Below are 131,038 nucleotides of genomic sequence, written 5' to 3' on the forward strand. Positions count from 1 at the left end.
ACACTCACAAACACATGCGCACATGTTACTTGTGGTTTGTCGTTTACTTCAGTCATTTGATTGGCCATACTGGGGCATACATTCATATACACACACAGAAACTCGCACGTGTATTTGTGTTGTGTGTGTGTATGTATGTACCTTTCGCTTCAGTCATTTGACCGCGGCCATACTGGGGCATACATTCACACACACACACAGGCCCACGTGTATTTGTGTCCACACACAAACACATATATATGAATATTCATACGCATATCCACGTGTATGGATGTGTGTGTGTGTGGGGGGTAACAGTTTGGTGCAATCAAGTTTTTTGTTTTTGCTTTCATTTCAGCAGTGGCTAAACCTCTCGGTTCCGTCTCTAGTAGCAGTTGATCATTTCGCTGCGTTGCTGCCACATATACAGACAGACAGGCAAGGTGCTTGTATTGGATGGCTGTTTTTCGACTGACTGCTGGCTGAGTGAGTGGTGGTGGTCGTCGTCGTTCACCAATAAGCTTGTGACTTATAAACAGAGAGTAATTGAATGTCTGAGAAAGAGAGACAGAGAGAGATGACTAGATAGATAAAAATAGAGAGACAGCGAAAGAGAGGGAGAGAGAGCGAGATTGTTTAATAAAAGACTGTGAAACGGTTGTGATCAGAGCGACCACCTGGCAAGCATCACAACTGCCGCCACAATTCGCAGACTGTCTCTTGTTTGGCTTTACAAACTAAAACCATCTTTAATTCTCAGCATCATCATCATCGTCGTCATCATTAACAACAATAGCACCAATCACGCATATTGTCTGCAAGATCCCTCTCGCCACGACAACAACAATTTCGGATTTTTATTACTTGGATTGTGGTGGGCTTTTATTTTTCTGGTCAATCCTTCCGCAATAACTACCTCCCTTTTGATGCCACACATACAATATCTTCTAAAAGATCGACTTTTAATCCCCCAACCAAATATATGTATACAGATAAACGCATACACACATATGTATATTCTCTAAAAGTGACTAAAAACGAAGAATACACACTCTTTCTATAAAGCTTCCCAGATTGAAATTCAACGTTCTTTTAAACCAATGTCTTCATATTAATCTTTAATGGATCTTTGAACACCTTATTCATTTCGATTCTTGCTATTCTCAATTTCCTCCTTTATTATTCTCCGGCAATACACTTAAAACTGTTAATTCTTGGAGTGAAAATATTTTTATATGGCCCTGACTGCTTATTTTCGCTTATCTCGCAATGTCTTTACTGGCTCCATTCATTGAAGTGTAGTCGCATGTACGTTTATCTCAGCAGAATCTGTTTATCAACAATCTCCGTACTTCTACACCAGATCTACAGTTGCTATTTTACATTCTTCTGGTTTGTTTTAGTGCTACTGTTGTTTAATTATTTATCATCATTATTACTAATAACCCCCTATCTCGTTTTTATCCCCCATTACGTATTTACCCCACCCCTTCATTCTATAGAATTTAACTCTATGATTCCTCTTCCTGAAGTGGTTGACTAAATGTATAATTAGTGTTACACACGCTACACGAGGTCTTTCTTCGCCAGTTAATGTTTTCCCTCTCTAATTCTCAAACACAGAACACATGCTGGGTCCGCCTATTTCTCGTTTCCTTACAGACTTCATTGAAACGATTTTAACCCCTATTTAATTAAACAACAGTTTGGTTGTAACTGTGATGGAATCAGAATTACTTTTACGAAGACTTGTTGCAATGGATCTCTTATAAATTTACAAATTCTTTTTTAAAAAACCAAACTCGCAAACTAAAACACTAAACCTGAAAATCCTTAGGCGTCGAGGACCTTACCGTTGGCCCTTCGTCACGCATTCCAAATGTGGGGCGAAAAGAACTCATTGTTGCTGTTAAATTCTTACCTTTAACGTTTTATATACCGTTAACTCTTCGTCATTATATTTTTCTAATTCTTTTCGTATCTGATTTTCGCCTGAATACATTGTTTAACGGTTGTTGTTTTAAAAGGTATTTTTAAAGATCATATTTGTCTTCCATCATTGCAAGATATTGTTGCAAATCGACATAATAACTGTTCTGTGATAATTTTTATAAACTATAAATTCCTCGTTATTTAGTCAGCGAGTCGAATGGAACCAATTAAAGCCCCAAAACCGAACCCTATGACAATTCGAAAACGAACGGATCTCAAAATTAGTTAACACGTTTCTTTTTTCCTACAGGTCTTTCTGGTGTGGGTAGTGTTCAATAAAAACCCACACGTTTAGATGGTGTATAAAGATTTCAAATATATATATATATACATATACATCTGTATGTACCCCCATCCCTTAAATAACTTGCAAATGAGTCTTTAAGTTTCGTGCAAAAAAAAATTTTTTAAAGCCCTCAACAAGGAAAAAAATTCTTGTTTTCCCCGTTTCGCACATCTCACAGGTGCCTCTACAAATCTCTGTTTCTCTCTGTCCCTATCAGTACTTCACCATCAGGTACCCCTCATTTGGTTTTAGAGACTGACTGTCCGTGGTGGGAGCTAGATGGCTGAAGTGACCAGTCCCCTTTCACCCAACAGAAGTCACGGCCACGAATCTGTTGGCAAGCGCTGTTCGGATCGGCTCCAACAATCCGGATTTGAAGGTTTTACGTAAGTAGTAGTTTGTATTTATTTAGCTTATCTAAACCCATGCATAACCTGACACACAGCACGTTAACTGCACACATTAAATATGTTCATATATTTAAACTGTACTTTTTTACATGCACATTTTTTTCTACGGTATTTGCTTTGTAAGGTGTACAGCCATTGAAAGTTTTTAGATAGATCTTTGATCCAAGACAAATGTTTTATCAATAGATAACAACCACGATTTCTAGCTACATCTACCACTTACATATAAGGCACTGAATCATATGGGTATCAGTGACCTGCATTATGAGTTCAAATCCTGCCGATGTCAACTTTGTTTTCCGTCCTTTTGGGATTGATATAAATTCTTTCTCTTTATCTTTGGATTGTCTTGGAAGACTCAGCCTTATGGAACATTGTGTTAAGCTGATTCGGCAAGAATTGCACCAAAGGTACACGTCTGTAGAATACCTAACTACTTACAAACACATTAATTTCATGAACAGGGATACCGTTGATTGGCACAACTGAACGATCATCGTCGAAACTATCGGAGAACCCGTTACCATTTATTTATAAATAAATCTCTGCGTGTGTATAACTCTCTGTGTATATCTATCATATTTTATATGCGTGTTTATAGCATGTACTCATCACAGACTTCAAATTAACAATTCATGGTTTTTACGAGTTCTTAATCGAAGTAGATATTTTATTGTTGTTGGTGTTATTTAACCCCAGGTCGAGCCCTGATCCAACAGACCTATGATCAGCGGTAACCAATACCAAAGACCCCCAATATTTTTAGCTATTTTTGGCCCTCATCACCTTACATATCATTTCAATTCTTTAAAGGATGTGTGATTTTAAGGAGATTTGGCTGTTATTGGTGCTAAACATGTATTTTATCCCAATCAACTCTGGTACGTCATACTTGTTCAAAGACTTCCAAGCATTCTTCAGATCTTTTATTCAAACATAATGTATCTAAGACTACATTATCAATTGTGCCCCTTCTTGTTCTTTTTAAAGACTGTAACATTACAGGGGCGGACTCAGCCGTCGGTCAATCGGGCACTGCTCGAGGGCCCGGGCCCGCACTCTACATGTTAACTCTACTAAACAGTTATGCTCTGGGCCCTTAATATTCTCAATCCGCCACTGGTAACATATGATTACAGGGACACGTGGCTGCTATTTCTAGCAAAACGCGCAACCACGTAGATCAGTGTTTCTCTTAAAGGGTGTTGCGTGGTTGTGGTGGTGGGCATGTGAGGATTGAAAAGAGCTCAATATTAATTACCATATCTTAATAAAATCAAAATGGTTTTCTAAAACATTTTAAACCGGTTCAATGAAGTAGAAATTGATAAATCAATGTGGCTGCAAACTTGATTGTTTTCTCGTTAATAATAATAATAATAATAATAATAATAATAATAATAATAATAAGGGATGGTCATCTTTTTTAGTGGGTGTTGGAACATTAGTCTTGACAGCAGATCAAGTTTCTCTCCGGAATGTTACAGGTGTGGCCTTATCTCCTCCTCTTCCTCCCATCGTCGTCGTCTTCATCATCACCACCACCACCACCATCATCATCATCATCATCAAATCTTTTATTGCGTTGAGCAAAAGAGAACACTATAAATACATACCGGGCTAATAAGTACTGGGAGTGGGGGGGGGTGATCCATTTGACTAAGGAATGCTTCAGGGTGGTGCCCCAGCATGGCCGCAGTCTAATAGTTGAAACAAGTAAAAGATATAAGATATATGGCTGTGTGGTGAGAAGCTTGCTTCCCAACCCCATGGTTCTGGGGTCAGTTGCACTGTATGGCACCTTGGGCAAGTGTCTTCTGCTATAACATGGCACTCCGTCAGTTACGACGACAAGGGTTCCAGTTGATCTGATCAAAGGAACAGCCTGCTCGTGAAATTAACTTGCAAGTGGCTGAGTACTCCACAGACACATGTACCCTTAACGTTGTTCTCGGGGAGATTCAGCGTGACACAGTGTGACAAGACTGGCCCTTTGAAATACAGGTACAACAGAAACAGAAAGAAAGGGTGAGAGAAAGTTGTGGAGAAAGAGTACAGCAGGAAAGAGTACAGCAATCCTACAACTGTGAGTCTGCTGCCCTAACAACTGGGCCATTGCACCTCCCCGTTTTCCATCAAAATTTGTGTTAATTTATATTCCAAACATCAGCTTAACAATGACAAAGATATTTTACTAAATTCTTGAATATTTTCAAAATTAATAGAAAGAAAGATGGTGAATTTCAACAGAAATCTGGTAAGATAAGAGTTAAAGCGATTTAAAATAAAAGCTTCCACCAAAACTTCACATTAATTTATGTACCAAACCAACTTAATGATGACAAAATTATTTTAGTAAATTCTTCAATAATTTCAAAATTCACTGAGGCTTGTTGTTTTATGGTTGGATGCTCTTCCTGTTGCTAACCCTTACCTGTTTCCAAGTAAGGTAATATTTTGCTCCAGCTGGACAAGTTTACACAGAAGATAAGTAAGGAAGGACACTGCTCCTATGATGACACTTGTCAAGAATTGCTAACACATACCCACATATACATACACATACACACCTTTTATATACATATATTCATCAGGCTTCTTTCAGTTTCCAGTTGCCAAATCCACTTACAAGGCTTTTGTTGACTTGGGGTTATAGTAGAAGGCCCTCGTCCAAAGTGCCATGCAGTGGGACCGAACCTGAAACCCTGTGGTTGGGAAGCAAACTTCTCAATTGTCAGCTTATGGTCAAGTTTTTCTAAAACCGCTCTTTTACTTGTTTCAGTCTTTTGACTGGCCATGCTGTCAAGCGGTGGTGCAAGACAAGCCCAGACAGACAGACAGACACGCAATGGGCTTCTTTCAGTTTCCATCTACCCTGGTTTGCTGATCAGCCAGAGAGCTGCACCATTATGTGTATATGCAACAGGCTTCCGTATGATTTCCAGCTATGAATTTCACTTGCAATGCATTCAAGATATAGCGGACGAGACTTGTCCAAGGTGGTGGTCACTGGGATTGACTCAGAAGCCATGTGGCTGGGAATGGAACTTAATGACGCAGTCATGCTTGTACTGATAATTATCTGTATTATCTTAATTGGATTGTCATCACTGTAGTCATCACTCCCAAAGCCTCTCAATAAACCAGGATATATATTTATATATATATATATATACACACACACATACACGCAGCCTTGTTCATTAAAAGTATATATGTTTATATGTATGTATATACATATATACACATACATATATATATGTACACACACGCACATATTTGTGTATCTTTTTATTTGATTAATAGTGTAATAAAAAATAATTGCCCCCACGACCGGCAACTAAATTTTGTTGTTAATTACCCTCCTGGGGCATAGTTAACTGCAGCTTAAGCTGACATCGGTAGTTTTGCTTCCTTAAAATGGTATATTTGGTATTTGGTGGTGGCGATAGTGGAAGGGTGGTGACGATGGTGGAATGTTGGGGTGGGAGCTAATGAGATTGTGAGAGTAATAAGGAGGAGAGGAAGACGAGGGAGGGGTGAAAAAATTGTGAATGGTAAAGGGGTGGAGGAGAAGTGTGTTTGTAAGGGAGGTGGGAGGGATAATGTGGAGGTGTGGTTAGGTGGGAATGGAGGGGAGGGAGAGGGAGAGGAACAGACAGTAGAGGACAGAGAAGAGCGAAGGTGCTTGGACAGAAAAAGAAAGGAAATGTGTGTGTGTGTATGTGTGAAAGAAAGTGAGAGAGAGAGAGGCCTATATGATGCTGCAACACATCTCTGATTTTCTAGAATTTTCTCTTGGAACCTTTTAAGCTACATTATTTCAGTCAGTTTATCTTGGTAATGTCTCCATCATAACTGCAACTTCTTTTATCTTGGATAGATTTATTTTGAACACCGTCTCTGCCCCGGTTCCTGAGCCCTGTTTCCATGTTTTGAATATCTTCTCTAAGTCTTCTACAGATTCAGCCTGGAGAACTAACTGCTCAGTTCTCGAAAGGGTTCCTATGCACCGCTTATCTTAAACTTTTTCCCACCAATCTGCTTGAGACTGTGCTTGGTTCTATGACACGAAGAGCTTGTTTGAGACTGGTCTAATTTAAAGCTTTACATCAAAATTTCACGTTAATAGACGTACCAGGCACCGGCTTAATGACAAAAGATTTCTTAATAAAGAATAAAAAGTTTTGAATGGTACAACAATGCACTATAATTCAAACAATGGGTTATATACCTGTTGTAATTTAGTCATCCATAGTCTGATTGGTTAATTTCAAAATTAATTGAAACAAATGCAGTGTTTCAATAGAAACATCGTAATAAAAGCGTTAAAGTGATTTAATTCAAAATCATCATCGTCGTCGTTGTCCACATCGTCGTTATTGTCCATGTCGTCGTCGTTTAATGTCAGCTTTCCATGCTGGCATGAGTTGGATGGTTTGACATGGAGCTGGCTACTCCAGACCCCCAACTGTCTGAATTGGCATGAGTTCTACAGCTGGATGCCCTTCCTAATGCCAACCACTTAACAGAATGCACAGGTGCCTTTTATGTGCCACCAGCACCTGAAAGGACAGCCCTAAATGTGTGGTGGACAATTTTACTTAACTTGACATGTCTTATAAAGTACAGCAAATCGCCACACCTGGTCCCGTGTCATTTCCTCAGTGAAACCCAGCATCCAAAGACCCTTTCTCATCACTTGGTCTCATGTCTTCTTGGGTCTACCTCTTCCACAGGTACCCTCCACAATTAGAGTTCAGAACTTCTTTACACAGCAGCCCTCATCCATATGCATCACATCGCCAAACCATCAGTCTTCTTTCTTCCACACAACATTAGATGCCTCTTATACCCAGCTTCCATTAAAATTTCATGTCAATTTGTTCTAACTACAGCTTAATGACAAAATTATAATAAATTCTGTGTTAATTTCAAATTTAATTGGAGCAAAAGCCGCATATTTCAATTTAAATATGATAGACATATGATTTTAACCCTTCTGATCCCAACTCACCTGAGATTTAATCTGGTTCTCTGCTACAGACTTCCTGTTTTGAAGTGATTTGAATTAAAAACATTCCATTGGAATTTTCATGTCAACTTATTTTCTAAACACTAGTTTAATTATGACAAAGTTATTTTAATAAACTCTTCGTTATTTTCAAAATTAATTGAAACAATGACAGTGTATTTTAACAGAAATACGTAACACAGTTGCTGTCACCATTACCACCACCACCACCACCACCACCTGCTTTCATCACCACTAACACCTCCACTATTACCATTACTCTTCTACAACTGCCACCACCACCACCACCACAACTATCACTAACGCCCCTCCTCCTCCCTGCAGGACAACTCCAACAGATATATATATATGTATATAAAGAAGAAATGGCTGGTTAGTCTGAGACAGCTCCTGATAATGGTTTCTTTTTGTTCCAGTGGAAGAGAAGGTTTCAGGGTCACTTTTGCTGTGTCTCTGCATTATTTTGTTGTGACAGCTTTTGAAAGTTACTTATATATATATGTGTATGTGTGTGTATATATATATGTGTGTCTGTATATATATGTGCGTGTATGTATATATATATATATATATATATATATATATATATATATATATATATATGTATATATGTGTGTATGTACATATGTATGTGTGTGTATGTATATATATATATATATATATGTGTCTGTATGGATATGTGTGTGCATGTATAGATATGTGTATGTATATATATATGTGTGTATGTTTATATATGTGTGTGTATCTATATATATGTATATATATATATTTATATTTGTATATATATATATATATATATATGTGTGTGTATATATATATATTTTATATTTGTATATATGTGTGTGTGTGTATATATATATATTTTTTCTATATGTGAAGGGGCTTATAGATTCACACCCCCACCCATTCTCTGTTACCTCCTATGTACTTGTCAAACAACTTTATTGCATTAAGCATCATCATCATCATCATCATCATTGTCACCCTTAACCTGGATTCCAGCCTAGTTTGTCATTGAGGACAGAGACATTCCTCTTTGGTAGAGCCCTCATCGACTTTTTTTCAAGTTTCACTTCAAGCGGAAAGTGAAGGTGGAGAGGTGAGGTGTTGTCGTCAAGTGAGATTTTATTGAAAGGTGGGTGAAAGTTGCAAAAATGGCAAGAGTGGATGGTACCGCTCTAAGTGTAGACCTGTGAATTGGAGAAGCCACTTGCCCTGGGTGTTTAGGGAATTATTCCCAGAGGTCTTCCTATTTCAGAAGAACCACAACACTATCATCATTTTTTTTCCTTCTTTATTTTTCCTGTTGTATTTTACATATCCTTCCTTTCTTTGTTTTATTATATACCACATGTATACTCTCTCTCATATATATATATACAAGGGCAAGAAAAAAAAGATTTCTATGTCAATATGCTGAGAATAGCCTTTAAATCGTCAATCACCACATTACAATATACAATCTCTATGAATACACGTTGTTCTGAAATCGAGGAAGGCAAGCCAACAGAATTTGGGACTGGAAACCACTCAAAGGTGTGGTTCGTGACCGGTCACACGTGTGCTGAGGCTTGCTAAAGGAATTTACGTTTAGATATAACTGGGGTACTTATGTGTACCCATGACGTCTGCTTCTGCTTTTTGCTGTGGGTGCTTGCAATCATTTCATTTATTTCTTATCGTATTCTCTACTGAAGATGGAAAAATCTGTGGGATTAATCCTGAAGTTGATTCAATATAGAGATAACGAATTAAAAAAGAAATATTCTCTTAGCTTGCCTTCCTCGATTTCAGCACAGCGTGTATTCATAGTGAATGTATATTGTAATGTGGTGGTTGATGATTTAAAATCTATTCTCAGCATATTGGCATTCTTTTGCCCTTGTTTATAATTGTATATATATATACATATATATATGTGTGTGTGTGTGTGTGTATACACTGGTTGAGCCACAAGTCATGTGCAAATTAAGTCCAATATGCTCTACAACGGAATTGTCAGAGAATAGTGACAAATACACACATGTATTTGTACATGAGGAACAAAATGAATAATAATAATGATATAGATAAAATGTCAAATGTTTTGGCATGTGACTTGTGGTCCACCCTCTATATGTATGTATGTATGCACAGGCACACACATACATTTTGGTTTCAAACTTTGGTGTAAAGCCAGCAATTTTAGGTACCTTCTACAATAGTTCTGCTCTGACAAATAACCGTGTGAGTTGAGTTTGGTAGACAGAAACTGTGATTGCCTCATTTACAAATATTCACCTAAACCACATGATGCCATGAAAAAAACAGATATTACTTGGATGAATGAACAGTGCTCCAGCATGGCCACAACCCTCAAGCTGAAACTAGTAAAAGAGTGAATGCGTGTGTAAATACAGTAGGCACCTCCAACAAACAACCTTGGTGGGGACACTTGTTTTGTGGCCAACAAATTGAGCATATAACAGGTTGTACTAGATTTTGCATGTGTGTGTGTATGTATATATATATATATATATACACACACACACACACACACACGTACACACATATATACATACAAGCATATATATACACACATTCGCATATACATGCACACACCACTTTGTAAACCAATCCACAAAGTATAATCAGCTGTAAAGAATGAGATTAGTAAATATTATAATCCTTTCATCCCCTCTTTATGTCTGTGTGTGGTGGTGGGGGTGCAGGCTTGGTTATTTGGTTAAGAAGCTTGCTTCCCCACCATATGGTCTTTGGTTCAGTTCCATTGCATGTCACCTTGAATAGGTGTCATCTATTATAGCCCTAGGCTGACCAAAGCATTGTGAGTGGATTTGATTGACAGAAACTGAAAAGGGCTGATCATGTACATACGTACTTACGTACAGTAGCAGCAGTCAATTACAGGCCCAGCACCAGAGTAGCTGGTTCACTACACAAGGGTAGTACCAGTTGCGGTTATCCCTTGCGGGTGGGGTTTCCGAAATCAGCTGCCCACAGATGTTAACATAAAGCTAAAGATCAGCGCAAAAGAAAATACCTATGCTGAACTATTGAGGAATCTACAGCTACTCTATCCAGATTACAAGTTCATGTTTATACCTGTAATTATTGGGGCACTGGGATATGTAACACACTGCCTAATCTCGAGAAATTAGGCTTCTCAAAACCAGAAAGCAGAAAACTAATTTGAAAACTACAGATTCAAGCTATCACTGGAACTGTAAAAATCTTTCCAGAAGTTTATCATTTAAGTATATATGAGCATGTCTTAGCATGCGACTATATGCATGAGAGTACATATATAAGACAAAACATACATATATGCCTGGAATCAAACTCGGAATCTTGGCGTTAGTAGCCCAGGCTCTTAACCACTACGCCATGTGCCCGAGATCTGCACCCGCGGCCAGCTTCACCCGAGTTCAGTTCCAGGCAGTGAGCTGAATAATAATAATAATAATAACATCGAAAAATACCTTAGGAATGAGAACCCAAATTCAAAATTTCCCCAAGACACCTGATGAAAGCTGGAGGGTATATCAGCCGAGATGTTGTGTTAACAACAAACAAGATGAGGATAAATATCCTTCAAATGTAAATAACGTACATAATTCCTTCTCTCTTAAATATAGAACAGTAACCATAATAAGACCAGATGAATGGGTTATCTGATGTTGCTACAGTTGTTTCCTTAAGAGTCTTCATTGTGACAAGACTTGTTGACGATCTATTGATTAACCTACATGTTACTGCTTGCTTCTTTATTTGATTGCCTGATGAGTTGTGAGTCGCATAACATTACGTCATCTTATGGATGTTGTGCAAACTGTGTACCTCAGAATAATGATTCATTAGCATGTCGTACAAAATGCTTGGCAGCATTTCTTCTGGGTCTGTATGTCCTGAGTTCAAATGTCACTGAGGGTGACTTTGCCTTTTATGCTTTCAGGGTCATTAAACAAGTACCGGTCAAGTACTGGTCAGCATAGTTTTATCTACCCCCACTTTCTCTCTACAGCAGGGCTCCGCAACCCTTTTTCACTTGCGGCACACTTATATTCGTTTCAAAACTCAGTGGCACAACCTGAACTCAAAACATAACTAAAGGTATAGAAAATTATGTTCAGGTTACACTGTGGCACACCTAGCATCGTCTCATGGCACACCAGTGTGCCACGGCACACCAGCTGCAGAGCACTGCTCTTTATATATGTTTATATTTCTTTCTTTATGTGTGGATGTTGATGAGGATGGCAGTGAGTGATTGTGATGGTCAATAATGATAGTGTTGCTGCTGCTGCTGCTGATGGCCTTGTTTCACTCCATCCTCTCTGTCTCTTCCTCGCCTCCTTCTCTTTTTTCCTCCATCTTTCTTTCCAAATCCTCCACAATGAACTGAGAGAGAGAGAGAGAGCAAGAGATTGCTTATCTCTACTGATCCTACACTCGTTAGCAGCTTCTGGTCGCTGCCGCTGCTATTCAGACGCACATTTCTCTAATTACCACCGTTAGATCTTCTTTACATTCAGCTTCCCCAACAACGAATGCATTATCTCTTTCCCCCTACTCTACCACCCACCCCACATCATTGATAGCTCAATAACTTCTCCCTATTGTTCCCTATTATCCACTTCTGTCTTCTTCTTCTTCCTCCTCCCCCCTTCTTCCTTCCGTCCTGTTTTTCCATTTGTCTATGTTCTTCCTTTGTTCCGCATTAAACACGCCATTATTTCTCAGACGTTTTGTGTGCGTGTCTTTTTATTATTTCTAACCGACTGAGTTTGTATCATCGTTTTTGTCATCTTCATCACCAACCCGGCTCTCCTCATCATCGACCGTTGTCAACCTCAATGCCACCAACAACACCATCATCATAGGCATCACTACCTCTAATGTCAACGTATCATCATCATCATTAACATCATCGTCATTATAACTATCATAATTTCTAATGATATTACAATCATCATCATCATCATCAATTTCATCATCACTCATTATCATCAACATCATCAATGTTGTCATCATCATCATCATGCATTATCATCATCATTGTCCATCATTACTCATTATCATCATTGTCTATCATCATTCATCATCAACATCATCATTCATTATTCATCACCATTATCATCATTGTCCATCATTACTCATTATCACCATTGTCTATCATCACTCATCATCACCATCATCATTCGTTATCCATCATTGTTAGCATCATTTCTCCATCTTTTTTTTGTTTTCGTGGTAGCATGGACTGGGCAAGACTTCTTCCAGCTTTAATTAATGGCCAGATGAATGCTCTTTATTCCACATCTTTGCTTGTGAAATCAATACCTGACATTTTGTTTGTGGGAGACATCAACATCATCACCAAAGCAGTTTTAGTGCACACACACACACACACACACAGAGGTTTTATGCAGTTTACTTGCATCTACCAAATTTCACACGCAAGCCATTGTCAACCCAGAGTGACTTGCCTAAGGTGCCAAGCATAAGATATGAAACTAAAAACCTGTAGTTGTAAAGCAAATCTCCTAATCACCACAGCTCAAAGCCAAAGCCATGGGCTGAACAAATCAACTGTCTGTTGGTGGCCCCTAAAATACTTGTGTTAAACTATTTGTTGTATTTTATCTAATGTGATTGTAGAGATGAGCTCTGCTACATCACAAAACTTACTGATTTTCAATTCAATTTAAGACAGACATTATGTCAAAATTTTATTTTACTAAAGCCTTATGCCCTAATTTTGTTTTCTCTCACAGTTTATAAACTTATAGGTGAGTTAGCATATTCATTTCACGGTTTGTTGGTCAATATGAACTATAACATTGTATGTTGCTGGTGGGTAAACTCGTGTGGGTAATGTACTGTAGCATTCGGTTATATCACTTAACATTCTAAGTTCTGATCTTGTTAAGATCAATTTTGTCTTTTCTCCTTCCAGGGTTTACAAAATTTAGTATCAACCATTGTTTAGCATTCTGATTCCTCTGTCAAATGTAATTCTTATTTATTCACTTTGTTTTTGAATTAATCATGCATTATCTTGTCCCTTTGAAATTTTGTTGATGTGATTGTTTATTTTTAGAATGACATTGTAGGGTATGAGTGAGAGCCTGAACATAAAACAAGTAGAATATTTGGGTTGGTTTAAATTGGGTCCCCAAACTTTTTAGACAATTGACTCCTTCATGGGATCCTTGACCCCTTATCGATACACAGGCATGTAAGAGAAAATAAATAGATAATAATAACAATTAAAGTGGTGGTATGTTGTCAACTTAATGTGTGGCACCTTGGGCAAGTGTCTTCTACAATAGCCTCGGGCTGACCATAGCCTTGTGGGTAGATTTGGTAGGCGGAAACTGAAAGAAGGTTGTCGTGTATACATATGTGTGTGTGTGTGTCTATGTTTGTCCCCCTACTGTCGCTTGACAACTGATGTTGGTGTGTTTACGTCTCCCATAACTTAGCACTTCAGCAAAAGAGATTGATAGAATAAGTACCAGGCTTACAAAGAATAAATCCTAGGGTCGATTCGTTTGACTAAAGGCGGTGCTCCAGCATGACCGACTGAAACAAATACAAGAATAGAAGAAAATGGGTGGAGGCCTGGTCAGATGGGTTTCAGAGGAGAAGGTGAAAGATGATAGGTGTGGCTCAGGGTGGAGTGAGTAAGACAATGCAATACAGATTTCAAAGCCAGGGAAGCAGAACACAAAACAATCATGAAAAGATTGAGGTCAATGCAGTGAACTTTGTAGGTGTGTAACCTTTGCTTTCTACCAAGATATCTATCTGTTGCTGGGACCATCCCTCTTTCATGCAAATGTCAGCTTTTGTTGTTGTTAATCTAGCAAACAAAAAGACAAACAACAAAAAATCAGATGATTTATGAGCAAGAATATATTGTTTTGAAACAAATAAAAATGCTATTTCTAAAATCTCTCTGGGAGATCAATGCCCTGGTTATACTGACAAGTAAAAGTCACTTTAACATGGCTGTCTGTTCACAGATGGTCATGCATGACTACTCTTGTGGTGGTGGTTGTTATTGTTAAAAAAAGTATATTGTTTCTCTTTCTATATATATATATGTATGTGTGTGGAGGCGTAATGGCCCAGTGGTTAGAGCAATGGACTCAGGGTCGCAGCTTCGATTCCCAGTCCGAAGATTGTGAGCGTTTATCGAGTGAAAACACTTAACCCTTTCATTACCATATTTCTGTTGAGATGCTCTGTGTTTCTTTAAATTGATTTTAAATGTAACAAAGCATTTAGTAAAATAACTTCGTTATCATTAAGTTAGGTTTAGGAACATAAATTGTGACTAAGGTTTGGTGGAAGATTTTAATTCAGAACTTATGAAAACAAGACATTTGTACTACAGAGCCAGAACCTGTTTCAGCCAGGTTGGTATCAAAAGAGTTAGCTCCACGAGGCTCCAGCAGAGGTTGGTGGCGAACCCTGCTGTACTCTTTCACCACAACTTTCTCGTATTCTTCCTGTTTCTTTTGTACCTGTATTTCAAGGGGCCAGCCTTGTCACACTGTGTCACGCTGAATCTCTCCGAGAACTACGTTAAAGGTACATGTGTCTGTGGAGTGCTCAGCCACTTGCACGTTAATTTCACGAGCAGGCTGTTCTGTTGAGTGGTCATGCTGGAGCACTGCCTTCAAGAATTTTTTGTTATATATATGCACGAAATGAGTAGATAGACAGCCGACAACTGATGAGGGGTCCTTTCTCTGTGTTTACTTGCCCTGTTTTCCATTTTTTCTCGTTGTTTACGTATTTAACTCGTTTGTTTATGTAGTTCATGTTATTTGCACCGTTAGTGACGTCCTGTACCCATATATGCATGTGTGTGTGTGTGTTTATGTATGTGTGTGTGTATATATATATATATATATATATATATATATATATATATATATATATATATATATACACATACATATATATATATATATATATATATATATATATATACACATACATAAACATATATATATATATATATATATATATATATATTATATTATTTATTATATTTATGTATATATATATATATATTCTTTTATTCTTTTGCTTGTTCCAATCAGTTGACTGCAGCCATGCTAGAGTACCACCTTTAATCGAAGAAATCGATCGCAGGACTTATTCTTTGTAAGCCTAGTACTTATTTATTCTATCGGTCCTTTTGCCGAACCGCTAAGTTACGGGGACATAAACACCAACATCACACACACACACACACACGGTGGGCTTCTATCAGTTTCCGTCTTCCAAATCCACTCACAAAGCTTTGGTCGGCCGAGGTTATAATAGAAGACAGTTGCTTAAGGTGTCACGTAGATCAAGTTATTAGCGTTAAGCAATGCTTGAGCGAAAACTATATATGTGCACACACACACACACACACACACACACAAATATATATGCAAGCCCACATACACACTAAAGCCAAAATGAAACGGAAGGGACAGAACTCCAGGAAGACAAACGCAAGTTATTCAGGGGAGATCACTAAGACTGTATTCTGTTGGAAAACTTTAAAAAATATATATATTTGTGAATAAAAAAGGTGAATTTAAAGAATTTGGAAAATTATGATTCTTTTCTACTCTAGGCACAAGGCCTGAAATTTTTGAGGAGGGGGCCAGTCGATTAGATCGACCCCAGTACGCAACTGGTACTTAATTTATCGACCCCGAAAAGATGAAAGGCAAAGTCGACCTCGGCGGAATTTGAACTCAGAACGTAACGGCAGACGAAAAACTGCTAAGCATTTTGCCCGGCGTGCTAACGATTCTGCCAGCTCGCTGCCTTGGATCTGGAAAATTATGATTATAAAAGAATTACAAAACGGATTTATAATTGCGCGCGCACACACACGCACGCATTCATATATTTATGTTTCCAAGGTGTTTAACGACTTATTATTTAGTTTCAAATTTTGGAACAAGGCCAGCAATTTCGAAAAAGGGGATAAATCAATGGTATTAACCCCAGTGTTCAGCTGGTACTAATTTATATTGACCCTGAATGGATGAAAGGTATTGTCGTGGATATATATTGTTGTCCATGTTTTATGCTTGGAATGCTTTGAAAATTTTCGGCCAGAATTGGCCCAGGTCATGCCTAACTTAATGGCACCACCTGGAAAAGACCATTAATGATGTTTCATATTGCAGTCATTCTTTGGGCACCATTGCCCATACTAGTAAAGAGTTATTGTTTGTAGATATATATCGGGTTATAGATTGCTTATCTGGAATTCATTGGAGATATTCGTCTAGGAACAATTTGAAGGCACATAGGGTATAATTTAAATGATTGATATGGAAGACAGAGTATAACTAGAAACTTTATTAGCACAACGATCGTTTCGGCTTCATTCAGCACTGCTCTTTAGTGGGTGTGGGATGATGTAATGACAACAGATGCAATGCACAGTGCAAAAGGAACCTTATCAGGTGATGTAACATGCTGCAAAAGTTACCAGATTTACATTTCATTTTTGCTCCATCATCTTCACTATCAAAGCTACTACTACTACTGTCATCACTAACTTATCTTGAACCCCTGCTGGGAACATAGACTACAATCAAAGGTCAGTACTCCAAACAGGAGTGCCTCTTCAATTAATGCTTTTTGCATTTGTTATTTTATTTATGTTTTTATTTCAACCCAATCTACTTTTAATTCATCTCCTTTTATTTGTTTATATATATTTAGATATTTGTATTTCTTCACTGGTTTCCTGCTCCACAAAAGCCCTTCACCCTTTGATCACCATCTTTCTATTGAGACACTCAGCCCTTGTTTCAAATCTTTGTTCCTTTTCTAAACTAAGGTCCAGAATATAAATTTACACCAAATCTTGATGGCATGCTTTAATTTAGGGCATTTCAAACCAGGGAATTTGTATCATAGAATCAAGGTCTGTTTTCAACAGTTCTGAATTGAAAGGGTTCAGCTGTTATTTATTTATTCAGTCATTTATTGATTTTCTTTTTTATTTTATTTTATATTTTATCTCTTTCCATTGAATTCTTTTATTGAATTTACAAACACCTTCACCAGTCGTTTTCTCTTCCTCTTTCTCCTTTTCTTTATTTCCCTCTTTTGTTTCTTTTTCTTCTTTTTTTTTTTTACATTTTTCTCACAAGCACAAGCAGGCACACATCCTGTGTATTATAAAAGATTGACTTCTTGACCCCCACCCCTCAAGCATAAATATAATACACACACACACACATATATATATATACATACATTCTTTTATTTGTTTCAGTCATTTGACTGCAGCCATGCTGGAGCACTGCCTTTAGTCAAACAAATTGACCCCAGGACTTATTCTTTGTAAGCCTAGTACTTATTCTATCGGTCTCCTTTGCCGAAGCGCTATGTTACGGGGACGTAAATACACACAGCTACTCCTGCGCCTATGTATATATTCTTTTATTCTTTTGTTTCAGTCATTGCTGGTATGGGTTGGAAGGCTTGAAAGGAGTCGGTGAGGCAGAGAACAGCACCAAGCTGTACTGTCTCGTTTATCTAATCCTCTGGCTTCCTAGCACCTCTCAAACTGTCCAACCCATGCCAGCATGGAAAACGGATGTTGAATGGTGATGGCAATATATATAGGTGCAGACGTGGCTCTGTGGTAAGAAGTTTGCTTCCCAACCACATAGTTCCAGGTTCAGTCCCATTGTGTGGCACCTTGGGCAAGTGTCTTCTATTATAACCCCAGGCTGTGGAGGCACATAGTCTAGAGGTTAGAGCAGCGGACTCACAGTCGAGGGATTGTGGGTTCGAATCTCAGACCCGGCGATGTGTGTGTTTATGAGTGAAACACCTAAGCTCCACGCGGCTCCGGCAGAAGGTAATGGCAAACTTCTTTCTGACTCTTTTGCCACAACTTTCTCTCACTCTTTCCTCCTGCATTTAGCAGCTCACCTGAGAAGGACTAGCGTCCCATCCAGGTGGGGGAACCTATACGCCAACCAAACTGGGAAACAGGCCCTTATGAGCCAGGGGTGGCTCGAGAAGGAACAAACAACAACATAGCCCTAGGCTGGCTAAAGCCTCGTGAGTGGATTTGGTAGATGGAAACTGAAAGAAGCTTGTTGTATGTGTGTGTGTTTGTGTTAATGTTTGTCTGCCACCACTGATAGACTATGGTTGGTTTGTTTAACTTAGCAGTTCAGCAAAGGAAACTAATATAGCATAAATACCTGACTTAAAATAATACAGAGGGCTCAATTTTTTCCTATGAAACCCTTCAAGGTTGTGCCCCAGCATGGCCACAGTCCAAGCAAAAGATAAATATACATAAATTTGTGTGTGTGGATAGATAGATAGACGATAGCTTTAACGGAAGAATATTCTTCAGGTGCTGCTGCCTGGGCACTGTTTAAAACCCAATCTCTGTCAAGGTTTCTCTGATATTGTTCTCTCACCTCCCTCACCCTCTCCCTCTCTTGTCTGGCTGTCAGTCCATCTGTCTGTCTGTCTGTCTGTCTGTCTGCTTCTCAGTCAGTCAGCAATCTATTTTTGTCCAAGCCACAGTTTCTCACTACCAACGTTCATTATGTTATGCTACGTGCAATCAAGACCTACTCCTCCTCCTCCTCCTACTACTACTACTATAGAATCCTATCTTGGTAAACTAGGAAGTTCTCTGCCAGTTCTTCATTTTGCACTCGCATCCTTGACATTTTCCATTTCACACGTTTTTTTTGTGTTACACATTGTCTTTTTCACACCTCACATACACACACACATGCAATTAAACACGTATTCATAATCCTATACAAAATCACATATTTGTGCACACAATCACTCACATGCACCTATATAAAAACACATAACCACATGCAAGTACACACACACAAATCGCATATCTAGAAACCTACATACGTGAGACATCATGTTCTCCTCTCTCTCTCACACACATACACACACAAGCACATAATCACATATGTTTAGAGAAACCTACACATAATCACCTCTCGTTTCTCACACACACACAAGATCTCACACATAATCTCATATACAAATATACACATAATCACACATTCACACAATCTTAGCATTTTCTCTCTTGGCTTTTTGGTGCTTCTTGCAAAGTCCTCAACAGGATGAAAAGTAAAGCTGCCTGCCCTCTGTGGGGTTTGAACACAGGGTTTTAGAACAAATAGCACAAAGCATTTATTTTATCCAACTCTGTCAATTCGACGCCTTAATCTACCAGCATGGCTCAGTGGTTAGAGCATCAGGCTTACAATCACAAGATTGTGAGTTCAATTCCTGAACTGGGCTGCGTGTTGTGTTCTTGAGCAAGACACTTTATTTCACGTTGCTCCAATTCACTCATCTGTAGAATTGAGTTGCAATGTCACTGGTGCCAAGCTGTATTGGCCCCTTTGCCTTCCCCTTGGATATCATCAATGGCATGGAGAGGGGAGGCTGGTATCCATGGGCAACTGATCTTCTGTAAACGACCATGCCCAGACTTGTACCTTGGAGGGGAACTTTCTAGATGTAATCCCATGGTCATTCATGACTGAAAGGTGTCTTTACCTTTACTTTTTATCAGTTGGGGGTGGAGAGGAGGATTAGCAGAATTATGAAGTTCTTGAGAAGACCCCCCCCCATGTCAGGAACTGAGTTCTAGAAGTGCTGTGTGTCCCACCCACACTTAAGAAAATTCCTCACACACCCTACCTCAACAAACCAAACTACGTCTCTACATCTCTCTTCTTTTTACATTTCTGCTTCATGCACTTTACAACTTGTTGCTCCTGTCTACTCAACTGAGAATAAACAGCAATAATTGTTGATTTTCCCCATGATGGGGAATATTGTATTTTCTTAGGTTCTTGTACATAACAAAAACCAGAAAAAGCTTTGGCCTTGTCTGCTAGTTACAAGCAATTTTTTTTTTTTCAAAATGTTACCACATGTCGATCGTTGGTGAATTTTTTTCTCTTGGACTTTCCTCTGTCTCTTGTTTCTGAAGAAGAGCTTTGCTCACAATGTAAAACCATCTTTCTTTTCTTCTCTGAGCGGCTGCTAATATTTTACATGTACCACGTCCTCGCGTTGTTGTGTTTTGCTTGTATCTTTTTATTAAGTATATATATATATATATATATATATATATGAAAAGGTTGAATTATATTTCATCCTTTACTTTGGAGCGTTCCAAAAAAGAGATTTCTAATAAAGATTCTTCATATTTTGCTGGTAGCTTACTGGCGTAAGTTTGTGAATATGAAAATAATACTTGTATATATTGTGTTATAAGAATTTATGGAAAGGCATCCCACAGAACTCAACAAATTTGTTAAAAATGGAGAAGAGAAGAAGTTAAGATGTAAGAGAATTTTAAAGAATTATATATATATATATATATATATATATATATATATATATATATATATATATATATATATATATATATATATATATATATATATATATATATATATATATATATATATATATATATATATATATATATATATATATATATACACACACACACACACACATAGGTGCAGGTGTGGTTGTGTGGAAAGAAGCTTGTTTCTCAACCACATGGTTCCGGGTTCAGTCCCACTGTGTGGCACCTTGGACAAGTGTCTTCCACAATAGCCTTAAACCAATCAAAACCTTGTGAGTGGATTTGGTTGACAGAAACTGAAAGAAGCCCATTGTGTGTGTGTGTGTTTGTTCTCCACCACTGCTTGATAGCCAGTTTTGGTGTGTTTATATCCTCGTAACTTAGTGGTTTGTCAAAAGAATAAGTACGAGGCTTAAAAATTTAAGTATTGGGGTTAATTCTTTCAACTAAAAATTCTTCAGGTTGGCGCTCCAGTTTGGCTGCAATCTAACGACTGAAACAAATAAAAGATGTCTTTGTATGTATGGACAGATAGATAGATAGATGGAGAGATAGAGAGAGAGACAGATAGATAGACAGATAGATATATAGTGACAAAGGATACAACGAGAAACAGCTGTCAAATCACACCCTTCCATCTTCCAAAATGAAAATGATAGTTAGAATATCTAGCCATGCAAATAGACTGTCTGGTCACAGCTGGAACGTCTTTGATCGTAGGCCTGACCTAGAGTGAGCATTAAAAAAAAGAAAAGAAGTATTATGTTGATAATTGCCCTCCCCTTAGATCAATGATTAAAGAAGGGGCAGGGGAGAAAGAAAGAAAGAAGAAAAAAAGACATTCATCCGAATGGGATTCGAACTCATGACCTCCAGGAGATACTCCAATAATGTTGTGGAAATGTCCCAAACAAGAAAGCTTCTTATGTTAATTTCCATACGCCTTCGTTCCATTTCTAGTTCTGGATGGAATTTTTGCGTCTTTTCGGATTTAATTAATTTCATTTCGTTTTTTTTCTTTCGTACAATAAAATTAATTTTAAGATTCTGTTAATCTTCAAAAATTACAAAAATAAAAAGGAAAATGAAGACCAAAACATGGGTTTTGGGTGGTGGTGGTCAGGTATCAATATTTCGAAGAATTATTACATTTCTTTGGTTTATTTCATATTTTGTTAAAAAAATTTTCCCTTGCTTTTTTACCATATTTCCGAAGCTTTTTACTAAGCGATCGAAATTAATATAACATACCATAATATATATATATAAATATAATATAATATAATATTATATATATATATATATATATATATATATATATATATATATATATATATATCGTAGATACGTGTGGGTGTCAATTGTATCCACCTCCACGACCCACTTAAAATGAAATAAAAGACCAGGTCTTCCTACCCTCTCTTTAGTTCTATTCTGTCAGTCTGCGAGATTGGGTGAAGGAGGAGACTGAGAGAAAAATTCGAGAGAATATTTTAGGACTGGCCACGTTTTTAACCTGTTTTCCTTGGAACCACTATTAAACCCTTTTTCACTTCGATTCTCAGGTAACTTCTTTCTCTTTTCTTCGTCAATATCCTTATCGTTACCAATATTCACAAAAATGGCAAATACTCGTCCAATCTGTATACAACCAACAAAGGGGACCACACAACATTACATTCACCTAATTTACTAATAAATTAACATTTTTACATCAAATAATTACGAAGATTAATTAAAACGAGTCAATTACTGTTCTCGGTATATTTTTACAGACATACAAACGGTACACCTTAGGTTTTTTTGTAGACATTTGGGGAATTCCACGTGTTGTGTAAATAACACTTTATGGAGACATTGAGAGAACCTGCGATTACCAAGATTAATTAAACCGCCTTAAGTACCGTGTTATAGTAAATTACATAAATACTATATTCTAGAATTTTTTTTGTAAATATTCTGGGAATCTGGCACCTCGTTTGTATGTGGTACTTAACATTTTGTGCCAACGGTTTGGTACATATTCTACATTTAATTTCACCTGCCTCTGATTGTGCATTCACTGCACACACACACACACATATATACATATAATGTACGCAGAATGATATGTACATATAGTTGTATAATGCAATGTACATATACTTGTATAATGTAATGTACATATGGTTGTATAAATTTTACACAAACACACGCAGATACAAGCACTATATATGTAAATATGCACCCTTGAGATTCCTTTATTTAATTATGCTGAAGCAGTAATTTTTAGCGCGTTAACCACAGAGGCCAGCCAAACAGCCTCTATCACTAACCTTGTTTAAGTCGCCATATGTTGTATCGAAATTATATTTTAATTAATTCGCAGCGCATTTTGCACATAAATTTTGGATAATTTAAAATGTAAGGTGTTAACACAAGCATACACATACACATACATATATATATATTTATTTCTCCTCCACCACGATATTACTATAACCCTGCTACTGTCTACTATAGACTTGTGTTCACATTCACCCTTCTCTTGCGCTCACGCTGCTGTTACACATACTCAAGTCTATACACACTAACACACACACACACACACCATCTGTGTAATGGATGGGGTATATCTACACAGCTATTTATATGTATAAATAACCGCATTGCTAGCTGGTTTCGTCTTTATTCATTCTGTATTTTATGCTTGCAGCATGGCTGACTACCTTATAACTGGTGGGATAGGTTATGTGCCTGATGATGGACTTACAGGAGCTCAGCTTTTTGGCAATGGAGATGGACTGACATACAAGTAAGCAATAAAATTCTTTCTTCCAGCTATTATTCTCTTGATTCTTCATCGAAACGACCGTTTTCCTTGCTTAATCTGTCCGTTAATTTTCGTCCCTCATGGCTCTCATCACGACTTTTATAACGTCAGACTTCATTCATGGACAAGAAGCGCGCTTCAACTTTTAACTGTATTTGTCGCATATTTTATTTTCCCTTCGAGTCTAAATTATTCCGATGTTGATAAAGAAAATAAACCGTTGACCTACTCCAATAAATACATTTGAATCTATCGATTTCCTTTGCTGTATATAGTTGGCGTGGTGCCTAGTCAGAAATTAACACGTGCTCTTACTCCATTATACAGGCTTAAATGAAAATTATATAGGCATTCTTTCTACACAAACACACACACACAAATACAAACAACCTTTCCTAGCGTCATCAGGTTGAGGACCAGCCTCTATTACGTTCTTTGGTCGGGACTGAATGCTGATCATGAAATTTTTGTGACAAAATTCAAACTATTTTCCCGTTGTCTTCGTTTCATCTTCTTCCCCGGTTTAGTCAAATTCTTAGAGAAGAAAGAAGAACCGTTCCAGTATTTGATTTATCAACTCCGAAAGAATAAAAGGCCAAGTTTACTTGAATAGAATTTGAACAAAGACGGGTTTTCAATGACTCGCGTTTAAGGAGGGAAATCATGCGGAAGAGACTATACCAGTCAGCCAAACTTTAGTTTTTTTGCTTAACCCAGACCATGCATGACAGCACGACATCAAAGATGATACGACTATGATCATGTCGTTTTGGAGACATTTTACACATGCTAAATGAACGTACTTTTAGGCATACGCCTATTGATTAGACAACATTTGGGCGAGGGCTGTGCACTTGGTGGCCAAAGTGACATCTCTTAGACCTGTGGGTTTCCTTGATTGATTCTAGTTGGAGGTTCTTTATCAAGACGACTGCATAATTCATATGTGTACTATATATATATATATATATATATATATTATATATACGCGCACGCACGTTTTTAAATGTCATTTCACATTCTCTTATGTAAACTCCTTCCCAGTGATTGTAAACTGTCCCTGTGATGTTCCCTTATCTTATGCCCCTGTGGCAGGGGCGGACTGAGCCGTCGATCAATCGGACACTGCCCGAGGGCCCGCTCTCCACGTTTTAACTCTTTGATATCAATTCTAAGGGGCCCCGTGAACAGTTATGCCTGAGGGCCCTTAATACTCTGAATCCGCCCCTGCCCTGTGGCAAATAAAAGAAATTAACGTATGTATAAAAAAAAATGTGCTATGGCTGTACTTCTTGCCAACCACGAGTCTCTTTAGAGGCCTCGTTAACATTATTAATAATTTTAATTTGTTTTCATTTGTAAAAGATATATTTAGCTGCTATTTCTAACCGTCCGAGGCTCTCCCCATAACTTCTCAGTATTCTCTTTTAGTTTTTTTTCTTAATTTTGTAAACATTAATTCTAATTACATAATTCCTAATAATCCAACAAGCTTCGTATTAAAACATTTCTTGTTCAGGTTCTCTCAGGGAAAAGCTAATTATAAATAGAACTTGATGCTCCTTAATTAGTCATGAAAGTTGGCACATTAGAAAACATGTCAAGTTCATGCTTTTTCTTAGGGTTATTGCTGACAAAGCTGTAAAGAGGAATAGAATGGAAAATTTTCGGAGGGTACCTCGCTTTTACGGTCCCAAATTCAAGTCAGTTTCGTAGTTAGTTTCTTAGGGGCTGAGGTGCCGTTAGTTCATTTTTTATTTTATTTTTAGCTTCGTTAATTGATAGGTCAGTGTGTGTGTGTGTGTGAACTGTTAATCGACTAATTTGGATTTAGGATCGTAAAAACAAATATATACTTATGTTTTTCCACCTCAGAATCGTAATAACCGCTCTATGAAAAGGAATAATCTTAATTAGTTTTAGTAATCACAAGTTCCGTTATTGTCTCATAAAAGACTATTTACGCCACATCTGTGGAACCTATCCCATCTGCCGTTTTGATATTTGTATTATTCATTTAGGTACAATGATGATTTATTTGTAAATTATGTGAATGTATCATGCTGCTTCGACAACTACATTCTTTTTGTAAGGTTTTGGTTTTTATCACGAACAGAACTTCAGTCACAATGAGCCGAAACCTGCGCCTTTTTCATATACGAAACACCAGTTGATTTTTTGGCCTTGACAAAGAATAAAACAAACACACTTGAAATCTGATACGGAAGTTTGTTTTTGTTTTTTTGTATGCTGCTAAAATATATTTTAGGAATGTGAAGAGGCGTAGGAGTGGCTGTGTGGTAAGTAGCTTGCTTACCAACCACATGGTCCCGGGTTCAGTCCCACTGCGTGGCATCTTGGGCAAGTGTCTTCTACTATAGCCTCGGGCCGACCAAAGCCTTGTGAGTGGATTTGGTAGACGGAAACTGAAAGAAGCCCGTCGTATATATGTATATATATATATGTATGTATGTGTGTTTGTGTGTCTGTGTTTGTCCCCCCAACATCGCTTGACAACCGATGCTGGTGTGTTTATGTCCCCGTAACTTAGCGGTTCGGCAAAAGAGACCGATAGAATAAGTACTAGGCTTCTAAAGAATAAGCCCTGGGGTCGATTTGCTCGACTAAAGGCGGTGCTCCAGCATGGCCGCAGTTAAAAGACTGAAACAAGTAAAAGAGACTTAATAGAAACTAGAAACTACGGTGATAATTGGTTGATCAGAAACTTAACCCTTTTGTTAACAATCTTTTTTTGAAATATTGCCTTTGTTTCGATTTATTTCGAGAATAATTAAGAATTTAGTGAAATAACTTTAAAAATTCCCCATCATTTATGTCCCAAACACCAAAGATGTTTTTAATTTAGATAACTTTAAACCTTTTGTTACTCAATTTCTATTGAAACCCACTGCATTTATTTCAGTTGATTTTGAAAGTAATGAATATAGTAGAATAAATTTCGTTATAAAGTTGATGCTTGATACATAATTAACCAAAAAAGGTTAAACTGTTACTTAAGTGGGTTTTTTTTATACATTTTCAACCAAGAATATAGTTGATACACAGACCCACTTATATTACTGGTATTTCTCCCATTGACTCTTGTGGTATGATGATGCCATGCAAAAAACACTGACAACTGTGCATCTTAAAAAGCACACAGTACACTCAGTAAAGTGGTTGGCGTTAGGAAGGGCATACAGCTTTAGAAGCCAAGCCAAAACGGACAATGGAACCTGGCACAGCTCTTGGCCATGCCAGCTCCTGTCAAATTCTCCAACCCAAAATGGAAAATGGACGTTAAATGATGATGAATCCAATCAGCGCTTCAAAATACGGCCACCCAACAGATTGGCATTGAATCTCTCCTTCACAGACAAGCTCTTTTCTCTCTGTCATGTGCTGCAGCAGTAACCTCTATTCCTCAGATCTGTTGACCAATCTCCTATAACTGCCACTCAGGCCCATTCATTTTTTCCTCCCTTTCATTACTTGTATTGTCTGCCCTTTTTGATCCTCCTGCTAACCCCTGATCCTTGTGACTTGGCTCCCTATTTTAACCTGCAGTTGTTGGCTTGAAATCACATCTCCACTTCCACCACTACAACAACTACACATTCAACCATGTCTACCCACCACCATCAGGGCATTTACACAACCACCACCATCAAAGTTAGCAAATTGATTTTCCTCTACAAATGATCAGTGTTGCTCTTTGATTAATTGATTGGTATGGATTAACTATTGATCGGCATTGACAGTTTTGTGCACACTTTGTTAAACCAATATCTCACTCTTTTCTTGCTGTTTTTGATGTCTGGAGGAGACGATTTGTGGATGCGTTTGATCAGGACTTTTGATAACGGAAATGCTATAAAAAAAATTTGTGAGACCTGATTTGAGTATCGGCCAGCTTTATTGAACAGTTGATGATCAATATTGATCAATAGCTCGATATCAGTTTGGAAATTTCAGATATTATTGTCTGGTGTTAGAATATCCAAACTTTTCTTTGCAATGAACAATTGCCATCTCTTTACAAAGCGTCTGTGTTCTTCTGAGTACTTCTGGCATATCTAGGATGGCTGCTTTAAATGCTAAAGGGTAAAGGACCCATCACAGCTAATTAGGGACAGCTCTTTGATACAAAATAGTTAAATGCATCTCAATGTGGACATTTGAAGAATATTTGACAAATGGTTGATTTCAGGATGTGGTTCTTGTCATAAGATGTTCCAAATTATTAAGGCGTTGAAGGATTCAAATCCTGCAGAAGTTGACGTTCCCCTACATTCTTTTGGCCACCTCTGCTGTATGGTCTTAGATTTGAGGGGCAAGCGCTTAACTTATTTACTATCACGAACACAACCAAGTTCTTGGGTGCCTTAAGCAGAATTAATTTTGTTGCAAATATTAGTGTTCAGTTTCATGGTTCCCTTTCATATCTTACCGTTCCTGCAGACATTGCCCTGCTGTGAGGTCACTAGCAGACATCTGGTGACATATTGGCAGTTGTTGGGTGACATCAGGTGACCTGCTGATTTATGCTCAGCAGTCCCAGGCACTTCACCTCTTCCTCACCTGATTCCATATCAAGCACATTGCCCAAATTCTTCATCTGCAGAAATGCATCCTTGCTATCTACACGTGTTTCTCTCCAACAACCACTAACTTGCAGATATAATTCAAACTGCACATTATTAACCCGCACCTCCTAACTTCCACCAACTAACCAGGTGTTTCTGTCACTCTTCAGTTAATGAGAGTGTAGGTAGACTATAATCACCACTACCACTTGACTATTGTTCTCTAACAATTTATACTTTATTGCCACGTGTGCTTTGCTGTGTGTGTGCGTGGTTTATGTGGCCAACACACCTGGGTGGATAGGCTCCATAAAAAACTGGGAGCGAATAGCTTAGATCAGGTATAAACCAAAGGTGAAATCGTAACTAAAACAGCCACCCTCAGCCGTAAAAAGACATGCTGTGCTATAAGGGTTGTCGATGGCGGGTCTTAAAAGCAAACACGTGTGTTCCATGCTGACTGAACTTGACATTAATATGCAAAACACCTTATCTGATGATTTATGTGTGTACCACGACGACGACGGTGGTGGTGGTGGAGTAGTTAGGTTTCAACTCCCACCTTGAAGCGATAAAGTTTCTCTATAAATACAGTTGGTTCCACTGCTGGCAAGGTGCCAAACCAAGGTTACTCTTACTCACCTGTTGGCTTAGTTTCATCTTTCCCAATTTAGCTGTCTTACTAATACAAATGTACCTGCTACATTCTGTATGTTCTTCCTCATTCACAGCTTCACGTGAAATGCTTTCAATAATGAGTGTTCGTTAAAATATCTGTACTTTTCTTTTTTTTTTTTTTTTTTTTTTTTTTCTTGTTCATTCCATTGCTCCTGCCTGTCAAACATACTTAGACAAAGATATATATATATTTCTATATATATGTATATGTATATATATCTATATATATATATATAATTATATGAAGGAGATAGTTAATATGTATTTGTAGAAATGCGAAAACTAACCCAACCACATTTTACAGGTGTAGAAATGTTTCAACTGCAAACGCACAGACTGCACCGGTTCAAACCATGATGGTAACTGGAAAAAACCAGTAAAATATTAGCTACGCGAGGGTCTTGTTACCACCTGTCTAACTTAGTTAGCGCTGCACTAATGGCCTTATGAAATTAGAGCTTTTTCTGCCTCAGCATATATGTTCACCTAACCAGCAGGGTGGCACCATTTAAAAGCTAAAATGATGGAAAGTGCATTGTGGAAAGCGATGTACAACATCATCTGATAGGATATATATATATATATATGTATATATAAAATGTGTATGTATGTATAAAAATCATTTTAATGTGTTTCCATATTTGCATGGATCAGATGACTTCTTTTTTTTTTTTTTTTATTAAGGCAGATTTCTCTGTCTGGATGCTCTACCTGTCACTAACCTTCACTTGTTTCCCTATGTGTGGGCTGTTTCTGCTGAATACAGAATGAACAATATTGCTTGTATAACAGTTGCTCATTCACAATTATTATATGATGTCAAGGTGACCCACACACATATATTGGGCTTCTTTTAGTTTCCGTCTACTAAATCCACTGACAAGCCTTTGGTTGGCTCAGAGCTATATAGTACAAGACCCTTATTCAAGGTGTGCCGTACTGTGGGATTGAACCTAAAACCACATGGTCCATCGTTGCCTACATTTATGTCCATTTTCCATGTTGGCATGGATTGGACGATTTGACCGGAACTGGCCAGCCGGGGAGCTGTCCCTACTCCAAATAACTGTTTTGGTATGCCTTCTAAGCCTTGATGCCCTTCCTAATGCCAACCACTTCAGAGTGTGCCGGGTGCTTTTAACGTGCCACCAGCATGGGCACGTTGACATAGTACCGGCATAAGTGCACTTTGGGTAGCAGATGTCTTAACCGTACACCCAGCAGCATGATGGGTTAAACTAACACTAAACTGGCAGCAGAAGTGAGCAGCAAACCGATTTAGTAACAGGTCACACACACACACTTTTTCTCTCTCTCTCTCTTTCTCTCTCTCTCTCTCTCTCTCTCTCTCTCTCTCTCTCTCTCAAACACTCACTCACCCACCCTGCCAATCCCACTCACTTGGAGTAACTGATGTATGAGATCAACCAGTGCTTAGGTGTGTTGGCATTCACCATTCCTATGAAGAACAGAACTGTCTGCTAGCAGACTTAACCATGTGCCAAAGAATTGGTGAAGGGTGTTGCCTCTGCTGGGTTTGGTGAGGATGTTGGCTAATTGCAGGATCGTTGCCACATGAAATGGCTGTAAATGTGTATTGCCATCATTCTCTTACTTGGTCCCCATCTCTGTCTGTTTGTCTGTCTGTCTATAAATAAGCGAATACATTATTGAACTTTCTGGTCTCATTAAAATTATTCTTTTTTTTTTTTTATTCCAGTGACTTTTTAATTCTTCCAGGTTTTATAGATTTCACAGCAGATGCAGTGGTAAGTTTTGCCTCTTCTATCATTAAGTTATTTCATAGATCAACCTATTTTCTTTTGAATCCATTAATCTCATTCTATCAATATTTTACAAATGTATCAATGGGGGGAACCTTTTGGGATTTGCTAGAAATAAGTCAAATCACTCCCAAATTACAACACTTGTTGTTGTTGTCAGTGTTGCCATTCTTTTAGCATCTACTTTTCCATGCTTGTATGGGTTGGGTGAAATTTGAGGCAGATTTTTCTGTGGTTGGATGCCGTTCCTGACAGCAGTCTTCACCCACCACCAAGCATAATATTTCCCCATTGTTAGACAAGTTTACATAAAAGATTAGAAACAAAACACTGCTTGTATGATGGTGATGTTCTTTTACAACCACCTCATGTGATGTGAAGATAAGGACGGACACACACACACATACACACATAACAATTAAAGATTCACAAAGCAGTGATGATTTTAATATGGATATGTACAATTATACTTAATTGCTGCTTTTTTGTGCATCTATTAATTCTAGTTTGACAAAGCTTTGCACACAAGTGTTTTATTTGCTGTTTAAATGAAAGAACAGTATTTTTTAGTGGGCTGTGAGCAGTCGATTTCCTGTGCATTGCTGATGAGGTTTAACAACACAGAAACAGGTTTTTAACAGCTTAGTGATGGTTCAGCTCGGTCTTTTTACACACACATTGTTTATTAGAATTTCTCTACAGTTTTTGCTGCAAAATGGTCTTTCCACATTTCAGTGCAGATGACCATATTAAACATAATTGTGTATACACACACACGCACATGATGGGCTTCTTTCAGTTTCCATCTACCAAATTTACAAACACAGTTTTAGTGAACCAAGGCTGTAGTAGAAGATACTTGCCCAAGATGCCACGCAGTAGGGCTGAACCCTAATCCATGTGGTTGGGACACAAATTACGCAACCCCACTGCTACATCTGCTCTATTGTTGTTGATAATTAAAACCCAGTGGTTATAGTGTTTGTCTTTTTTTCCTCTGCAGGAATTAACTTCTGCTCTGACCAAGAAGATCACGCTGAAGGCACCTTTAGTGTCGTCACCAATGGACACAGTCACCGAGTCTCAAATGGCAATTGCTATGGCGGTATGTATATCTGAGATAATTTATTGGTTGTTTGGTTGAATCCTTCGGTATTTAAACTGACCATTTGCAGCCCAAATAATCAACCTGCTTTATGTTCAGCCTGGCCAGATCCAACATCTTACCCCTACCCTACAATATCATTCTAATAATACACAACCACATAATTGAAATTTCAAAGCTATGAGATAATGCATGATTAATTCAAAACAATGTGAATAAATTAAATATTATATTTGACAGAATAATTTGAATTCTAAAGGATTGTTTGGTTCGTAGCAAGGTTGTTGTTAGAATGTATGATGAGATGAAAGATTGATAGAATGGAACGAAATAAATTTCTAATTGTGCATTGTTTGAATAAGTTGTTTGCATTGAGTTTACATTGTTCCTTTTGTGTGTGTGTGTATGTACATATGCACGCATATATGTATATATATATCTGTGTGTGTGTATGTACATATGCATGCATATATATATATATATATATATATCTGTGTATGTGTGTGTATATATTTATATACATTTTTTCTTTTTTCTTTTTTTTTTTACTTGTTTCAGTCATTGGACTGCGGCCATGTTGGGACACTGCCTTGAAAGGTTCAATCACAAATTAACCCCAGTGTTTATTTTTTTAATCTTGTATTAATTCTATTAGTCTCTTGCCAAACTGCTAAGTTACACGGATGTTAACAAACCAACACAAGTTGTCACGTGGTGGTGGGATACACACACAATCTATACGATAGGATTCTTTCAGTTTCTATCTACCAAATCCACTCAAGGCTTTGGTCAGCCCAAGGCTATAGTAGATGCTTACCCCAGGTGGTGGTCGTGGCTGGATTACTTTTTTACCCAAGTTCTCTTGGTGTGTGTCTGTAGGAGTTGGGGAAAGACGTCGGTGAAAGTGACTCAAGTGAGAGGAAGTGATGCCTGGCAGTACAGAAAGGGCACATGTGCATTTGTTTAATAAAACTGGATTGAGAGATTTCTTTGACTGTTTTGGATGGTGAAACATTTTGAGTTTTTGTAATCCTCATTCCTAGGTGGAATTTGATCTTAATTAATTAATTTGTCTGTTTCTAGCTGTGTGGTGGTGTAGGCGTGATACATCATAATTGTACACCACAATTCCAAGCAAACGAAGTGCGTAAAGTTAAGGTAAGCTTTACTTTGACACCTTTGTCCTCCTCCTCTTATCATTTCGTGTCTGTCTTCTATGCTGGTGTGCAACAGGACCCAATGGGTTGGAGCTCAAAATCTCGGTTTTGCTGTCTCCGTTTTGGCTTGCTTTCTATGACTAGATGCTTTCCCAGTGTGAACCATTTTACTGTGATAAGGGTTCTCTTTTCGTGGCACCAGCATTAGTGTGCTCCTTCCAAAGTTGTAGAATATCCAAGATTCACATACACGTGTATATATACATGCATATCATTTAATCATTTTAACATTCATTTTCCATGTTTGCATGAGTTGGATGGAATTTGTCGAGACAGTTTTTCCATGTCTGGATGCTTGTCCTGTCTCCAACCTTCACCTTTTCAAGTAATATATTTCCTTATACCTGACCCGATCTTCGCAGAAGGATGGAAACGGACAATGCCACTGTGTGCCAGTGATGCTTGTTTTGATATTGCATGGTGTCAAAATGAGGATGCATTATCACATGCAGATGTGTGTTAACATGTATGCACAACAGGCTTCTTTTAGTCTCCATTTACTCAGGCTTTGGTCAGCCCAAGGGTGTAGACGATCCTGAAACTACTTAACCATCCACCCATATCTATATTCATCAGAATATTTAAATTTTATTTACTCATTTTTGCTTAATTTCAATAATTCTATTTCCAGAAATACGAGCAAGGTTTCATTCTTGATCCAGTTGTGATGTCACCTCAACATACAGTACGAGATGTTGTGGAAGCAAAAAAGAAATTCGGTTTCTCAGGTATTCCAATCACTGAGAATGGTAGCATGGGGCAGAAACTGGTTGGTTTGGTCACGCAGAGAGACATAGATTTCTTAACACCTGATGAATATCATACAAAACTTCAAGATGTAAGTGTAATAAAATAAAGCTACTCGTTTTGTTATTGTTTCACACACACACACACACACACACACACACACTTGTGCTCTTTCAATGTCTAACACATGGACACACATGTTCACCCTCTCACTTTTTTTCCACACTTAAAGGCAGTTTACAAATTATCTTAGGGCTGGTGTTTCAATCAACGGCTGTTTCAGCTGTTATAAACTCTGACATGTTAGTAGCTAAAAGAGGGGCACATCACATAAGGCAGCCAATGACTTCCCTAATGGTAGTTTTATACCTTATTGTGTTTAAAGCCCATCATCTCTGAAGAGCAAGAATCCCCGTGTCTCATTCCTTAAACTGCATCATATTATGAGATACACTGGTAGTGCAGGGTTGCTATAATGCAGGGCTGGTTGAAGCTTTGGTGGGGGTCACTGGCTTTTGCAGATGCCACTTACTGCCTTATCAGTAGCTAGCATCTGCATTTGTTTCACAGAAGGACAGTTGTGGTTTTGGGACATTGGAAAAATTGCAACCTGGATATAGGGTGGGTGTGGTCTTGGTGAGGGCCAGTTGTACCTTGTGTTAGGCTGCTTGAGAGCCTCTGTATCTAAAGTTTTTTTGTTTTTTTTTCCCTTTGACAGGTGATGACCAGATATGAAGACCTTGTTGTTGCCTTTGAGGGACTCACTCTGAAAGAAGCCAACCAAATTCTACAGAAGAGCAAAAAAGGTATTTTCACTGAACCAAAATTTAGATCATTTTAACCCTTCAGCATTCAGATTTCTCTGTCAAATGTAATTCTTATTCTACATTGTTTTGAATTAATCAAACATTAATCTCATGGCTTTGAGATTTCAATGTTTAGTTTATTTGTAGACTGACATTGTAGGGTAGGTCTGATAGGCTGGATCTGATTGGTTTCAGTTTAAAACAAAATATTTGGGCTGAATATAGCTTGTTAAACTCTTTTGTTTTCAAATTGACCATATCTGGCCAGCCTCTCATACCTTGCCTACAATGTCATTCTAAAAATAATCACATCATTGAAATCTCAAAGCTATGAGATAATGCAGGATTATTAATTCAAAACAATGTGAATAAATAAGCATTACATTTAACAGGGTTAAAACAGGAGGTTTGTAATGTAGAACCAGCAGTCCTGTGTGGTGGATACCAAAACAGGTAAACATCTGTGTATACCATTACAATAAAATTCTTCTTTTATAGAATGTTGGATATAAAAGATTTATGAAATGATTTTTTTTTTTTTTTAAATACCTGAGCGCAGTTTGCTGTTAATTAGGATTAATGCTGGTGTAACGGGTCTCTGTTTAATAAAACCGATTAAAAGACCTCTGTTCTCGTCTGTAGGCAAATTACCAATTTTGAATAAAGAATCTGAGCTGGTAGCATTGATAGCACGTACAGACACAAAGAAGAACCGAGAATTTCCACTTGCTTCGAAAGATGACAAGTAAGTGTTTTTTTAACGTCCGTGTGTGTGTGTGTGTGTGTGTGTGTAGGTGTAGGTGCTGATTAGTTAAACATTTCACTTCTGGACCTGATAGTCTTGAATTTTGTCCTGCTCTATGGAACATAAGGCAAGTGTCTCCTACTATAGCTCTGTGCTGACTGAATCCTTGTGGGTGGATTTAGTAGAGAAACCTAAAGAACCTCTTTGCATATATATGTTTGTGTCCTGTTTTGATAGTTGCAAACAAGCATAATGGTCATACAAACATCCTTCATATTCAATTTTCCATGGAAACCTGTTTGGCTGTAGAGAAATATTACTTTGCTTGGAACCAGCCGAGGGTTAATGATAGGAAGGGCATCTGGCTATAGAAAATCTGTTTCATCAGATTTTATCTGACCCATGCAAGCATGGAAAAGTGGATGTTAAAATGGTGTGGGTGTGTCAAAATGAATCTCTTTTGCTGTCAGGAAAGGAGCTTTTTTTTCTTATCTACCTTAGATCAGGAATGTTCTGGAATGGGTTACTATCAAAATCTCTCAGCTATAAACCTTATTTTGTTAACATTCTTGTAAGTCTTTCTAAAAAATATCTTTTTTGTTTCTTCTTTGTAGGAAACAACTTCTTGTAGGTGCTGCAATAAGTACACAGGATAGTGACTACAGTAGACTGGAGCAACTTGTCCAAGCCGGAGTAGATTTTATTGTTTTGGTGAATATTCTTATTACTATGGTACCCTGGCATCTCCAAGTGGATGCGCTACTGCTAACCAAAAGTCATTAAGGGTGGCGAGCTGGCAGAAACGTTAGCACACCGGGCAAAATGCTTAGCGGTATTTTGTCTGCCGTTATGTTCTGAGTTCAAATTCTGCCTTTCATCCTTTCGGGGTCGATTAAATAAGTACCAGTTACACACTGGGGTCGATATAATTGACTTGATCCGTTTGTCCCTTGTGTGTAGCCCCTTGTGAGCAGTAAGGAAATAAGAAGTCATTAAGGATGTTGGCAGCTCTTGATTGGGTATTGGAGGTGGTGGTCTGTTGGCCACAATTTTCTGTTCTCTTTCAAAGTATTATGGCCTACATTTCTAAGGTATTGGCATGGCTGTGAGGTTAAGAAGTTTGCTTCTCAACCAGCAGCACTCCATGACATCATGGGCAAGTGTTTATATGTTTCCATGTGTTTGTGCTGTATAAAAGTAACAAACCAGAGACGGTGGTGGTGTTCACTTCTGTCAACAAATTGTTTGCTTGCTTTGTACCCTCAAAGATGTGTAATTCCTTACTTGGAAAAACAGATAAGGGTTAGCAACAAGAAGGGCAGCCATCTGTAAAACAATGCCTCAATAATGTATTCATCTAACTCTTGCTATCCTGGAAAGAGATGTAAAAACAACAATTTATATTTTATTGCTTTCTAAACCTAAATTTTTCTCTGTATTTATTAATTTATTCCGGAAACTTCTTTCAGGATTCTTCCCAGGGAAATTCCATTTTCCAAATCAATATGATCCGGGCAATCAAACAAAAGCATCCGGAACTACAAGTTGTTGGTGGAAATGGTAGGTTTAAACGTTTTTTTCCCCATATTCTTGGTTCCACATCAGTTATTTTCTAAGGGGTGGTGAGTGACTAAACCAGTTCCCTCACCTGGATTGCCAGCTGAGGTGGGTGTTGTTGACACTCTGCAGGCCCCAAAACAAGACTTGTCAAAGGATGGCTAAGCTGATTGTGAGCCAATGGCTGTCACATTAATGGGATCACATAAAATCATCCTGTACATGGGCTGGCAAACCATGCAGCTGACCCATGACCATAAAAACTCCCATGAAAGACTGCTTTTAATAGAAAGTTGATGTGGTTAAGAACTTTGCTTTGTGACAACCACATGGTTTTAAGTTTTATCTTGCTGCATAGCAGCCTTTGGCCATCCAATATCTTGTGAATGCAATTTTAGGTATGTCCGTGTGCATTCATGTGTATGCTTTTGCATTGTCATTGTGTGAGCAAAAATGACAATTTACAATTGTCGCAATGTCCTGTAGCTGTGCGGCTTTGTTGTGTGTAAAACCCAGTGAGAATAACCTACTTGAGTTGAAAAACCAGTAAGGTTTGTCTGCACCACAATCAACAGGTCTACTATCTGAATAGACTGATGATTCTTTGTTTATTTCTGATAATGAGCCATTGCACTTGAAATATAAAGGTTATTAAATTTACTCTTTTTCCAGTATTTTAACTCGCTCCCCATCTTTACGTATTTTGTTCTGCAGTTTTTTAGGTAGTTTATTTTAGTACAAGTGTGTGTGTGTGTGTTTAAAAAGTTTATTTCCCTACTACATAGTTATGAGTTCAGTGTGTGTGTATTTGTAAGTGTTTATGTCTCGTCTTGATATTGCATGATTACTGTTAATATTCTGCAAAATATATCTGGCCAAGGGGAAATATCTTGTTTGGAAATAGATATGGGTTAGCAACAGGAAGGGTATCCAGCTGTAGAAAAAAATCTGCTTCAGATTGTCTGTTCCATGCAAGCATGGAAAAGTAGACATTAAAACAAGGATTTCTTTTTCTTATTTGAATATAATGGTAATATTTTTGTTTTCAGTGGTGACAGCTGCCCAAGCAAAAAACCTTATTGATGCTGGTGTAGATTCTTTACGTGTTGGTATGGGAAGTGGTTCCATTTGCATCACGCAGGAAGGTAAGTTGGTCATCCAGTAGTTTTAGATATTTGGAACCTGGGTTTACATAGTTTAGATCACTTTTAACCATTTAGCATTTTAATCTGCTATATCTAGCCTAAATAGTGTACCTGTATTGTGTTCAAATTCACCTGTTTTTCATGCCTGCCAATCAATGTCACTCTAAAAATGGGTCATAATATTGAAACTTCAAAGCTGAGATAATGCCCGATTTATTGAAAACTATTTGAACAAATAAGCATTACATTTGACAATAATCTAAATACAAATGGTTAAACTTCCCATTTTTAAAGTGATTTAAATTTAAAACCGTCTTTCAAAATATAAACTATTTGAACAAATATTTTAAAACTGTCCCTCAAAATATTTTAAACTACTTGAAAAAATAAGCATTACATTTGACAGTAATCAGAATACGAATGGTTAAACTTCCCATTTTTAAAGTGATTTGAATTTAAAACCTTCCTTCTATTCTAATCATCTGATTTATAATAATTATTTTAGTAAATTCACCATTTTCAAAATTAAGTAGAACTGTCAGTGTTCTTAACTATTTTTTATTAGCATATTTCTCTTGAAATCTTCTGTTTTTGTCTCTATTCAATTTTAAAATAAGAAAGAATTTAGTTAAGTACTTTTATTGAAATACAAAATTATTTTATGAATTTGTTATTTTCAACATTAATTAACACAAACCACAGTATATTTCTTCAGAAATATGGTACCAAAATGGGAAATAAACCTCTTCTGCATCTCTTCTCATAGTGATGGCTGTTGGTCGTCCTCAAGGGACAGCTGTATATAAAGTTGCTGAATATGCTCGACGCTTTGGTATACCTGTGATTGCAGATGGTGGGATTTCCACTGTTGGCCATTGTATAAAGGCTTTATCTTTAGGAGCATCGACTGGTAAGCCTTGGTCTTTTCCTTTTTTTTTATATTAAGTTTCTTTGAATGAAGAGGGTGTTGTATAATCATCTTGTCCCCATTTGCTTCATTGCCATCAACCTCCATCACTATGACCCTGGTGTCATTGTTCTCATCCCCACCACCCACAAGTCTACAAAAGAGCTTCTACATGAGTCACTTGAATTGCTAAAAAATGATATATAGGAGACTGGTGCAGACTTCTGGCTTGCCAGCCCTCAGTCAAACTGTCCAACACAGTTCAGTTTCGCTCTACCAAATCAACTTACAAGGTTTTGGTCAGCTCCAGGTTATAGTGGAAGACCCTTGCTAAGGTGCCACACTGTGGAACTGAAATCAAAACCATCTGATTGGAAAGTAAACTTCTTAATAACTGTGGTTGAGGAATTTTTGCAACCAAGTGCCAATATGCAACACCTTTGCTAAGTGTCTTCTTCCAAAGCCTTGTCAATGCATTTGGCTGACAGAAACGGAAGAGAAACCTCCTTGTGTGTGTGTATTCATCTCTCCTTGTGTTGATTTTGTGCTCTACTTTGCAAAGAAGTGTTACTGTTGTGCAAGTAGTACTGTTCACTTGTAATCTTATGCAATAACGCCTGGCTATTGTGCAGTTAGTGTTTGAAGGACTTGATAGGAAACATCTGCCATAAATGGATTTAATTTGATCCATGTAACCACAGGAAAGTGAATGTTAAAATGAGCATCATATGTGTATATAATGCATCATATATGCATTACATATATGTGAGTGTGTTTAATATATATATATCAGATCAGAAGATTGGAAAATTTTGAATTAATAATACCAAAAACATTTTTCTAAATCTCCTATTTTGATATTATTCTGCAGAAAATATTTCCCAATATTTTCAACTGTTATACCACAAACAAATAGAATATCTACATTCGGATTTAGAATACTGAAATAAGCGGATATGTTTTAAAGAGGACACAACCTGGATTTTAATTCTGTTTATCTTGTCATATTGGCGATTCATTTGTTTTCTCTTTTTTTTTTTCAACCTTTAGTAATGATGGGGTCATTACTTGCTGGTACCAGTGAGGCCCCTGGAGAATACTTTTTTGCCGATGGAGTTCGTTTAAAGAAATACAGAGGCATGGGATCACTCGATGCTATGGAGAAACACAAAAGTAGCCAGAGCAGATATTTTAGGTCAGTCAATATTAAATATTTCCACATGCAAACAAAATTGTTTCTGAGGCTTGTGAAGTGTGTGTGTTATATAAATGGGAAGAAGAGTGTATAAAAGTGCAGAAGGATGTGTGTTTCTACGTGTGTAGAAGTGTGCACAAATAAAAACCTATCTGACCGTCCTGCGTTTGTTCTTACAGTGAAAGTGATAAACTGAAGGTGGCCCAAGGTGTTTCAGGTTCAATTGTTGATAAAGGCTCCATTCATAAGTTTGTACCATATTTAATATCTGGTGTGCAGCATGGTTGTCAAGATATTGGTGCTAAAAGTCTTTCTGCATTGAGGTAAGTCTCTGTTATTCTTTTATTCAATAATTCCTGCCTAACCATTCTACAAAATCCAGAATTGTACTGATATACTGCAACTATTTACTTGACAACCTTTGTTTAACCCTTTAGTTTAGCATTTAAACTGTCAAAATCTGGCCTCTCACACCTACCCTCCAATACCATTCTAAAAATATACAATTGCATCATCTAAATCTCACAACTTCAAGATAATGCATGATTAATTCAAGTATTAAATTTGACAGAGTAATCTAAATGCTAATGGATTAAATGTGATACCAGGGCGGAGATTTGAATCTTTGCTAAACTAAATTTTTCAAATTTAATATATTGGTACTGTTGATGGCTTTTGGTCTTTTGTATCCTAATCAAATTTTTGCTTATTGAAATAGATGGCTTCATTAGTAATTTTACTCATTTTCAAGTGATGCAATTGAATTTTTCAGATCCATGATGTATTCCGGTGAGCTTAAATTTGAACGTCGGACGTCTGCTGCTCAAGTCGAGGGAGGTGTACATGGCTTGCATTCGTAAGTAATCTCTTCTTTCTCCCTTTCGTTTCTACTAACAAAATGAGTTGTTTTTTTATTGTGAAGTAGTAAGTGGAGTAGTCCTTGATATTGTTGACTTGTCTTTGGACATACTAACAAAATCCTTGCTAACATAAAATGTTTCATCTTTTAACATCCATTTTTCCATGCTTGCATCAGTGAGGCGGAACAGGCAAGGTAACATCTTCCCATGGCTGACTGGACCAGTTTCCACAGAAGACTGGAAACAAGAGACCCTGCTTGTATGACGGTGATACTTGGTGTCCTGTTGTAAGGAGATATGCACACGCACTTCTTCCAGTTTCTATCTAGAATCTATTCACAAGGCCTCGATTGGCTTAGGGCTATATTAGAAGACACTTGCCAAAAAGTGTCACTGGATATGAAACCAGTGGTTTGAGAGGCAAACTTTTTAGTCACAAGGCTATACCTGTACCTACAGTCTTTCTTAATAGTAGAGAACATGAGATACGGAGAAAAATGGATCTCATCATCGTTTGACGTCCGTTTTCCGTGCTGGCATGGGTTGGATGGTTTGACTGGGGACTGGCAAGCCAGGAGGCCACACCAGGTTCCAATCTGATCTGGCAGTGTTTCTACAAATGGATGCCCTTTCTAATGCCAACCACTCCAAGAGTGACACTGGCATTGGCCATGTTAGGATGGTGCTTTTTATGTACCACCGGTATGGGGAGCCAGCCAGATGACACTGGCAACGACCCACACATGCATGGTGCTTATTGCGTGCCACCAGCTATTTATTGCAGATGGGGGGATTGGACACTTTGTCAAAAACTTAAACAGAATCACTGCTAGGTAGAAACTACATGGAAGCCCTCATTATGTATGTGCACCTTGCCACTTGTCTTGATTGGACACATTTTCACAGAAGACACACTGCTTGTACGTCAGTGCCACATGTCTAAACAAGGAAGCACAACCATACACATGCATGCGTACGTACATACAGACACAATGGGCTTCTTTCAGTTATTGTTTTTGAAAATCATTCAAAGGCATTGAGTTAGCAAAGACCCAGGATGCCATTATATGATAGGCACAAGTATAGCTCTATGGTCAATAAGCTTGCTTCCCAATCATGTGGTTTTGGTTTCAGTCCTGCTGCATAGCCCCTTGGTCGAATCTTTTGGTATAACCTGAGGCTTTCCAAAGCCTTGTGAGTGAACTTGGTAGATGGAAACTGAAAGAAGCCTGTCATGTATGTGTGAGCTTTACCATGACATCACATGATGGTTGTAAATGAGCAGGCGATATTACTCGTTTCCAGTCATCTATGAAAACTTGTTAGCTTGACCCTTTAGCATTCAGATTGTCTGCCTTTTTGTAGTAAGGATTGTTTGCCAACATAATATGGCAGTCCTGGTTTAGGATGAATGTTACTGTAATTTAGCCCCAGGAGACATCGTCTCCAGCTGGCTATACAACATGATCTGTGTCCTTATATTTTTGAACAAGGGAATCTAGCACCCCCACTCAAGTCGAAGATGTAAGGACACAGATCGTGTCATATAGCCAGCTGGTGACGATGTCTCCTGGGGCTATATTACAGCAACATTCATCCTGAACCGGGACTTCCATGTTATGTTGGCAAACAATCTTTACTACAAAGTACTGTTGCTGAATATCTCGCGTTGTGAGATTTAAAATTAGTAATTTTCTAATTTAGTATGCCTTTTTTTTATTCACATTGGTTTGAATTAATCCTGCATTATCTTGTAATTTTGAGATTTCAAAGATGTTATTGTTTATGTTAGCATCGTATTATGGGGTAGGTGCGAGAGTAGCTGGTTTGAACTGAAAACATGCAGAAAATTTGCACTGGATTTGACCTGTTTAAATGCTAAAGAGTTCAGTGGAAATATTACCTTGCTTGGAAGCAGGTGAGACTTGGCAATGGGAAGGACATCCAATCATATAAAATCTGTTTTAACAATTCGTCTGGCCCATGCAAGCAAAGGAAAGTGGACGTTAAAACAATGCTGAAGATTGATATATTTATAACTTGTTTGCTTATCTAAATTGCAAGATTTGCAGCATTCAGATGAGATTGTTCTCAATTGCTGTCCTGCTTCCATGTTGGGCTTTTGACAATTGAAGTTCCACTAGTATTTTGAGAAAATAATGGAATTTATAAGTTTATAGATTCAAAAGCTTGAAATCTCAAATGAGGGATTTCTTTAGAAAAAATAATATAAATATTGGGTTGTTACTCTTTTTTACTTGCTTCAGGCATTTGACTGTGGCCATGCTGGAGCACCGCGACTCCAGGACTTATTCTATCGGTCTCTTTTGATGAGCTGCTAAGTTACGGAGACGTAACACACCAGCATCGATTGTCAAGTGATGTTGGGGGACAAACACACACACACACACACACATATATATATATACGACAGGCTTCTTTCAGTTTACGTCTACCAAATCCACTCACAATGCTTTGGTCGGCCTGAGGCTATAGTAGAAGACACTTGCCCAAGGTGCCACACAGTGGGACTGAACCCGGAACCATGTGGTTGGTAAGCAAGCTACCTACCACATAGCCACTCCTGTGCCTATACATAAATTTCTTTTGTCTTTTTCTACTTGGTATTCCATTGTTATGTTTGAAAACATCTTATTGAAATTTCAAAGACAAAGAAAAGTTGTAGAGGAGGAATATATCTACAAGAGTAAAACATTAAAAAGATAAATGATAAAAATAGTTTCGTGTTGAGGCACAAAACATTGGAAAGGATTAAAATAAGTGGGATGGAGATGCAAATTTATCTAACAACCGAATAACAAAACCCAGTGTAAAACTAACCCTGAACTCGAAGTATTATCCATTGTTTGTGTTTGGTGTTTTCTTGTGTCCGTCATTGATGCTTGCTCCTCCATTTCCTTTGCAGTTGTGTGCATGGTGTTGACCAACATGTCCCTAAGTTACATGTGGAGTCGATGATGACGTGAACAACAAACTGTTTGGTAGGCCTGTCTACCGCCACTACTCTCCTACCACCACTACACACCTTCTACTACTACTGTCGTCAGCATTGTCTTGGCTTTCTTAGTTTTATATATATATATATATACATACACACACACTTGACTTAATCACGTATGTGTGTGTGTGTATATGTGTCTGTATTGATGTAATTGTTGCTGCTGAGTGGAGTCTGTTTTTATCTGTCCTGTGAGATTTGTGTAAATATCTGCTTAGGCTGTAGATGATGGTAGCTCCTCACAGCTAAGCCCAAGCTGCAGCACTGCCTTCAGGTGTAAATATATGTTCACTATTTTTCTCTTATGCACAGCCCACCCCCACAACTAAAGCCTGTCCCATTCAAAACAGTTGGGCTTGATACCTTAGTGTTTTATTATGATTGTGTTCGAACCCAGCCAAGGTTAATTTTGCCTTTCGTTCTTTCGGGGAAAGTGAGGAATAAAATAAAGTACCAGTGAAATACTGGGGTTCATTAAATTGACTCCCTGCCCTCCCTCCTTCAGAACTGCTGTCCTGAAACTGTTGAGGGTCATAGGAGCAGTGGAAAGAGCAGCTTGCAACTATATGTTCTTGGGTTAACTTTTGCCTTTCATCTTTTCAGGATCAATAAAATTGAGTACCTGTGAAGTACTGACCTTAGTGGTTATTGACTAACGTACTTCTCTCAGAATGACTCGCCTTGAACTTAAATTTGAATCTTTATATTTTTAAAGCCAGAATCATTAGAAAACCTTTTACATTCCGGGTTCAAATCCCAGAGTATCAATTGAGTATTGGGGTTGACAGCATTGATGGATTCCTTCTCCCAAAACTTAGCCTTGTGTGCCTGAATTAAAAACCATTACATGTATTGTTGCATTGCTGAAAACTTGCTCTTTGGATATCACCGTGTCTCGTATCTAGCTTAATCTTTTGATTTCTCCCGGAATTCTGAGATTAGAAAGAAAGGTTTGGGGTCTTTAAGATTTTTTTTTAAGTTCTACATTTTTATATTGTTTTTAATGCCTAAGATGTCATATAAATAACACAGCACTGGAATAGTGATCATTTGTCAGCATTTTAATTTACTTGGATTGCATTTCCTGATAGTAAATTCATTGCTGTGTGTGTGTGTGTGTTTTAGGCTTCATTCTATTTTGTGTGAGTGACTGGAAATATAGAGAGATAAGCTAAAAGACTACAGGTTTATTTAGCATTAAACACAACCAGTTCAGATTTTGGTATTGTCCATCTATATGCAGGATGACTGATATTTTAACGAGATGACTAGCAGCTGGGATGTTCCTGTCTTCACAGCAGAGAAGACCTGGTCTCCTTTATAAATACAATGCTTCTAGTACAACTACCCCTGTTGACATATGCAGTGCTCAGAGCAATGGGGATGGTCCTTGTCTGCTTGTGGGAGAGCACTCACATTAAGGGCCATGGTCCCTGTCAACATAAGAATATAGTATTCACAGCTCTGTCTCTTTTACAAATACATAATGCTTATAGTAAGCTTGTCCCTGCACCCATGTCAGTGGAGTGCTAACAGCACCATCTGAGCACCCCAATTCAACCAAATTTGAGGCCTTGTGCCTAGAGTAGAAAAGAATATACAGTAGATTTGTTTGTCCCTTCTCGTGGCTTCAAAGAACTCACTCAGTTTGTCCAGGAGTTACTGTAATTACCAAAAAGAGATCAAAAAATTGTTACCACATTGGACAAAAGTGGTTGAGCCTGGTAGTTATTCTTTGGCTTAGTTTCTATGCTCCATACTTGCTCAGCTGTCATGTTACCTTGTAAAGGCTACACCAGATAGATGTGTCACAACTATACAGTATGTATGAGCCTGTTACCATCCATTTTAAATATACAAATACAGATACTTAACCGTTCCACTTCCTGGGGTTTAACCTTTTAGCATTTAAATTAACCAAAATATTTGATAGGTTTTATGTTCAGACCAGCTAGATTGGGTCTCATTCTAAAAATACATAATCAAAATCTTGAAGATACAAAATTCTGCATTAATTCAAACTAATATCAATAAATAGGAATAATAATAATGCAATTTAATGTGAATGCTAAAGGGTTGAAATGTAATCAATCCTCTGGTAGGATTTGAGTAAATATCAGCACCATTTTTACATCTATTGACACTTTCCATACTAATATGGCTTGAACAAGATTTTGAGGCTGGGGTCAAGGACTGGATTCTTTTCTTATTACCAACTTTTGTTTCCAAATAAGCTGGGTTTCCTGGTCTTTATGCATGATACACTGCTGAATGACTGGAACTGTTTTTATGGCATTCACAGAATCAGTAATGTTTTGGTCAATAGTATCAACTAGCCCCATCACCTCGCACCTGAATTAAAAACTGTTAGTGGACAGGTCAGCCTTAAAGTAATGGCAATGCACTGACCTGTTGGTTTCTTCTCCGGCCATCCCCAATGAGCAGGCCTAGTGTGCTATTTCCTTTGGTAACTCTTTCTTTGCCTGTTATTGTCAACATACAAAAAATGCCAGTTTCTTGGGGGTTTACCAGACATCCATTCCTTCATATTCAATTCCACCAATTGAACAGTGACTAATTACAAAATTATACGTTAATGTATTTAATGGCAATAAAAGATGCACGACCACATTTCAGCTACACATAATTCAAGAAAAAAATAATTTTAGTGCATTAAAGCACAAATGCCCAACTTAGTCTAAGACTTTGGGTGATATTCTTGGAAACAATTTCTTCAGTAGATGTTAAAATGATGAATTGTGAAGCTAGGGGATTAGTAGGGTTTGGGAAAATGCCTTGTGGTAATTGTATCTATTGGTGTTCGAAGTTCAGATCCTGCTGAGATCAACTTTGCCTATATAGATAGATACATATATATATATCTGTGCATCTTATTTGCCATCAAATACAAATTAGTTTTATTTCAAATTCCTTGATTTATTATGATCAAACAATATTATTGTCTTTGCTAAGCTGGAGCTTGCTTTACTATTATTGCCATTTCTATCTTTACAGCTATGAAAAACGGTTATTTTAGGACCCAGATGAATTTGCAATCTGCTCAAGTATGAATCATCATCATGTTTCCATTAGTATTTGGTTCCGCACCGTTTGTCACCAATTCGAAATCAGTGGTATGGATATATATACTACAACCGTTGACCATTAACACTAACAAGACGCCCAAGTTTTCTTTTGGCTGCATCGTTTGGAACGCTCTGCAGTTGGTTCACTACACCTGCTTTATCCACATCAAACATCCATGCTCAACTCGTATCCATATTTTAAAAATGAAATAAAAATAAAATGTTTAAAAAAAATCGATCAATTTTTAATATTTTTCCCTAGAATTTCAACTTATTTAGCTACAAAAAAAAAAACAGGAATTAAAAAAATTCCTCTCTTTGTAATTGTAAAAAATCCTGTAAATAAATAAATAAATATATATATTTTGAAGTCAGACCCTTGTGTACTTTGGACGGTATAGGGCCTTAAATGGTTGTGGGATTAGCTAGGGGAGATATTGTTGAGTCCTAGCTATTGAATGTAGACTGGTTGAAAAACAGTTTAGTGATTCGTTTTTAACCTTTTTTTTTATCTCTTTCTACACCCAATGGCGGCAATAATCTAGGGGACTGCAATACTACAAAATCTACAACCAATTTTGACTAATATTTTGCCAAAGATGGCACAATGTAAATGATTTGTGAAACAACAGAACCAATATTATTAACTGGAAAAGATGGCCCCCATATATAATGATGGCTATGATCCTGTTCATGTTATTAGTAGCAAAAACTTAGTTGTTCTTTAGTTTGTCTGTTAGCAACAATGTTTTTAGTCTTGTCTTAGAATTTGCCATGTTTATTGAAGATAAGGAATGATTAAAGACATCCTAAGGTGGTGGTGGTGGTGGTGAACTGGCAGAATTGTTGGAGCATTGCATTGAATGCTATGCAGTATTTGTTTCAGATTTCTGCACTGCAAGTTCAAATCCCACCAAAGTTGCCTTTGCATTTCTACCTGAGGGAGAGACTGTAAAAAGAGGATAGGTACCAATCTAAGGCGGTGGACCGATGAGAATGTAGGACCAGGTGCCTTGTGGTTTTTTTTGTTCAGGCTCTGTTCTGAATACTAATCTATGTGGGAACACCCTGCACCCACTTGGCACCTTGGTTGCTTTTTTTTTTTTTTCTCAGCAGGGTTCACTCTAGCAAACCCTTGGGCCTAGTTTAGAGGATACCTCTCTCTCTCTCTCTCCCACCAGTTCCAGGAACCCTGCAAAAGGTCATGGATACTGCCTACTCCCTTGACAAGAAAAAAAATCAAATCCATATTCCCGGTTTTACATCAGTTCTTACAATGACATGGTTTAGTCAGCCCCTTCCTCAAATAGCTTTTCTTATTCTAAGTGTTTAGTTATTTCCATTCTCTTAGTTCTAGATGAAACTAGTGTCAGCCAGCAGCACAGTAGCCATTATTTAATCTCATTACATATTAATGTGTCTTCTTGTCTCCACTTCTCTGAGCCACCCAGTTTTAGTCCACCCCGTGACACTTGTTCCTTTCCTCCAAGCTACCCTGGTTGTTTAGTCCACCTCTACCCCCATCCTATTCATATCAAACAATAAACCAATCTACTGAAGAGTAGATGTGTCTCTTCGGAATCTCGACATTCTGTTGTGAGTGCCAAACTTATTAAAATATGGTTGTTATAATCATTGCCATCATGATCATCATCATCATAATAAAAATTATCAAAAAATATATATTCAATGAATAAAAAATTTAAAACAAATAAAAAGGATTCCTTTTTTTTTTTTTTCAATAATTTGGTATCTTGCCCTTTAACCCTTTTGTATTCAGATTTATCAAATGTGATATTTACCTTATTTTGAATTAATCACGAATTATCTTGTAGCTTCAAAGTTCCAATGAGGTGATAGGCCAGATCTGGCTGATTTGAACATAAAACATGTAGAATATTCCTGCTGATATGGCCAGTTGAAATTATTTCTTGGAATCTTCGGGATTTGAAAGCGACATCCATATCAGAATTCCAGCAATCAACTTATTTTCAAACTTTCGGATTCATATCCGCAATGGTCATCATTGCTCTTTGCCATGCTTACATGGGGTGGCTTGAATTTGATTTTCTACAGCTGGCTGCCCTTCCTATCACCAACCCTCACAAGGTAATATTTTTCCAAGGATAAACTGAAAATAAGGGGCATCAAGGGAGATGGGGGCACCACAGAAGTAGTAAATGGTTTATGGTACAAAAGAAATCACTTTAAAATTATGGAGATGTACTTGCATAGCAAGTGACCTTATTCTGAGATTGCAGCATGGAAGGTGTTTATAAGCCATTAAAAAAAAACACAAAAACCGTTAGATTCACTTCAACATTTGACCTGTTCACTGACAAAATTCCGTACAGCATGGAACGGGTCACGGTCGTGCTTCTTAAATGCTTATAAACACTTTCCACACTTTAAAATTGCTAAAATAATAACCAAAGTGGTTTATATGATTGGAAATAGAATTTGAAATGTTTGTGATCCCATAGTGAGGATCTGATCTATGACTTCGCAATTAAAAAAAAGAACTTTTCAAGTATAAATAAAGTGGAAGTAGACAAAAATAGCCTTGGGCCGACCAAAGCCTTGTGAGTGGATTTGGCAGACAGAAACTGAAAGAAGCCTGTCATATGTGTTTGTCCCCCCCAACATCACTTGACAACTGATGTGTGTAAATGCTTGGTAGATCAGCTCAAGCAAGGACCTTTGTGTTTGGTACCTTGTCTTGCTTGGTGATGCTCAACAGCTCTCTCAAGCAGTTCACGTAGAAGTGGTTTAGCTTTTTGGCTAATCAGATCAACACTGACACAAGGCTGCCCTTCCTGGCAAAGCTGCACCACCTCCTACAAACAGAAGGGTCTGAAGGGGGCACAAAGAAAATACAAACTGTGCAAGTCCAGAGTTAAGTCCTTGCCTTCAGTTCCAACTGACCACTAGGGCCCAACCAGTGACTGAGCCTTCCAAGCATGCATTGGACTGATCAGCCAGTTGGACACACTGTGTTCTGTCCCCTTCTCTTATGTGATGTCCTTGGTCAGCATCAACAACAGATTAACTAATAATACATACAGGTGAGTGTTAGTGTAACACCTTTGCTCAATATTGCATCATAGGCGAGGGAAGTTGGCAGAAACGTTAGCACAGCGGGTGAAATGCTTAGTGGTGTTTCGTCTGACTTTACATTCTGAGTTCAAATTCTGCCAAGGTCGACTTTGACTTTCATACTGGGGTCGATCTAATCGACTGGCCCCCTCCCCCAAAATTTTGGGCCTTGTGCCTAGAGTAGAAAAAAATATTTCATCACAGTTTTAGACAAGTGTCATCATCATCATCATCATTGTACAAGCAGTGTCTAATATTCTGTGAAAACATGTCCGGGCATGAGAGAGAGACATGACCTTGTGCAGAAACTAGTTAAAGTTGGTGACAGGAAAGGCATCCAATCACAGAAAAGTGTTTCAACAAAATCTTTCTAAACCATGCAAACATGGGGGAAAGGTGGGCAATGAAGATGATGATGATGACTATATGCATAAAAAAAAACAATAAGTATTGACATATGCAATGTTCATTTATCTTTTGTTTCAGTCATTAGGCTAAGGCCATACTGGGGCACTCCTTGAAGGTATTTAGTACCTATTCTATCAGTCACTTTTGGCAAAATGAACATTCACCTAATAAATGAAGTTGTTGTAAGTTAAGCTAGGACCAATGTGGACAGTCTAATTTGCCTATTTGTGTTTTAGAAAGCTTGTCATTAATTAAATAAATTTTATGCACAACACAGATACACACACAGTGGAAGTCAGGGATAATGTAAGCGAAAGCTTATTGGTGATGTAAACAAACCAACACTGGTTGTCAAGCTGTGGTGGAACAGAAACATGGACACGTACACACAACAGGCTTCTTTCCGTTTCAGTCTATCAAATCCACTCGCAAGGTGTTTTTGGTCAGCTTTAGGCTACAGCAGAAAACACTTACTTGCCCAGTGAGCCATGCAGCAGGACTGAAGCAAGTGGGAATCAAACTCATTACCACACAGCCTCACCTGCACCTGTCGTGAGCATTATTAGTATTATTATTATTATTATTATTAAATGTGGTGAGGAAAACAACAATAGTTAGTGGCTAATATTGTTAGTGGCTGACATGCGTTGCTCAGGGGTTAGCAAAATACACAACGTCTGTTGTAAGATTTTACTGAATGATGACTTACCTTAAACTCAAGGTGTTACACTGTGTGACTAAACCTGGTATCAACAGGTATGGCTGATACTGTACTACGTCAGTTCCACAGGCTAAGCAAGCAGATATACAAGCGGCACAAAGGTTAACGAACATAATACTCTCTTACAAGGCTGAACATGGGAAGACAATTAAAACAAGAGCAAAACAAACAAAAAAAAAAGGCAAATGAAATTTGTGTACGAAATTAATTTAATTTAATTTAAAAGAAAAAAAAACAAACAGAAATTATAAACAAGTCCCTAAATGACATCTGGATATTATCTGAATATTATCCGGATCTTAATGGAATTTCTGCATTAACTGGATAGAGACAACCACAAACAATATATGTGTGTGTGTGTGTGTGTGTGCATGAGAGAAACCACAAACAGTATCATTTTATGCTTGTTTTCCATAACTGAATGGGTTGGACAGTATGGAAAGCTGACAAAATGACAATGAAGTTACCATATGGGGCTCTCCCTCTCATATATATAAAATTGTATATATATAAGCATGTATGTGTACGTATATATATATATATATATATATATGTCTGTATGCCATTGTCTATATGAATTGTTCACTAACCACAAACTGTGTAGAAAGATAAAGATTGTCTCTTACTAACATGCAGATAATATCACAGATTTTATATATATATATATATATATATATATATATATATATACACACACACACACATATATACGTGTGTGTGTGTGTGTGGTATATACCCAGAGTAAAAAATGTCAAACAAACAAAAAAAGCATCAGATATAAACTAACAATTAATTGGATTTGATAAAACATTTTTTTTTCAAAATCATCTTCCCCACCCCACCCTCTGTCTCTTGTTAAGTTCTAGCAATTTAACAAACAAGACTTTACACAAAATAATTCTTTCTGAAGAATTTACAATGATAATGGGAGGGGGGAGATATGGGTGGGAGGAAGAGGAGTAACGGGGGGGGGGGGAACAAGCTCCTACCCTTCTCCTCAATTACTCAAATAATTTTGTTGTTGTTGATTAAAATGACTTTTATTTTGTTATACATACATATATGATTATATATATACACACATATGCATATATATATATATTATTCTTTTATTCCATTTGTAGTATTTCCAGAGCAGCAAATTTTGGCCATTATGGAGATGGGGCATCAATGCTTAAAAGTTTTTTTTTTCTAATTTATTTTTTAAACATTTTTACATTCTTCTTATAACTACCATTTTTTTTTTTGTCCATTTTTTGGTATGTACTTCAATTAGAAGTGATCTGCCATAGTTTCTTTCAAACCGGCAATAACTTTTATCAACTGTTTCCCTCCTGCCACATATGCTGAAAGAAGGTGGGGGTGATGACAAAACAAAGTCAACTGAAGTTAAACCACTTTGACTCAAAGACAAACCATAACCTACCCCCACCCCACTGCCTCCATGGTAAATATTTCTTCTGAAGCTCTGCCAATTCCGAGAGTATAACAACCTTTCTGTAATATCTATCATACAGATTCGTTTACCATTATTATTATTATTATTGCGAGCTGCTCTATTTCCAAGGAAACAAGCATCTGTTTATCTGATGTGTGTGTGTGTGTGTTGGTGTGGTTGAGGATGGAGGAAGGGGGTGCGTATGGTCATGATTAAATTGAAATTACAAAATACTTGGTTTTCTTAAAAAAAATTTCTTAAAAAAGAAGTTGGTTAGAACTCGTATGGAGAGCTGGAAGTTTCTGATTGGTTTATATTTCTGTTTTTTTAAAATTTTATGTATGTATTATTGTTGTTGTAAGTGGTGGTGGCAATAGTGAAGGGGGGGAAGAGGTAGGGAACGAGTAGCGAAACTGTTTCCCACTTGACGACAACGTTGAAAAAGTCTTTGGAATATTCTTGTAGTTGTCTTGCAGTGATTAGTAACAATAGTAGTAACAGCTGCTGTTGTGGTTGTAGTAAGGTTGTCAATGAGCAAATGTGTGCAGACTAATAAGGCAAAATAGATACATGTCCTGCACACACACAAAAACAAAAAAAGATCTGACATGCAGGACATTCGCTTCTCCACCGCCACCACCACTGCCATTATCTCCATCATCATCACCACCACCACCACCATTATCATCCTCAGTAGGTTCAACATCAATTTCTTCTAATTTAGTCGTCCCAGTCATCATCCAAATTTTCATCATCATCGCTATCTTCCTCATCACTTTCACCATCTGCAAAAACAAAAAAAAAAAAAAAAAACAAATGAACAAACAAATTTGCGAGATACATCTTTTTTCTTTTTTTTTAAATTTTTTTTACTTGTTTCACTGCCTTGACCACAGGACATTTTTTTTTTAAAGCCGGGTAGTTATTCTCTCAGTATCTTTTGTTGAGATGCTCAGTTATGAGGACAGAAACACACCAACACCGGTTGTGAAATGGTACTGGGGGACAACACACACACACACACACACACACAAGCACACGTGGGACAGGGCTAGTTGGGAGTGGAACACTTTGATTAGAGACCGACTTCAGAGACTGACTCCTCACCACTGCCACCACCATCACATACAGAATAGGAATAATAAATAGAAAATGTTATTTACCAGATCCTTGCAAGGTTTTCTTTCTGTTGGCCAGTGCTCGGGACAATGCTCCGACAATTCCAGTGTCCTCAACGTCAGGGGACTGTGGGCCGGCTTCCACCTGCAAGTGAGAGGAGGAAAGAGTAGAGAGAGAGAAAGAGAAAAAGAGAAAAAGAAAGAGAGAGAAATGTAGAGAACATAATGAGTGGAGTGGACTAAGTAGGTGGAGTGGAGTGGAATGGATTGAGTGGAGGCGATTGGTGAAGAAGGGAGTGAGAGAGAAATGAGGAAAACATTGAGTGTGAATAACAAGATTGAAAACTGGAACGAAACGTTAGCACACCGGGCGAAATGCTTAGCGGTATTTCGTCTGTCTTTACGTTCTGAGTTCAAATTCTGCCGAAGTCAACTTTGCCTTTTATCCTTTTGGGGTCGATAAATTAAGTACCAGTTACGCATTGGAGTCGATCTAATCGACTTAATCCCTTTGTCTGTCCTTGTTTGTCCCCTCTGTGTGTAGCTCCTTGTGGGCAATAAAGAAATAAGAAATATGGGAACAAAAGGGTTAAGAAAGTTAAAGACACTGTGGATACTGTGGTCCTAAATACACAGTGTCTGTCTTGAAATAAGACAGGATGGTCACCAGGGCCAGCGCTAGTAAGTGTGGGGCCCAATTAGAGAATTGGCAATGGGGTCCTCTACTCTACAAAAGCTGAAGTTTGATGTTTTATGCTTTGTGCAGTACACCAGTCCTAACCAAAAGGTTTTGAAGGTTTGAGGTTCCACCATTAGCCACAATTAATCATAGTGTCCCCTGCTCATGTGTCTGTGTGGCGCCCAATTTGAACATATCCATCTAATTGGCTTGAAACTAACCCTGATGGTCACTGTTGGGACAACGTTAATCTTAAGCCTGTTGAATAAGGACTGACCTGGAGCTAAACAAGAGAACAAATGTGAGGGAGAGAGAGAGAGAAGAGGTAAAGACAAAGGGAGAGAAGTGTAGATGGAGAGGTGTGTGTGTGTGTATATGGGAGAGAGAAAAAGAAAGCAAGCAATAAGTTACCGGTTTCAAGTTCTTCATGCCAATATTGCGGATCTCACACATGAGGTTGCCTCTCTTGTCCTCGGGTGCCGGCTGTGATGTTGAGCTGTTGGGCGTGACCTTTTTCAGCTGTGCTCCACGATGGATCTCGTCCAGCAGGGCCGATCGACCCGAACTGACCGAACTGACCGAACTGACCGAACTCGGCCTGCCACCGTCCGGCTCAGATCTTCCAGCTTGGGGTATCGGGGGTAAATTATGGGACGGCGAGCCGCTGCCCTCGCTGCCATCCACGGACTGCTGCCGCTGCTGCATGGGAGGTGGAGGAGGAGGGGGGTGGCGGCGGAGGAGGGGGAGGGGGAGGCGGCGGAGCGCCAGGAGCCTTTGGGGGAGGCGGGAGGTTGGAGCGTGCTGGTGGTGGCGGCGGGGGAGCACTGGTGTTTCGTGTAGGCACTGAACGAGACGGGGGCACGGGGGCTGCGGCTCGACTGGGAGGCACGGGTGGTGGCGCAGCTGACCTTGCTGGGGTCGGTGGCCCAACATGACGAGGTGGTAGGGCTGAAAGGAGAACACACAAAACATTATTGCTGTATAGGTAACAATACTTTATCACCACTACTACTACCACCATTACCCCTACTACCTCCATAACCACTGCCACTACACAGACCTATCATTCTCCCACCACTACTGCAACAATACAAGTATAACAAATGCAACAGCAGAGCTAAACTACCATAATACTCATGACCAGTACACTGCAATGATGCTGGCTGGGCACTATGGCAAGGCACTGGCAGCACGATACAGTGAACAAGCACTGATTTACACAGATGTCCACACAGGCAGAGACACATACACACAACACTCAGAGCGTTACTACTCAACCCATAACAACTCCAAGAATATTTACCAGCAACAGCAGCAGCACCATCACCATAGTCTGTGATCAGACTGTGGTAAGAATGTGTTTCTGATTTACACAGAGAATGGGGGGGGGGGGGGGAGAGAGAGAGAGATGCAGAAACACACAAACTATACTGAGGTATTTTGCCCTGCAATTTTGTGGTGATGGTCGACTCTTTCTGATCCAAACATATATAGAGAGAAACAGAGGAGAGAGGAAGAGAAGAGAGACGGAGAGACAAAAGACAGAAGAGAAGAGAAACTCTTATTCCTATTACAAAGTGATTATAATGATGCGGTCTGTCCCCATCTCCGGTTACTGTGGGATGGTGGTGAACTGTTTCTCTCTCTCACACACACACTGACTATATCGAGGCAGTTTGTCATCGGCTCCATACTTACACTGTTGTGGTGGTGGCGGCAGATTCTGTTTTTGATCCATCTCCTTCTTCACGGCATCAATTCCTCCGTTCTTTTCAACAAAGTCATAGATGAACGACAGGGTCTCCTTGTCCACCTCCTGGTTTGCTGTCAGACCAATCGATTCGAGAAGTTGCTTCATGTGTTCTTCCATCTGATTTATCTAAAACAACGAGAACATACAGTAGTAGTAGTAGTAGTAGCATTGGAGGAAGAGGGGACATAAGTGGTGTGAGACATACATCATCATCATCATCATCGTTTAACGTCCGCTTTCCATGCTGGCATGGGTTGGACGGCTTGACTGGAATTGGTAAGCTGGAGAGCTGCACCAGTGTTGGTTGTGTAGATATGTTTATCCATTTTCATTTATACAGCTGTCTACATCTATCCACCTACCTATCTATATGTCAATATTACAAAGCCATGCTGTGGATTGGTTAACAATCTAAATGCATTCTATGTTTTTGATGTGTCGAGGGAAAAAAGGGCAGGATGGTTTCCAGATTTATTGAACCCTCACCAGAGAAGCAGTAGTACCCAGCTTCCTTCTTTTACCAATAGCATAGAACATTCACCAGATATAGGAAGTTATCCTAAGTTAGGCTAGCACCACAGTGGATAGTCTAATTTGCATATTTGTGCATTAGATAACTCATCTTTAATTAAACAATACATTTTATGCACACACACACACATGTGGAAGTCATTATTATAAGAGATAATGTTATCAAAAACTTAAAGACATCAAAAATAGTGGGTCCTCCCAAGCATCCTTAGAATACTGTTATACTGGCCTCAATGTTATCAGCCAGTTATTGTTATCTAAATAGCTTCCTTGATTTTGCAGTATGAGCATACAATCGTTCCATCATACTATAGCCCCGTGGAACCTGGGCTGAGTATACCACAGATGCCACTTCCACACTTAACACACACAACAGAAGCCCAAACGCAAACCTGGAAGTACACACAATACCACAACTGGACAGCAGGGTAAATCTGAAGGTGGACAAGCTCTATACTGAACTACGTTTTTAACAGACCATACCATAACTATATATATATGTGTGTGTGTTTTTATATTATTAATAAATTCATAAACTCATCAATAATATACTCAGGAAATCAATATTTAATATTTTGAAAGACATACATCCAACATGACACGGCAACATAATAAATTTTAAATTTAAAAACATAAATATACGAAATATAAATATCAATATATATAAAAATCTGAATATAGATAAATATATGTGTGAATATATATGCGTATAAAAATTTATGCGTAATTAAGCATGAATATTGTAAAGTCTAAAATATAAAATATAAAGGAACCTAAAATTTAAAGAGTTAAATATCTTACGATCGTTTCGCGGATATTACTATAATCATAAAGTGATCTAAAGATCATCTTATCAGTAATTCCGCTCTTCAGAGATGCATTAAGAACCAATAGTATACATATATAATATTAAAACATTAGAAATATTAAAAAATTAAAAATAATAATAAAATATATACTGTCCTTTCTATAAATTGTCAAATTAATCCTTCTGAAATATGTAAAGTTCATTCCTTTCATCCTTTGTTAAACACTTATTTGTATAAGAATTGGTATATTTTTTTCTAAATGTATAGAAGACCTCAGCAAAACTCATCCCGCTATTAGACGTGTTGGTAATTTTTATACGCATATATATTCACACATATATTTATCTATATTCAGATTTTTATATATATTGATATTTATATTTCGTATATTTATATTTTAAATTTATTATGTTTGCCGTGTCATGTTGGATGTATGTCTTTCAAAATATTAAATATTGATTTCCGGAGTATATTATTGATGAGTATATGAATTTATTAATAATATAAAAACACATATATACACATTTATTTGCTCAAAATAATTGAGCACTCAACATAAGTTCAGTTATATATTCTTTTAGAATATTACTTATAAAAGTTATATATATATATATATATATATATATGTATAAAGGTGTTATTACTATACCACTTTCTTCCTCTTGTATATTGCTTATCATAAATGTTGACACCAATCTCCAGACGATATATATATGTATGTGTGCAGATAGTGTATAGTTTAAACACTATCTCTATATACTTCAGACTGGCTGATTTGATTTGGTTTCAGAAGTGACAGAAGTACTTGACATTGATAAGCCACAGCAATGGCAAAATATATATCTGTTGCTCATGTAGTCACTTCTGGGACTACATATATATATATATATTTATATATATATATATATATATATATATATATATATATATATATATATATATATATATATACTACCTAGAATTTAGACAGTAAAGTATATACACCATGACAAATGTATTATACTACAAAGAGGGTATAATATATCAAATGAGAGCCAAGGAAATGTTTAGGGACATGACATACATACACACATGTAGGCCACTACACACATACACTACATAGTAACATCACATACACATCTATACGCATGCACACAGATTATACATGGTGACATTACACACGCACACACACACATATCTCTCTCACTCACACACACACATACATACATACATACACAAATAATGAAACAATATTGATTTTTTTCCAAATGGTATTTCGTACAAAATCTACATGTAGAATGGTTTTACTAACATAGACACATGAACTGAGCCATGGAGACAGAGGAAGACAGAGAGACAAAGCAAAACATATGAGAACATGGAAGTAGAGGAAGATGTAATTAACACTGAATCATGGAGACACAGGCATCAGAAGTACCCTAAGGCACAAACAGACATTATGCAATGTAAATTAATACACACATACAGAGGACATTTGATAGAAGCAGGCACACACACACACACACATATTGTAGAAAATAGTGGGTTAGAATGAGCCAGAAGAGACATCTAAGAAGAGACAAAAATGTTGAGACTGGAAGAAGCTTTGTGAAAGAAATGGGAGAAGAAAGGATATTTATACAAAACAACAACAGCAAAAATAGAAAATAAAATCTATTGAAATCAATACGGAAGGTGGCAAGCAGTCACCTGGAATGCAATGATATTACACAAAGGCTAATTGCAATTGGTAGGAAGGTGTTAGTTTAGGGGTTTCATACTGAAATCATTGCATAAGAAATCAGTTTTAAAAACACAAACAAGAAAAAAAAAAAAAAAAAAGATACCAAACATACATGAACCAGTAAAATCAACTTCGCTTTAACCCTTTAGCATTAAAATGGCCAGATCTGGTCCAGGTATTCTACCTGTTTTATGTTCAAGCTGACCAGATCTAGCCTCTCACACTTACCCTACAATGTCATTGTAAAAATGAACAATCACATCATCAAACTCTCAGAGTTATGAGATAATCCGGAATTAATTCAAAACAGATTAAGGGTTACATTTGACAGGATAATCTGAATGCTAAAGGGTTAATCTTCAAATAATAATGATTTGCAATCAAAGGTGAAAAAGGGATGTGAGTAGGGAAACACACAAAGTTCCAATTCGGTTACCGAACAGGGAACGGCAATTGGGATTATCTAAAGAAATCTTAAACTACAAACACTACGGTAACAACAACTACAATTGCTCTTGCTACCACTATTACTAATTAAATCAGTAACAGCATAAACAACAACATCAATTGCAACACCAAAATAACAGAAACAAAATAAACTAGCAAATTTTGTTTAGTAGTCATTAATTAATGTAACGTTCGTTAATATTTCAGTCTTGTAACCATGCCTCAAACCTTTAACATTGGATTAATAAAATAAATTATTTTTTAATAAAAGATTTTTTAACTGAATAAGATTTTAGCGTCAGTACAACCACTTCTTGTTATCATTGTTGTTGTTCTTGAAGGCAGTGAGCTGGCAGAATCGATAGCACGTTGGGCGAAATGCTTAGCGGTATTTCATCTGCTGCTACGTTCTGAGTTCAAATTCTGCCGAGGTCAACTTTGCCTTTCATCCTTTCTGGGTCGATAAATTAAGTACCAGTCGAGTACTGGGGTCTATGTAATTGACTATCCCCTTCCCCCACATTTCAGGCTTTGTGCCTGTAGTAGAAAGGATTATTGTTGTTCTTGTCATCACCATTGTTGTCATGATCAAGGTTCCATTACATTTCTAGATATCGTTGTAGTTGTACCAAAGATTGCACCATTGTAGAGATGTTATGTACAACAGCCGTACAGGATGTGTGTGTGTGTGTGTGTGTGTGTGTGTGTGTGAAATCATGTGCCCTAGTGGTTAAGCTGTCGCACTCATTATTGCAAGGTCATAGTTTCAATTCCCAGGCAAGGCAATGCATTGCATTCTTGAACAAAACCATTTCCAGTTGCTCCGTTATCACTTGCACATCTGACATTGCAGTACACCGAGCACCTGTACAGGTAACATCAGTTTAACAGATGGAGTTATGTAATACACAGCACGAACTCCTCATCACTAGAAACAAACTATCTGTGCAGGTTGTTCAACAAGAAGTTGTGGAACGCTCATCTGTTGTCTACAAGAGGTGACTCCACTATATATATATCTCACAGTATTGGCCAGACTGTCAGACACTGTTACACACCACTGGTCCCAAAGCACTTTCAATTCTGTCTCGATTGTGCCATTCTTTTCCATTATGACCCAAATTGCTTGACCACCTTCTAGGTGGCCTTTTCCAATCTTTTGGACACCACTTGGCAAATGCATGGGTTCACCTGTTGTCTGTGAGTGAACCTTGTGACATGTCTGACCTTGTACTTTTGGCACTCTGTGATCATATCATTCACTCCACTCCATTCTTGTAGCAGCCCAGGTCTCACTTGTGTCTAAGGGTGCAGGTAGGACGAGGCTATTGAAGAGTCTGGCATGTATGGCATTGTCTAACGCCTGCCATGCTGCCCTTATTGTCTTTGAGATTTCAGCACATATTCATATATGGCTGACTATAAGACATAGTAAATGAGAATATACCACAATTGGTCATAATAGAACATGGAAGGTCATAGCAGGATATAACTGATCTCAGGACACAGATCATAGTAAATTATAGTTGAACGAAGACAGTCAAAGCAGGAGATGGCTGATCATAGGACATAGATCACAGTAAACTATAGTTGGTAATAATAGGACATGGATGGTTATAGCAAGATATAACTGATCTCAAGACACAGATTATAGTAAATTTTAGGTCATAGGAGAACACGGGTGGCCATAGTCAAGAAAGAAAGATTAAAGCTAGGGTTCATCAAAGGCTGAGTTATTTCACTGGACTGGAAGGGACAAAGGTTGTTTCAACAAAAACCAAGAAGTAGTCATAGTTAAGGTCATCATCATCGTTACCATCATTATTAATGATCAATTATCCCGTCATTCAACAATCCCTTTCCATTGTTAATACCATCACCACCACCACCAATGTCTCCACCCACCTCTCCTTCCTCAATAATCCCTTTCACCACTTATTTTCCCTAATCCCCAGTCACCCACATCACCCATCACTGTCATAAATATTCTTTTCTATTCTAGGAACAAGGCCCAAAATTTTGGGGGAGGAGGCCAGTCGATTAGATTGCAGTACACCGAGCACCTGTACAGGTAACATCAGTTTAACAGATGGAGTGATATAATACACAGCACAAACTCCTCATCACTAGAAACGAACCATCTGTGCAGGTTATTCAACAAGAAGTTGTGGAACTTTCATCTGTTGTCTACAAGAGGTGACTCCACTAGGCCAGCTTGCAAGATTCTGGACCTGAAGAGAGGCAGCTTTAGGTTGGAAGCTGAAGGGTTAAAGAATGAGAAGGGCCAGAGCAGAACAGATTCCTTACTCTCAAAGCCGAATGCTATAACAGAAGACAACATTTGTGCGCGGTGCCATGCAGTAGGACTGAACCAGAATCCGTGTGACTGCAGAGCTAACTTCTACACCACACAACCACACCTGTAAACAAATACAATATGCTTTTCCAATAAATCCTTACTAGCAAAGGATTTAGAGAGGTAAATGTTACAAGATTAATAGAGAATAAATGAGGATGGGATTAATGCATAAAAGTGCAGGATTAACATTGACCCAAACACTTGTTAGTCAGGTCACGTTGGAGTGTGTTAATTAAAAATACCTCCAGCCCAACCAAATACCTTTAGCCTTCTCATGACCATATTTCTAAAGCAATACATAGTTTTAGGTTTCAGCTGATCATGAAAATGATAAAGAATTTGGAGGAACTTTGTACAATAACTAATTCTTTAATTCGCTACCATATTGTTTTTCAACCTTTTGGGGTCAATGAAATAAGTATCAGTTAAGCACTGGGGTTGATATAATCAACTAGTCCCCTCCCCTCAAATTTCAGGCCTTGTGCCTATAAGAGAAAGGATTATTATTATTATTATTATTGAAATTCTTGCAGGTAAGTATAATAATTATGCAACAATGGAAAGGGTTATGACTAAGTTTTTCAAAAGTATATTTCATACAATAAAAGGCAAAATAACAGAGATAAATATGGAACATAATAAAACAACTTCACAGACAACATGCTGTGTGCAAACAGGGAGTCGACATGTAGGGTGTGTGCACGAGTGTGTGAATGTGTGAGTGCATGTGTGTGTGTGTGTGTGCCTAAACAAGGGGGGGGGGGAAACGACGATGGATGAGGCGGGCATGATTAGTAATCACTGGCAGAGTTGTTAAAAGAAAGTTAAAAACTTACCGATGGGGGGAAAAGTCCATGAAAGTGGATAGCATGAGGAGTTGAGGATGACAAAAGAGAGAGAGAAATAGCAGAGTATGTTCATAATGTGAGGAACAGAGGACTCAAACGCTTAGCAAATTACAGTATGGCGGCAGTAGTAGTAGTAGACATAGAAATGAATTGATACTTCAGACTGATTGAGGTTTCTCGGAGTAATTCTTGAAGCAGGAGTTTCGAAAATCTTCACACTAAACATTTGATACTTCCACTGAGGAACAGTGACATTGTGTTGTTCTAGAACTTTTAAGTGAGACTTCTAGAGACACTCCAACTGGATAGTCAACATTAGTTTCATTACAGAATAGAATTGTAGATCATAGTAAGGCTTTGTAGGTCATGGTACATCAGTCGGATAAAGTGGAGCATAGTTAATCATAATAGGACACAGTCGATCATATATTATAGGACGTAGTTTATGATAGTAGGAAGAGATAATTTATCATAGTAGATCATAGCTGAACACAGTAGGAGAATATTGTTTATCATAGGATATGATTAATCATATTAAAACATAATAACTTATAATAGAATGAGGTTGATAATAGCAAGTCATAGTGATCAAAATAGGTCATAGTAGGATGTAGTTGATCATAGTTGTAAGATATAGTTTGATCATAATATTAATCTTAATTGGTCATAACAGGACAGTTGTTCATAATATTAAGACATTGATCATTAAGGCAGGACAGATATTGTAGTAGGACACAGTGATCATTGTAGAACATAGGTGATTATAGCAGTCCTATTATAGGACATAGCTGGTCATAGTAAGATATAATAGATCACAGCACATAGTTGGTCATAGTTGATCTCAGTAGTTAAAGTTGATTATAGTTGAACATCAGACCTAGCCAATCATAGTGATAGCACATAATTGATCATAGTAGGATATAGTTAATCATAGCAGTAGAACGTAGTTGACCATAATAGGACATGATTGAACATTAACTTTGGACATAATCACAGTATGATATAGGTGGTCATTAAAAGATAGTTGATCACAATATGACATAACTAGCTGGTCATAGTAAGGCATAATTGACCATAGTAGGTCATAGCTGATCACAATTGATCATTGGAAATCACAGTTGATCATCGAAGGTCATAGTTGATCACAGTTGATCATCGAAGGTCACAGCTGATCACAGTTGATCATTGCAGGTCATAGTTGATCACAGTCGATCATCAAAGGTCACAGCTGATCACAGTTGATCATCGGAGGTCATATTTGATTACTATTGATCACACAGTATATTACAACTGATTACAGGAGGACATATTTGGCCATAGTTGGTCAGAGGACCTAACTGATCACCAATTGATCAAAGCACACAGTTGATTGTAGTACAGCAATCGATTATAATAGGACACAGACAATCAATATTTCCTGTTTAAAATACATTCAAACAACATAACTTATTCTACAAAAGATTGATTACACAATGGTGATACACATGTAATGCCTTACTTTTGTAACATTGCATGAAAGCTCAATGAGAAACGATGACAAAGAAGGTTACATTAGAGAACACAAAATGATGACGTTATACTTACATCTACTTTTTTACAGTCAGGGTCCCAGCCTAAGTGTTTAATATGTCTGACAAGAAGAGAAAGAGAAGAAAATTACATGTGGAAGCCATAAAAGATACAAACCAGGACAGCATCCAATAGACACCCATCCTCCTCCTCCTCCTCTTCCAATTCTGTCACAAAATTATAAAGTAATCAATCCAATATTAAACAAAAGTCAACAGGAAAAAAAAACTCAAAAAACAACAACAAAAAAACTAATTAAAATGAAATATTTCCCACTTTGCAACTGTGTAGTTTTGGGTTCAGTCCCTTGAACAAGGTGATTGGCTTGCAAAAACAAAAACAAGAAAAAGAAATAATGCAAAACCTTACCGGAAGTTGGTAGGTTGCCCAATGTCTTGTTTTGTTAGGCGGGACTTTTTCTTCTCTTTCTTTAATGTTGACTTCTTCAGTGTACCATGTTGCGTAGAGCCTGAAAGATAATAAACAGACTATGTATGTGGGGTTAAGAATCTTGCTTTGCGACTGTGGTTCCTGGTTCAGTTCCACCAGGTGGCACTTTGAGCAAGTGTCTTTTACTATTGCATCTTTTACTATTGACCAATGCTTTGTAAGTAAATATGATAAACAGAAACTGTGTAGAAGCCCATCATGTGTGTTCACACACACAACTGTGTGTTTGTCACCCCACCACCACTGCTTGAGAACCAGTGTTGGTTTATTTATGTCCCTGTAACATAGCAGTTTGGCAAAAGAGACTGACAGAATAAGTACCAATTAAAAAAACAACAACAAAAACATAAGTACTTGGGGTAATTTGTTTGACCAAAACCCTTCGAGGCAATGCCCCAGTATGGGCACAGCCCAATATCTGAAACAAGATTTATATATATAGAGGGTGGGGCAGAGAGGACAGATGCTTTAAAAATGGCTATTACTAGCCCCAGCATTTCCACCCATACTAATTGGTCATTGGGCAACAGTTGAAACAATGGCACTATGAACAGCGGCTTAACTTTGTATGTTTTAGATCTTAATTATAAAAATATGAAACCATTATTCTATGTTAATTTAGTTAATTTAGATTTAATTTAGTTAATTTAGATCTAAGCATCATGTAAAATAGGTAATAAGTATATGCCAATCGGTATTGTTAATTATGTAAGGTATTAAATGTACTGATATTTAATATCATAAGCTATATTCGATTTTGTTTAATCATATGTAAAAGCACAAGAGGAGAGAGAAATATGTAAGTGGGAAATAGTTTTGAAGTGTAGAGAAGATACGTAAATAAATGGGCACATTTCAGTTATATACATACATATATACACATATATTAATAATTATCAAACAAATGTATGTATGTTTAAAGGGTATTAAATTGTTACTAAAGATATGTAAAAGTAAGTTATTAAAGTGAGGGTTGTACTCATTCCAATGTGTTTCAAAGATACATAAATAAATGAACACATATTTCATATTTCATATATATATATTATACACACACACATTAGTGCTGTTGACACCGCCAGATTGAATGGTACTGCAAAGGTGTTGAAACCATAATGATATCCGTATGGCAGCTGATGATGGAGGTATGTTGTATTGTTGGTATGACTGTGTAATAGTATTATAACACATCCTTTTGATATATACATACATACACACACACACTTATATATGTATATATGGAGGTCTATATATTTGTGTGTGTGTGTGTGTGTGTATGTACACATATGCACATATATATACATGTAAATAATCTAATATGTATATCTGTTTATGCACATAGAGGATGTGAGGAGTTTTTGTGAAGATGACTCAGATTAACAGGTATGTGTCCCAAGTGCTCAAATAGGTGTGCCACCAAAATTCCAGTTTGAACAGTGGCAGGAGTTGTGGTTGTGCAATTGTCTTGTTCAAAAAACAGCTAGTGGTGGTTTCCCTTTTAGTTGGAAGATATAAGTTAAAGTAACGAAGAAAGGAGGTAAAAAAATTGAGTCAAGCCAGAACAAGGATGTTTGATTTCATTCGATTCAATCTAAAAAATCTTGCTACATAACGAATGGTAAATATGTGTTTATATTTATATATATATATATATATATATATACACACACACACACATATATATAAATAATGTAATATATATGACAGGAGCAGATGAGCCAGAAGGCTCTTCCGAGTTGTATCTCTGTGAGAGAAAGAATGTATATATGATGAGCCTAGATAACAAAAATATCTTGCTAAAAAAAGGCCCTTACCTCCAGTATCCGGGGTTTTCTGTAAAGGTGCCTTATTCAAGGTGATGTTATTCTGGGTCGTGTTGCTTTGCTGGTTCCGTTGCACATTCTGCTGGTTCCTCCGTTCTGTGCGATAAGTAATACAAGACAACAACTTCAATAATGAACGTTTGTAAGACATATCTATATATTTCACTCACCAGTGGCTATTGCTAATGCTTATGTTACACAACCACAGGTCAATTTTTAACGTCCTTCTTCCATGCTGGCATTGACTGGTCAGTTTGACAAGATCCAGTTGGCTGGAAAATGGTGTCATGCTTCAATGCCTGCATTATATTTATCATCATCATCATCATACATATGTAACATGTGCTTTCCTTATGCTTATTCACCTTCTCCTCGACTTACAACCAAGTTCCGTTCTGACTGACTAGTTGTAAGTCGGTCTGGTTGTATGTCGGATTTATATTTTTCAAACCGTTTTCATTCAAATGGGTTGTAAAAATATAAAACTCAAAAATCTAATCCATAATTTTTGTACCTAATGTGAAAAATACATAAGTATTTTATTGTACTGTAAACAAAGATACAATCTAAAATGAATGAAAAAATTAATACAAACGAAATTCCGCATATACACAAAAAAAAAAAAAAATTGTTCCTGTGCAAAAAGTGGAATTGAAAATAAATCTTTAATCTTCAGTCATGTTCTTGGATTGAGGTAGACGGATTTTCGAGAAATATTGTGAACGATAAGAACGCACAGCATCTTGAATGATACGTTCAGACTTTGCAATGCGTTTAACTTTTTGTGGTCGCAAATGCAGAGGGCCATAAAGTTGCATAGGTTGTAAGTCGAGAGAAGGTGTATACAAATGCTTTCCTTATGCCTATATAGTTGTTTGCACATCTTGACATCTTGTATATACACATGTGAGTGCGTATATATATATACAAGTACTGTTCCATTCAATAGTTCACCAGCATTAGCAACGGCTTAGAAAGGTGCTTAAAATTGGGAAATGGATTTCACTGAATTTAACGTGAAACATCCGTTCAAAACTAGTCACCAAGTACCTTTGCAAGACAACGCCCCGCCTCACTCAACTGAGATGGGGGAGTAGTATGGAGGGGGCGTGGTTTTCTGCCAGTTGAGAGATTTAAAAAAACAGAGAAGTTAGAGTGCCTTTCTGAGATCTTCTTTGAACGATCTCCTCACTTACCTTCTTTCTTCTTCTGCCTCTCCAGGATTTTACTACGGACGACCTGTACAAACTTGGCTGCTTCATCTTCATTTGCAAAGTTGATACCAGCCTGATAAAACTGCAAAGACATAAAAGACAAGAGACAACGTCAAGTTTTTCCTACGGTTTTCTGTCTGTACGTCCCTATTTCCCTCACTCCATGTCTCTACAGACAATACAAAACAGAATATACAAACAGTAAAAAAAAAAAAAAGACTAAAAGAGCAGACATGATTATGTGGTTAAGAAGCTCATTGTGCAACCATATGGTCTCAGGTTCAGTCCTACTGCATGGTACCTTGCACAAGTGTCTTCTGACTGGGGATTGACTTATATCCAGCCCTTAATCATAAAAAGGCAGAGCCCCTCAGTTTCATATATGGAGGGAAGATTCTGGAAGGTTTATCAACCCCACAAGAATTAACCCATTGATATTCAGATTATTTCTCTGTCAAATGTAATACTCATTAATTCACATTGATTTAAATTAATCATGTATTATCTCATAGCCTTGAGCTTTCAATAACGCGATTGTTTAATTTTAGAATGACATTGTAGGGTAGGCGTGAGAAGCTGGATGTGGCCGGTTCAAACATAAAACAAGTAACATTTTGGTCAGATATGGTCAGTTTAAATGCTAAAGGGTTACACTGGACCTTGTCCAGGCTTCAGATTGAAACCCCATCTCACAGTCAAGCTTACCTCAGCTTCAAATGTGTGGAAGAACGAACGAGGGCTCTTGTATTTCAGTTGGTTGTACATCTCTTGTTCCCATAGCAACTGCTGCCGCTGAAGAAAGAAAGACAAAGGATTCAATGAGGGTGGGTGGAAAGAAATATTAAAAAAAAACAACATTTAATTAAAAAGATATTTTAAATCCTATTTAAAAAAAAATAAATGCTGGCAGCACATAAAAAGCAATGTTTGAGCATTGGGCCTGATGGAGGCAGGGGTAGGTTACTGACACTTCTGGTGATATACCATGATGTGTAGACCTGTCAAGCCAAGTGAGACTGTAGTCATGGCTGATATCAGTGTCAGGTCAATGGCACGTAAAAAAACTCCAACTACACTCTTGGAGTGGTTGGTGTTAGGAAGGGCATCCAGCTGTAGAAACCTTGCCAAATCAGATCGGAACCTGGAGCAGCTCTCCGGCTTAACCAGTTTTCAGTCAAACCGTCCAACCCATGCCAGCATGTATGATGATGATGTAATAAAAACTGAAGGAGAATCAAGGATTTTGAGAATCAAGTGGTAATCATGGGAGACACTCCAGCTGAAGAATTAGCTATCAAGTGACACAGAAATTAAATTACAATTTAATTGAAAATCTAGGTGTGGCTGTGTGGAAAGAAGTTTACTTCCCAACCACATCGTTCTGGGTTCAGCCCACTGTGTGGAACCTTTGATATGTTCTACTATGGCCCTGGGCCAACCAGGACCTTGTGAATAGGTTTAGTAGATGACAGAAACTGAAAGAAGCTCATCATGTACACTCTTATCCTTTTACTCGTTTCAGCTATTTGACTATGGCCATGCTGGGGCACCACCTTGAAGAGTTTTAGTTGAACAAATTGACTCCAGGATCTATTTTCAAGCCTTATACTTATTCTATCAGTCTCTTGTTTACAAATCCATAACCTAGCAGTTCAGCCAAAAGACACTGACAGAATAAGTACCTGGCTTAAAAAATAAGTACAAACATTAATCTGCTTTTACTCTCCAAATCTTTTCAGGAGAGACAAGAAATTCTAAAGACACATTTCCAACAGATCTAATTCTATGGAATCCATATCAACATTCAGGAGGGAAAGAGGGAGCTGGTGGAGGAGGAGATTTAGGATTACTTTTATCCCCTTCCAAATGTTGGGAATGAAAGCAACAAGTGAGTCAGGAGTTGGCTGGATTATACAGATGAGGCCATGTTGCTTGTACTAGGAAGTGATTAGATGCTATTATAAGTGCTGTTATTCCTGGTTAAAAGATGTAGTTTACTCTCTTTTTTTTGGGGGGTTTTTCCCGAAATTTTGTTTGTATCTTTTTATGAAGTTATCTCAATGTTAAGTGTAATGGCATTGACTTTTTTTACAGAATATATTAAATGTAATGTGAGTTAGGTGGCATGTGAAAAACAAGTCAGAAAAAAGCCCCAGAAAAGATAGTCTTTCACACACACACACACACACATTCTGATACTAACCACGTGTGTGCATGTACATATGCACATGTATCCATATGCATATATGCATGTATATATATATACACACACATCCATATGTACACATATACATACATGCATACACATGTACATATATATGCATTTATATATGTGTGTATATACACACACACATTTGAAAGAATATCAGTAACAATATGAACAATATTTCAAAACATTCATTCCTACAGCTGTTTCAATAACTCATTACATTTTAAAGATAATCTTACTTATATAATTCTAGCACACAAGAATCACATTTTCGGGGGGGGGGGGGGGGGATCACAGATGAATTATAGATTTCAAATCAACTCTTATGTAGGTTGAAAATTCAAGGAGAAAAAAAAATGAATAAAAAAAAAGAGGAAATAAAACAGGAATATTGAGATGAAAAATAGGAAGAAAGCCTGAAGGTGGAAGAAGATGGCAGAAGACAGATGGAAAATGGCTCAACATGGAAGAAGATACAAGAAAACATGATGGTGAGGTATAAAGGACAGTGAGAACATATTGAAAAAAAAAAACAACAAAAAAACAGACAATAAAGTACGATGTTGGTGAGTGTAATTAATAGAAGCATTCCTTCTTCCCCCTCTTACCTCATCCATGGCATAAACCTGTGCAAGGGACTTTAAATAATCAATCAGAATGGGATCAAACTCATATGATTGATGCTCTTCATTCTCCATACTGGAATCATCTGTTCCATAATAATTACCATTGTCCAAAGAGCTGTTGTAATTACGGTAATTATTATTCTCCTCCTCAAAAGTTTCCATAGAGTCTGGGTTTGTTTGATAGGATTCGTAGCTGAGGGGGGCCGAGCTGTGGTGGTGGCCACCAGTGGTGTTAGAACCAAACCCTTCATACTGACCATACCCATGAGATTTCTCATGAAACGCATCTGTTTTGCTGGATTCCTGATAAGTACCAGTCATTTTATACGGGTCATATTTGTTATGGGAAGGGCTTGCTAGGTAGATAGCCTTGCTCCACATTTCACGAGGATTAAAATTCCTATCGGGTATTTTTGTAGTTGAAGCTGTTTGGTGGTGATGGTCATGGTGATGAGGATGTTGGGGGTCATCATGGTGATGGTCGTGGTGGCTTGGCTGATAAACAGAATTGGTTGAGTCATAAGAATTATGGACATTGTACAATGCAATATTTCTATAATAACTACGAGCATGCTCAAGGGCCTTTGACCACCGGTCTTGAGGTTTTGCCATGTCATATTGGACCAACTGTGGCATGTGATTGTATTCATTATTATGATACACCGTACCATTGTGGTAAGAATGGGTAGATTCCAAATGGTACTGAGAATTTTCATATTCTGAAGAAATATGGTTAGAATGGTTAGTTAGATTACTGGAATCCGCTTTTTGGTAACCGTTAGATATTTTGTCTTGATAAAAATGGTCATTCTGTGAATGTTTAGCTCTGTATGTCTGGGAATGAGAGTCATATGGTACTTGGACGTCTCCAGATGTTTGTCTGTAAACAGTCTGGTCAAAAGATTGCTGGCTATTAAACTTCTTTGAACTGGACAACTGACTGTGTGTGTACTGAGTGGAAGTGTGGTAGGGCTGTTGGTCAGAAGTCTGTTGGAAGTCAACTTGGTCAAGGGAATTATCTTGACCGTAAGAATACACAGATTCAGCATGTTTGTAAGTGTGATGTTGTGTGCTATAGTCGGATTGAGAACTGGAATGGTGTCCATTGTATTGATAATCTTGGATAGAAGACGGAGTCTGGTTTTCGTGTGCTTGTGACGTCCATTGGGTACCATAGTCTAAGTATTCTTCCGATGGATCTTTCTCACACAAACCGTACGGATCATACTTCCTGTTTCCATTGAACAGTCTGTATGAGTAACGGTACGGTTTCGTCGCAGCCATTTAGCCGAAGAAATTGGTGCGGAAGGAAGAGTTATTGGGAAATGTTAGAATACAGCAGTTTTTTTTGTTCTTGATTTTTACTAATAGACAATCCATCTATTGTAACTATAAACTTGATATTGAGACAGCTACAGTAATTTGTGTGGATTAACAGCATATAATGAAGGGGGGGGATATGGTTCACAGGATGATGGTGGTGGTGGGAGAAGAGAATGCTGTTGCAATACAGATTAGGATTACCAATAGATAATCATTAAAAAGGATTACTGCATCAAGGCATGTTCATTCTTCACCGAGTGGAACCCCTCCCCAACCTCTAGTGGATTAATGGAATCTAGAAAGACTGCTGTCTAGTTGTGGCTCTGTGCTTTATTACTGAGGACATGGAGTCACGTGTTGGTCATATCTTTTGCTGAATCACATTGTCTCAGGTTAATATGCAGCCATGCAAGGGATTCTGGGAAATAAGTATGACAACAACAGGATGACCAAAGAGAGACGCAGTGGGACTGAACCCAGAACCATGTGGTTGGGAAGCTAGTCTCTTATCACACAGCCATGCTTTTCCTTGTCATCACACATAACTAAGACCTCACACAGACTGTCATCACTTGCAGGCGTTAACACCAATATATAATAAAGCCAGAGTCAATTTTACCGAATTTCTCAAGAAGACTTGGTTGCATTGAAAAATTAATTGAAGAACATAGGCAGCCTAGTTGCAAGAAATATATAATTACGAAAGTTCATTAACAAAGGTGGAGTGTGCCGTTTAATTAATCAAACACGCAGTAAACATTACATACTACTATATTCGAGGGTAGGTGGTAAAGAGAAGGGGAAATCAGTTCGTTATCTCTCAGAATGAGTAGCTAATTAATATTTCCAGTAAGTAGTAGTACACAAATGCAACAGGGGGATTAGCAATGAAAAATAGCCTGGTGATGGTGGCGGCAGTAGAGATGGAGGTTGTATTGGCGATAGAGCTGATATTAAAAAAAAAAAAAAAAAAAATGACTGCTTGAAAAACAGAACAAAAACACAAAAGAATGGAAAAAAACTATGTGAGTTACAAAAAAAAATTTTGAAAAAAAATATCTTGAATTTTTTTTCTGTAATTCAGTCTGAAGTGGGTGGGAAGAATTTGGTTTAGAGGTAAAGACATATTTTCCCAAACTTAGAGCCTTAACATTTCAGGTTCAAATCCTCCTTTGGCCATATTTCTTAGCAAAATGCAGGGCCTGTGTATTTTAATTAATTTTGTAAACAATCAAGAACGAATGTCTGGTAGAATCGGTTGAGCATCAAAACAAAATGCCGGCATGTATTTAGTCACATGTAACAACGCCTAACATTATATTGTATGTTGGAAATCAGCCAAGGTCAACCTTGTTGTTTATCCTCTTGAGGTCGATAAAAAAAAAAAAGAGTAGCAGAGAAGTATTGCAGATGATGAAATATTCCCATAATGCACCTGAGACATGAATGGGAATATCAAATGATTAAGACTAAGGCTTAAAGGATGGGTAACGGCTTACTGAAAGAACTCTGACATTATCAATCTGGTGTTTGGAACAGGAGTAGAATATGAAGTACAAAGTTTATCAATGATATTCGTAGCTATTATTCTAGTCATCATTTAACACCCATCTTCCATGCTGTTTTTATATGGACAGTTTAACAGGATCTGACAAAACAGAGGGCAGTGTTGAGGTCTAATGTCTGCTTTGGTACAGTTTCTACTGCAGGATGACCATCCAAATGCCAGCCATTCTATACAATGTACTAGGTGTTTTGTTTTTTTTGTGACACCAACAAGAGTGAGGTCACCAAATAACTTACAAGACCTCTTGACTTGAGTGTGGGCATGGTATTGAGAGAAGGGATTTTGTACCAGGTATTGAGAGGCGAAAGTATGATAGAGAGACAAGAACAGGTGTTTTGATGTAAAGGAGACATATGGCTACCTTAGCTGGAAAAAGGGAAATGGTAGAGACAAGGTGTTAGGGCAAAACCCGCAAGGTACAAGAAAGTATATAAAGACAGAAAATGGACAGAGAATCAAGGATGTCTGGATGGTACAACAAGCAGATGTGCTTGTAGAGCATGCTGTGTACTGTCCTACAATTGCTCAAGCTCAACACACACATAACCATTTTAATGTACACTTTTCCATGCCTGCATGAGTCAGATGATAACCCTATTGAATCAGATTTTTGTACAACCAGATGCTTTTCCTGTTGGCAACTCTTACTCGTTTTCAAACAATGCAATATTTCCCCTGGCCCATCAAGCAACAAACGGCCCCGATGTGCTTTCACAGAGGCTTGAAAACAAACAATATTATCTGTATAAACAGTGACTACTAAAGGCTGCTGGAAGCCTGGGCAGATATACAACCAGGGGGAGTACAGGACTGGTGCGAACCTGGATAGTTATAGGACTAACTGAAGTTGAAGCTAGTAGGAATCTGGGTAGATGTAAAATAAACTGGGGTACAGGTAGGAATGAGCCAGCCTGGGTGGGTGGGTGGATATATAAGTAGCTGGGTTAGAGATTGGTATGAGATTAGGTGGAGTGAGCCTGGGTAGATGTTCATATAGAGACTGGAGTAGAGACAGTTGCAGAAGCAAGCATTGAGGGAGAGAGAGAGAGAGAGAGAGAGGGGAAATGGTATTGTTTCTGAGTCAGTGATTGCAGCGTGGTGATGGATGTGAGTGAATGTCTGCTACCAGACAATCAAACAGAACAACCAGGAGGCTTGGATGGAAAAAACCCCTGCAAAACTAAGCAGTTTATCGTACAATATTGCAGTTGGTCAGCCAATTTCCATCCGGGTGGTGTTGGGTTGGTGAGCAGGTAAATGTTTATGCCAACACAAACCAACTCTTCACAAAATAACAAGGTTAATAAAATAATGAAGCTGTGTTTAATTAACACTAAGCTTTTTTTTATGGAGTGTAATGGTGGTGGTGGTTGTGAAGGTAGTGGTGAGGGTAGTGATGGTGATAGTGAGGGGCAATGGTGGTGGTGGTGGAGAGAAACTGAGAAACATTAACATGTTGGCTGCAAATGGAAACTGATTAGACAAAAGGTTGTTAAACAGCCAAGAAAAAAAAAAAACATTTTATATAAATAACATATTAGACGCCTATATGTTGCAACGTTTGAGTGGAATTAGCTGAAGATCAATCTAATAAATAAGACAGATGTTATGCTAATGAACAGACCTAACACCAAAAACACACATAGGCCGCATGGAGATATATGTGTGTGTGTGTGTGTGTATATGTATATATACACACATACGTCTTGTATACATATACACACACACATATGCACTCATGAACTTAATAGCTTCATTATAATGGCTTCGAGGAATTTAGTAATTTATAAATAAAGTCAAGGCAATATATAATTTAAGTACAAGCTACATATGAGGTGGGGGTGGGGGTCTAGATGCTAAGTTGATTGAATCAATGGACTCCCTACACACCCCCATCGCCCTCCCCCAGTTATTGATCAGTGATGTATTTTATTATCCCAGCAATGATGACCTTGATGGGATCTTGACTGATAGGTCTGCTGGGTCAGGGTTAACCTGGGGTTAAAGAGCAACATCTAGATGTATCCTATAATGTATGTATGTGTGTGTGTGTGTGTGCGTATGTGTATTATACATACACACTATCATCGTTATCATCACCAACGTTTAACATCCATAAACCTTGTGAGTCACTTCTGTAGACAGGAAGTGAAAACAAACCCTGTGTGTGTGTCCTCATTTCTCTATCAAGCACTAATCGTAATTAATTATAAGTGCTACAATAAATTTTGTATGGCCCATGCAAGAAAAAGGAAACTAAACATTAAAGCCATGATGAGGATAATGCTGATGACGATGACGATGATGGTGTGTGTGAGCGTTAAGGAGTTTTCTTTCTGACAGTGTGCCATGCGGTGGATCTGAAGTTCCACTGCATGACACTTTAGACAAGTGTCTTCCACTTCTGCTATAGCCTTGGGCTGAACAACACCCTGAGAGAGTTTGGTTGATGGAAACTATGTTGAAGCCATTTCAGTTATTCACTTATTCAATACTAGAATATGTTGGCTGGAACTTATCCGAAGCAAGAATTTATATTGGGATGCTCTTGCTACTGCCAACCCTTAGCTATTTTTCAAGTGAGGTGTGTGTGTGTGTGTACATTCACATTTATATATGTTTATATGTGCATATGTTAGTACATGTCTGTTTCTATGTTTGTCTAATAAAAAAAAAAACATCAGTGACTGAAATGCATGTCCCTGGAACTTAGTACTGCAATAAATATAAATTGGTAAACGTAGACAACAGGCTGACAAAATACTGGGTTTGATAGGATTAAAAAAGGAAAGAAAGAAAACCTGTCTATGGTGTTCTAGCATGGACTAAAGACAAATGATTGAAACAAAAGCAAAATTGTAATCCTATTCAATAGCTTACAGTTGTTTCTGCTGTAAGCAGCATTGCACTCAAACCATCATCACCATCATTTAACATCTGTTTTCCCTGCTAGCATGGGTCGAACGGTTTGACAGGAGCTGGCCAGGTTCCAATGGTCAGTGTTGGCATGGTTTCTACAGCTGGATACCATTCCTAATGCCAACCACTTTACAGAGTGCACTGGGTGCTGTTTACATGGCACCAGCACAGGTGATTTTTATGAGGTGCTGGCAGAAAGCATTTAAATCTATGGAGTTGATTACATACAGAACCATGTATTAAATCTGATACAGTCTGAGGTGAAAAAAACCTCCACATTAATTGATAATAAATTCTAACATCACCTGATGCTTTAAAGCAGAACTATACTAAGTTCTAACTACTGGTCAATAGTATGGGTATACCTAGGAGGGATCATAATGTATGTACACACGTGATATGAAAATTAAATGCCGGTGAAACAAACCTGCACATCGTATATCCGAAAGTAGTAAGAACGTCTGCTGTTGTCTTTGACAAAGCAGACAGCTCCAGAATGTTTCTTGTTCCATTGCTGTATGTTGGGTCGTTCTGCAAGAAACAGCTGGCAAAGGGCTGATGCTAAAGTCTGCAAAAGAGTAAATTAATAATAATAATAATAATCCAGCATTAGAAGCTGTGCAAAGACAATATAATAATAACTATAATAATAATAATGATGATGATGATGATTTCAAATTTTTGCCACAAGGGCAGCTTGTTGGGAGGGGATTAAGTAGATTACATTGACCCCAGCGTTTCACTGGTAGTTAATTTATTGACCTCAAAAGAATGAAAGGCAAAATCGACCTCGGTGGAATTTGAAGGATGAGGGGGGCAATACAAAGACACACATAAAGTGGGGGGGGGGGGCTTTACATGTAATGAAAAAAAAAGAAAAAAGTATACATTAAAAGAAGGGAAGTATACATAGAATGTGGCACTAGCCATCAGACACCCTGTTCATCACCTCTTCCCAATTCTTATCCACCCGAAGGTCGGGACTAAACCAGACCTTGAGCAGTTTAACTGGTCCGTCAGTCTAACGTCTAGTAGAGGTGGAGGTTGTCATGGATGGAACTGCTCGGGATAGCAGCACGTTTCTGCCTCCCCGACCAGACTCCCAGCAACAAGCGCAAACTTTTGTGCTAACACCTTGGCCAGAATTGTAAACTGTATTTAGCAGAGTTATGGGCCAAAAATTCCCTAGCATGTCCCCATTGCTGGCATCCTTTCTCAGCAGTGTTACACACCCTGGCTAACAGCACTAGGAACTCTCCCATTCTGCTGCCAGTTATTGTAGACATCTGCCAAGAAGCTACCAAACAAATCTGGCATGAACAAACTGGGTAATTTGCAACTTGTGCAATTGCTCATTGCCTTCTGTATTTCAGTGGCTGTAATCAGCCTGATGCAGAACCTTGCGTCCATTACTAAGAGCCATGGTAGGTCGTCCAGATATGAAGTAAACTCTGCTACTGTTGCCAACCCATCACCCTCCCTAAAAATCCCAGCAAAGTGCTGCTGAAAAGCCACGCATATCTGCTCCGAACCAAGTAGTACGTGCCTGTCCTGATCCATTAAATCTTCATGTTTTTGTTTTCATGTTTTGTCACTACCATTCAGGCCCATTGGATGGCTTCAGATCTTTCGCGTTTTAGTGCACAGGCCTGAGCTCTGACAACGCACCCTTCATGTTTCACCTTAAAGAAATGGTCAAGGGCCATTCTCACTGCTAACACATCGGTTGCCATTCCTTTACTAACAACCTCTTCCAGTTTGCTAACAAGTTCTCCTTCTAATCTATTTCTTTCTATTGCTAAATCTTTGCTAAACACTATTGATTCTACTCTAATTGCTCTCTTCACCAGTTGTTGATGATTGCCCCTGTCAACTACCACTTAACTACTTCACTAATCCAGTCGCTGTAGTCTTTGTGAGCCGGTAAGGACGCATTCAACTTCCAGTAACTGGGTCTCTGTCTACGGGTCCTATGTAAATCAACTGTGCCTATCACAAATTTGTGATCTGAGTAGCTGACCAATTTAAATTGTGAATAACCTATGCTATCCCTATCCTCTGACCTAACAAATAGTCTACCTTAATATGATCTGGATGACCCATTACCGTTGCTCCTTGTCCACATCGGGACATCAGGGAAATCCAGTCGGTACCTGACAGAAAGCTGGAAAGTCCAAAGGAGCCTGGGATCTAGGTTAGAAACCGGTTCTTTCTTTATTGGCAAGAAATCTTGAAAAACTGAATAATGACAGACATACATACATACAAATAGTGAAGCTTCATGTAGCAAACATGTGCAGCAGAATAGGGTGTAGCAAACGTGTGTAGTGGTGCTTAATGTAGTGACCATGGGCAAGGGAGCTGAATGTGGTAAACATATGCATTTGAGCTGGGTGTAGTGAAAATGTGCATTTGAGCTTGATTCTGTGAACATGGGTAGCATAGCTGAATGTAATGACTATATGTCAATGCAGATAACTTCCTGATGTTATTTAACAATTAGTTGTAGGAGGAGGAGGAGGAGGAGATGATGACTAACAACAACAGACTGGATAAGCATTTTGCAACACAAATCATTTCATCCAAGTGTCATCTCCGGTTTAAGTGACAATCTTTTTTGTCCTACTTAGAACCACTGCGACATGTTCAGAAAGACACACACAAGCTCACCTACACAATCCCCTTCTTGCAACCAAAATATAGATTACATATCTCCTGGTCGTTCTCCCATTTGTTTCATATCACGATTTTCAGTATCTAAAGCTCAGCATTAGGATTAACACTAGGAACCTTTTACACAATCTCGTTGTTCTCAATTTAAAGAACACTTAGACCACTATGAAGTACTCTAAAGTACACATATCCAAACACAATCCTATTTAAGGTACATTTAAATCATCATATAACACCCTACTTAAAAGTGAATACTTATAGATACATGTGTCCCCCCAACTGTGCTCAATTAATGAATATCCATTCCACTCCCCTGTTTCTTATTTAAATTCTATTTACATCACATCATGTCTTTCCTTCCATTATCTCCAACTGAAATCATAATTTATACCATCCCTGTTTCCAATTTGAAGCAAACACATAACAGCATTCTTCTGTTTCCAATTCAAAGCATACTCTTACCGCTTCCTCTATTCCCAGTTAAAAATAGGTTTGTGTGTACATGCAATTATCTCATTCCAGGGTGAAAAACTAGAGGTAGTCGATAGCTTCCGCTATCTGGGTGACCAAGTTAGTAGTGGGGGTGGGTGCGCTGAAAGTGTAGCTGCTAGAATAAGAATAGCCTGGGCAAAGTTTAGAGAGCTCTTACCCCTGCTGGCGACAAAGGGACTCTCACTCAGAGTAAAAGGCAGACTGTATGACGCATGCGTACGAACAACCATGCTACATGGCAGTGAAACATGGGCTGTAACTGCTGAGGACATACGTAAGCTCGCAAGGAATGAAGCCAGTATGCTCCGTTGGATGTGTAATGTCAATGTGAATACCCGTCAGAGTGTAAGTATCTTGAGAGAAAAGCTGAACATTAGAAGCATCAGTTGTGGCGTGCAAGAGAGACGATTGCGCTGGTATGGACATGTGGTGAGAATGGAGGAGGATAGCTGCGTGAAAAAGTGCCACACCCTAACAGTTGAAGGAACCCGTGGAAGAGGTAAGCCCAGGAAGACCTGGGCTGAGGTGGTGAGGCAAGACCTTCGTACATTGGGCCTCACCGAGGCGATGACTACTGACCGAGACCTTTGGAAATGTGCTGTGCGTGAGAAGACCCGGCAAGCCAAGTAAGATCGTTGCCAGTGCCCCTGGACTGGTTCTTGTGCAGGTGGCACATGAGATGCACCATTTTGAGCGTGGCCGTTGCCAGTACCGCCTGACTGGCTCCTGCAGGATTTTCGAGCGAGATCGTTGCCAGTGCCCCTGGACTGGCTTGTGCGGGTGGCACATAAAAGACACCATTTCGAGCGTGGCTGTTTTCGTGCGGGTGACACGTAAAAGCACCCACTACACTCTCTGAGTGGTTGGCGTTAGGAAGGGCATCCAGCTGTAGAAACTCTGCCAAATCAGACTGGAGCCTGGTGTTGCCATCCGGTTTCACCAGTCCTCAGTCAAATCGTCCAACCCATGCTAGCATGGAAAGCGGACGTTAAACGATGATGATGATGATGATGATGATGATGATATATATATATATATATATACATACACACATACGAGGGGAAGTCAAAAAGTAAATTACCAACACAGGAACATGTATCATACATCAAAATGAAGCTGGTCCTCTGTGGATCACATCCCTACTTCTCAACATTGTCACCGTTTCTCTCAATAGCAATGTTCCACCTTCGAATCAGAGCATGTATCCCTGCCCCATAAAATTCTGTTGACTGTTCTTTGAGCCACTTCTTCACTACAATTTTCACTTCCTCGTCACTGGAATAATGTTTGCCTCTCAAACCCTCTTTCATGAGGCCGAAGAGATGATAGTCCAGTGACGAGGAAGTGAAAACTGTAGTGAAGTAATTTGGTAGATTTTAATTCAAAACTTATGAAAACAAAACATTTGTACTCAGAGCCGGTTTCAGCCAGGCTGGTAATGAAAGGGTTAAATATCTATCTGTGTGTGAGTGTATGTGTATGTACACACATACATACATACATATTTGTATGAAACAGTAATATAGATGTACGGCTGCCACCGATATGTTTAGAGCTCTTTGTAGATTACAATCAAATAGTCTGCTTCCTGTATAAGTTATTACATAACTTCTATACTGAGTAATGTCACTACATATAAACTACAATGCAAATGTAGGAAAAATAAGGATAGTCACAAGTTTATCTTAATCTTGTGTTCAATCCTTATTTCTAATGTATTAAACACACACACACCCAAACAAACATATATGAAGCTTCTTTCAATTTCTGTTTACCAAACCCACTCACAAAGCTTCAGTCAGCCTGGAGTTATAGTAGAAGACATTTGCCAAAGTTGCCATACTCAATACCTACAAGATTATAATTCACACTATTAATAATCTCCAAATTCTACGAGGGGAGTTGTTTTCAGTTATTTCTCTATGAAATTAACACGAAACCTCCAAGACATTTGAGCAGGATTGAGGGGTTGAGGAAACAAGCTGTCATACCGTTCTCAAAGACATTAGAAATGTAAAAGGAATAATAAACATTAGAAGTTACGAGAGTATTGTAGTTTGTTTGAAGCATTGTGTATTGCTTGTAAAGAATAAAATATTTTGAATGGTACAACAATGCACTATATTACAAACAATGGGCTATATACCTGTTGTAATTTAGCCATCCATAGTCTGATGGTATTTTGGAATAAGATTCCTTCTTCAGACATCCCTAGGAATTGATGGAGTCGCTCCATCAATTAGTGCATTGTTGTATCATTCAAAACATTTTATTCTTTATTAGAAGTTAAACTAGGATAGAAGAACAAATTCTTAGAAGTCTTACTTTCTTACAGTGCAATGGTCACCGTCAAGGGGTCTGTCACTATCCTGGAAGGCCCACATCTTCAATGTAACCCAAACCATATTGATGCTACTGGATTTTGTTTCCAGAGTTTTTGTGCACTTCCAAATATGGTATGCAGGTAATGCTACAACTGATTGCAATGGTGTGTTTCTTACAACCAATAAGAGACGATAATATACAGACACAGGCATCGCTGTGTGGCAAGGAATTTCGGGTTCAGTCCCATTGCATGGCACCTTGAGTAAGTGTCTTCTATTATAGCCATAGGCTGATCAAAGTTTTGTCAGTGAATTTGGTAAATGGAAACTGAAAGAAGCCCATTGTGTGTGCGTATGTGTACTTGTGTGTTACTGTCTCTTTGCCTTGATTCTGCATGACAGTCGTAAATGAGGGTCACCATCATACAATGCCTGAAAACAACAACAAACTAGATGGTCACATCTGGAACACCTTTGGTCATAAATCTGCCAGACATGACAACAATCTTTGTACTGAGAATGTCTTTTATAATAAAAGAAAGATGTTCTCTGCCGTAATGTTTTAGTAAATGGCAGAGAGCCAAAGTCTGAAAAAGTGTACTAAATACTAATTACTGCAATGAGACTTAATTAATTATACTAATTTGCAGTTTGGCCGTTTCTGACAAAGAATCTCTATTTAATAATAGTCAATATAAATGTTGGCTGGTTGATTCTCCAGTCATGCTTGTTGAGAGAGAAAGGGAGAGAGAGAGAGAGAGAGAGAGAAGGAGAGAGAGAGAGAGAGAGAGAGAGAGAGAGTTAATAAAGGTTAATAAACTAATTCATATGTGTAACACAGATAAATCTACAGTTATTTAGTTGAAAACCCTTAAACCCATGATGATTGCAGAAGATCTGAAGACATCCTATTGTTCTCTTAAATAAATAGAAAAAAAATAACTGGGAATCCTTTTACAGACCTGATAAGGGATGATTGATCCCTCCTCTGACAAGATGAACTTCAGAAATTGAAAAAGTCAGACATACCTGTATCACTGTGATTTCAAACTCTTAGGATGGTATTTTGTGAAAGTTTGAAATCACAGTGATACAGGTATGTCTGACTTTTTCAATCATTTTTATCATTGGTTCGGAGTCTTAAGGATTTGGTTCATCTGTCCACCTTCACCTTTATGCTTAAGTGAAAACTTGTGGTCATTTTGACTGTTATTTTAGCAATTAAGGGTACTGCCTGTAGTACCCTTAATTATTAATTGATAATTTTACCTTTATGGTTTTTTACATATGCTAAGCCACTGATATTATTAGGTGCAAGAGTGGCTGAGTGGTAAGAAGCTTGCTTCCCAACCACATGGTTCCAGATTCAGTCTCACTGCGTGGCACCTTGAGCAAGTGACTTCTACTATAGGCTCAGGCCTTGTGAGTGGATTTGGTAGACAGAAACTGAAAGAAGCCTGTTGTATATATGTATGTGCGTGTGTGTTTGTCCCCCCAACATCGCTTGACAACCGATGCTGGTGTGTTCACGTCCCTGTAACTTAGTAGCTTGGCAAAAAAAACCGATAGAATAAGTACTAGGGTCGATTTGCTTGACTAAAGGTGGTGCTCCAGCATGGCCACAGTCAAAAATGACTGAAACAATATATATATATATATCACTCACACATAGACACATACATGCAGTCAATAAAATACATATTTTTAAAGACACAAACACATGTATAAACACACAGAGAAGTTGGTGTTTAGTTTGTTTACACTATTTACAATGTAAACAGATTCCAGAGTAATGTTTATCTAATGAGGTGTAGAGGGTGAATGATGAACAACAAAAGACAACCCTTCAGGGGCACCACCACTGCCTAAATCCTTCCCTAATAAACCAGATTCAATTACTTGCTGAAACCAGTTCACTTCACACCACAGATCTTAATACTATTATGGAACGGCATGAATGTCATACATTCTTATTACTGTAGTCCTGTATTAGTTTGTGACCTCAAAGCTAATTAAGAATATATTTTATTTTTACCTTTTAGAGGTCAAAGGTCAGAGTGTACGACCCATTTTCAAGATCTTCTGACAAAGGCAGGAGCAAAGGAGTAAGATAGCTTCTAATTAGAGATCTGGCTTGTAGGTTTGCCATGGAATGAACTCTGCCAAAGTCATTGAAGAATTCAAGAATCAGTGGTGGTGGTGGTGTATTGGATTTAGTTTCTCACCAAAGAACTGGGGACAGATTCTAAGACAGGCTTCCACAGTTTCTGTGTGCCATCTCTTTTTGTTTTTCACTTGTAGTTGCCATCTACCAAATCAACTTACGAACCTTTGGTTGGCTCCAAGGCAATAGTCACACAGTGGGACTGAACCTGGAACCATGTGGTTGCAAAATAAAGCTACTTACCACACAGCCATGCCTGCACCTTGCTCTAAGATACATACAAACATTAAAATTATTAAAAAATTCGTCTACAAAGCTCATATTATCTAGTTGGTACAAGGATCGTACACAGCTTTTGAAGCAATTGACTGAAGGGGTGGGGGTGGGGTTGGAGGTCTGCATCAGTTTACTTGAGTACCTGCAGGTGCTGTAAATGGTATGGCCATGTTTTAGCTAGTCACCATCGTAGTTTTAACATCTACTTCTCTACATTTGCATGGCTCAGAAGGAGTTCATTGGGTCAGATTTTCTACAGCTATAATGTTTTTCCTGTTGCCAACTTTTACCTATTTCCAAGTAAAAATATTTCCCAGTGGCCAGACATGTTTTCGTGGAAGACTGAAAACAAAGATCATTGCCTGGATGATGGTGACGCTCGTTTACAACTATCACATGATGTCAAAATCAGGAGACACTGACATCCACCCACCACACACATTCTTTTACTTGTTTCAGTCATTTTACTGTGGTCATGCTGGAGCACCACCTTAAAGGGTTTTAGTCAAAGAAATCAACCCTGGGACTTATTCTTTGTAAACCTAGTACATATTCTATCAGTCTCTCTCGCCAAACCGCTACGTTACAGGGACGTAAACACACCAACATAGGTTGTCAAGGCAGCTCCATTTAATTGAACAATGCAATCATTACATCAATTTATTGGAAGAAAATACTGGTTACAAAGTGTCGCATAGTGGGACTGAACCCTAATCCACAAGCAATATTCTTACCCCCCCCCCCCCCACACACACACCTGCACATATACCTTCTTGCACAATGTCGCAAAAGGAGCTCTGAGAAAATGAGAACAATTTCTGTCGAAGCATTTATTTATTTATTTAAGATGACAGATCAAAATCTGTTTCATTTAATGATAAAAAGGGAATTATAAAAATAAAAAAAAATTATTAAATCCTACACTGGAGGACAACACTCCTTCCACCACTCTTTCTCATATTATATAAACATGGCTCGGAGAAGCTTTCAGCTTTCTGTCACGAATTTGTTACTACTACTACTACCGCTTCAACAGCTATAAATTTAGAATTACAAACAGCATCCCTTAGTTCACACTAGTATAAAGAAGAGTTCTTCGTAGACTATCAGCACCAATTACCATATCTGTAAATAACATTAAACCATACTATCATCGCCCGAAACCTATTTCTATGCTAAAAAGACGACCACTCGTCGATTTGAACACTCGTCAACAGGCTTGAAAGTACTTCCTGCTCCTCGTTCCAATATATAAACCAACCGACTTAACCTGACCAATTTTCTCGTGACACTACGACTCCTGCTACAAACTGCCTCATTCATTTCTTCTCTCTCTTTTCTGAATGCCAGTTGTTTATTCATTCAGACAGGAGGAAGGAGGCTCCTTCGTTTCTACTGAAGATGAAAAAATTCTCAAGCAGGCTATGAGATTTCTACAAGCCGTAAGATTCCATATAATCCTTTAAGGGGAGCTGCGGTGTGTAAGTTACAGCAGGATTATCTGGAAGCAATTACAGTAAAGAAATCATTTCGTAATAGATCAGGTTACTGAATACTTGAACATGCACATAATGTGTGTGAGCTCCAGGAAAGGCTCTTCTCATTTCACAGAAGAAAGCTCCGACCAGATCAACACTCCCTTTGGCGTATCTGTGTCATCATATACGTAAATGGAATCGTTAATGGAACATGCAAAACTTCTAGAGAATGATTTAAATTACGTTCACGCCAGGCAAGGAAGAGACCGAGCCCCTTGCGGACGCGACAGACGTCAAAGTATGTCTATCATTGACGACTTTTAGACAATCCAAAAGGAAGCAATAAATTACATCAGCTGTCGACCAGAGTAAAGAACGTCAGAGATAGAAACGATAGGATTTCCGTTGATATTTCTACCCCTTCATCCGGCAACCTTAACTGTACCGTAGAAACTCTCCAATGCCCGACACTTTCTTAATCAACAAGCACTTGTTAAACTATCGTGTTTAAATTTGTAAATTCTATTTCTATTAAATTATAATCAACCTCCCAGTTAAGCCGTGCGCTTATGTGAGCGCATGTTTTACAACTCATACACAAATGGGAGAAAATTAAATGTACGCACACGAAGTTTTCAACATGAAATCGAATATTTTTTTTTTAATTAAGGATGGCTAATAACATCCATGCAAAGACAAAATTTACATTGATTAGCTGAAAAAACCCCCCCTCATTTATAATTAACCGAAGTGAAGTTGGCTAATTTTGTAATTGTTTAGCATCAAAATAAACGAATTATGCTTAATGTGTAAATATTAATAATGATAAAGTTGTGATAGGATGCATGTATCAAACCTATACGGGTCACACCAATTACAGTAGAAATATAGACGTAATTAGGGTTAATTAATTAACTGGACGGGTACGTGTTAGTTGAAGAGTGGCATTATCAGTTACGTCCCTTACATCGACTTCCGGTACCACCCTAACTACGGCTCGTGACGATGTATTTCTCACTATGAAATTGATTAAAACCATTAATAAAGGCATCTTAACCACAACACGCACTATATATATATGTGTATGTGTGTGTGTAGTTGTTTAGTGTTAACTGTCGAAAAAAAACACATACCATGCTAGATCCTGTGCACAAACAGGCGAAACTCAGAGTAGCAAGAGACTGACTCAACTAAAATTACACACACACATATATATATATATATATATATATATATATATATAAGCGAAGGTAAAGAATACGCACACCCGTTTTTAGCGTTTAGGGTTAAGGTTATGCCGAAAACGGGTGGTGTGTGTATTCTGTATCCTCCGCCAATATATATAAAATGTGTGTATGAATAGTTGATGTCATAAGAATAAATACGTTTTCGAGAGAATGTGAAATGACTTCTAACCCAATATTTGTGTGCTTCGAGATCCAGTTACAAAGGAAAAAGGACACACAAGTATGCGCGCTTGTATATACTGTTTCATCTCAGTTCAAACTTGACCGAACACACCATGAACTAAGGAAGGCATATTACAGATACGATCATCCAGTCTCTAGTGATACGAAGGACTACATTACCTGATATGCCTTAATCTCATTTTTTAAAGGTAGCACAGGGTGGACTGAGGGAGGTTTAAGAGCTATTTTAAACAGGTCGAGCAACAACGTAGAGGCTTTCTCATTGTCTTCATCGGGAATCTGTTTGTATTTCAAGTATTATAATGTTTGAAAACATGGGAAGTAAATAATGTTATTCTTGTAGCCATTTACAATTAATTATACAGGGAAGAATTAGAAAGCCAAGTGTCACTTCACAGCTGATAGAGAATAGAATAAGATGCTGAATATAGAGGGAAGAATTAGAAAGGGTTCGCCCGCAACGTAAAGGAGTAGAATCAGCTGTAAATTTGCAGCTTATATGGTACAATTTGGAAAGCATCATAGAATTCTAAATCGGCATTTTCCGGACGATTGAAGTCCCTCTTAGTGTAAGACAGGAACTTTAATCGTCCGAAAAGGCCGATCGAGAATGGGATCTGACGATACGCCATAAAGCTAAACCTTTTATGGACGGGAAACCTAAGGTAATCTCATAAACCGGCCTTCCCCATTTTTAAGATATAATATATATGTGTGTGTGTGTAAATGAGTGTCACTGTCATACATGCAATGTCGTTCATTTCTTATCCTGAGAGAACATATATCAGGCTATGGGGGGGGGGGGTGAAATACTACTTTGGAAACAGGTGAGGGTTGGTAACAGGAAAGATATCCAACCGTAGATACCAAGACAGTCTACACAGCGAGACACGGTCTATGGTAATAGAACTAAAGGAAAGTAAGAACTTAAAACAAACAACGCGTTGATTCTACACAAATACATAGGCATGTGTGTATATCGTGTATGTATGAAAATTCACACACACACATAGGTGTCTAATATGTAATATTTACATACACACATGCACGACTATATACATATATGTATATAACAGCCGTGCATGTGAATATATATATCCCAATTGTGGCGGCTACTAAAACGGAAAAGTTTGTTGTTTATGGTTAAATTCCACGCCTGTTAACTTCGTCACGCTCAACATGTCCCAGAATGGATAACTCGGCCAAAATACTCACGTGACGAGGTGTATGGGGCTGAAAAACCCTCGAATAAAAAGACAGGATGGTCGCAAATGGAATCCCTTCGATCATAAGTTGACTCGATAACCAGTTGAACTGGATCTGAACAACATGTTGGTTTAGTTCTTATTCATTTATTTGTCTTTTTTTGTTTTGCTAATATATCAAATTTCTGTCTGTAGTAGTTCGGCAGAGGAAACGAACGTCAATCGGAATAGACGGGACTAAGATTATTGAGGAGGAAAGCAAAATGATGGTTTGTCTTGTGATGTTGTTTATAATGAAGATGACAATCGGTGGGAGGGGGGAAATAATTGACAAGCAGATACACAGACGATGGTTACAGACTAATAGGAATGACTATACATACACAAACATATATAAATACAAAATACACACACATATATATATATATACATACATTTATGTGTGTACTATATAAATATAAATCTTTATTTGTGTATTAAAGTCACCATTGGTTTCATGTAGAGATAAATATCTCAATTTTTCAAACCGATCACATGGAGGAATGGTGTTCGTTTCCATTTCGTGAACTGTTAAGATATTAAGATATTTATCTTAACATGAAACCAATGGTAGCCTTGATACACAAATAAAAAATTTTTACCCATCAATGCGGTGTTGAGCACTCATTCTCGTTGTTCGACATTTACGTACATATATATATATATATATATGTATATATATATATATATATACTTTGTTAAAAAGCAGCAAAAATATCACAAAAATCTATTACTCAGAGTTTCCCGTTTCTGTTCGTCGAACAGTTTTTCTAAACAAAACTGTCCGACGAACGGGAACGTGAAACTCTGAGTAACAGTTTTTGTAACATTTTTGCTGCTTTTTAAATAAAGCATATTACTCTACCTCTGGTATTCGAGTACTATTTTTTCCACCTTATTTTGGATTTACGTGCTTACTCCGATATACATACATACATACATATATATATATATATATATATATATATATATATATATATATATATATATATGTATGTACGTATATATTCACATATATACACACATATAGACAAGCATATAAAATACTTATACACATATGCCCAATTGAACATACATAAGCACACATACATATACACACGTATGTAAGTACGTATGGTTCTTTGGGATTTCAGTTTTTTTTTTTTTGTATGTATGACTATAATAGTGGAAAACCTTCAAATTAATTAGAGCACCTGTCGTGGTGTGACAGGCTTTGAATTAAAAACTATAAAGATGTTATAAGAATGAAAATGCCAATAGAAGAGACGATAATGTCCCAGCGACTAAGGCTGTTGTACGAACGGTGAACAGATTACGAAAAAAAGGTGTTGCTTCGGAATGGTAATTATTTCTTACTTACCACACATCCTTTGCCAAGACAACTGAACAGCATGTCATTTTCCTGCGAACTTAATAACAAACAGCCGACGTTTGTCGCCTTTTTCGACACATTATTGTTTTGACTCATGTTAAAGCCGATCAATTTTGCTGTCAACACTTTACGTCATCATTTTTCTCAAGGAAATATCTCCCCGGAGAAAATTTTTCATTTAACTAAAAGCAAATTAAAGGAACTCCACCATCGACGTGCCACTACAACGACGACTACTACACGACTTCCGGCTAATCACTAAACATCAATCAACGAGTGAAATGAACAAATATAAACCGAATCACCGCAACTGACAGATATTAATCCGCACGAGCAGTTGATATAAAATAAAAAGAACACACACACACACACTTGCAAATTAGAGAAAAATAATCCATGGAAATTTTCCAATTTACGACTTATAATAAATATTATTTTATCATATAATAAATTCTGTTAATTCCTAACATTTCTTAAAGGCAACTGAAAGAAAAATATTTCGATTTAACTTTTTACTTAATGTTTGCAATGTGGATTTCTATCTATACTTAAGTGTTGGCATTTGGTTTAAGTTCATGGACGTGGGCAATCCCGAATTAATTTAGTGTCTCTTGTTTTTAAAGATATTGCAATTTCTTAACAATGTGGTGACTGTTTATTGAGTTTATCGATTATAATATTATATTTTAGCTGCGTAAAATCTTCAGTGTCATCTTTCATGCTTTAGTTTGTTGTTCCTAAGTCAAAGGGGCGTATTAAAAGAGAAAGAGAGAGAGTATGAAAACACTGGTGACAAGAAAGACGGACAGAAAGAAATGTCTGAATGGAGATGGTGCTATACCAATCGGTTCCAAGGAGTAGAGGCAACGGAGGTTGCAATAGGAAAGGGCAGAAAAGGAGACTACACCAGTAGGGGCCACGAAAGTTACAATAAAAACGGACAGGAAAGGAGACTGCACCTGTATGGGATAAAGGGGTCGGAGTGCACAGTTATGCTCAGTCGGTAGAGCATGAAACTTTTAAGAGTTAACCCCTCAAAGATGATGTAAGGGTCACGGGTTCATGTTCCTCTGCGGGCGCATCTTTCGTTTGTTGTAGTGTACCTGAGCACTATACACAATAATTTCATTATTATTATTATTAGTCTGTCGGTGTAGGATATCTGAGGGAGTTTCTCTCCAGTGTGGGTGTCAGTTAATGGAGCTGTTCTTTTTCTTGTTTCATTCATGGGCTGCGGCCATGATGGAGCACTGCCGTGAAGGGTTAAGTCAGGAAAAAAAGTCTGCCCCAGGTCTAATGATTAAGTCTGATACTTATTTCTTATTTATTTTCTTCTTATGTAGAAGAACTGCCAGGGACTTAAACCCTCGCCAGTTTCTAAGCGAGAGGAACGAACAGAAAGAAAGATAGATAGATAGATAGATAGATAGAGAGAGAGAGAGAGAGAGAGAGACCCAAAAGTATAAAAAGGCAATTGGTGCAACAGCTGAAGCCACTAGATTGCAATTTGGAGTCAGACTTTGAGACTTGACCCACCATATGTATGTGCATGTGCAAATAAATATATACACACATAAGTATTTATATATAAATAAATGGATAGATAGATAGATAGATAGATAGATAGATAGAGTGCACATAAATACATTAGACACACACGCACATAACTATGTTATGTATGTATATAATGACCTCTGTAATTACCTCTGGGAGATGACTGCTCTCTGTTCAGGGTATGTAGTGTAAATGGGGGATGACAGCTACATAAGCAAATGCCAAGAGTTCAAAATGAATGGTACCTGTAGGAGAGGGAGGCCAGGAAGACTTGGGATGAGGTGGTGAAAAATGATCTCAAGATGTAACGGCTGACAATGTAGATGATTAAAGATTGTGTTGACTAATGATACATGGTGTTACACAAGATCTGACCTTCATTAGCTTAGCACATCCACCCAGGTACACATCCTTATGCATCTCCACTCACCTGTTGTCGGTCTTGTACTCTTTCATTCCATGACCATCTATTCTAACCCCTGTGCCCTGTCATCCAGGGCCAGATTAAGACCCAGAGAGGCCCTAAGCACTTAAAAGATCTCAATGCTCCCGTATATATATATATAATTCAAAATATAAACAATAATGAACCATAAAATAAATTTTATTTTTCAAAATGAAACAAAACAGAAAAATGGAAAATATTGTTTATTTTTGTATACTTCCATTTTATTTATATTTGAAAAGGTTTCTCCTATTTTTTTTTCTAATTGCAATGTCTTCAATTAGATTCCCACTATGACACCACAAACACTTTGAAATTATATTTCCAATTATATAAAGCACATTCAATATTATTTTAGCAAGTGTAAAGAGATTTCTTTTGTGCTGTAAACCATTTACCATTTCTGTGGTGCCTCTCTTCTCTTGACACCCTTTATAATGTAGTTTCTGCATATGTCACGTCAGTGTTGTGCACTTATAACAGTGTGATATACATTACCACAGAAGAGGGTAAAGTACCAACTGCCTCCACTTTATGTGTTCCAAAATACTCTGCCAACGACTGTAACCAATCATCTCTTACTCTCAGTCAAATACGCTGCTGCTATTTATGCAAGCTCAGTGAGTCCATTCTCACCAGCTTTATCTATCTCTTGTACTTGACACAATACCCAACCCCTGTGCCTATTCTGTAGCCTTTGGGTACACGTCCCCGCATATTCCCATCTACTTGTTATCCATTCCATACTCTGTCATTCGACGATCATCTTTCCTGACCTCTGTTCCCATTCTATCCCCTCTTATATTCTCTGATCCCTATTACTGATTGGAAGGAAGGAAGGATTGGTTGCAGGATATAGGCAGAGGTGTAGCTAGGTTCTAAAGTCAGGGGGAGCGAGCTCATTAAAAAAAAAAAAAGGCACTGGACACATACCGAACAGTTTCTGTCAAATATTTTATTAATTACAATATACTTAATTGTATTCTGCATTCATTAATTCCATGTTTCAGCAACAATGTTATTATGTATGAAACTTGTAATTACTGATAGAGGTGTAATGTAGAAAAGATGAAACTCCAAAGGATTGTCCAGTGTCAAGAGGTCAAGTACCGGGCTTAAAAAAAAAAAGCCCTGGGTTGAGTCTTACAACTAAAATCCTTCAATGCAGTGCTCCAGCATGGCCACGGTTTAATGACTGAAACAAGTAAAAGATAAAAGATACACACACACATATATATATAGTATTACACACATGCACTCATATATATTGTATTATACCTATATATAAGTATACATGTGTGCGTAGACATTGACATTATTTGTATGAATACATATATATATTTTAAATGAAATAAATATACAAATGTATGTGTGTGTGTACATTCTTCTTCTCCAGATACATTCATGAATTCAACAAGCTGACACAATGTCCTTTTGAGTGGATGCAGTCGTGATAACAGAGGAAGAACGAAAGCTTCACCTACTTCAAACAACTAGAATCATCCACGCACACACACACACACACATACAAAGAGAGAGAGAGAGAAGAGTGAGTGGGGAGTGTTGTCTTGTGGTTAAGAACTGTGGTCTGCCTCTTTTCCTCCCACCGCCACTTCGCCTCTGTTTTCAACTTGAACATGTTCCACTAACAGCTGCTAGCTATTGTCTGTCGTCTCCCTTTCAAATTGTTGCTATTTTCAAATGACGCCAAATTTGTGCCAAAAAATACGAAGACAAATAAGTAGATAAATGAATAAATAAATAGTAATAATAATAATAATCTAGTCTAAACTAGAACGATTGTCTTGGATAAATAACAAAACAACATGCCATCTACCACATGTTGGTTTTGGTGGACGTGGACGAATGTAAGCTGAAAAAGTGGGTCTGGCTGTTTGATGTTTTAAACTACTTCAAGAAACATTTGATAATAAAGTTATAGTGGTTGTTGTTGTTAATCTGTTTCATTATTGTTCTGAGCGTTCTCTCTGGTTGGAATGGTAGGCGGGGCAATGGTGGTTAGGGTTAGGGTTATGGCGACAGAGGTGGACGGTGTTTCGGTGGATATGAATGAATTTATTCCAGGGCAAACGGTTTTCTTTTTCCGTCCAAGTGCTCAGTGTTGAGTGCTCCCTCATTTATTTATTCCTCAGTACCAGAGGGGAAAGGCAGCAGAACGAGGTGGTGAGAGAGTAAAGGGAGAGAGAGAGGGATAGATAGAGAGATAAATAGACAGACAGACAGACAGATATATATAGAGAGAGATAGATAGATAGATGGATAGATAGGTAAATAGATTGGATAATTGATATCTATCTATCTATCTATCTATCTATCTATCTATCTATCTATCTATCTATCTATCTATCTATCTATCTGTCTATCTCTCTCTATATACATCTGTCTGTCTGTCTATTTATCTCTCAATCTACCTATCTATCTGTCTGTCTGTCTATTTGTCTCTCAATCTACCTATCTATCTGTCTGTCTGTCTGTCTATTTATCTCTCAATCTACCTATCTATCTGTCTGTCTGTCTGTCCGTCCATCTGTCTATCTATATATGGGAGAATTTACGAAAAAAACAACAGACGAAGACAGGTGGTGTAAACGACAAATGGATGTATTAGTTTAACGCTCGGGAATAGAGAAAGTCTTTGACGTTTCGAGCTACGCTCTTCAACAGAAAGAAACAAGGAGAGAAACAAGGAGAAAAAAAATACAAATGTAGTGGTCAGCGATCTATCATTATATATCTGTCTGTCTAATATATATATATATATATATATATATATATATATATTTCATTTTATCTAGTTTCAGCTCATGAGCTGTGGCCATGCTAGGGCACCACCATTTGGTGTTGCTACATAATTTTACTTCATGAATTTTACTTCAGGAATTGACATTTGGTGTATATATATTTATATTTATATTTGGTGCAAGAAAAAAAAACGAACAAAAAACAAAACATATAAACAACAATAAAAGAGCTCTGATTTATTAGAATATCAAGCATGATGAAAAATATTTAACACCTTGTATGCATACATACAGGTTGCAACGAGAAAGAAAAGACGTCCTGCATTTTACACATTTACAAATGTTTCAGTAGAATACACGCAATATGCATTAATTCAAATCAAGATGGCAAATGAAAAAGAATAGTAAGACATCAGCTCCCTAAGGATACCATTATCATCAACGGAACTTCACTAGTGTCAAACCAATGCCCATCTAAAATGCAGGAGGTTTTTCTGCTGCACCCAGTATATCCCATTTCATGACTAGAATTCTTAATAAAATATGCACAATGTTTCAATTTTGAAAATAATTACAAATTTAGAGAGATTTCTTAAAATAACAAACTTTATCAATTATAAGTTTGGTGCTTGGAACATATCGAAAGTTTCCTATTTTTGAAATTAAATGTAAATGATTTATAATTGGATGTTTTGTGATGTGGAATTAGAGATAGTTCTCAGGTGAATTGGTATCAAAAAGAAATACAAACATACATGTAGGCACAAGTGTGGCTGTGTGGTTAAGAAGTTTGCTTTGTAACCACAAGGTTTCAAGATCAATCTTACTGTGCGGCACCTTGGGAAAGTGTTTTCTACTTATAACCTTAGGCTGATCAATGTGCCTTGTGAGTGAATTTAATAGACAAAAACATATATATTTGTATCTTTCTATCTATCTATCTATTTATGTGACCATCTATCTGACTCTCTCTCTATCTCTCTATCTACACACACACACACACACACGTATTCAGACACACATATATTCAGACACACATATATACTATTCAGTCATTGGTCAGTGCTCCAACATGGGCACCATATTGAAAAGTTTAATTAAATGAATTGACCCCCAGCATTTATTATTTTTTTAATGGTTAGCAGCAGGAAAGGCATTGGCAGCTTTTTGCCATTACTTTTGTTTTTATTCAGCCTGATGAATATGCTTGAAGGAAACAGAGCTTGTTTATTTCAAACACTAGAAGTTTTTGTACAAACATGAAACTTGAGTTGCTGCAAAAATGTCATTAACATACTATATAAGGATTTAACTAAACTCTCACGTGATCTGAGTGCTCTCCCTTGTTGAAAGTTATTCAACAATAACAACATACATAATACATACATACACACGCATACACATACACACATACATACATACAAATACGTGTACATGCATTCTATTCAAACTGCTTCAGTCTATCTACTGCTGATATATACATACATAGACATAGATGCACACACACACACACACACATATACATATACACATTCACAGATATACAAATATACACATACATGTCTGTCTGTCTGTCTGTCTCTCTCTCTCTCTCTCTCTCTCTATCTATCTATCTATCTAAATATGCATATTTATGTATATATGTGATTATTTATGCATGTGTGTGTGTGTGTAGACACGCCTGTACTCTAAAATAGTGGTCTACTCAATATGCAAACCAAATATTGATGTGAAAGAAATAAAGTGTTTTGATTATAGATGTTTTTGCATAATGATACACCATGTGTAACTTGAAAATATATATTCTGGGAGAACACTACATTAAAATCTCTAACGAGAAAACCAAATTTGTCAAATGTGAATCAGAGTCAGGGCTTATGACTAACATTCCCTGTGTGATCAATTAGTCTTTATACATTTTCAGTCATTCATATTAATCATTTAACTATGGTGTGAATTCCATGACTGTATGTCACTATTCAAATCGACAATTTCCCTGCTTTTAGGATTCTCTTCCTCACTATTTTCAGAACTGTCTTTCACACTATTTTCAGAGCTGTCTTCCAGGAGTCTTTCAGAATTGTCCTCCTCACTTATATCAGAACTGTCCTCAACTTTAATATCAGAACTGTCAACAAGTTTGTTCTCAAGAATGTTCTCCAAACTATCTTCCAGTCTACTTTCAAAAGTGTCATCTGATTTTCTCTCAGAACTGTCTTCCAATTTGCTTTCAGAGCTATCCTCCAATATGCTCTCAAAATTGTCCTTCAGTTGACTCTCAAAACTGTCCTCTAACCTGTTCTCAAAACTGTCCTTCAGGTGACTCTCAAAACTGTCCTCTATTTGACTCTCAGAACTTTCTTCAAATATTCTTTCAAAACTGTCCTCCATTTGACTCTCAAAACTGTCCTCCATTTGACTCTCAGAACTATCTTCCATTTGACTCTCAGAACTATTTTCCATTTGACTCTCAGAACTGTCATCCAATCTGTTCTCAGAACTATCCTCCAGTTGGATATCATTGCTGTTCTCCATTCCAATATCAAAACTGTTCATTTTGTCTTCTGTCTGTCTGGAATCCAAAGCATTTCCAATTTTCAAAGACCCATTTTCGTCTTGTTTTGGATCTTCCTCCAAAATTTCAGTAAGGTTAATGTTTGATATATTGGCGTTTACCAATATTTCAGAAACATTCAAGGTCCAAGGTGCTCCTTGGAATTCTTCAGGACTTATTTTTCCATCTCCTAGGTATGACAAAAAAAAAGAAAAGAGAAAAAAATTAATTTTGTTACAATCAAGGGTCACAGCAACATGTAATGTTTTAGTTAAGGGTCACAACAACAGGATTTTCAATGAATTGATATGTGTGGTTGTGTGATTGAGAAGCTGGCTTCCCAACCATATGGTACCTGGTTCAGTCTCACTACATGGCACCTTGGGCAAGTGTGTTCTATAGGTGCAGGAGTGGCTGTGTGGTTGAGAAACTTGCTTCTCAGGTTCAATCCCACAGTCCAGCATCTCAGGTGAATATTCTCTACTATAACCCCAGGCCAACCAAATCCTGTGAGTGGATTTGATAGGTGGAAAAAGAAGCCCATTGTATATATATATATATATATATATATATATATATATATATAGGTGCGGGAGTGGCTGTAAAGTAAAAAGTTTGCTTCCCAACCACATGGTTCCTAGATTTCAGGGGTCAGCCCGCAGAACCTGCAACAAATAGAAGCCCTACTTTTAGGGTCCACATGGTCACAAATTAAGGTCCACTTGTTTGGGAAAATACCTGACAAGAACTTACCATTTTTATCTGCATCTTTAAAAGCTTCCTTAGCGTTCCGTCTTGCACCAGTTGTTTTGATTAATTCCTGCAGACTGATGAAGTTATCGTTAATATTGTTGTCATAGCGTGAGAAGTTCTTTGGAAGAGGCACCGGTCTAAATTCTTCACTGTCCTTTTTGGGGTTGACCAGGAACTGTTCTACAGCTTTGGGGTCCTTTATTGTTTCAATCTGTAAGAAACCAAAACAAGAAATAAGTACTTTTTTTCTATTTTAATATAAAATCAGAGAGGAGGGGAGGGTGGGGCAATGCTATTAATCTTTGAAGATGTTAAATGATTAACATGACTGATGATTGATGTTAATACTAATGATAATAATAATAATAATAATAATAATAATAATAATAATAATAATAATAATAATAATTCTTTTACTTGTTTCAGTCATTTGACTGCGGCCATGCTGGAGCACCGCCTTTAGTCAAGCAAATCGAGCCCAGGACTTATTCTTTGTAAGCCTAGTACTTATTCTATTGGTCTCTTTTGCTGAAACGCTAAGTTACAGGGATGTAAACACAGCAACATTGGTTGTCAAGCGATGTATTAATATTTATACAACAGTAGGAACTACTACTACTGCTGCTGCTGCTGCTTCAACTACTACTACTACTACTACTACTACTACTACTACTACTACTACTACTACTACTTCTTCTTCTTCTTCTTCTTCTTCTTCAATGGTAGCACAACCTCCCCCATCCCCAGTCTTCCCAAGAGAGTCTCCAGTTAAAGGAAAACAGAATCCATTCTTGAAAACTCATTACCGACCTTTACAGATTCAGCTTTGTGATCTCTCTTGAAACGTGGAACTTTGACGGGTCGCTGCCATGATAGACATATCCATATTAGACAAAAGAAGCACACCAGGCCTGAGTGATGTTTTACCATTTTTTACTGAAATGAACAGAACATTCAAGAGAACATAAGTGGATTTCTTGTGGGAACTGTGGGGTGTGTGTGCGCGTTGTGTATGTGTGTGTGTGTTTGTTGTGAGTTTTGTGTATGTGTGTTTGTTTCAGTGAGTGTGTTTGTGAATGTGTGAGCATGTGCATGTGTGAGTATTTATGTGTATGTGAATGTGTGTGTGTATGTGTATGTGTTTGTGCATGAGTGTGTGTTTGTGTGTTTCTGTGTGTGCTTGTGTGTGTTTGTGTGTGCATGCGTATGTGTGTGTTCCTAATATATAAAAAAAAGTGGGATATTCATGGTGTGAGATATCTTTCATTATAACACAGGTCTGCTTGATTGAGATGAGACTAAAGAGCTACAGCAGCAGCAGCAGCAGCAGCAGGTGCAGCAACAACATCAGCAGGTGCAGCAAGAGAAGGCTGCAACAGTAATAACAACATAAACAACAACATCACCATCAACAGCAAGCACAGTAACAACAACAAGATGCCAACACCGATTCCATGATTCCATCAGACACGACAAGATGTCAAACAGCCAGAATTTCTTTATTCCATGAGGGAAAAAAATCCCCAAAACATGGCAGATCTCCAAGCGTTCCTTCAAATTTTTAATGAAAATATTAAAAAGAATGTTACGTATGACACACACACACACACACACACACACACACACACACACACACACATATATATATATATATATATACACACATACATAATACATATATATATGCATGTATATATGTATGTATGTATAAATCTATATATATGCACATATTTTGTCTTGATTCAAAGCACATAATGTATGTGTGTATATGTATAAATATATATATACATATATATATGCACACACACACATAAATGTATGTATATATGCATATATATATGTGTATATATATATATACGTACATATTTCCTCATGACACAAGACATACATATGCACACAATAGCTACAACATCAGTACATGTGAACCTGGCCACATTATGATAATTGTTGGCATGTATTTACTGTTTTCTTAGATAATAAATTAACCTAGAGCAACAAACTGTTGTCTAGGCCAGCAGTTCCCAGACTTATTTTGGCACAGGAACCATTATATGGTTTTCCAAAAATCACAGACCCCATATCTGTACTGGGCGTAGTTATTTTTCATGGTATCTGTACTGTACCTTCAAATCTTTGTACAGGAACTGACAGTGCTGTGTGTAGACAAGCAGTGGAATCACTGACATGTTTGGAAATTGGTAGCATAGTGAGACAGATAGAGATATGGTCCAGGCCATGACAGGTAGCCTATTCAGTTAGGATGTGAAAGTAAAGGTAAAGATCTCCCTTTGGTCATGAATGATCATGGAACTGCACCTAGAAAGTTCCCCTAAGTCCAGGCAAGATTGTTTATGGAAGACCAGCAGTTGCCCATGCACGCCACCCGCAGTTGCCCTGTCCATGCCACCAGTGCTATCCAAGGGAAAGGCAAAGGGGCCGATACAGCTTGGCACCTGTGACATCGCAACTCATTTCTACAGCTGAGTGGATTGGAGCAATGTGAAATAAAGTGTCTTGCTCAAGAACACAACATGCAGCTTGGTCTCAGAATCAAACGAACTCATTACCACAAGATTGTGAGTCGGCGGCTCTAACCACTGAGCTATGTGCCTTGGCAAAAACTTAACAGAAGAAATGACAGATGGTTATGTGCAGACCCTTCTGAAGTTCCAAGTGTTATGCATAAAAAATTTCCTGCAACTGTCATGGTTTTAGGAGTTGTTAGCAATAGAAATGGTCTCCAAGAATGACAAAACAATCATACTGTGTGTTATATACTAATGCACACAGGCAGGAAAAATAAGACTAACAAACCAGATATTGTTGTCAGAGACTGTCAGAAAAGGGAAAAACCTCCTAATTGACATTGCAGTCCCACCAGATGATAATTGAGGAATTATCTAAATATAAAGATCTGAAAATAGAGATAAATGAAATGTGGGGCCTGAAAAGAGAAACAATCTCTATAATAATTAGGGCTTTGGGAATGATAAAATTAAAAGCACACAGATAAATACATAAACCAAACAAACCCCTGGGCTTACAAATATGTATATATATGTATATATAAAACACTGAAACTAGCATTACTAGATGCTTGCAAATGTATTAATGTAGGGTACTTTTAATTCAGTAGGAAAAAAAAAAAAATAACAAAGACCAAAACAAAACATTGCACATACCCAGGGTGAACAAAACTGGGCTTGGTATTGCAGCGAAAGCATGAAGTGTAAATAAGATAAGTGAATAATGATGATAATAATAATAATAATAATCATAATAATAATAATAATAATAATGATGGTGATGGTGGTGATGATGATGATGGTGATGATGACGACGATGATGATGATGGGTTCTAATCTATGCACAAGGACATTACTACCATCACACCACCACCACCACCACCACCACCACCACCACCACTGCCGCCGCCATTATCATATCATCAGCATCATTTCAACATGTCATGCCATCATTACTACTACTACTACTACTACTACTACTACTACTACTACTACTACTACTGCTATTACTACTACTACTACTAGCCTCACCTCCCTATCATTCCCACATGCCTTCAACTACCAACATTGCCAATCCACTTCTCCCGTCAATCATCATATTGCTACTGCTGTGTAACTAGTACCACCACCACCACCACCGCCACCACAACAACAACAACAACAACAACAGCAACAGCAGCAGCAGCAGCAGCGACGAGGACGACGACGACGACGACGACGACGACGACGACGACGTCGACGACGACGACGACGACGACGACGACGACGACGACGACAACAACAACAACAACACTATACAAGGAAGCAGAATGTAGAACAAACTCAAATGTTTGTTTATCAGAATAAAATTTCTTAAAGTTTTGGAAAGAGAAAAATTCCCCACCTCCCCACCTCCTCTCTTTCACCATAACTATGTCTGTCTGTCTGTCTGTCTGTCTGCATTTATGTGTCATTCTCTCTGTTTGTCTGTTTTTCTCTTTTGTGCATGGCCCCTATGCATAACACTCCCCACTAACACCTGTTGGAAACTCTAAAAATGGATTTAATTGATTTTCACCATCCTTTTTTGATTGTGTGTGTGTGTGTGTGTGCATGTATGTATGAGTCCATCCATCCATCCATCCATCCATCCGTCCATCTATCTATTTGTCTATGTATCTGTCTTATTATTATTATTATTATTATTATTATCATTATTAAGGTGGCGTGTTGGCAGAATCGTTAGCACTCTGGATGAAAAGCTTAGCAGTTTTTCGTCTGTCTTTATGTTCTGAGTTCAAATTCCACTGAGGTAGACTTTGCCTTTCATCCTTTCAGGGTCAACAAATTAAGTACCAAATCAAGTACCAGGGGTCGATGTAATCGACTATCCTCCTCCCCCAAATTTCAGGCCTTGTGCCTATAATAGAAAGGATTATTATTATCATTAATCTAAACCACACAAAAAGCCTAGTGAAATTCAATTACCCAAGGTTTCCTGGCTGGATTATTAAATTTATTCTGCTATACCTCAAGCTGGTAATGTCAACACGGTGGTGCTGCGTTAGCAGCACCGTATGAGTCAAACATCTCTTAACTACCACAGGAAACCCCGGGGAGCTGAATTCCTCAGGGTTTTTGTCTGGCTTTTATTAATAACATCTTTACTCTCTCAACTGACTGACCGAGTGCCCTACTTGAACTTCACACCACAGGAGGAGAAATTGTGAGTACAAAAGTAGATGTGTGACTGCTACAGCTATGTGTAGAGCTCTACATAGATTATCATAATCCAGTCTGCTTTCTGCATTGTTGTTATTTAGTTTTGATACAGATTAGCACAAGAGAGAGAATGTATGAGAAATAAGGATAAACACTGGTTTATGTAATTACAACAGAAGACTTGTGTTTATCCTTATTTCTCATATATATATATATATATCATCATCATCATCATCATCATCATCGTCGTTTAACATCCGCTTTCCATGCTAGCATGGGTTGGACGATTTGACTGAGGACTGGTGGACCAGGAGGTGACACCAGGCTCCAATCTGATTTGGCAGAGTTTCTACAGCTGGATGCCCTTCCTAATGTCAACCACTCCGAGAGTGTAGTGGGTGCTTATATATATATATATATAATTCCTCATCTCTTAAATATAGAACTGAATGACTCCCTTTGGTCATGACTGACCCTGGGATTGCACCTAGGCACAAGTCTGGGCAAGGTTGTCTATGGAAGACCAGCAGTCGCCCATGCATACCAGCCTCCGCTCTCCACGCCACCGATGTTATCCAAAGGAAAGGCAAAGGCCGATACAGCTTGGCACCAGTGATGTCGCAACTCATTTCTACAGCTGAGTTAACTAGAATAACGTGAAATAAAGTGTCTTGCTCAAGAATACAACACACAGCCCAGTCAATAAATTGAACTCACTGCTTTAGGAATGTGAGTTCAACACCCTAACCATTGAGCCACGAGCCTTCACTATCAAAAAATATACACCAGAGAAATGTTATAGTATAAAATCAGCTGAGGAATTTTTATAGATTTTAGAAGAAAATTGGTACAATAGGTACCAATTCCACATTAGATGTAGGAGGTTTGTTCTAAAAATGGCACAATCTATCAGCAACCTTTTTTTAATTGTCTGGCCACGCCTGGATAAGAAGTTTGGAATGGTCCACAACTGCTGTCAGAATGACCAGCAGTAGAACAGGTTAGATATCACTGTATCCCTTGTCTGTGGAAGTGAACAGAATATCTGAGGGTGGGGAAGGGGGTTAACGAATGCAGTGGGGGAGGTGGGTGAAGTGTATGACGAGTGGGGGGAGGTGGGAAGTCTTAGATGAGAGAGAGAGAGAGAGAGAAGGACAGGAATAAGATGAGTCAGAAAAGATTAACTGATGTTGGTTAACTGGTTTATAATTTTAAAGGGGCTACTGAAAAATTGTGTGCATATATATATATATGTATGTATATAAACACACATACACATAGATATACATATACACGCATCCACATGTAGATGTGTGTGTGTGTGGGTGTATGTATATATATATGCATATATGGGTACAGGACATCACTAACAGTAAACAACATGAAATACGAAAACAAATAAGTTAAATATGCAAATAACGAGAAGGAAAAAAAGGACAAGGAATACAAAGAATGACCCCTCATCAGTTGTTGACTGTCTATCTACTCCCCAGCTGACAACGGACGAAGGGTCATTCCTTGTATTCCTTGTCTTTTTTTTCTCTCTTGTTATTTGCGTATATAACTCATTTGTTTTCGTATTTCATGTTATTTACTGTTGGTGATGTCCTCTACCCATATATGCATATATATATATATATATTTATTATTTATATTATTATTTAATTGAATGCTACACATCTATTTCCAAGTATATATATATATATATATATATATATATATATATGCGTACATACATATATGCATACTTATGTGTATATATATACACATTATACACAGACACACACACACTCATACACACATATATTTACCCACACACACATATATACATTCATACAAACAAACATACACACAGACACATGTACATATACACATATACAACAGCATATCTAAAGTCTTTATCAGTTTTGATGGACAACATTGAGAAAAAACAAGACAAAACACCAGTGACATGGAATGACCATTATAATAGATCTCACATCTGGTAGCATCATTGAATATTCACAAAACTTCCATGACAAATTCTTCGTGTGGCATACCATTAACTTTCTGCGTTGATAAATTTTGCCCAAAAGCGTTAATTAAATTTATTTATCTGACTGGCTTCCACAGATTTTCCCTATCAAATTCTGCTCCTAAGGCATTGGTCCAGGTGCTGTGCAGTGAGATTGAACCTAGAACCATGTGGAGTGTGAAATGATCATCTTTACTGCATGATCATGTTTGTGCTTCATGTGAAGCATCTACATGTATTTTATGCGTATGTAAAGGTATGTATGTATATGAATATATATATATATATATAGAGAGAGAGAGAGAGAGAGAAAGAGAATGAGATAGCTAGATGTAAGTGTATATAAATATAAGTGTGTGTATATATATATATATATATATATATATATATATATATATATATATATATATATAGACATACACATATACATATATGAATGTATATACGCAACAATGTATGCATATGCATACATTTTTGTGTGTGTGTGTGTGCGTGTGTGTGTGTGTGTGTGCATGCATGCATATATATATATGTATATATACTTACATTTTGTATGAAATGGTAAAAAGTTAAAAACCAAATTCTCTTACCGTCTCAGAGTGGCAGGAACCAACTGACTTATGTAAGTCTCCAAGACATGCAGATATATTATGTACACATAGAACTGTATACAACTGTTTGTGTGTGGGTGTTGATATACATACACGCATACATACACATGTGCATACATACATACATACATATATATATATATATATATATATATATATATATATAGATGGACAGTTTATTAACTTATGCACATATGTATGTGTGTGTGTATATATATATATATATATATATATATATATATATATAAGTATATATAAAATGTATGAATGTATGTATTTATGTGTGTATGTATGTATATATATGTGTGTGTATGTTTGCAAATGAAATGTATAAATATTTACAAAACATTTAATAATCCAAAATATAAAGAAAAGGGAAAAAATTAAACACGAATAGAGACGTATAAAGAGAGATAGATAGAGAGGGAGGGAGAAAGAGAAGGACAATGAAAGAGAGAGAGAGAGAGAGAGAGGGGGAGAGAGTGAGGTGGGGTGGTTAGAGAAAGTGTGAAAGGAGAATAAGGAGTTATATGATGATAAGTAAATCTACAGCATGTGTGGCTATATATATACATACATATATATATATATATATATACATATATATACATATATATATATATACATATATATATATATACATATATATATATATATACACAGTATATATCTCTCAACAAATGCCCCCACCTATGAAGCAACTTTTATTTAAAGTCCCATTGCTTCCAGTCTTTATATATGTATATATATATATATATATATATATATATATATATATATATATATACTCATACATAAAGACATACAGATGTTAGATCAGTATTTCCACTGATGCAATTGTTGTAGTTGTTGTTGTTACTCATACTGTTATGTTACTATTGTTGTTGTTGTTATTATTATTGTTGCTACTGTGAAGCTACTGCTGCTGTAATTGTTGTTGCTTTCAAGCCGCTGCTGTTTTTGTTTAATAATAATAATAATAATAATAATAATAATATTAATAATGGTTTCAGATTTTGGCACAAGGCCAGTAATTTCGGGGAGGAAGGTAAGTCAATTGCATCGACCCCCATTACTCAGCTGGTATTTATTTTATCGACCCCCTGAAAAGGATGAAAGGCAGAGACGACTTTGGCAGAATTTGAACTCAAAATGTGAAGACAGATGAAATACTGCAAAGCATTTCATCCAGCGTACTAATGATTCTGCTTGTTCACCACCTTTTATAACATAATAATAATAATAATAATATTAAATAGCAATAATAATAATAATAATAATAATAATAATAATAATAATATTAAATAGCAATAATAGCAATAATAATAATAATAATAATAATAATAAGCCGTTGCCAGTACTGCCTGAGTGGCCTTCGTGCTGGTGGCACGTAAAAAACGCCAGCTACACTCTTGGAGTGGTTGGCGTTAGGAAGCGCATCCAGCTGTAGAAACTCTGCCAAATCAGATTGGAGCCTGGTGTAGCCATCTGGTTCACCAGTCCTCAGTCAAATCGTCCAACCCATGCTAGCGTGGAAAGCGGACGTTAAACGATGATCATGAATGATTAAGATGAAGAAGAAGAAGGCAGCTAGCTGGCAGAGACGTTAGCACACTGGGTGAAATTCTTAGCGTTATTTCGTCTATCTTTACGTTCTGAGTTCAAATTCTGCCAAGGTCGACTTTGCCTTGTATTTTTTCCCCACACAGCTTCACTACATGTATTGGTCAGTGGTGTGGCAAACATCTCCAGCAGAATAAATACCAGATTCAAAAAAAAAATAGTAATAAGAGAAAAAGTACTGAGGTTGATTTGTTCATCTAAATTCTTCAAAGCAGTACTCCAGCATGGCCACAGTCAATTGACTGAAACAAGTAAAAGACTAACAGACCAAACAAATAAGTATTTGAAGATCAGTTAATGTGTAACTACCAAGAGCACATGTGACACTTCTTGCCCAGTATGTGCCTCTGACATGATTATGAGACTCCCTCCTGTGCGTATTATTTCCCAGGGATGGCATATAGCCAGTGTTGTGAGGTACCCGGGTGCAATCTCACTGGAGAGTTTTCACCTCTGTATGGGTATCTGACCCAAATTTCTGCTCCAAGTTGTTTTTATATCTTGCTTTAATTAATGTGTGTCCTTACACTATCATGTATTTATGGTCCCTTTTAATAAAGTACCACCAGAACACTGGCACTGAAGGTACTGCCTTAACCCTTTTGTTACTGGTATTTATTTTGAGATGCTCTGTGCTTCTTTCAATTAATTTTAAATATAACAAAGAATTTAGTAAAATAACTTCGTTATCATTCAGCAAACTTTAGGAACATAAATTGTGACTAAGGTTTGGTGGAAGATTTTAATTCAAAACTTATGAAAACAAGACATTTGTACTAGAGCCAGAGGTGGTTTCAGCCAGGTTGGTAACGAAAGGGTTAATCTCTTCTCCACAAAATTGCTAACCTTGTGTAGTGGCATTTGTTCCAACTCTTTACATTGTGAGTTCAAATCATGCCACGGACAGCTTTCATTTTGTCCCTCTGGAGTCAACAGAAATATGGTACAGGCTGAGGACTGGGGTCAAGTATTATCTACTATGTTCCTTTCTCTCAAAATTGCAGGCCTTGTGCCTAAATCCAGAAACCATTGCCATCATTATTATTATTAAGGTGGTGAGATGGCAGAGTCGTTAGTGAGTTGGACAAATTAACAGGATTTCTCTCAGTTCTTTATGTGCTGAGTTCAAATACCACCACAGTTGACTTTGCCTTTCATCCTTTCAGGGTCATTGACATAAGTACCAGTTGCATACTAGGGTTGACTGACTGAATCGTTAGCACACTGGATGAAATGCTTCGAGGTATTTCACTTGCCGCAATGTTCTGAGTTCAAATTCTGCCGAAGTTGACTTCGCTTTTCATCCTTTTGGACTCGATAAATTAAGTACCAGTTGCATACTGGGGGTCGATCTGACTGCCCGCCCCCAAATTTCGGGCCTTGTGCCTAGAGTAGAAAAGATTATTATTATTATTATTAAAGTGGTGAGTTGGCAGAATCGTTAGCACGTTGGGCAAAATGCATAGCAGCATTTTGCTGTCTTTATGTTCTGAGTTCAAATTCCACCAAGGTCAACTTTGCCTTTCATCCTTTTAGTGGTCAATGAAATAAGTATCAGTTGAACACTGGGGGTCGATGTAATCGCCTTATCCCCTCCCCACCACCCCAAATTTCAGGTCTTGTGCCAAAATTTGAAATCATCATTATTATTATTATTATGTAAGAAATCAACATGTTGATGGTGAGTCTCAGGACTTATCGTGATTGTGACCACCAATACAACCATGACCACCACCACCATCATCATTGTTATTACTGCTTTTACTATAAGCTACAAACGTCTGTAGTATTAAATACTTTCTAAGTTATGCCAGATCAGAATCCACAAAGAGTTTACTAGCAGCAGCAGCAGCAGTAGCAGCAGTGTTCCAGTTAGAATGATACTTCATTAGACAGGTTGGGGAAGAGGAGTGATGGTGGTGGTGGTGGGGGGAGGAGAAAATAATGAAGCAGAATGTATTTGTGGATGGGTTTGTGTGTGTGGTTCCATAAGCAGATGTGTATGTGCACGTGTGTGAGTGTATGTAACTTTATGTGTATGTGTGTCTGTGCATAGTATGTATATTTCTGTATGTATGTATATATATATACACACACACACACAATATTATATAGTGTCAAATCAAAAGAATGGAAGTAATTTTAGTTAGTCTGTGAAAGCACGCATATATATATATATATATATATATATGTATATATGTGTGTCTATATGTCTATATATATATATATATGTGTCTATATATATATATATGTATATATATGTATGTATGTGTGTATATATATATATATATATATATGTATGCATGTATATATGTATATATATCTATATGTATGTATATATATATATATATGTATATATATATATATACACACACACATGCATACATAGACATAAACATGTTTATAAATACATATATGTTTACATGCAGAGAGATACATGTGTACACACACACACACACATATATATATATATATATATATACACAGTATACACACACATATACAAGTATATATATATATATATATATATATATATATATATACACACATACATACAGTAAAACTGAAAAGAATGGAAGCAATTTCGGTCGGTCTGCTGCGAAAGTAGGAACCGAATATGACTCACAGAAAGAAGAAAGAAGGAGGAGGAGGAGGAAAAGAAGAGAGAAGAAAATAAGAAAAAAAAGAAAAAGAGACGTGGATGGGGGGAAGAAGGGGAGGGGGTGCAAGAAGACAGGAGGGCGGGGGTGGGTGGTATGGTAGACGGAAGTGTAGGGGGTAAAAGGGAATTCAGAATGGTCTAGAAATAATAATAAGAAAAAGCAGGGGAAGAAAGCGAGCAAAGAGGAAACACAATTGTCTTGGGACCAAAATGGAAACTTCCGGATTAGTTTGTTTCAACGGAATAGAATGTTTAGAAACTTTTTAAAAACTGTTGCTTTTATCATCATCATCATCATCATCATTATTATTATTATTATTTACTTTTTTCCGTATGGTTTGGGCATGGGTATGTGGGATATTTGCGGGTGGGGGGGGGGATATATGGTGTGTGTGCTGTTGGTCTAAGTTCAGCCCAATATTTTTAATTGTAGTGGTGGTGGTCACAGTGATGGTGTTGGTAGTAGTATTAGTAATGGTAGTTGTGGTGGTGGTAGTGTGATAGTAGTAGTAGTAGTAGTAAAGGGGATGGTTGTGGTAGTTGTGATTGTAGTAGTAGTAGTAATAGCAACAGTTGCAGTGAGTGATGGTAGTAGTAGTAGTGGTGGTAGTAATACACACAAGACTTGTGTGTCTGTGTTCGTCCCTCCACCATCACTTGACAACCGATGTTGGTGTGTTTACGTCCCCGAAACTTAGCGCTTTGGCAAAAAGAGACCTAAGTCTACAAAGAATAAGTCTTGGTGTCAATTTGTTCAACTAAAAGTGGTGCTCCAGCATGGCTGCAATCAAAATGCCTGAAACAAATAAAAGAACATAATATAGCAAATGACAGCTCCTCAAGGTGCCATACAGTGGGACTGAACCTGAAACCATATGGCTGCAAATTGAGTTTCTTAAGTACAAACCCATGCCTTCGAATATTTACAAAAAATAACACCCCTATCAAAAAAAACAAAAAACAAAAAAAAACAACAACAGAGAACAAAGCGTGAAATGTTTCTTTAATAATTTATTATCATTTAAATAAAAAAAAAGAAAGAAACACAACAAAACATCCACAGGTAGTTAGTGTCAATAACAACAACAACATGAATGTTCCTAACAAAAGTGTGAGATAGGTCGTCATCCAAATATTCTATGTTGAAGTGCTGATATTGCACTCAAGCGGCATCGAATAAAGACCCTCTCTTCTGCATGAAGGGTCATTATGATGTCTTGTGTATAAGTTTAGAATCTAGATATGGTGGGAATGGTGAGAGAGAAGAGGTTATTAGATAGGTGTATAGCTATTTGCATACATACACACATATATAAATATACATATGTATAGGTATATACACATGTATGTTTATGTGTGTGTGTGTGTGTGAGTATATCAAAGTAGCACAATTTTCATGAAACACTACCTGGTATATATGTTTTAAATATTTTTTCAATAATGTTTTTGGTTTAAAAAAAATATTAAACCATTTATATATGAATATATATATATATATATATATACACACAGATATATGCACACACATATATATATATATGTATGTGTGTGTGTATATATATACACACACACATACACACATTTCACTCTGGGTAAGATTTGAAAGCACAGCACAACCAAATTTTTCAGCAATATGAGAGTATTAAGGATGACTTCTAAGACAGACTCAGAGATTAGAAATCTGGAGGTGGGTGGAGAAACAGCAGACTACATCGACCCCCCCACCCCTGTACTTAACAACAAGTATCATATCCCCCCCCCCGGCTGGACAAAACGAGATGTAAACTAAAACAACAAAAAGGAAAAGTTTCATTAAAAACAGCAAAATATTGGTTCTGGAAGTGGGTAGGAGGTAGTCAGACGAGTAACCCAACCTCCTCGTTATCAGCTAAGAAACGAAACCTTTCCACCATAGAGAGGATTTCACTAACAACATACCTCTGGTGAAATCATTATCATTTTAATATCCCCCTTTCCATGCTTGCTTGGGTCAGGTGGAATCTGTTGAGGCAGATTTTCCATGGCTGGATGTCTTTCCTGTCACCAACCCTCACCTGTTTCCTCAGCAAGGTGATATCTCCCCCCCCCCACCTAGGCCTAATGTGTTTTTTGTGGAAGATTTGAAATGAACAGCATTGCTTTTATGATGATGATGATGATGGTGCTTAATTACAAACATCATCTAATGTCAAGACATGGGTACACATACACATGATGGGCTTCTTTCAGTTTCCATTCACAAGGCTCTGGTTGGTCTGGGGCGCATAGTGGGACTGAACCTGTAGCCACATGGCTGGAAAGCAAGCTGCCTAAACCACTCAGCCGCGTTTACACTTTCAAGCAATAACTATTTACTAACAAACCTTACAGGATATCTTTACTACAGGGATTAAGGAAATAATACTTGTTCTGTGACGTGGTTTTCATAGAGATTAAAGATTAAGGATTATTTATGATACGTCATCTCCATCAGTTAATTAACTAACTTGAGTTGAGATTCAAAGTAACAGCAACAGTAAATATCTTGGACAACTGTGATAAATAATGGTTTTGGAGGTTTCTCCTGGTTTTGCTGGTTCTGGAAAAAAGACAAAACAAAACAAAACAGATAAACATAAATATAAACATTTCATTGCAATAATGATGATGACGATAATGATAATAATAATAATAATAATAATAATGACGATGACGATGATGATGATAATTTCAATAGTAAAACTAATTGATGTTGTATATTTTCTGTATAAAATCTCACCCAACACGTGTTTTGCGCAATCACCACACATACAACATATACCTGACGCCAGTCCTAAGCAAACTGTGGCCAGTGGGAGCTTCTGAATGGCATGCCTAAAGAAAAAATTACCATCACTTTTATTTTTAGTAGCGTGGCTTGTCTGATGATGAGCCATGTCTCAGGTGCACGCAGCCACTTTGTAAAGGCATTGCCCGCACACCCACGTGTCCTTGCACCCTACCCAGTCACCACACTGACAATAAGGTGCCATTTGTAATTAACAGCTGATTGGTTAGAGCCATAATTAGGTCAATAGGATCGTCGGAAGCTGTGGAATTAATTGATTTAAAAGATTAAAGCAGGCATCTACAACAACATCAACGACAATGACAACAACAACAATGCCCTCTTATCTTCGGCAACAGGCAAGTATGCATGCAGTAACAACGCAAATTACATACACAGGCAATTATACAACGCAGATGTATTTATGCGCACAAACTAATATATGAAGGGGTACCCTAAAGTAATGGGAAAAGTTTTCTGTGGGACAAGCCCATTGTAGTTCAGGCTTCTGTTGCTAGAAACCACTTGATGCAAACCTCAGGCATCAGTCTGCAGACCAGCATTGTCAAGTGCTGTTGTATTGGCACATGGTGCGTATTTGTTTTGTGTGGCTTCTTCTCCGTTTGTTGAGTTTTGTGACGACTGAAATGAAGACACAGTGTGCTTCTGTGAAATTCTGTTTTCTACTGGGCAAAATAGCAGCTGAAACAGTTGTCATGCTTCTAACAAGGATGATGCCATGATCAAAACATAAGTTTATGAGTGGCTTCCATGCTTTAGGAATGGTCACTTGTCGCTTGAAGATCAACCTCATTCAGGGTGACCATCAGTCTCCCTAAAGGAATGAAAACAGGAAAATTCATGAAGTGATCTTGGAGGACCATCACCGAATTGACAAACTTGTTGATATGACTGGTGTGTCCTGGTGCTCCTGCCAACGAATTTTGAGTGAGGAATTAGGAATGGAAACAGTTGCAGTAAAATTTGTGCCTCGCTTGGTCATGGAATATCAAAAGCAGTCAGGACTGAATGTGTGTTGTGGACTGAAAGAACAGTTGGAAGATGATCCAGACTCTTATTTCGAAGGTCATCACTGGTGATGAAGGCTGTGTGCTATGGAATTTGCAGGTGTGAAAGAGGTGAAGGAAAAAACGATGGAGGTGTTAAAAGGCATCACATTGCAAGAGTTCCTGCACTGCTTCAAACAGTGGAGAACGCGTCTGGACCAATGCATTGCTTCAAATGGAGAATAGTTTGAAAGTAATAAAAGTGTAAACATGTAAAACTAAGGGAATAAAATAATATTGCAAAATTCCAGTTTCTTTCGGGTACCCCCTCGTATACATACATACATACACACACACACAGACATTTATTCACTTACATACATATATACATGCTTTGTAAATTCTCACTATCTATCTATCTATCTATCTATATATATATATATATATATACACGAACAGACAACACAGAAATCAAATATAAAGGCATTGAGAAATATCTTTTATCTTTTCTTTGCTGCAGTCATGAGACTGCGACCATACTGGGGCATGCCCTGAGGAACTTTAACTGAATGCATTGATCTCAGTATTTATATTGAAGTGTTTGACAAAACACTTACTCAAACACACACACAGTTTCAGCCTACCAAATCCACTCACAAGGCTTTGGTCAGCCCAAAGCTACAGAAGAAGACACTTGCCCAAGGTACCATGCAGTGGGATTGAACCTGGAACCAAGTGGTCAGGAAGCAAACTTCTAACCACACAGCCTTGTCTGTGCCTATATATATATATATATATATATATATATATATATATATATAAGTAGTAATAACATTCTTTTCTACTCTAGGCACAAGGCCCGAATTAGATCGACCCCAGTATGCAACTGGTACTTAATTTATTGACTCCGAAAGGATGAAAGGCAAAGTTGACCTCGGTGGAATTTGAACTCACCACTAAGCATTTCGCCTGGCGTGCTAACAATTCTGCCAGCTCCACTGCCTTTATAAGTAGTAATAATAGAAAAAAAAAACAGTGTGCCTTCTCTGTCCTGGGCTCTGGCAACCCCATTACACTGTAGAATTTGGATACACCACTTAACTTTCAGGTAAACTTCAGTGTTAATTATAGCTGATGATGTGTCTGCAGAGATCAATAGTTCTCACCCAATTTGACTTATTGCAAATCAAACTAAAAAATTATTGGTGCATTTTGCATGGACAGATAAAAAAAAAAATCCTTTTAAAAATTAAAAACTAAAAAAAATACCAAAAATCTATTGCTTACCTTGTTTAATTAGTAACACCTGTATATAATAAAATTATGGTAACGGTTTTTTTTAATAAAAGCTCAACCCTTTAGCATTCAGATTATTCTGTCAAATGTAATGCTTATTTATCCATTCTGTTTGAATTAATCATGGATCATCTTGGTAGCTTCCAGATTTTGATGGAGTGATTTTTTTACTTTTTAGAATGACATTGTAGGGTAGATGTGAGAGGCATGATCTGGTCAGTTTCGATGTAAAAGCAGGTAGAATATTCGAGTCGGTTATTGCTGGTTTAAATGCTAAAGGGTTCAGCATTAAATAAGGGGGGTTTTGATGCTTTAGAGGCCTTAAATATAAAATACTGAAAATGGAAAGCCTCATACAATGTGAAAGGAAAAAAATTTAATAACCTTTATATTTCAAGCACAACAGCCCATCATCAGGAACAAATGAATTAAAGAAATGTGAGTCTACATAGTAAATTAGCGATGTTTGGTCAGTACTCTATAGACTTAGTACTTCTGATGACAGGCCTTTGTGCCTGAAATATATAAAGGATATTAAACTTGTATTGTAAGATGCTCTCCATCTTCCTTATTTTGCTATTTTACTTCCGTATCACAATGGTTCAAGCAAGCTGCAATTCTCTTTTTAAAAGTGCATGGTGCACCACAGCACTCTGGTGTACATGTGTGAGAGTCACTGGCAACAAGATACATACCCTGTATGATATCCTAGTCATACCCTCCTATCATTTCTCAGACACAGTCGTCTAATTACTCCAAGTTGGCATCAACAAAGAGACCATCTAGCAACCTGATAATTCTAGGCAAACAGACTTAAAGTGGCACCTACCAAAACCCACTGTGCCCCTTCTTACCAGTGCTAACAGAGAACATCAAAGACAACTGATTCTCACATTAAACAACATGGAACATAAACACAAAATAATAAAGTATTAGGAATTAGATGCAACATTTTTACATTAACAGAACATGTGGTAAGGAAAGTAAAACAACACATAAACATACTTTGAACACTTGCAGGAACCATATTTGGTCAAATTCAAAGAATCAACAACAATGTTATACAAACAAACATATTAAATCCATTATAAAAAGCACCTGTGCTGGTTCCACATAAAAAGCACCCTGTACACTCTGTAAAGTGGTTGGTATTAGGAAGGGCATCCAGCTGTAGAAACCATGCCAAAACAGACAACTGGAGCCGGGTACACCTCTCTGGCTTGTTAGCTCTTCTGTCAAACCGTCCAACCCATGCCAGCATGGTAAACAGACATTAAATGATGATGATGATTATGCTGGTCCTGCTTGGGTTGTTTTGCGAGGGTCACAGTTTGATGCCACAGCAAGCTCCAAGCTTCCCAATCTCAGTCACAGCATGTACACTGACCACCACACCACACCACACACATCTGCAACATCCCAAGACTCTTCCAAAATGCCTTCCTCAGACCATTCTCCTCTCCTATCAGATCTTACCCACACTTAAACAGCTGCAGTAACATCAATAACTGTCACAACTGCGACATGCACAATCACTGCCAAACGCATCTGTAACATTTCCTGTAACATCAAATATCAAGTCACAATCAAATGGAATTTGTAGTTGTGGCCATGCCAGTGCTGCCTGACTGGCTCCTGTGATGGTGGCACACAATAAGCACCATTCATGCATGATTCGTTACCAGTACCGCTAGACTGGCTCCCTGTGCCAGAGGCATGTAAAAAGCACCATCCGAATGTGGTTGATGCCAGGGCCACCTGACTGGTTCCCGTGCCAGTGGCACGTAAAAAGCACCCCCTACACTCTTGGAGTGGTTGGCATTAGGAAGGGCATCCAGATATAGAAACCTTACCAGATCAGATTGGAGCCTGGTGCGGCCTCCTGGCTTGCCAATCCCCAGTCAAACTGTTCAACCCATGCCAGCATGGGAAACGGACGTTAAACGATGATGATGATGATGATGATCCCAGGAAATTCCTGCAACATCTTTCTCAGATCACCCTGTCTCTCCAACCAGATCCTAATCACACATAAATAACTGCAGTAACATTGGTAACCTTCCCAACTACCAATGATAAGTGGAAACGTACAGTAATGGCTGGCAGCAAACAAGTGGCAGAAGCATTAGAGTGCTGGTTAGAATGGCTTGCAGTAGTTGTTCCAACTGTCCGCATGTGAGTTCAAATCCTGGCAAGGTTGTTTTCTGCCTTTTATCTTCTCTGGGTCAAAAAAAAAATGTTATGTCAGAATGTGTAGCATGGTCAGCAAATGGGAGCTGACAGGATGTAACTGGGAAGAGGGACTTAGGGGTCTGTCATAAGATTTAGGACTTTTCAATTAGGGGCCGATGTGGGGTTTATGACAACCACTACCAACACATACTACGACTGTTTACTATACTGTGGCATTAACATACTATATATATATAACTGTTATCCATCACAACACTACTACAACCACATATACCACCACAGTACTATGTCACAAACACATGGCACTAGCATTCATGACCACCTCAACACTACAACACCAACACATACTACTCACCGTTGGACATAAATTAACTCAAGACTCAATTTTGGAAACATGCAGTTAATGATAATTAATGATAAAATATGATAATTAAGGGTTGTATATTTGACGAAAGGAGGGAGGGGATGAGGTAGATGTAATAATGAGAGGGGGAGTGAGACGGGAGGGCGAAGGGTACATGAAAAGCTGTTGGGGCTGGATTGTAAGCTGGGAAAAAAAACTGGAAAAGAGCGTGGAGAATAGCAAATGTTTATTAATTATTATGAGGTTAACGAGGGAGTAACTGCAATGAAAATACATTTAAAATGGACATGAGCAAGTGAGGATGAAGAGGAGGAGTCATGCTGCAGAGATATACGAGAAAAAGAATATTAAAGGACCATGGATAATATTTCAAAGAAAAAAGTGAAAAAAAGTAAAGAAAAATTTTTAAAAAATAAATAAAAACAAAAAAAAAGGAGCTTGTTTCGTTCTCAAAGCCATTTCACTCACCAATCAGGATTAGAATAACCTGCAGAAAGAGAAGTTTGTGGGGTGTGAGCTAGCATAGAGTGAAACAAAGTGAACAGGTAGATGAAAGATAGAAACCTCCACAGGTGGCAAGACAGGGTTTGGTATCTGTCCCCTCGCTGAGGTGTTAGGTCCTTTTCCTTTCATTGTAATATAAACACATAAAAGAAGTTTGTTTGGTAAACTTAGCTGGAAAAAAAAAAACACACATAAAAGATGTTCTTGTGCAGTGAGAGAGAGAGAGAGAGAGAGATGTGTTATGTAAATGTTGTTGATGTTACTGTTGTTTAGACCAGTCCCACAGCTGTGAGGGCAGCCCTCATCCAACAGGCTTCTGTAGAAGTCATTGCTGTTGTTTAAGGACCCACCACATCTGTGAGGGCAGCCCACATCCAGCTGATTTGAACTCAGAGTACCACAGACAACCAGGAGGAATACTATGAACTATTCTATCAGACACTTTACAATAATTTCACCAATTTGTGCCACCATTAATTAATTCAGTTGGTTAACATATTCAATGTAGGAAAAACATGCTTGGTAGTATGTCAGATAACACATATTGCTCATTGTTTCCTAAACTTTTTGCCCAAAACATAATTTACATTTGATGGATATTTGTCCTCATCTTGTTTATTGTTAACACAACGTTTCGGCTGGTATACCCTCCAGCCTTCATCAGGTGTCTTGGGGAAATTTCGAACCTGGGTTCTCATTCCTAAGGTATTTTTTGATGTTTACTGCCTGGAATCGAACTCAGAATCTTGGGGTTAGTAGCCCGTGCTCTTAACTACTATGCCATATGCCCTAAAATGGGAGAAGCCATGTAACCCCTTCACAAAAAAAAATTAAAAAAACCTGTTCTGCACTGGTCCCTTTTTTCATAGTTTAGCTCCCTGATCTCCGAGCATAAATCTACCCTTCTCAGGGTCTGTAGTCTTGCAAGGGGCACGGGGAGCCCACATGGATTGATGAAACTGTAAGTGTATCTGTAAGATGCTTTGAAGTGTGAGTTATGACATTGTATTCCAAGTTCAAATCCTACCATGGCCTACATGGGAGACAGACTTAATCCATCATCAGGTTTAACACAATCACCTGATCACTTTGTGGGTATTAATAGACTTCAAACTATTCCAAGCATTTGGGTTCAGCTCCCTCGTTTGAGGTTATCTTATTCCCTCCCTCCCACTAACCTTGCAGGTGCTATAGAGGTTCCACATCACTGCCTGTCTATAGTACAGGGTGTTCAAAAAGTCTCTCCGCAGTAAGTATTTTATTATACAATAAATATTTTATAAGATGGTATAAGACTACAGAAGAATATATTAGACTTTACAAGACTTTAAAAAACTTTAAGAGGTGTTGAAAATGTCATCCTTCATTTTCAATACACAAGTTGACTCTTCTACACATGTTTTGAAATATATCTTGGAGAGTCTGACTCTTGGAGAGTCAGGATGAAAAAAATTCACTGCGGAGAGACTTTTTGAATACCCTATATAAAAAAAAAGGGAAAATAAAAATCCCATTAAGTCTGTGGTGAAGATTACCCCACTAAACAGGGTTTTGTTGTACCAAGATGTAATGTACAGTTGTGGCTGTCATCACAGTACCATGCTGTGGACAGTGAAGTGGTTTGAAACGGTTAGTTCCGCAATGAAAAGCAGCGTGAAGAAGAAGAACCAAAAGACTTGCAATGGTTTATGTGCAACAGCAGCAGATGTAGAATGCATTATGCAGTGAAACCAGCCTCTGTAGACTTGCAAATGCTTGTTATTAATGAAAGAATGATGTGGAAGAATTCAGCAACACCATGCCATGAATGAATTTAGTGAGGTTTTTTAATCAGTGAAAGCTGCTCAATGTGGCTAAAACAAGCACAACATGAACATGGTAGCTGCAAGAAAGAAATGAAGTCACACAAAAATGGTGTTAAGGAGGAGGGATTAGGACATAGGCAACTATAGAATGCTCATGGAAACATTACTGAAGATGTTGATCTAAGCGGGCGAAAAACAAACAGCAAAAAAAAAAAAACCACACACATACACAAAAAAAAGAATGTCTTTGAGGAAGGAGTAAATATTTGGGTTTAGTTGTCTTTCAGCTTCTGGTTCTGATTGAAGATGACATAGGCTGAGACTCAGCTTAGGGATTGAACTTGCAGATTTATGGTCAAAGGTGTTTCTGTAGTGACTGTATTGGGTGGTAGATAGAAATGGATTGCAATGAAGGGCCTTCTTTTTAAGACATTCACAGTGTAATTTGAGGGAGATTTGGCTGCTATATTATTTACTGTCATGATGGATGATCACATAGAAATGCCTTCTTTGCTTTGTATATCCAGTATATATATATATATATATATATATATATATATATAGAAAATAGTAACTCAAGCATTCACTGATGTTGCAAATAACCACTTGGCTGAATAAAAATTCACTATTTGCAACACCGGTGAATGCTTTACTGACTGTTTCCTCTATCAGAGTCAATGAATTCTCATCTAAGCATGTGATTGCTTGCGAACACACAGCATTGAAGAGGCCCAAACAAGATGAAATGCATCTGGTGGTCTTGCTGGCTGCTGCTGCTAGGATGATCTTTGTCTCCTTCTTGCATTTGCTATGTTCTAATGCAGCACATTTATAAGACATGTTATCTCAGCACAAATACCACAGTAACTGGACTATCAATGGTACACACACACATTTTGTCTGTGTTTGTGTGTGTGTGTAGATGTTTGACCAAATGGTTAGGCAACTGGGATCTTGATCATAAGAGTGTATATTCAAATCCTGGTGCAGGAAGTGTGTTGTGTTCTTAGACAAGACACTTCACTTCATATTTTGGTCCAAAACTACATCCTCAACAACTCTCACTCCTCTTACAAGATGGAAAGTTCTGATTTGAGGGAGATTTGACTGCTATTTTTAGGAGACTGTGTGACTGCATAGAGGCTCCCTTGTCAGGTTGGTTAGGTAACTTCATATACTTACCAACTGCTGGCTTTTGGTCGGAGATCGTCAAGGATGGCCTCAATCACATCAGTGGTGGTGGAGGTTCCGCCAACATCTGGTGTGTGGATCTGAAATCAAGGAGACAGCGATATTGGTAAGGGAATGAAGGTTCTTAATTCCCATCTACAGGTGGACAAACTGCAGCTGGGTGGTGGTAGGAATCATAATATGTATTGATAAGAGAATGAAGGCCTTTAACTCACATCTACAGGTAGATAGAAAATAACTGAGCATGTGGAAATCACAATACATAGTGGCGAAGGAATGAAGGCCCTTAATTCCCATCTACAAGTGGACAGACTGTAGCAGTGTGTGGAACAAATACTAACCCACATCACATTTAATACGATGCTCTTGTCACTTGTTAACCTTTAACAGTGGGAAACAGTTTATTATACATCAGTCCATCTTTTGTTGAGAAATGTCATGTTTGAAACTATTTTCTGTTGAGATATACTAATCTTATTCAAATCAACATAACTTGCAGAAAACAAGTTTATTTTTTGGTAGCTCTTTCGGAACTGATAAAACAAATACCGGTTGGGCGCTGGAGTTGATGTAATCAGCTTACCTGCTCCCCGCAAAATGCAGGCCTTGTGCCAAAATTTGAAACCAATATTCTACAAACACATGTCTAGTCATGGAAACTGTTATCTTGCTTGGAAACAGGTGAGGGTTGGTGACAGGGAGGGCATCTAGCCATAGAAAAAAATTTGCCTCCATAAACACCATCCGACCCATGCAGGCATGGAAATGTGGATGTTAAAACAACAACAAAGTTTCAAAGAACCAGTTCTTACCTTCTTAGTAATCAACACATTCATGACTGACTCTCGAATCATCGTGGCGTATCTGTAGCAGCTGGAATGGTAAGAAATCAAGAATTTTCAGCAGACATTCTCTCACACGATGTAAAACGTTTCTCTATTGGAATTATCACAACTTGGCAGAGTTCCCTTTAAGCTGTGCACTTGTGAGCATTCTTTTATTCTTGTACTTATTTCAGTCATTTGACTCTGGCCATACTGGAGCATCACCTTGAAGGGTTCTAGTCGAACAGATCGACCCAAGGACTTATTTTTTAAGCCTATACTTATTCTGTCAGTTTCTTTTGCTCAACTGCTAAGTTACAGGGATGTAAACACACCAACACCAGTTGTCAAGTGGTGGTGGTGGTGACAAACAGACACAAACACACAAAACATATATATTATACACATATAATACCTCTATCTATCTATAACTATATTTATCTGTGTGTATATGCATGCAAGCACATTAACAAACTATAGACAGAAAATTGTAGACTAAGATAAGCACAGAGAGGAGGAGTAGGAAGAGAGAGGTGGTAGTGTAAGTAAAATGAAGAAACACAGATACATACCCGAGGTAATCTAGCATGTCACAGCTGGCTAATAACATACCCGTTGGGTTGGCAATGTTCTTTCCTTGGATTGAGCGACCTGAGTTTCGAGTACCCTGTTATAACACAGAAATCAGAAGGTAAATACATACCCATGTGTGAGTGAATGCATGCTTACACACATGTCTACATACATCATCATCATCATCATCGTTTAACGTCCGTTTCCATGCTGGCATGGGTTAGATGGTCTGCATCAGGCTCCCAATCCGATTTGGCAGAGTTTCTACAGCTGGATGCCCATCCTATTGCCAACCACTCCGAGAGTGTAGTGGGATCTTTTTACAGTGTTATTTTCTATCAATCATGATATGTGCTATTATGTTGGGGGCAGGCGTCTTTTCAACAGGTGATTTCTATAATCCCATATTTAGTTTCAGTGTGTTACTAGTGGAAACATTTTGCTAAATATTTGCTTTTAAGGGGAAATAACTCTATATTCTGGAAATTGCATGCAACTCCTTTTGCTCTTGGTTTGGTTGCACGCATTGTGGTACTTAATGATACTCTGACATGTTTTGCAAACAGCTTTAGCTAACCTTTATGTTGTTCCTGTTAAATAGTAAGTGAAGTTTGGGGTTATTCAGAAAGTATTTTCTGATCAAGGACAGAAAATGTTTTGAAACATTGCTTTTTCCACATCAAAGTTATCTGGCTGATTAAACTATTTCAACGTATCTCATCCCAATATCTGTTGGGGATGCTGGTTATTTCGATTTTTATTTAGTTCTCGTCTGGTATCAGCTGTGTGTTACTGTACCATTGGACTACCATACTGTTAAAAGGTAGCTTAATCAACACTCACAAAGCTTTGGTCAGCTGAGGGCTATTGCAGAAAACACTTACCTAAGTTGTCACATAGCTGGACCTTGGTCAAGTGTTTTCTTTTTAATCTAACAGCCAAGACTGACTCAATTTGCTTTAGTTTGCCTGACAGACACCCCACTCAAAAAGGAGCCCTCATTCATGTTCAATAAGTTATTAAAAAAAAACATTAAAAAATAAATTAAAAAATTAAAATAAACAAGAGAAAGGAAAAGTTAATTAAAATTTAAATTGTTGATAGACATGGAAATATAGAAATTTGATTTGGTTTGAATTTTGACTCACAGTTTCAAAAATGGCATAAGAATCTCCTATATTCCGGCCAGGTACAACACCAGCACCTCCGACCATTCCAGTGGCAACGTTGCTTAGAATATTGCCATAAAGATTTGGCAATACTAAAACATCAAATTGTTGAGGATAGGAGACCATCTGAAAATAGAATCGAAATAGATTAAGTCTTTTATTGATTTCAGTGCAATTGTGGTCAGGCTGGAGCACTGAAAATAAATTAGATTACAGCCACCCCTACATACCTCTGACACTCATCTCCGTCACTGTACATCTCTCTCTCTCCCCCACAACTTTATCATACAACTACTGCACACCACCCTTCCAGTATGGCCACTTACCCTCTCCGAGCCATTCCTGTATCTTTTAATCCCTCTTCCACCTCATTAATCTTTACCATTCACCACATCTCCCTCTTTGTTCATCATTCACCTCCACCCCCATCTCTAAACATTTGTCCCTTTCCTCTCACTCAAATGGACTTATCCATCCACCCACCCACCTCCCCTTGCAAATCCTTTATCCTTATTCTCTCTTATACTCATCTTGTATTTTGAGAGTACACTCTCACGCCACATTACTGTCATCTTTCCACCCACCCTTATATAATGTGGGGTAGCAATGTATCTCCTTTATAGCAAGACACCTTTGTGTGTCCCTTTATTATACTTCATCTCAATACCTGGCATAAAGTCACCTCTCTACTAACCCCCATTCAGCTGAAGGGTGTTTATCTTGTGAGTTACTTAGTGACTTCACAGGTGCTGGTGTCATGAAAAAAGCACCCAGGGTACACTATAAGGTGGTTGGCATCAAGAAGGGTATCCAGCAGACACAGGAACTTGATGTAGCCCCATGGCTTGCCAGATCCGACCCATGCCATCATGGCAATTGGATGATAAATGATGACAAAGATAATCTTTTCTACTTTAGACATAAGGCCTGAAATTTTTGGGGAGGTGGGGGCAGTCGATTAGATCGACCACTGGTATGCAACTGGTACTTAATTTATTGACCCCAAAAGGATGAAAGGCAAAGTCGACCTTGGCAGAATTTGAACTCAGAATATAAAGACAGATGAAATACCGCCAAGCATTTTGCCCAGCGTGCTAACGTTTCTGGCAGCTTGCCGTCTTAAATGATGAAGATAATGTCAGAAAGGAATGGCAGTGCTTGTGACCCTAAGACAGAGAAAGGAAGGAAGGAAGGAAGGAGTATCCTTAATCTGGAAACCTCAGTACCAATGTCTGCAACAGCTAAAGTAATCGCAGGTGCCACATGGTGGTGTTACACAGGGTAATAGATTAAGTCTATCACTGAAGCAGAAGAAAGAAAAAGAGGATGAGGAAAAGATGGAGACAAGAACCCTTACCTGCATGCAAGCGTTATCAACAATCATATTATTGAATTCAATTTGTGGATATTCTTCTGCAACATTTTTGCAACATTCTAGAAACAGTCCATCACCAAGTTTCCTACAAAGAAATAAAAAGCAAATTATTATAATGTGATACACGAAAACAGGACTCTTTATCTGCCCACTACTGTCATTTCCCTCTAGCCACATCCCACACAACTCCCTAGCAAATTTAGGGTCACACTGTCACATGTAAAAAGCACCGTTCGAATGTGGCCGATGCCAATACCCCCTGACTGGCTCTCGTGCTGGTAGCACATAAAAAGCACCATCCGAACGAAGAAAACAATTAAATGCTGCGGTCAATTTGTTTGACTTAATACCTTTCAGGGCAGTGCCCCAGCATGGCTGCAGTCCAATGACTGAAACAAGCAAGCAAACATACAAACTAAAATAATAACACCAACAAGGAGCAACACACACACACACACACACACACACACACAAACCCACACGTACAAACAACTCCTTACATTATGTTCGCCTTGTGAATAGCCGTGACCTTCTTGCGTCCATATTTCACAGCGTAATCAAATGCGTACTTTGCAATATTCATACATCGTTTCCTGGTGATGATTTTCAAACTTTCAACAACTCCATTCACATTCTACAAAATATAAAACACAAAAACAAATAATAAACAACAATATATATATATATATATATATATATATATATATATATATATATATAAAAACCATCATCACTGTGTGCCCCTCTCTTGCAACCCCACCACCATCATCTCAAACACCTCACCTGATTTCCTTATTTCCCATCAACAGTTCTATTACTATGTTGTTCTCCATCATCACCCCCGCCTTACATCCTGCCACCCATCATGTTATTATTATGGCGTAGTGGTTAAGAGCACGGGCTACTAACCCCAAGATTCTGAGTTCGATTCTAGGTAGTGACCTGAATAATTATAATGATAACATCGAAAAATACCTTAGGAATGGGAACCTGAGTTCAAATATTTCCCCAAGACACACCTGATGAAGGCCGGAGGGTATATCAGCCGAAATGTTGTATTAACAACAAACAAGATGAGGACAAATATCCATCAAATGTAAATAATGTAAATAAAGTTATTTTTGTGCCTGTATCTGGGGGAAAAAAAGAGTGTTATAGCTGGAGCATGTTTGGTCCTTGATATGCTGGCTCAGGGCTGACCTGGTGGTTAAATAACGACAACAACAACAACAATAGTAAGGTTAATCTGTTGTCAAATGAAAGCTTACCTCATGTTCTAGGTTGGAATATTCTCCTTCTGTATTTTCCCGAATGAACACAACATCAATGCCTTGGTGTCTCACAGAAATCCCAGGAATTGTTTTACACTGGACAATGCTGGCCCAAAGATCAAGTTCTGTCCTGAATTACAGAAGAGAGAATTTTGTGACAACAATGAGAGAGTGATATATATATATATATATATATATATAGAGAGAGAGAGAGAGAAAGATAGAGAGTGTATACCCCTTCCCAGAATATACCTGGGGCTAGTCTGGGCTAGCCCTCCAGACAACCAGGCCAGAATATACTCCTGTCCAGACTATCCCTTATACTAGTGGACAAATAACACAGATGTACGGCACTGCATTCCCTCTTGTCCATAAATTGATGAATGAGCAATAGTGAATGATATAATTAAATGTGGTTCTACTATAATCAGTTGGGCAGCCCACGGAATGAGTAATTCAGTAGGAAGAGACAAATGTGGAATGGAATCTGGTAATGGTTGAGCGAAGGCAAAAACTGAAATATTCTGGCCACAATACCAGGACCCAGAAGCATTGCACTTGCATCATTGAGTGGTAGGAGAGTATGGAAAACAGGCTTGAAGGTGGCAAAAGAGAAAGATGAAGCAACAAAGTCAATGAATGAAATAGGGAACACCTTGGCAGAGGGCATGACAACGGCAAGAGACTGTAATGGGTAGGAAAAGAATGGGGGTTGTCTCTGAGGCCCACCACACCATCCCAACCTCAGCTATAAGGGTAGGGCTCTATAGACCCAATGAGGGTCAAGAAGAAATAGAGAACCATTGACTGACCTGAGGGAGACATTGATTGACCTTTTACTGGGGTCTGACATTACTGTTTCAATATTTCCTGAAAATAGAAGACAGAGAAAACGAGACAAATGAAATATGGAGGTATATGAGTGGTGGTGGAGGTGGTAGTGAGGATAGTGGTGGAGGTGGTAATAATGGTGGTTGTAACAGTAGTACTTGTAGTAGTAGTAGCAATAGTACTGCTGTTAACTAACCATCCTTAAAGTGGTAATGGTGCTTGTTGCCAGGCTGGAGCAGACCTAATCATGTTTTTCTCAGGATCAACAGAGGAGATATTAATATGGCTTAAATATAATTACTAGGTCATGAGATACGACAGGATAAATCTAGAGCATTAGAGATGGCGCTGCATGTTTCATTAGTGCTAGCGTCACACTAAAATGTACCTACACACACATGATGGGTTTCTTTCAGTTTCTGTCTACCAAATCCATTCATAAAGCATTGGTTAACCCAAGGCAATAACAGATGACATTTGCCTGATGTGCCATGCAGTGGGACTGAACCTGAAACCATGTGGGTAGAAAGCAAAGTTCTTAATCACAGAGCCATACAATGCTGTACAGTAATCCCTCAACTATCACGTGTGTTACGTTCCAAAATACCCCACGACAGGTGAAAATCCGTAAAGTAGAAACAGTATGGTACTCTATATATTTTTCTATTATTTTTATAATTTATATATATCCATTATGAATTCTTACAAAGGATTTTACCATAGATTTATATTATCTTTTCAAAATTTTTACCAATACACAACTGTACCAATAACTTTTTAAACAACACCTTTATCATACTCAAAGTTCCTACTCACCTTTGAGTGCAACGCCATTTCTTTTGACTGCGAGAAGAGCATTTTCCATGTCTGCTTGCTCAGAAGTCTTGGCATTAATGGTGATTTCTTCAAAGTCAATTGGTGCTCCAGCAAACCTAGGGAAATGGTTAGTTGGATGTATATTTAAGGAATCAAGGAATACACACAAATCATTTGGAGAGTAACTGTGCATATACAAACATACACATACACACATACACAAAGTGTTTTGAAGACATCCTGTGTGCATGTGTATGTGTGTGTGTGTGTGTGTATATATATATATATATATATATATAGATATATATATATGTAAATATATGATGACACACAATTACACATATATATGTACACATATAAACATACATATAGATACACACACATGCAGCTATATATATAGCCATACATGTAAACACAGATATACGTGTATATGTTCAATGTCTTACATGTGTATATGTTCAATTCATTGCCTTTATATACAAAACAAGGAGAGAGAGAGAGAGAGAGAGAGAAACAATGGAAATAACAAATATATCAGACTGACCTGAAAACAGTTTTGACATGATCTAACAATTCTGGTCCAATGCCATCTCCACTGAACAATGTCACAGTGTACCTGCCACCATACTGGGACTGGAAATAAACATATAAATACAGATAAGTGTGTGTGTGTGTGTGTGTGTGTGTGCATGTCGTCATCGTTTAACGTCTGTTTTCCATGGTGGGTGGCATGGGTTGGACGGTTCAACTGGGGTCTGGGAAGCCAGGAGGCTGCACCAGGCTCCAGTCTGATCTGGCAGTGTTTCCACAGCTGGATGCCCTTCGTGTGTGTGTGTGTGTGTGTGTGTGTGTGTGTGTGTATATATATATATATATATATATATATATATATATAATATAGCTCACAACACATTTGGCAATAGCCTTAGGTAGTGTATGGGGGTCCACATAATCCTTAAATGATGATGATGATATATATCTATATATATATATATCTTTATACATATACCTATATATATATATGTATACATTGATGATGATGATGATTCAATTACACCAGTTTATTCTCGGGATGTTACTCCATATTCCATATTCTTCTCAGCATAAATCTCTATGCATTTATTTTAAACACTCATTAGGAATCTATCCGTGTGTCTGGATATGTACAACTTCTAGCACCTGAATACCTAGGTGGATTAAAATACACCTAACATGTATATCCCATCAACCCTACAAGTTTCAATATCTTCAACAATGAATATGAAAGTAACCTCCAAGTTTTCCTTTCTCGAAAACTTGGAGATTAAAATTAAATTTCCTTTCTGTTTCCTTTCTGGATCTCCCCACCTCAACCACACAAGAAGGAATTGCAGATATGAAGAAGGAATCAAAGATTCAAAGAACTATACTCACTCTTTCTCTTGCAGCAGATGTCACATAGGTTTGTGAAAGGAGAGGCTTAAATTGACTTGTTCGGTTGGCAACGGTACCCTGGAAGAGGTGAAGAACAGATGAAGAGATATTAGGTTTAGTCTAAAGTAAAACAGTGGTCAACAAACAGTCCTATGATCAAAAAGAATAATCCAACCATGACCATTCCGCATTTTTATTTCATATAATTTATTTCAGTTTATTTGATCCAATACATCACCCTTTTATTAAACGTTAAGCTGTGATTTGTGCGAGATTTGGCTGCTATTTTTAGCAGGTTGATTTCATAGTTAAAGGGACATAATTCACTACAAAAGAGCGAGATAGCAGATTCGTTAGAGTATATGATAGAATGCCTGGCAGCATTTGTCCCATGAGTTCAAATCCAGCCGAGGCCAGTTCTATCTTTTATCCTTTCGGGGATCGATCAATAAAACACAAGTCTAGTATTAGGGTCGATTGTAGAAAACGGAATGGATCACATATAAACGACACGCTACATTCGATCAAGTTACAATTAAATCAACATTTTATATTAAATGACAATTAAGATTAATTAAAATGAGTTAATTACTGTTTTGCAGTATATTTTACAGACATAAAACGTCACACAGCTTAGAATTTTTGTAGACATTCGCTAGATTCCACACTTTACAAGACAATGAAACTGACCGGGTATCCTTGCTTTAACGGATCCCAAATCGAAATTAAGTTTTTAATATAACTCCTATATCTGACAATTGACTTGTCGGACACCCACAATATTATCCACCTTGTTTCCAGCAACAACCTTGGGCACCTTTTTGAATTCTATACGTTTAACACCAGTGGACATACTTACAAAACTAAAAGAAACAACACAGCACCCACGACTTTCAGAAATATTTTTCTCGTACTCAGAATTACTGAAATACGTAATAAACTACCCACACCAGTTGTTACCCGTCGGGACACTACATCCTTCAAAACTTCCATGCTTCCCAAAATTCGCCAATAGTACACCTGATGTGCCCCCAACTTTTTTCTTTAAACGACTCCTTCACCGTTCACTTTCTGTGCATTATTCTATGTCCTGTTCATACACTTTTAGTTACCCTTTCTGATGTGGGTTGTCGTCCACCCGAGCACTGTATACAATAAGTTCATTCATTCATTCATCATTATTGATATTTATATACAAGACTGTTTTAGTAGCATTATAAGACCTTTGGCAGATCGATGCACACGACCCCTATGGTATTTATGAACAGCAAACTACGACATACATGGATAATAAGTGGGTCCCTGGACCCATGAGCACCCACCCACCGGGTAACTGCCCAGTATACCCATGTTTTAAGACGGCACCATATATATATATATATATATATATACATACACACACATCTATAATATACACACACACACATAC

At 37.8% G+C, this 131,038-nt stretch overlaps 4 protein-coding genes across 22 annotated transcripts in view; 1 reads left to right on the forward strand and 3 right to left on the reverse strand.

Moving 5' to 3' along the window:
- The first annotated feature begins 607 nt into the window (after positions 1-607).
- LOC106870430 (inosine-5'-monophosphate dehydrogenase 1b) lies at positions 608-49,101 on the forward strand. Of its 16 annotated transcripts, none has more exons than XR_016237689.1 (18): positions 608-2,643; positions 15,823-15,886; positions 23,830-23,928; positions 30,931-30,979; positions 31,998-32,099; positions 33,183-33,257; positions 33,948-34,154; positions 34,782-34,869; positions 35,512-35,614; positions 36,229-36,325; positions 37,084-37,174; positions 38,221-38,316; positions 39,083-39,226; positions 40,274-40,418; positions 40,598-40,741; positions 41,191-41,274; positions 44,205-44,573; positions 47,313-47,617. XR_016237689.1 is itself a non-coding variant. In XM_089338523.1 (18 exons), exons 3-17 carry the CDS (start codon positions 23,831-23,833, stop codon positions 44,263-44,265), a joined length of 1,584 nt encoding a protein of 527 aa, XP_089194649.1. In that variant the 5' UTR covers positions 608-2,643; positions 15,823-15,886; position 23,830; the 3' UTR covers positions 44,266-44,280; positions 47,313-49,101. The 16 variants fall into 16 exon arrangements, 11 of the variants coding, with proteins under 11 accessions (XP_089194649.1, XP_014772006.1, XP_089194653.1 ...); XM_089338523.1 differs by having other exon boundaries at positions 44,205-44,280; positions 47,313-49,101; XM_014916520.3 differs by lacking the exon at positions 15,823-15,886 and adding an exon at positions 22,562-22,699 and having other exon boundaries at positions 44,205-44,280; positions 47,313-49,101.
- A 3,520-nt stretch (positions 49,102-52,621) lies between these two features.
- Positions 52,622-72,630, reverse strand: LOC106870127 (uncharacterized). Its single transcript, XM_089338521.1, is given in 11 exon segments — positions 52,622-53,831; positions 54,210-54,309; positions 55,255-55,564; positions 55,566-55,791; positions 56,542-56,722; positions 64,898-64,943; positions 65,252-65,351; positions 67,147-67,251; positions 68,352-68,451; positions 69,075-69,161; positions 71,187-72,630. Coding segments are annotated over 11 exon segments (2,622 nt in total). The 5' UTR covers positions 72,489-72,630; the 3' UTR covers positions 52,622-53,766.
- Positions 72,631-95,439: 22,809 nt separating this feature from the next.
- On the reverse strand, positions 95,440-105,899 carry LOC106870216 (uncharacterized). Of its 3 annotated transcripts, none has more exons than XM_014916224.3 (4): positions 105,866-105,899; positions 99,345-99,470; positions 98,535-98,745; positions 95,440-97,971 (listed from the first exon to the last, which is right to left on the reverse strand). In XM_014916224.3, the coding sequence occupies exons 2-4, from the start codon at positions 99,462-99,464 to the stop codon at positions 97,169-97,171; spliced, it is 1,134 nt and encodes a 377-aa protein (XP_014771710.2). In that variant the 5' UTR covers positions 99,465-99,470; positions 105,866-105,899; the 3' UTR covers positions 95,440-97,168. The 3 variants fall into 3 exon arrangements, with proteins under 3 accessions (XP_014771710.2, XP_014771719.2, XP_014771728.2); XM_014916233.3 differs by having other exon boundaries at positions 105,822-105,899; XM_014916242.3 differs by lacking the exon at positions 105,866-105,899 and adding an exon at positions 101,717-101,797.
- Positions 105,900-111,164: 5,265 nt separating this feature from the next.
- The window catches only part of LOC106870446 (isocitrate dehydrogenase [NAD] subunit gamma, mitochondrial), a 20,371-nt gene continuing 497 nt past the window's right edge, over positions 111,165-131,038 (reverse strand). The window contains exons 2-14 of one of the 2 annotated variants that reach the window (XM_014916545.3): positions 129,610-129,687; positions 128,741-128,829; positions 128,197-128,312; positions 127,362-127,419; positions 126,547-126,679; positions 125,779-125,912; positions 125,261-125,363; positions 123,883-124,029; positions 122,734-122,828; positions 122,150-122,210; positions 121,329-121,417; positions 118,306-118,324; positions 111,165-112,749 (exon numbers count right to left, since the gene is read on the reverse strand). In XM_014916545.3, the coding sequence (XP_014772031.1) occupies positions 118,315-118,324; positions 121,329-121,417; positions 122,150-122,210; positions 122,734-122,828; positions 123,883-124,029; positions 125,261-125,363; positions 125,779-125,912; positions 126,547-126,679; positions 127,362-127,419; positions 128,197-128,312; positions 128,741-128,829; positions 129,610-129,687 (1,113 nt within the window). In that variant the 3' untranslated portion in view covers positions 111,165-112,749; positions 118,306-118,314. The remainder of the gene's footprint in view (positions 112,750-118,305; positions 118,325-121,328; positions 121,418-122,149; positions 122,211-122,733; positions 122,829-123,882; positions 124,030-125,260; positions 125,364-125,778; positions 125,913-126,546; positions 126,680-127,361; positions 127,420-128,196; positions 128,313-128,740; positions 128,830-129,609; positions 129,688-131,038) is intronic. The other variant, XM_014916552.3, reaches the window with a different exon arrangement.

The sequence above is a fragment of the Octopus bimaculoides genome, chromosome 20, assembly GCF_046866305.1.
Source record: "Octopus bimaculoides isolate indiv1 chromosome 20, ASM4686630v1, whole genome shotgun sequence".
Taxonomy (NCBI): Eukaryota; Metazoa; Mollusca; class Cephalopoda; order Octopoda; family Octopodidae; genus Octopus; species Octopus bimaculoides.

What these genes read in the sequence shown, in the direction of transcription:
- LOC106870430 (XM_014916502.3), top strand. Translation starts at nt 2,537, where the DNA reads ATGGCTGAAGTGACCAGTCCCCTTTCACCCAACAGAAGTCACGGCCAC. An exon ending in GAGTAGATTTTATTGTTTTG is followed by an intron (nt 36,326 to 37,083) that starts GTGAATATTCTT and finishes AACTTCTTTCAG; the next exon opens with GATTCTTCCCAGGGAAATTC. An exon ending in ACAAGTTGTTGGTGGAAATG is followed by an intron (nt 37,175 to 38,220) that starts GTAGGTTTAAAC and finishes TTTTGTTTTCAG; the next exon opens with TGGTGACAGCTGCCCAAGCA.
- LOC106870216 (XM_014916224.3), bottom strand. Translation starts at nt 99,464, where the DNA reads ATGGTAAAACATCACTCAGGCCTGGTGTGCTTCTTTTGTCTAATATGG. An exon ending in ACAAAGCTGAATCTGTAAAG is followed by an intron (nt 98,746 to 99,344) that starts GTCGGTAATGAG and finishes GGTTTCTTACAG; the next exon opens with ATTGAAACAATAAAGGACCC. An exon ending in TAAAGATGCAGATAAAAATG is followed by an intron (nt 97,972 to 98,534) that starts GTAAGTTCTTGT and finishes TGTCATACCTAG; the next exon opens with GAGATGGAAAAATAAGTCCT.